Consider the following 140,360-nt stretch of genomic DNA (forward strand, 5'->3'; position numbering starts at 1 on the left):
CCGTAAGGCTGGAGCGAAGAACTTAACGACAGTGCCTACAAAGCATGCGTCCCGGCGCCCAGCCGTCCAACGACAGCGTCACAGCCCCAGGGGAGCCATTCCCTCTGGGGCGATGGAGCAGGGAGGGCCCCGAGCTGCAGACCGCCGGGCGGCCATAACTGCGAGCCGGGCCGGGCCGGGCCGGCTCCGCTCCGCCCCGCCCCCGCCTCCCCGCGGGAGTCCCCAGGCCAGGCCTCCCCTCGAGGTCCCACTCTCCGGGGCCTGGGAGCTGAGAGCCCGGATGGGAGCCGAGAGCCCGGATGGGAGCCAAGTGAGCATGCGCACAAGCCCGGCGCTGCCGTCATTGGCCGCCGACGAGGAGCGCATTGATGACTCATCAGGAAAACACAGGAAGTGAGCCCTACGGAAGCCGGGGTGGGCCAGAAAGAGTTCCGGGTCGGCGCCGCCGGGGCTGGAGGGAATGAATGGGCCCTGAGGTGGGGCGCGCCCGCTCCGGGGACCGGCCTTAGGCGAGTGAGCCGCCGCAGCATGGAGGACGACGCGCCGGTGATTTACGGCCTGGAGTTCCAGGTGGGTGACAGGAGGGCCCCGCGACACCGGTGCAGCCGAGGTCACTGGGGATTCGGGGGCCAGAGGCCGTGGTCATCCAGGACGGGCCAGGGGCCTGCGTGACACACGGGGGGCGCAGCGGTTCCGCCCGCGACCCCCGGGCTTGGGAGCCCCCGCCGCCTCCCCTCAGCCCCGGGCGTTCCTTGTGGCCTGATTCTCACCACTCACTTCGGTGTATTTGCTTGTGTACCTTTCCTCCAGCATTGGCGTTCCTGGAAGCAGGCACTCCATTTTTTTTGGGGGGGGGGACGTTTAATTTTGACACAATGTTAAATCTACACTAAGAGTTGCGAAGATACACGGAAAGTTCCTGTGTCCCCTTCACCCAGCTTCCCCTAATGCTGACGTCTGCTGGAATTTCACCTGTCTCCCCTGCTTCTTGTTTCCTTCTCGTCCTGTACTCTCCAGTGCCTGTTTGCCGTGACCGTGGCACAGTTGGTGCTCAGCGAAGGGCTGAGATGAGTGGACCCCCCTAGTGTAGCAGTGGCTCTCCTAGGGGATGCACGTGGCAGTCTGGAAGGACAGGGAGAGAGCCTGTGTGGACAGAGTGAAGGAGAGGGGGGGAGCGGGGTAAGGGATGAGCTAGAAGGGCAGGTAGGTCGCATTGAGCTGGGCCTGTTTCAGCTCGGTATTGGTTTCTGTTTATTCAAATGACTTTTGAGGACCTGTTACGCTTGAGGCGCTGAGGGACAGTTACAGAGAAATAAAAACACAGTTCATAGCTGTATAAGTACTTGATACTTAATTGTGTGCAGCTAATGTGTGTTAAAACCATACATGATTTCTGCTTTCAAGAAACGTACAGTGAGAGAAGCAGCAGTGTTAGTTACTAAAAGCCTGGACACCACTGAAACTCCTGAGGTTTAAATCCTGGCTCCAGCACTTACGGTGTGACCTTGGGCCTCAGTTTCCTTGTCAGTAAAATGGGAAAATGAGCATCTCCCCCTTGTGGCTGTTATGAAATTAAATGAGTTAATACATTTAATTCAAGCACTTAGAACACTACCTGGCATATAATAAGCATTCAGTAAATGTTGTTCTGATTATTATAATGAGACAAAATTCTTACAGATAAATTCCACACAAGGCAGTGTCTTAGTGTCCTATGAGTCATGAACTGTTACAGGGCTTGACAGCTGGCTCTATCACACAGACTGGTGCCCTAACGACCAGTTATTGAGAACTTGACTGTGTGTCAGGCACTCTGCTTAACACTCTGCTTAATTCTCACAGCAATCGAATCGGTAGATGCTCTTTTTCCTGCGGTCTATGGCTGCTTAGCTAGGGATTCTAACCTAGGTAGGTTTTAAACCCAAACTGACTTCAAAGCTCCTTAACCACAAAGTTAAACTGCTTTCTCCTTAACAAGGTACACCTGTGGGTACATCCAGATGGTGCATCCAGAGGGTGCACAGAGGGGAGAGAGAAGGTTCTCTGACCTTGTGCTACCTAAAGTGTGCATCTTCTTCCAATGCTACTTAATAACTTTTTGATCTCCTTAAGTAATCTCCTAAGTAACCCGGAGGTTTTGATCTTCACTGTTGGATCTTTGAGGTAACTGAAATGTTGTTTCCTGGGATTTTGACAAATCAACGGAGTAGATCCTTGCCTTGGGCATCAAGCATTTTATCTGAATCTCTCTATCTTTTTTTAAAATTTATTTTTTATGTTAAAAGAAGGAGCTGATTTTTGCACTTGTTTACTTTACACAGCTCTGTGGACCATGGCTTTCTTGAATTTGAAGAGCCATTACTGCAGTAAACATAAAAGAACCGTAAGTTATAGTGGAGGTTTGGTTGTCAGTGATGTTTAAATCACTGTGGAGAACAGTTTACGTAGAAGATGGGGATCTGATTATTGACCACTGACTGAAGGTGATGAGGCTTGGAGGGTAAAATGAGGCACCACTGTGCAAATAAGAGGCAGAAGACCGGCCTAGAGGGGCCGTTAAAATGAGAAAATGCCAAGCACATCCGTGTTTCTGCAACGTTTTGACTTGTGTTCATGATTTTAGTTCTTTTTCTTTTTGTGTATTTAAAACTTTTAAAACAAGTAATTCTTACGAGTTGTTTAAGCAGTCAGTGGCTGAAAATCTGATTAAAATCAGCCAGCCCTAAGCACTCCCTTTCCATCTTATCTGAGTTCTTGAGAACAACCACTTTCAACATTTTAAAGTGTTTCTTCTAGTCTTTACCTTCTTGCTTTTATCTCTCGATATAACCTGGCGACAGGATGGCATGGCACATGAGGATTTTTGGCTTTTTCTATGCTCTCCTGTCTTCCTTCAGACTCCCAATATAGTTAATTACAATCTTTTGCCAAATCTGTACTCAGGTTTCTCGTTTTTCTAATTACATTGTTGACTGCTGATTCAAGTAGGGTTCTATGACTTGTTTAGCCAGCTTTTCAGGATTTTTGCGCAGAAAAAATTTGAATTTTTTTTTTTTTTAAATTTCAAGAAATATTTACTTTTCTTTTTTTTTTTTTTTAGAAAGTCACGTTCTTTTATTTATTTATTTATTTATTTATGGCTGTGTTGGGTCTTCGTTTCTGTGCGAGGGCTTTCTCTAGTTGTGGCAAGTGGGGACCACTCTTCATCGCGGTGTGCGGGCCTCTCACTATCGCGGCCTCTCTTGTTGCGGAGCACAGGCTCCAGACGCGCAGGCTCAGCAACTGTGGCTCACGGGCCCACCCGCGCCGCGGCATGTGGGATCTTCCCAGACCAGGGCTCGAACCCGTGTCCCCTGCATCGGCAGGCAGACTCCCAACCACTGCGCCACCAGGGAAGCCCTATTTACTTTTCTAATTGCCAACATGTTTCAAACTTTCTAACTTGGAGACACAAAGTCCGAAGAACAATTTTGCTGGCCTTAGTTATGTCAATGGGATTCACGTCAGCGGTATCAAAGCATTTATTTCATGTTTCTTACCAGACTTGTAGCACAATGAATATCTCCTCTGGTTAGTACAGATAAAATTTTTAAACTGAAATTGTCATATAAAACAAGTCTAAGACAAGAATGCCCCTAAAGCCATCCCCTTTCTGGGTTCCTAATTCCAAAGGCAAAAGTTATATTTACATAAGATCTGATTAGAAAAAATTAGGAAGTGAAAAAGCTAACAGTTCCTTCTGTCACATGTCGAGCACAGCATGTGCTCGACATGTGAAAATTTGAATTTTGAGTTCAGTGCCTTACCTTATTTTTGTGTGCGTGTCCTGGATTGCCTGGTTAGTGCCGTACGTACTAGCTGTGCACCCGGTGCTGGTTTCTCCTCCTGGAGTTTCCACTTCCTTGTTCTGCATCCCTTTGAGCCAAGTGCCTAAGTTCTTGTGTTTCTATTACCATAGCCTCTAGATGGTCTGGGGTGTGCTGTTCCTATGACACTTGCTCTGCAAAATGATGACTGGAAATCTGTTTACAGTAGTAAGACAAGTAATATATCAAATCTTGGGTGAGTTCTAGGACCGTTTTTCTCAAAGGGTGGAAGATTATTTTATAGGATGTACAATAACTGTGATCAAGTAGCCAGTGGATCTGCTGCTTCTAACCCAATGTACGAAGACACTGCATTTTAACAGTGACAGATTTAAGCACAAAGCCATCTTATAGCTTCATTCTATGGATTTGTTGTATCTTCAGATATTGCATACATTATTCGTTGGGGTTTCTGTCTTTGCGTCCTTCCAGCATTGGGTCTGGTTTTCAGTTCCTCCAGCTGTGTCGGCTCAGGTTCAGTTGTCTGGGGTTGTCTTGCCTTCCCTCTCGAGTCTTTTCTGGTTTTCTCCCTCGCTTTTGAAGAGGTGATTGCTCCATTGAGTTTTGTAGGTGAGTGTCCATGTGTATAATCACGGGTTCTGGCTCTTCTGCGGCAGCATCCGCCTAATGCTTGCATCTTCTGACGTCTTTTCCCCTTGTCTCGTCCCCCTCCCCGGTCCCTCCTCGTGGTGCCCTTGCAGGGCTCCCGTGCTGGCGCCCAGATCATGTCTAGGGCTGAGCCGTCGCGTGCAGCGCGCTGTAGGCTCTGTAGGTGGAGGTGGGCCAGGCCCACGCCCAGGCCGACAGGAGTTCTTGCAGCTCAGGGCTTTGTTGAGTAAACCCTTTAGCTGCCATTTACCCCGAGGCCAAGGAGTCTGGCAGAGTCCGGCGTCCCCGCTGTGCGGCCTCCCACTCGGCCCCACGGAGCCCAGGCTGCTCCCGAGGAGATGCCAGCCCGTCCCCAGCCCTGCTCTTGTTCTTGCCCCAGCGTGTGCAGGGCACCTGTTTCTGCCACCCGTTCCGGGCGGTTCCTGGTGTTGCCCCCGCCTGTGTCTGAGGTGTCGCTGCCTGCGTCCTCTGCAGCGTCTTCTCTCAGCTGGGGCCTTCGCCGCCTCCGAGGCTTTGTTCTCAGGGCGCCTTTGGATTACAGATGTTTCCGCGTTTCATTGAAGGCAGAGTTTGTGTTTGCGCTCTTCATTCTCCTTCCTGCTTTTGTATGGTTTCCCAGAGTCTGAGAAGAGAGGAGAGAAGCCTTCGCCTCTGTTTGAAAAGTGAGCTCCAGACTGGGCTGGGCGAGGTGTCCGGGGCAGGCGGCGGGCGGGCACAGGAGCGCCGTGGGCTCAGGTCACCTGAGATCCACTCCAGGGCTGAGGTGACCTGGAGCTCCAGGCTGAGCAGGTTCATCTCACGCTAGTTCACCCTCGCGCCTGGCCTGTGACCGGGGTGGGGAGGGTCCCAGGCCTGTGACCCGGGTGGGGAGGGTCCCAGGCCTGTGACCCGGGTGGGGAGGGTCCCAGGCCTGTGACCCGGGTGGGGAGGGTCCCAGCCCTGTGACCGGGGTGGGGAGGGTCCCAGGCCTGTGACCCGGGGTGGGGAGGGTCCCAGCCCAAAGCCTCGGGGCTCTGCTGGCCCCTCCTCCCCCAAGGACCCTGCGCTCCGTTCGCCCGGCTCTGGGAGCCTGGAAGCAGCTCTCGTCAGCCTCACCGCTCAGCCGCCGGTGCCAAATGGACGAGGGCCTCCAGGTGAAAGTGGGTAGGAGGTCAGCCCTCCTCTAACTTCTCTCCTTTCCTGGAGCCTGCATTTCATGACTGTGGCAGCTTTCTGAAGCCTTGAAACAAACTCAGGCTTTTTGGTTTAGTTTTTCCAGCTGGCTCTGCAGGAGGCTCGGCTTAAACCACCTGTTCTGCCATCACCGGGAACCATTTTCTGCTCTGTTATTGAAGAATAATTTGTTCAACCAATCAATTACTGTTGAAAATAAATAATGGTTTTGTTAAAAAACACAATTTATATCTTTATCGCTTAATTTTTGTGCCCACTTACAATTGTTTCCAGATATACTTTGGAAGTGGAATTGTTGTGTCACAAAGTGTACAAGAGTTGAGGGCTCTTCGTGCATGGTTCTAAATTGCCTTGCAGGCGCTCTGTACCAGTTGCTACTCCATCAGCAGTAGAAGAGGCAACTGCCTTTCTAATCTGTCTGTTAGATCCACCTTCATACATGTGTGTGCATTTTCCTTCCCTCCTGCAGGCACGTGCTCTCACACCTCAAACGGCAGAAACAGATGCCATTCGGTTTCTGGTTGGGACGCAGTCTCTAAAATATGATAATCAGGTAACTATTTTTGACAAATGTATACATGTTAATTACTAAGCCTGTTCTTAGTTTTATAACCATTTCATTCTTGATTTTTCAAGCAACATTTGAGAAAATTAATGCCACACAAACAAAATAAACCTTTCATTGGGATTTACATAGCCAACTGTATGTGATGATTGAATTAAATAATTTAAACTTATTCTGTGTAGCATTACTGCCGTAGTTTCGTGTTTTGGTTTTGTGTGTGTGTAGGATTCACCGTGTAAGTGGTTGAGAAGCAACGCAGGGTACGAGGTCAGCATTACCCCTTTGACCCCAGCCCGTGGTCGACTGCTCTGATGGCTCACAGCACTTTCTCTAGCTGAGCCTGGACGAGGCCATAATCCCATCGCAGCATAGAGTTCCAGGCTGTCGCTGCCAGTCGGTCCAGGGAGATATACAGGGTGTGACCCATGTGCTGTCCTGGCCACTATAGTGGAAAGGCTGTTGGATACTCACAAGGTTGAGGTTCAGTCCACGGCTTGACACAGAAGCGTGACCTTGAGCGAATGGATTAACCTTGCCGGGCTTCGTCTTCCTCATCCTCAACTAGAGGTAGGGCTGTCCACAGGTGCCGTGGATGTTGTGGAGATGTGCACTGCCTTTGATCTTGGGGAAACGCACATCAGGCGGTGTCACGTGGTGCAGCCCCCATCCAGTTACTGTTGTCACTGGGGGGGGGAATGGTGTTAAAATCGCTGTCCAAGAGTATTCGGTGCCACATGGGGTGTGGTGAAATCCTCACTCTCCCATGCTGATGAGGGACTTTATGTTGGCATAGTCATTATGGCAGCTAATTTGATGGTATACACCTAGAACTTCATAAATAAATGTTCGTATTATTTAACACGTAATTCTTACGCTCAAAACATCAAAAAAGCTTTATATACAAGGGATAATATCGTATTGGTGCAAAGAACGGTGAAAGCACGAGAAGCGATCACATCGTGCAGGTAGTAGGTTGGACCCTACGGCACTCCCATCCATGACGGCAGGTTCCCGTGATTAGCCCGGCTGAGCCCGGCCACCGGGCATAGTGCTCACTCCCTGCACGCGTGAGAAGCTGAGTCTCCTCACAAGCGTTACAGCCTAAAAATTCTTAGGTGATTCTGTGAAATGTTAAGATTGTGCATACTGTGTGATCACTATTGTGTAAAAAAAAAAAAAAAAACAAGTAGATTGTTTTGCAATATATACAAATATCGAATCATTCCATTGTACACCTGAAACTAATGTAATGTTATGTCAATTATACCTCTATAAAAAAAGTAGATAAAGTACAAAATTGAATCTCTGCATAGAATAAAGACTAGAAATAGGTCAAAAGGGCTCGAAATTTGAGCCATGGTTATCTTCAGGGAATGTGAATGTGATGTAAATTGTTTCTCTATAATTTCCAGTTTTCTGAACATGTGTGTATGTGTATGTGTTACTTTCCTCCTGGAAAATGTCGGATGGGAATGATTTATTTATAAAGATAGTTAGCGTGGCTGTCTCACAGGGCAAGAGGAAACCCCGTGACGGCACCGTGCAGCCTGGGGGTGCTGGTTGGCCGGGAGAGGGGAAGGCTAACCAGGTGACAGCACAGGGAGCTGGTGACAGGAGGCACAGCTGCTTCCTCTGGGGATGGATGGGCGCAGTTTGTGATGGGGGAGGTGTTAGAGGCCTGGGGACAGAGCCAGGTGGACGACTAACTGCCTTTTTCTCATCTACTTGGGTTTCAATTCCACCCAGCTCCGGGCCTGTACCATTGACCTTCTTGGTAGAACATCAGTTTTTATTTTTATTTTTTTTGGCCGTGCCGCGCGGCTTTCAGGATGTTAGTTCCCCAGCCAGTGATTGAACTCACACCCTCAGTGGTGAACGCTCAGAGTCCTAACTACTGGACCACCAGGGGATTCCTGAACATCAGTTTTTAAACTTCTTAAGAAAAGAAAGAAATTGTTATTATTATTTAATGAGGGATGCTTATAAATTTTTTCTAGAAAATATTAAAAGCTGACAGAAACACGTGAATTAAAAACAAAATGAGGTAGTGTAAGGCATTAATAAGTTACATTGTACCTGGTTTTATCAGGCAAAACTGTATACCATGTGGTTACGATAGTAAGAAAGGATCAGCCCCAAATGACATAAAGTGCTTTAATCTTCCTGAAATCCTTTGTGAAGCAAGATAATCTCGGGGGCGGGCCCAAGCATCTGCATCGCTAACCAGTGTCAGGGAGCACCTCTTATGTGGCCCTGTCATAGTGGATTGTAATTATCTAAGCCAGAGGGGACGTCAGCCTCCTGACAAACGTAGTTTACGGCTCCATATGCCTGTTTATCAAATGTACTCTCTACGGGAACAGTCCCGGCTTTTAGAATACGGGCCGTCGGTCTGTGGGCCTAGCGAAAGAAACATTGTCATATTAGGTGAGAGACTTTGGTTCTTCTTAAAAATCAGTCTTAGAAATCCAACTTTCCAATGGTAAGGTCCAGAAAAGTTCGGTAGTTAATGGTAACAAGTGCGTAACTCTTGGTAACCTCTGCCACATCCTCCAGTGTGTAAGGCTCCTTGAGTGCTAGGTGCAGAGCCACTGTGTCCTCTGCCGGCTCTTTCCTTTCAAAGCCCTCCTTAAGCTGATTCAGGCTTGTAGCCTCTGGCTTCAGTTATTTTTTTCTGGCCACGGTTGAATTAAAGGGCGGAGGCTGAGGTTTATAACTTTCTCTTACACTCTTCACCTGTGGTGGTCTTTTGGCTGTGAATCCAGACGATGGGAATGAAAGAGTGTTTCTGACCTGCTGGTGTTTCCTTTTCTGTTTCTGGGAAAGGTACGTGGCCTTGTTGGGACAGTCATTCATTCACTCACTCACTCATTCATTCATTTGCTCAGCAATGCTTATTTAGTGTGGTGACAGGACTCTGATTCCTCTCACTGTGTTACGTGTGAGACTCACAGAAGGAACAGATACATTTGTGCCCCGAGTTCAGCTTCCAGTGATGCGGTGACATAGATGTGCAGATAATTGCAGTGACACTGAGGAGAGAGGTCCAGGCAGAGTGGCACGTGGCCGGAAGGACACCTATTTCTTCCTGGTGGCATCAGAGCCAGCGTCACAGAGAAGGGGGCGTCTGAGCTCAGGCCTTCAGGCTGCGATGATTGTGTCACTTGCCGGTGGGCCTGTGTTTTCATAGTACTTTGGCTCATTCCCAGGGAGGGAGCCCAGGGAGAAGGGAGAGGCGAGAGGGAGCAGGAGGGCCAGGCCGCGTGCGTGGACACCTGTGCCGCCGGAAACAGCCCTCACGCTCGGCGTGCATGTTTCACCTCAGACATGCGTGCCTGTTCTGCTCATGTCACATGTGTGTTCCTCTCACACGTGACAGTGCTTCCCCTCACATATAGTATGTTTCCTCCCACACGTGACATGTGTTTCTCTCGTACGTGAGACACAGGTCTCGCATGTGATGTGCGTGGTTCCCTACATGTGTGCCACATGCTTCCTCCCACGTGTGCCACGTGTTTCCAGAGGCACCTGCCCCCGGGAGAGGACGCCCTGTGGGAGGGGAGCACAGCCTCCCTATTTCCTTCTGTCTGCAGAGGAAGTCCGGTTGTCCCTCTGGTTTCCCACAGTGTTATTGTTATCACACCATTACCACCTGCGTTTTAAAATGGCGAGGGCCTTCTCGCTGACTGCCCCTGTCTCCTTTGCCCTGTCTCCGGCTTGCTTCCCGGCAGTGAGGGTGGACAGGGCCTTCCCCTCTGTGTCCTCTCCCGTCAGCGGTGTCGTGTGTGTCCCCGTCTGCAGTGCTGTGTGCTGGGTGTCTGTCATTCCCCTCCTGGGACGTGCTCCCAGCCGCCTCCAGCCGTGAGCTGGTGAGAGAGAAAGATAATGATGGGGGTCCTGGCCTGTGGGCCACGGGGGACTGAGGGCCGGACAGGGAGTGCAGGCGGGTGGTGTCCGCTGCGCCCTCAGTGGGCAGGGCGGGTGCTGTTGGCCCCAATTCCAAACGGAGGGGTCGGCTCTGAGCAGCCACGCGGTTTCTCCCGGGGGCCCTGCTGAAATGCGGCAGGAGGACCACTAAGCCCCCGGCTCCCCTCCCCCGCGTCCTCCTCGCTTGCACGTGCCGTGAACCGTAAAGCTCGGCTGGGCGAGGGCGCGTCCTGGACACTTGCTGTGGCGCCCCCACGGCTGATGCCCCTGTGGGAGGAGGTGCCGCCCCTGCCCCGAAGCACCTGCAGTGCCAGCTGTGACAGGGACAGTGGCGTCACGTGACCTCAGCCCAGCTCTGAAGCCCCGCCCTCCGGAGCTCCGCCCCGCCTGGGGAGGGAGGGGTGGCTGGTAGGGTTTCTGGGCCCCGCCCCAGCTTTGCCTCAGGCCATCAGCTCCTCCCTGGCAACTGTTAATCCCTAGAAAGCGCCCCGCACCTGAGTCAGTGCTGCTTAATTCAGCTCGGCTGTTTCTGTGAAGCTTTGAGGACCTGTCACAGTTGCCGGCCTTTCTCTGTCCCATGAGCTGCTTTGTTTTCTGTGCCTTTGATTCTGCCCTGCCTGTGTTTGCAGCGGGACGGGCACTTCCGGGGTCTTCCCTCCCTGAGCTCTCCTTTGTGACGAGGTGGGCTCTCCCGGGAGGCTGTGCTCCTCTGGTCCAGCGGGAAGCTCAGGCAGAGCCCGGGGCAGGGCGTTCCCGTTGCAGGGGTTGGTGTGCTTCCGCGCCGTGCTTTCCCTGCAGAATCTCTCTGCGTGTTGCTTCTCCCCGATTTGTCGCGTAGATGGGTGAGCGCCAGGGTGGCCGGCCCTCTCTCAGCAGTCACTGAGAAGGCCGACATCCCCCAGGGGCTGGCAACACAGCTGCCTTCTTTCCCCGATGGCTCTTTTCCTTTGTAAGCTTTTTTTTTTTTTTTTTTTTTAATGTGTCAGCTCCATTGTTCTGTATTTGTATTTTGACTGAGGACAGCTCTGCTCATGTGCCCCCTCTGCCTGCAGGTCCTGTCTTTGGCCACCCTCAGAATCACCGGAGGCGTTTGTTAGAAATTCAGGTTCCCAGCCCCACTCCAGACTGAGCCTCCATTTCTCCCCCTTCCCCCTCCTGCCCCTCCTCCTCCCCTCCCTCCCTTCCCCCCTCCTGTCTCCCCCCTCCCCCCGACCCCTCCCCATCCTTCCCCCTCCTTTAATGACTACAGGAACTTACTGCTCCTGTTAAGGAAGCATCAGGAGGAGCTGGGTTTCTGGTGAGGCTGGATCCAGGGCGGTTTCTGGAAGCGAGAAGGGAGGATCCTTAACTTTACCCCGGAGGCGAGCTTTCGCTTTTTCCTTTCCAATTTTACCACATTTTTTTGTTTTTGTTTTTGAATTTTTAAGAGTTTACCTTGAGTTCAGTAAGAAAGGAAGCACACAGAGGGCAGCGGCCTGGAGTCACGTGCTCCGGTGACGGGTACTGTGGACAGGGACAGCTTTCTCTGAGCCCTGATTCTGCGGGAAGATGAGGGGGCTTGATTAAGATCATCTTTACAGGCTTCCTAATAAGTTTTATAACTCTGGCTTCTAGATTTTTATAGTGTCATCTGTGCCCTTAGCCCTGCACTGGTAAGTCCAACTTTAAAATTTTAATAATGGTAATTCAAAATATATGACCTTGAGCTTCATTACAAGCTGTTGGAAGCATTTTAAAAGCTCAGCAATTGCGTAAAGAATTTAAAGTAACATTTACACACTACCCAGACAACCACACGTCTTCCCCACCCTCTGAGCCAACACTAAATGTTCTGTCTTTTGTGCCCCCATAATCTTTTGCACTCACCTTAATTATAGTGTTTTCTCCACTATAGTACTTGTTTTTGTAATTGGCCTGTAACTGCATATGTTTATGCAACAACATTTCTGTGTACTTTATGTGAGCTGGGCAGAGGGTGGTGCCCTGAGAACAGGCAGTTAAGTTACAGTCTCTTTCTTCCGAATCAGGAGCTGCCTGCTACTCTTTTGCTGCCCTGCTGCAGTGCAAAGCCCAGTGTCGGGGAGGGTGGGGTATCCCGTGCCCCGCCGGTGTGGAGGCTCTTAGCACAGGCTCTGGAATCCCGTTTCTTTTTTTTTTTTTTTTTAAAGAGCTCCTGACTTATTTATTTATTTATATATTTTTTTGCTGTGTTGGGTCTTCGTTTCTGTGCGAGGGCTTTCTCTAGTTGTGGCAAGCGGGGGCCACTCTTCATCGCGGTGCGTGGGCCTCTCACTGTCACAGCCTCTCTTGTTGCAGAGCACAGACTCCAAACGCGCAGGCTCAGTAGTTGTGGCTCACGGGCCCAGTTGCTCCGCGGCATGTGGGATCCTCCCAGACCAGGGCTCGAACCCGTGTCCCCTGCATTGGCAGGCGGATTCTCAACCACTGCGCCACCAGGGAAGCCCCTGGAATCCCGTTTCTAACCGAATGAACCGTGATACTCCAACTCTGTAAACCTCGGTTTCTTCCCCTGTAGTCGTGGCTAATAACGATAGGTTATCATATCATCACAGGGCTCTTTTTAGCATGAAAGGAACCAGCGTGTGTAAGATAGCTCGGTGCCTGTCGCATTTTGCATGTTAGTCATTATTCTTTTGATCCCTACTTGTTTGTGGTGATGATGTCCTACCATTCTCTCCGAGCGCACCCGCATTACAACATCTCATGAAGATGTATCCTTTGGACCCGTCCATGAGCCTACTGTAGGTGAGGACGTGGAAGAATCCTAGGACTCCCAAGCTGAATGATGACGGTTAAGGGCCACCGTATCAGAGTATCAGGCTAGGAGAGGTGGACCTGGGGGGTGTCTTGGACTCCTCCCAACGCCCAGCCATCTAAGGCAGAGGCTGACTTCTGTGTGCCTGAGCGTGTAAGAAACGAGCCCGGAGGAAGACCGGCTGGGATCACGTACTAGAGCCTGGTTGGACTCCGCGTGCTTCTGGTCTTCACAAGAAGGAAGAGCCTTCCCCAGATGGGAGCAGGTCCTCCAGAGGAGCGCAGAGTGCGGGCGCAGAGGTCAGAGGTCTGGCTCGCAGGGTGGCTCCCAGCCAGGAGCCGAAGGTGTGCAGGGGGCTGTGCGCTCACCTGGCACCTGGGTCCACAGAGCCAGCGGAGGAGGAGCCAGAGCTCTTGTGCTCCCCCGTGTGGTGGTCCCGACGCTTCAGGGCACTGCAGAGGGAGAGCTCTGGGGAGACGAAGAATGGTACATTTAAGTGCCTCCTTTTTTAAGTGTTCATGGATTTTCTGATAAGGAGGAAAGGTGTCAAATACTTAAGAAAAAAATTTCCTGTTCACCCTAACAACACAAGAATTCTGCCTGATTTTGTGTATTGCCTTTTAGTCTGTGTTCACATATAACTTTTAGAATGTGGAAGCTGTCCACCAGGAGTATTTCCAAACCCACTGTGAAAACTACAGTGGGCTATGAGTGCTGGGAGAAACTGACTGAAAGTAGTTTTAAAGGTAAAAACAATAGTCATGGTTTTTAATCTCCCTGCCCCAGAGAAGGGCGGGAGCTAGTGTGTGTGGCGTCCCCCATCAAGGTCAGCCCTGCACGACCCCTTGGTCCCAGCAATCCCAGGAGCTTTGTCCCTTCACCTTCATTGTATTCTCGGGGACACTGAGGCTCGGGGTCACACAGGCTGTAAGTGGGAATGGCAGGATTTGAATTCTACTCTGAGTCCAAAGAGACCCCTTAAGGTACCAGGGGTTGCTTTCACATGAGGACACTGGTCAAAGGAAGCAGCCGAGAACGGAGTGAGAGGCCCTGAGCAAGTGCAGAGTGGAGATGATTCGGGTGTCATGGAAACGTTTTTTAAAATAGCATTTAATGTTTGTCTGACTGCAAAGTAGTGCATATTAATCATGAAAAATGTTAAAAATAAAAACAAACCACAAAGAAGTAAAGGAAAAGCCGCTATAATCCCACCACCCAAAGGTGACTGGTCACTTTCTTGTTCTCTCATTCAGATGTGCTTGCTTTTTAACAGAAAGTGTGTGGTGCGTGTGTGCAGTTCTTTTACTGGTTCTTTTCCCCTTGGGTATATGTTACGGACCCTCTTCCCTGGCACTAAATAGTTTTTATAGTAGGATGGATGGCTTCATAGTATTATATTACAGGCAAGTACTACAGTTTATTTGAACAATTCCCTGTTGCCAGACATTTAGGTGGCTTCTAATTTTTCATTATGACAATCGGTGCCACAGTGAACATTCTTGGATATAAATCTTTGTGCAGATCCATGATTATAAGTATAAATTTATTTTTTAAATGTTTAATTTTATTTTTCCCAGTGACTTGGCTGTTGATAAGAGAGTGAACATGGACATGATTTCCATTCCTCTAAAAATTATCCAGAAAAGCATGGCGATAGCACGTGTAACTTTTCATTTAGTGGCTAAAATGTCATGTTATTATAATCAATGTTATGATCAGAAGCGTTGACAGCTGTTGGCTTTGTTTTTAAGAAGAGGTTTAAGATGTGCTAACACGCAGTGCTTTCTCACCCCTTCCTGCCTCAGTTGTTTCAGACGTGAGTTGAATTGTGCCCACTACAGAGTGGGCAGAGCAGGGCTAAGACTGGGCCTCCTCAGGCAGCAGTGCCCTGCCCCGTTCACCTCCCACAGCTGTGCAGCAGGTCTGGGACAGTCTTGGCTGGGTGGCACCGTCCTGGACGACTCTGGCCCTGGCACCAGCCATGGCCTAACCAAGCGAGGCGGGGACGCAGCTTTTGGTGTCTTGTCTCTTTAGGAGTTGATGTGGTGGGGGGCAGGGTTCTGTAGCTGCAAATCGTAACAATACTTTGTGGGGATTTCACACTTGTCTTAAGTGTATACTGTTAGTGTAGTAAGAATAACTGTTAAGTAAAGATGTGAAAGATGCATTTGATTATTCCTGTAGTCACTGTGTTCCGTGAAGGCATGTGGAAAGTGTGTGAGGTTCTGACATTCTCTTTCCTTGTGTTCGTAGATCCACATCATAGACTTTGATGATGAGAATAACATTATAAATAAAAATGTGCTCCTCCATCAAGCGGGTGAGATCTGGCACATTAGTGCCAGCCCTGCAGACAAGGGAGTGCTGGCCACCTGCTACAACCAGAGTGAGTATCCCTAGGGGTCTGTGTGCGCCCGCTGTTGGGTCAGCCCGTGATTTATAAGATGTGCCAGTCAGGGAAGTGCTGCGTTCACAGAGAAGTTGTGATACTGTGGGTAAATGTAGATTATACTAAGTGGTTATTGTAATCCAAAGCCTAAGAATTGAAGCTGGAATCATGGCTGTTCCAGGAGCGTTGACCCCGGGAAGCGGGAGTGATGTGCCCGAGGGTCTCCACGGGTGGACGTAGCTGCCCTCATCCTTAATTAACTGCACCCTCAGGAGGGCAGCTGGGCTTGCATCTTCCCCATCACCTATCAGTACGTGTGATAGCAGGACCAGTGAATCACAGCTTCTCGGTGCGCATGCGTGCTGTATGGTCACGATCCTTCATAGGCTTCTGCCCGGCCTACCGTCCGCCTTCCCGTCTCTGGGACCTTTTAGCGTTTGTGTCAGTCCAAAGTCTATGGTGCTAAACTGGCCACATGACTTCCTTAATTGTTGTTACTCTGTTGTCGTCAGTAACTAGCATTCAGATTCTGGCTTTGGGAGGAAAGGAGAAAGGAAGCACAGAGATGTGGGCTTCCACACAGAGCGTCTAGAAACTGTTTGCTCTTGAGGAATCTTGGAATTGATTTTTGTTATAAATAACAATGTTTAAATTATGTCTGTTTATTGCAACATGCAACCCCCCCTGCAGATCAGTAGAAGTCTGCACTATGATAGATGCACGCATGCGTGTGCATGTGTGCACACACAAACACACACACTCTGGAATAAATATCACAGTGGCCTTGTAAATAACTACAGAGAATTGGATTAACTCACAACTTATGTTTATAAATGCAGGTGAGAAAATCTCCCTCCACACCTTTTTTTTCTCCTGCTGAGGAGGGGGGGTGAATAAAGCAGCATTAAATCCTTTTGCACAGCCCAAGTAGGCACTACTTGCAGGCAAAAAGCTTCTTGCAGAGTCATGTTCTCTGTCTTGAAAAATGATAGTGAATTTGCTGTAGGTTAAAGTAAACTAGACATTCAAACTCCTTTTCCAAGCAAGCCACACACCCATCTATCCGAGCTTATGTCTCTGTCATTGGAGGAGCAAGTGACAGATGTAGCTTGTCCCAGATTATCGATAGGGATCTATAACTGCTGTCCATCTGACTTTAGCCATCTCCTGGATTTTTGTGAAAATATGTTCTGAGAGTCCAGGTGCTGGCAGGGAAGCTGTATTAGTAGTAAACTCTTCTGGAACTTATTCTACGTGGATGAAGATTACAAAAAAACCCTGTAGCTTTTCTTTCTGATAATTTTACAAGAAAATGCATCACTGTGGAAGCAGAACGAGGGCACGTGGGCGGGTGAGACTGGCTCCGCGGGCCGTGCGGCCCAGGGCCGCGGTGAGTATGCGCGGCGCCGAGCGGATGGCTGGGCGGACGTGGGACGTGGCCCTTTTGGAGGCTCAGTCACACAGCTGTGTAATCACTGCTCAGAAACCAGATACGGATGGAATCGGCTGATTTAAACTGAATTGAAAGACTGGTCTCTGGGATTTCAAAAGATGGGGTGAGTTTCTTTGGAGTGAGGGCGCTGAGATGTCCGAGCAGGTGAGCAGGAGACCCCGGCCCAGGTGCCACGGACGCTGAGCTAATCTCAGCGTTTGCACCCTGAGCGGGGAGAGCGCCGGAGACCAGGGGGCGAATGTGACCCCTCCCTGAGAGCCTCTCTATAGCTCACGCGTAGTTAGTGAGGCCCAAGGCCGCGGGACTGAACAGCTGGAAAGGGCTCTAGATGCTGACGGTCCAGTGATTTCTGCCAGATCGTCCCCACTTATTTTCCAGCGTTTCCCCGTTAAGGTGGAGCCGGGACGGCGGTGAGGAGAGGTGGCCCCACCAGGGATGGGCAGTGGGCCTGCTTCCCAGCCGCTTCCCAGCTCTCCATCCTGACCACTCTGGTAGCCTCTGGCGATTTCGCCTGTAAAATGGGTGCAGTTCGACCCACACCGTTATTTGGAAGCAAGGAGCGAGGAGGGCTCAGGCTGGGTGTGTGAGGGTTTGGGGGGCCCTGGCGGCCCAGGTCCTCACGGGCGCCCGGGAGGCCGCGTGTTCTGGGTGCCCGGCCTGGTCCCGCTGAGTCTCGCTGGGAGCGGTGGTGGCCCCGGCCTGGCACAGCCCGCAGGGTCCCTCAGGAGCACCTCAGCCCCGCTGCCCCTTCAGCCGTCCCACCACCACGGGAGCTCCTGAGTTTGGGGCACAGAACCTTCGGGGGTAGGTGCTGGGGTGCTCGAGGCCACGGGATCAACATGCGTCTCTCTCGAGCGTCAAGTTTGTTTGCTTTTCTGTACCGAAACCGTCATTTATAGCCTCCAGTGGGTGTTGTGGTTCTGAGGGGAATGCAGACTCGCCTGCATCTCCTGACCATCCGAGACTTGCGGGGGCCTTTCGGACAGCGCCCCGATCCCATTAGGCAGACGCGGGCCAGTCTGCAGGTTCCCGTGCAGGATGGGCCGTCTGCCTGGCTTAGGCGTGGCCCGGGGAGGACGAGGCGGGGGCTCTGTTCTAAGCGGACGGAGGCCCCTAGTGTAGCAGGAAAGACTTGGCAGTGACACGGCCCTTCCCCGGCACCCCTCCGGGCGGGCAGCCTCCCAGGTCCTGGCACCGTCTCTTGCCTTCACCTCCCTGGCCAAGTCCAAAGGCCCCAGACGGATGGGCTGGTGTTCCTCTCCTTAGGCAGCGTCCTCTCACCTCGGCCTCCCCCTCCAGTTGGAGGATCCCCGCCTCTGTCCCCGCCCGACCCGTGGAATGCGCCACGGCGGCGCCCTAGGCCCCAGTGGGGTCCTCTGAGGGGCCGGGTTGGGGCATCGGGGGGGCCCGGCTGGTCCCAATGCCCTGGCTGGTGCAGTGAGCCGTTGCTTAGGCCTGGCCCTTCATCTCTGGCTCCGTGCCGTGCCCACGTGGGACGGTTCCGACTACGGGAGGGAAGCGTGCCCTCTGATCACTGTAAGAGGTTATTTGTGGTCTTCAGTGGCTGGGGTTCCTCCTTCTCCTTTTAAACACCGAGAGGAGCCGAGGTATCACTTAGCCTGTCCGCCAATTTCTGGATCCCCGGAAGGAGCCAGAGGCTTTAATGGTCTTGGTTTTCTGTTTTTGCTTTTGTTTTTTAGTTTTTTATTGGAGTATAGTTGATTTACAAAGTTGTGTTAGTTTCCGGTGTACAGCAAAGTGTTTCAGTTATCCGTATATATATATATATCCTTTTTCATATTCTTTGCCATTATGGTTCATTGCAGGGTATGGAATACAGTTCCCTGTGCTATACAGCAGGTCCTTGTTGTTTATCTATTTTATATATAGTAGTGTGTATATGTTAATCCCAAACTCCTAATTTATCTCCCCCCACACCTTTTCCCCTGTGGTAACCATAAGTTTTTTTCTGTGTCTGTGAGTCTATTTCTGTTTTGTAAATAAGTTCATTTGTATCATATTTTAGATTCTACATATAAGTGATATCATATGGTATTTGTCTTTCTCTGACTTACTTCACTTAGTATGATAATCTCTAGGTCCATCCATGTTGCTGCAAATGGCAGTATTTCATTCTTTTTATGGCTGAGTAGTATTCCATTGTATATATGTACCACATCTTCTTTACCCATTCATCTGTCGATGGACACTTAGGTTGCTTCCATGTCTTTGGCTGTTGTAAATAGTGCTGCTATGAACAGAGCGGTGCATGTATCTTTTCGAATTAGAGTTTTTTCCAGATGTGGCCATTGCTGGATCATATGGTAGCTCTATTTTTAGTTTTTTAAGGACCCTCCATACTGTTCTCCATGGTGGCTGCACCAGTTTCCATTCCCACGGACTGTGCAGGAGGGCTCCCTTTTCTCCACACCGTCTCCAGCATTTGTTATTTGAAGACTTTTTAATGATGGCTATTCTGACTGGTGTAAGGTGGTACCTCATTGTAATTTCGATTTGCATTTTTCTAATAATTAGTGATTTTGAGCATCTTTTCATGTGCCTATTGGCCATCTGAATGTCTTCTTTGGAGAAATGTCTATTTAGAACCTCTGCCCGTTTTTTGATTGGGTTGTTTATTTTTTTGATATTGAGTTGTATGAGCTCTTTGTATATTTTGGAAATTAAGCCTTTGTCGGTCGCATCGTTTGCAAATATTTTCTCCCATTCCATAGGTTGTCATTTTGTTTTGTTTATGGTTTCCTTTGCTGTGTAAAAGCTTATGTTTGATTAGGTCCCATTTGTTTACTTTTGGTTTTATTTCTGTTGCCTTGGGAGTCTGTAACAGTCTTGGTTTTAATGGATTTTGCCACTTTTGGTTTATAGACTTGGTCTGGTGAGTGATGACTTGCATTTAAGCTCATGACAGTCATTACAGCAGAACCGTCCCTGCTCCATCAGCAGCCATGAGACTGGCAGTAGCTGCCGTGTGCGTTGCTGGCAATGGGTGTCAGACACTGCTTAAACACTTGGAGGAGCACCCGCTCATCAAGTTCCCATTTTATTGATGAAGAAACTGAGGCCTCAGAAGGCTGAGTGCCTTTCTCAAGGTCATGCGTCTGGTGGGGGCAGAGTTGGGATTTGAGCGTTGGATTCTGGTTCCGGGTGGTGCCCTTGACCGCCAGACAGCGTCTGTTCGGTCGGAGTTCCACACATGAGAGGGCTGTTTAGAACCTGCTAATCCATCCTGAGGCCACGCCAACGTAGTACAAGTTTCTGGCTCTAGACATTCACTCCCATTTCATATTTTTAAATCATTATTTCTTGGAGTTTCTGTTGTGCTTAAGACATTGCACTAAGAGCTGAGGGTGGGAAGATGTGAGACTGAGTACCAGGCTCTGCGAGCCCCAGCACGTCCCACAGCGCAGGTGCAAGACGACGCTGACGGCAGCCCGTTCAGTGGGCGCAGCTGGAAGACCACGGTGCGGTCCTTTCCTCGAATGCATAGTCAGAAGTCTGTGCCCGTCCTGCAGCCAGGGCACCACGGAGGGCGGGGGGAAGGGGGAGGGGAACCGTGGCGGATTCAGAGCCCGACCCGGGCCTGGTCCCACCGTGAGCTGCCCTGCGGCCCGTCTTTGGCCGTCTCGCATAAGTGAGGGTGGGATTCACTGCCGGCTCCCCTGTCAGTAATTGCCCGTGAGAACACTTAAGTTTTAAGAGGAATCAGTATCCTTTGGGCTTGTATGATGACTCCCCAAAATACGGCCCAGGATGACGTGGTGGGGCTTCGTTGGGAAGTACGTTAGTGAGTGTGGCTTCTGTCCACCACGTCCCTCGGGTGATGTTGGGAGCCCTCCCGGCTCGCGTGTCACCGTTCCCATCCTCCCAGACTCCACGTGTCACCCGAGCAGTGAGGTGCTAAGAGTCCCTGTAGCTGCCCGTCTGGGGGTCTCCGGTAGCAGCAGATCGGAATGCGGTTGTTTCTGTTTACAGCTGCAGTTTCCCATTGATCTCTGCGTCAAATAAGAAAATGGCAGTTTTTGAGTTTAAATGGTTACTTTGTGAAAATAAGCGAAGGGAGGAAGTAGGTTTTCCCTGGAAAAGAACGATTTAAGGCCCCTCCTCATGAAACCATAATTCTGCAATGAAATGGTTGAGGTTCCTAAGAAGAGTGGCGTGCCCGAGGAGCGGGGAGAGAAACTAGAATGCCCGACATCGTCGCATGCTCTGCTGAGTGGAGGCGGCCCGGGAAGGACCCTGCCCCTCACGCCACCTGGGCTCTCCCCAGCACGCCGGCTGCGTGCCCCCAGCTGACACCGACTTTGTGTTTTCTGTGCAGATGTGGAAAGACTGACGCCGTCTTTCAGGGTGTAGGTGCTCAGCTAGGCAAGGGGAGAGGTAAGTTTTCTCATGATCCCGGTGCCGAGGAAGAGCGTGTTGAAAAGAAGGAGGTCAGGAAATTCTCCGGGGGGAGCAGTCTCTTTGGGGAGCCCCGAGGAGCCCTGTGCCGGGTCGACCCCCGGCCCTGCAGACATGGGAGGTCCCGGCAGTGGCAGCTCGTCTTTCCTCCTCACACCAGGCCAAGAAGAACGGGCTTGGAAATGGAAGTGGTTTGTGCTCCATTTAACGCTTATAGACTTTGTGGGCTCTCTTTTTTGTGACTGACAAAAATAGAACTGATGGGCCTCTCTTCACTGGGATAGCTGTGCGCTGACCAGTGTCAGATGGAGATGATTTCACTGGGGGGTGGGAGCCCGGTGGGTCTGCAGTTGAATGTGTGCCGTGCATGCGGGATGCGTGTGCTGCATGAACGTGAGGGTGTGTATTTTGTCACATCCTCTTCGGTCTGGGGTTCAGGTAGATGTACTTCACTGGGGTCACTTTGTCTGGTGAGCGATGGGAAACCGGCCACGTGGAATATTGACCACAGAGGCTGTTGGTTGTGATTTTGGGGATCAAGTTACTGTTTCGTTGCAATGCTGTTTCCTTCAGGGTATGGATGTGATGAACTCTTTTTTGCCAAGAACTGCGCATGTCGTTGCTGCCTGTTCCCATGAACAGCTTGTCTGTTAGTGATGAGTGTGAGGTGGCCTGGCGAAGAGAAGCGCCCTCTGCCCACCTCCGGCTCGTCTGCCTGCCACTTGACTTCCCGCGAAGAGGAAGCAGAGCTTCTGGAGGGCCTGGACTGAGGGGTGCAGGGGTGAGGTGCAGCCCAGCAGAGGGCCTGGCCGGCATCGGGTGCGTGGGGAGTGGGCTCGCCCAGAAGACGGGTCGAGGACCCCGCTCCTCAGCTCACGGTGCTTACTGGGAAGCCGCGCACTGACGGTGGCTCTCACCGGCACTGTTACTGTTTTACCCATGAGGAAACGTGCTGGTGATGTTGACCATGACACCTGCCATTTAATGCTAAGCGCCAGGCACTGGCCCAAGTGCTTTATGTGAACTATCTGGTTTTCTATTATTAGAATTTTTTTCCAGTTTATTGAGATATAGTTGACATATAACATCGTGTTAGTGTCAGGTGTACAATGTAACGATTCGATACCCGTACAGTTAAACGCTCTCGGCGACTTTCAAATATACAACACAGTATTGTTAACTATAGTTGCTGTGCCGTACGTTACATGCCCAGGACCCATTTATCTTGCAGCTTGAGGTTTGTACCTTTTGACCCTCTTCCCCCAATTCTCCCACCCACATCCTCCACCTCTGGCGACCACCCGTCTGTTCTCTGTATCTGTGAGCTCGTTTCCTTTTTTTTTTCCAGATCCCACATACATGTGAGATCTTTCTCCTTCGGACTCATTTCACTTAACATGGCGCCCTGCAGGTCCATCCATGGTGTCGCTGGTGAGGATGCCCTTCTCTTCACAGCTGGATGACACCCCACTGTGTGTACTCACCACATCTCCTTTGTCCATTCACCCATCGGTGGGTGCTTGGGTTGCTTCTGCGTCCTGGCTATCGTGGGTAGCTCTGCAGTGAGCACGGGGTGCGCCAGCTATCTAGTTTTTCGTTTAATCCTGCTTTATGTGCACTTTCCCAGCGAGGACTTGGTTGCAGTGATTTACAGGCTGGTGGTCCTGTTAGCAGCGGAGCCGGGATTTGAATCTGCGCAGCTCGGTTCCGGAGCACCTGACCCACAGGGCTTCCGGCTTCAAGGATGTTGTTTCTGGGCAAGGATTTCACAAACATTCCTTGTTATAAAGATGTTTTCTTCCTGTTGGTTTTTGTCATAAAGAATAGAGATATAGGGGCCCCCACTTTTGAGTGATGTTTGTAATAATGTTCAACTATTGGGGTTTAGAGGCCAATGAGGTCACAGATCTTAACACAGGCCCCCGTTATCCCTTTAGAAGTGGATTGTATTTTATAGACCCAGTATTTAGTTGCTCGTCACAGTGTCCCAAACCCGCTGGTGTTATTCCTCTGGGCACCGAGTTGTGTGACACGTGCCACATCACCAGAATCTGTTCTGGCTTCTGAGCTTTGGATAGCAGGTGAGGAGAGTTCTGACTGCCGGGGTGCATCTGAGCCTTGCTGAATTCATCAGGTTCCTGATTTTGGATACTGAGGGCTTGGGCAGTGAGAGTTCAGACAACAAGGGCCGCCTGCATTGTTCTCATACAGTCATCTGATAGAAATTAGATGGAGTTCCAGAATATAGGGGAAGTTTTTGATTAGCTTCTTGTTTTGGAATCAGAATCCTGGATTGTTTCTTATACTCCCGACTAACCTCTTTGGATCCCATCTGTACTGTTTCTCTGTCCTCATTGACTTTCTGTAGCACCTCCAAATTTAGTATCATCTGGAAATTTAATTAATGTGCTGTTTACTGCTCCTTTCAGATCACTAATGAAGATGTTAAATAAGATGTGGTCCCCAGGGCTCCCCACTGGACACCTCCTCACAGCTTAATACTCTGTCATTTATCAGTGCACTTTGTTTATGGTCCTTTCTCCAGGTTTCAGGCCACGAGGGGGTGCTTAGACAAAGCCCAATTTGAATTAATTTTTCCAGTAAGACTGTAAAAAACACTGTGCCAGATTCCTCCCTCAACCCCAGATGTGTTGTTGGCTGCGTTCTTCCACGGCCTGGCGGTCTGCTCCATGCCCTTGGCCCCCGCCCTCTCCCCCTGCCCGGCTCTCCCCGGAGATGCAGGGAAGGGCCCGCCAGCTGCCCCGGCTTTGTGAGGCCGGGACCCCGTCTCGAGGTGGTTCCTTCCACGGTGCTGTGCCCTGGCCACTGTCTCCGTCTGCTCTGGTCTCCGCGACAAACCCCACAGATGGTGGCATGAACAATAGAAATGTATCCGTCACAGCTCTGGGCTGCGGTCTGAGATCCAGGAGTCGAGGGCTGGTTCCTCCGAGGCCTCTCCCCTTGGCTTCTCCCTGGTCCCATGTGATCGTCCCTCTGGGTCTGGCTGTGTCCCAAGCCCCTTTTCTTATGTGGATGCTGGTCCTGTGGGATCCGGGCCCCACCCTAATGACCTTATCTAACCTTAATCACTTCTTTCAAGGCCGTGTCTGCCAATATAGTCACATTCTGAGGTGCTGGGATTAGGGCTTCAGCGTGTGAGTTTTGGGGGACACAGTTCAGCCTCTAAGAGCCGTGGATTCTTTGATGCGTTGATTTATGTGAGAGGTTTGGGGAGGGGGTTCTATCCTGATTAGGTTCGCAGACCGAGGGGTGAGTAACCAGCCTCCATCACTGGGCACGTTCCTGGTGTTTCAGGAGTAGATCCACCCGTCAGGCCGGACGGTAGGCCTCCCCGCCCACGCTTTGCGTTGTGATTTTGACTAGAGGTGAGACCTTGAAGGCCTGCCATCTATTTTAAGGAGGCATTTTCTCTGACTTGCTCACGTTGAGGCTGTTTGAGATGTGGCTGGGAGGGGTGTGGCCAGGGAGGGCGTGGCCTTGAGGGCCGTGGAGGGGAGACGTGGCGGCAGACGCTGTGCACGCGTCTGTGGACAACCGGGCTGGGGCGGTGACGCCGCTTGTGCGCTGGGTCCCCAGGAAGAGCAGGATTTCCTGGGTGGAAGGCTTTTCAGGCTGGTGCTGGGTGTGGGGAGCAGCCACTGGAAGGGCAGGTCGGAGTGACGCACCCGAGCCCCCCAGCCAGGGGGCTTTTGGGGTCAGATCTGCACTTTCACGGGACCCCTGAGGGACGGGAGGGGACGGAGAAGGGGGCCGTGGCACTGAGGGCCGCGGCAGGCCCTGCTCCTGCTTCTCTCTGTCAGTGTCATTCGTGTCACTGTGTGGTCCTGTGACTTGCCAGACAGAAAACTCTGTGAAAATAGCCTTTAAAAAAAGGTGCAAGTACCCTGAAATGAGAAAAGCCTTCTCGATATGCTGGTGAAATTTCAGGAAGACCAACACAGGCTCTTTAAAAATAAAAAAAAAGAAAGAAAGGTTAACCCAAGATGGAGAACAAAGGTAGAAAGACACGCACGGGGTGATGAGTTAGGGCTTTTAGAAGACTTCCATGTAATTGGCGGCCAGGTTCACTCATCCCGCGACCCCGTGGAGGAAGGGCTGGGTGACTGGCAGCTGGTATTACCGGCAGCGGAATCAATCTCGCTCCCCCGCGCTCGGGAGAGAGCATCCTGCATTAGGACGGGATGAATTTTTCAGCAGAGGAAGGTGAAATGTCAGGAAGACTGTAGATCACGCCAGCGCAGGGTCCTTGGGAAATTAGAACAGTGAAAGGCTGACAGGGTGGCGGTGATGAAATACGGCTGCCGCATCCACCCTGCTCTCCCGGTGAGTGAGCTGAGGAGGGACGGACAGACGGAGGGCAGCCGCGCCTTCCAGGGCCCAGCATCTCAGGCCCATCGCCAGGCCCGCAGCTCGGAGACGGCCCAAGCTGTTGCTGTGACTGTGTGTGTGTGTGTGTGTGTGTGTGTGTGTGTGTGTGTGTGTGTGTGTGTGTGTGTGTGTGTGTGTGTGTGTGTGTGTGTGTCGGGGGTGGGAGTGGGAGAAAGCCCCAGCAGCCCCGTGGCGCCTGCTGACGAAGACCCCAGGGTAAGGGTGAAGGTCAGACTCTCACGATGACCTCTCCTTGGCCTCGCCCTCCCTCCCCACCCCCCAGGAGCCCACTGTCTCCTCTCTCTCCCTGGCCAGGCCGCACCTTGGGCCTTCAGTTCTCACCTTGCCAGCTGTAATTTGACTCCTGTAACTAATTTTTCTAAAGCACAGATGCAGGCTCTCAGCTCTTGCTTCCCAGAAGCTGGCAGAACTTTCCGCGAGCTGCGCGGCCAGCCCAGAGCACCAGCTTTCAGTCGGGGCCCTGGGACCCTGTCCCGGCCCTCCCGTTTATCCCCCTTGTCCTGGAGCAGTTAGGGGCCCTCTCTGGGCCGCCGTCTGCATCTGTGAAGCGGGGGTGTAATTATGGGATCGCGGTGCCATGCAAAGGGCCGTCCACCTGTCCCACGTCTTCTGTGCGCTTGCCCCAGCCTGCCCTTCTGCCCTGCGGTCCCACTGCCCGGCCCAGCCCCAGGGCTCCACTCACGCCTGTCCGCCTGTACTTCTCCAGCTCTCTGGCTGGCCTTTGTGCTGATGTCTCCGCCTCAAGCATCCTTCCTCCAAATCTCTGCCGTCGCCTCCGTCTCATCCTGGGCCGCCTGTCCCCTCCACCGCGGGGCGCTGGGCTGTGTGTCGGGAAAGGGCTGCGGCGAGGTCCCCGTGGGGGGCTCCTGGACGAGCGGATGCACAGACCTGTGGAGAGGGCACAGAACCGTGCATGGGAGTGTGCATGTTATTTTAAAATAAACATGCGTTATTGCGTCCGGAAGTGAATACGCAAGTGCATGAATCATCCTAGGTTCCAGCGTGAAACCTCCCTCATTCCGCGGGAGGCTTTAAGGATGGCACATGCCGCTGGGTGTGAGTGTATAGCAGAAACAGAGCCCACAGAACTCCGTACCTTTCCAGTGGCCCCTGGGCCCTGGTGAGACAGGGCAGGCAGGTGAGGCTGGAGGTGATGAGACCCGAGGTACCAGGGAGACCCCATGGGCACCAGGGCTTTTCCACCCTCCGTCCTGAGAGCTCAGCCTGTCACCATTAGCAGGCCTTTCCTTGGAGTATGGAGGCAGGCATCCTGGCAAGGGGTCACCCGGGAACGGATCTGTGCACCTGGTCCCACCTGCCCAGAGCTGTGGTCAGTGGGTGCCTTGGTGGGGTCGGCTGTCACTTCATCCTCAGCTAGTCCTTCCGGGGAGGGGGAGGGAAGAGGGGCTGCCGGGAAGGTGGGGGTCCGTCCACACGCCCCCGGTCCCCGCTGCGGCTTGGCTGGTCCTGCCCGGCCCTCCGCCTGCCCAAGCCCTTCTCGTCCCTCTGTTCCTTCAACATGCATTTCTTACGGCCCCTGGTTTTAGGCACGGCTCTGGCCATTAAAAATCTGAAGATGGATGGGGTGTGGACCCAGCCTTCAAGGGGATTAGTCAGTAGGGACTTCCCTGGTGGTCCAGTAGTTAAGACTGTGCTTCCACTGCAGGGCACATGGGTTCAGTCCCTGGTTGGGGAACTAAGATCCCTCATGCCGCACGGTGCAGCCCAAAAAAAAGAAAAAGAAAACAAAAGGGGATTGGTCAGTAAAGGAGAGAGAACCCCGATGCAACGGCCAGAATACGAGGAGGAGGTGGTGGACGAGGGTCTGACGGGGGTCATGGGGTGGTGGGGCCTTCACCCGGAGGTGCCCTGCCTGCCCTTCTGCCCCTGTGTCTGCCCGAGGGGGAGTCAGGGTGCTGGAGGCTGCTTCCCGTGGGGCCCGGCGTGGCGGGCTGAGCGGAGCGACGGATGCAGCAGACGCGGCACCTGCCTCTCCATCAGTTGACGTGTGTGTCTGCCGTGTGGCAGGGCTTGTGACTCGCGGACCCTTGGTGCTCTGAGGGGCGCTTTCTGCCCCTTGGGCGTGAGGCTGCTTCATGGGGTGCAACTGGCTGTGCTCACCGTGTCCGGCTCCTGGCCTTGGTGTTGGGACTCGATTGTCATGGCCCTTCTCCCTGAGATCCTGTGGTTCCCTCCCTCTTATCTGGGCCTCACCTATAATCTGGGGATAAAACTTCAAGTTTAATAGTGCGTTACAGATATGCACTGAAAAAGGTGAACACGCCCTGAATGGCAGAAGTTAGCACTTGGGAGGATCACGGGAAGCTGGGGTTGGGATCTCACAAAGTGTATCCTCAGGGGGTTCCTGAAAAGGCCCATAAGTGGGTCCAGAAAGTGAACTGGAAAGAAGCCTCCCCGCTCAGCGGGGACGTGGCCTGACCGCGGGTTTCTCTTCCGTGAACTCAGTTCTACACCACAGCTGCCTGAATGTCAGTGCCACCTCAGCCTCTGTCCCCGATGCGTGGTGGCCAGGAGGGCCTGCAGAAGTCCCTGCAGCGGCCGCAGCTCTTTTCATGGAGACAAGACCCGGAGGGCCCGGGGACTCGTGTTTGGGTTCGGAGGCGGGAGCGGCGGTGCCTCGCGGCCCGAGCAGGGCGCTCGCTCTCGGGCCGGTCGGTGGGAGCTGCGGGGCGAGGAGTCACAGCGGCTGTCGGACCAGAGACCGCGTGGACACCCCTGAAGAAGTCAGGTGTCCGTCCCTGGGGGTGCCAGCGGACACTGGTGACCGCACACACCCACGCTACAGGGTCCCGGGTCTGGCGGGTGACCGGCCTCGTGGTCCTTCAGTTCCTGTCCGGCCCTGCAACTCTGCGAGTTCCGCGTCGTGCCATCCCCTGGGCGTGACGGAGGGTGATGGTTTGGGAGGCGCGTCTACCCTGTCCTGAGGCTGGAAGAAAGAGGTGAAACGTAGAGAGTATCAGGTTGTTTCCGGATCTCAAATACTCAACTGCCTCCTGTGCTCAAGGTGTGAACAAAAGCAGGTCCTTGGCCTCCTGGGATTATCTGTAGCTAGCCACCCACAAAACAAAACTAAACAGTGTCTGTCATTAATTTCTAAAAATCTTTTTTTTAAATGTTAAAACAAGTCATTTCCAGATCCCAAAATTGTGGAAAGCATGTTGAATTGGCCAAATTCAGTAACTCATGCGTTTGGTAACTGACCTATGTCAGAATCGCCAAGTTGCTTTCATAGGAAATTTATGACACTGAAGAATTTAGGGTCCCTGCATGAGTTTTCCATTTGCTTTTGAAAGAAGAATCAATAAAGAATCTTACTTTATTATCTTATTTATGACAGACTCCTTGACTGTTTTACGGGACCTGATCCTAGGTGGAATGGCACCAGGATAAGATCTGTATGGATTTCCAAAATCTATGCACGTTTTCTGCAAAACTCGATGTAAATTTCAGATCCCAGATTATTCTTCCAATAGGGAAGAGTTTTTCTGCATTTAAAAGATAAGCGAATTAGTAATTAGTGTATTTTTGAAAATCATAGATTCTTTTTGAAAATCAGACTAATCTGAGAGTGTATAAGACAAGACAAGGAGAATAAAATCCGTTGCTTCTCCTGGCCTGTCAGCTATTACAGCACAGAAGGCCAGAGCCTCTCCCTGTGTGACCTGACGCTTGTGCAGTGCCAGGCAGCTTCCACAGCGCTCCTCCCGCTACTTCAGCTGATACTTCTGGCGGTCTTGTGAGTGCAGACATCGTCATAGAACCGGGTTTTTTTTTTAATTTATTTATTTATTTGTGGCCGTGTTGGGTCTTCGTCTCTGTGCGAGGGCTTTCTCTAGTTGCGGCGAGCGGGGGCCACTCTTCATCGCGGTGCGCGGGCCTCTCACTATCGCGGCCTCTCTTGCTGCGGAGCACAGGCTCCAGACGCGCAGGCTCAGTAGTTGTGGCGCACGGGCCTAGTTGCTCCGCGGCATGTGGGATCCTCCCAGACCAGGGCTCGAACCCGTGTCCCCTGCATTGGCAGGCAGATTCTCAACCACTGCGCCACCAGGGAAGCCCCCTAGAACCGGTTTTATAGGTAAGAAAGTTGAGAGGAATTCATTTGCTCAGGGTCTTGTAGATAACTATATCACAATCAAGTTTCCAAGAGAAATCTGCTTCCCCCCCTGATTATTTCCCCCAATGTATAGAAAACGAGACTGATTTATTTGAAAAAGAAATCTGATGCTTTGTGGGGGAAAGAATCGTAAAACATTTAGTAGTGTACCAAAGTTTAATAGATAGAAATAAATTTTAAATATTTATATACTTATGAGAGGCATCGTACCCAAGGGCAAGTGTACCCTACAGACTTTTTTATGTGTTCTATGTAATATAGTACAAAGTTACTCTAAAGTTCAGATTAATTTATTATTTTAAAATTATCAAGACTTTAAAAAACCTTTGAGGACTTACTGGTATTTTTCCTCTTCCTAACAAAGACATTAAGAAGGAAAGATTTCTACAATATCCTAAATATCCTATTCTTTGGAAACTGTTTGTGTTCTTCAGGTTCTAGGGAAGAAAACATAACAAACACCTATTTGCTATCGTCAGTCTTCAGTGACCCCTGAACCTCTGTTTTCTGACCTAGTTCTGAACTAACAATGTACTTCTAATCTCGTCCCCATTCTCCGACAGAATGTGGTGATCTGCTGCTTGACACCTGCCCTCAGTGGATGCTATTACCTGTGTGCGTAGGGTGGTGGCGGGGTCCCCCCCTCTCCCCGGTCCCCAGGGGGGGCTGTGCTAAAGACAGAATATTCTGGAGCTTCCCTGACCTCCCAGCGCAGTCCAGTTCAAGGGAGCAGACTTTTCCAAAAATGTGTCTGTATCGATGCTTTGATCCTCTCCTGGTTTGCTTCCACCATTTCCGTCACAATTCCCCTCCGGCTAAAAAGCAGGACGGGTGTTATGAGACAAGGAGGGAGGTGTGAGCCGATAAATTTCATCCGCACGCCCATGGGAGGTGTCTGTCCTGGTCCTGGGCAGGCACTGGCCATGGGGAAGCCCCTCCCTGTGGTTTTGGAGGTGAGTTGTTTTGTAGACGGTATATAGTTGGAGTGTGTGTGTGTGCGGTTTATTCATTCTGCCGATCTGTCTTTTAATTGATGTATTTAGACCATTTAATTTATTGGTGTGTTAGGGCTGAAACAGGCCATTTATTATCTGTTTTCTGTTTCTTTGTTTCTCATTGCTCTGTTTCGTTTTCTTACCTTCCTGAGGGTTACTTGAACATTTTGTAAAATCCCATCTTGATTTATTTATGATGTTTTGAATCTACTGCTGTGTATTGTTTTCGTGGTGTTTACTCTAGATACTACACTTCACATACATAACTTCTCAAGTCTACTTCCAGAGAAGTACAGAAACCTTCTATGCAGAAAGAAGAAACCTTCTTTGCCCTCCCCACTTAAAAAATATAATTATCTTGAGGTTTTCTCTACATACATTGACATCAGATGTGTTATTTTCTATATATGTATATATTTTTATTTGTTTTTTGTTTTTCTTTTAGTTAAAAAATATAAATTTATTTTCTCGCATGGTCCTCCCTCTGAACCACTCTACCTTCAGTGCCACCTGCCCTTATGCTCTGCGGCTGCTTTAGCCATTCAGGTCGTCGTTGCTACCTCTGCGCTTGTGGACATTTCCTTACGTCAGAGTTACAGAGTTAGAAAAACCGGAAAAGTATGGCAATTCAGAAAGTCTTCATTTTAAACCATGATACTGTTTCTGCAAATCGGTTTTGAATGATGGGGTTTTATGATAATTATTCTCCGTTATTCAATACAATGTAGTTATATAAGATTAAAAAAATCTTCCATTTAAAAACAAGCAATAACTATTTAATTGGGTCTCGTACTTGCCTCGTGTTTCCGTCTAGGCTAAATCACACCATCCTGAACCAGAAGGAAAGCCGTGTCCGGTAATGGGATGGTGGGCTTGGCCAGCAGAGGGCGAAGCTCTTCCGGGATCCTGAGGCCGTGGTTTTCATCGCTTGTGTTACATTGTTTCCCTTGTGCCGGGACAGAACACTCAGAAATCAGGTCAGGGACGTCTGACTTCTTTGGGGCTGCTCATCGTCTTTTGAATGGTCTTCCTGTATTTGGGGGAGATTCCTAGGTGATTGTCCCACTTCCCCTTATGGAAATAATCAAGTTTCCGGTGTCCCTCGGGGCAGGGACCCAGCAGGTGACCCAGGCTCCTCGGGTCGAGGTGGCCACGTCGGGGGACAGCGGGGGCTCCCTCTGTCGCCGGGGTGGGGCTGCAGAGCCGTCGGCTGGGGGCTGGGGGTCGGCGGCAGCAGTGCTGCGGCCTCCAGGTGGGAGCAGGTCCCGGCCTGGTGTGGGCCGGCCTGCGCGATGCCCGGTGACCGTGGAGGCTCCCGCTGGGCCGGTCCCGGCGGGGTTTCCGGCACCGCCACACGAGGGCCTGGTTCTCCGTCACGACCGCCGCGCCCTCTTGTTCATTCATCTCTTCTTTCAGTCAGCAGGGTTGGCTTGGTGGGCGCAACCGAAGTCTGACAGACAGGCTGTGTCGGTGGCGGGAGGCCCCACCCCGGGGGTGGTGACAGTGGCCGCTTCCCGCAGCCGAGCTGGGCCGTCTCCAGTTACCACCCCAGGCCTGCAGGGCAGGACGCGGAGGCCCAGCCCGTTCCCCTTCTGGTCGGGCCGCCCAGGCTCCCGCGTGCCGGCCACCTGTGTGCCACGCAGCCCTCGCCGCGTCCGGAGGAGACCCCGGCCTGCGCGGAGCTCACAGGTGGGCGGCGAGGACGGGCCCTACCCGGTGCCCCCGCGGTGGCGTTGCCTGGGCCAGGTATGGGGGTCGGATACGAGCCGGGGCTGCGGGGCCAGCACCAGGTCTCCTGGTGGCAACCACTCAGCCACGACACAGACCTGCCCCTCCTGGACGTCCCCTCGTCGTCCCCGTTCCTGCCTCCAGCGCCCATTGTTTCCCAGGCTTCACGGGACCAGCTTCCTGTGGCCCGTCAGTGCGCTGAGAAGACGGCCATGCAGAAAAAACTAAGGGACAAAGAGGAAAATGCTGGGCCGGGAGGAGGATGGGGCGGCCTGGCCAAGCTGAGGGCCTGGATTTAGAGGAGGGAGGCCTTCTAATTCCTAAAGCCCTGTAGATGACGGGTCACCATTTACCACACGTGCTGGAATGGTTCATTTTCGTGAGTGACTTGAGAGGAGACAGGTCCTTCTAGGAAGAACTGAATCCTCCGAAGTGTTGGTTTTCATTTTTTTCTCTACTTTAAAATCAGCTTTCCCTGTGATCCGGGAGTGCGGCGCCGTCCTGATTCCCCAGCAGGTGCAGGGTGTCAGGCAGGGGCTCCCTCCACCCCTCGGATCCCCCCTGCTCCCACCCGACGCCCCGGCACCCGAGTTGGACTCCGGCTGATCGAGTTCAGGGAAATTATTTTCTTCTGCCGTGTGCCAAGACGTTTCTAAGTGCCTGGATCCAGAATCCCCCTCGAGTCACCGTGGGGTTATTCTGTGCAGGGGTTTCTCCTTTCCTTTTCACCCGGAGGGCCCGCGCAGCCCGTGTGGACTCAGGAGCCCTGTTAGGAAGTCCTCCTGGGTTCTGCTCTGTCACTCCTGGCCGCCTCCCCACCCTCCGAGCTCCGTGCGGGTCTTGTTAGCTCCTCGGCGGCTGCCTCTCCCTCCTCCCCCTCCCTTGGCTCAGAGTCAGGGGTTCCGACTGAGCGTCTGCCTTTGTCTTTATTCCCTCGTGCTCCTCGTGGAAGCGCCCGCCACATCCAACGCCCAAGATACTTTAAATGGTGAATTTGAGTATCCGAAGATTTCAGATCGTTCATCATTCTTTGCCGCTTGTAACTTCGTTGTTGTCTAACCATCTTACTGTATCACTCTGAGCTTACATTTGGCCAGTCTTTGAACTGAAAGTGAGAGGTGTGAATTGTCAAACCAATATAATGTGGCCAGAAATACTTTCCCAAGAGTTGTTTGGTTTTTAAGCTAACAGGGTTCGGGTGTGTTCGCTCGAGGGTCTGCAGGGCGTCGTGAGCCTCAGGGTGATTACGAATCACTCGGAAACGAGCTGGCCCAGCTGGAAGGAGTGAGCGTGTGCCCGGACCCAGAGGCCTGGTCAGGAGGGTCCCCGCATCCAAGTGGCCGCCCCTTGGCCATCCGTGGGCGAGTCTGAGTGACGCGCCTCTGCCTGTTGAGAAAGGGGCCGTGTCTCCATCGCGTCCACTGCATCTTGCCAGGAGCCGAGTTGCTGATCCCAGAAGGGGTGCGTAAAAGCGAGGTGATGTATCACCGTAAACAGAGTAGAAGCCGCTCGTCCCGAGGGGTGCTGACCTCTGCTTGTCCCAGGAGACCACCGCACCCCGAACGCTGTGGGAACCCGACAGAAATTGCTTTACGATTAAGTCAGCTTCCCTGCCCTCTCAGACTGTCTCTCTCCAGACCTTGTACGGGATTCCTGGCTCCTCGCGGTCTTGTCCTGCCGGGTTGCCCTTCTCATTCGTCAGGATGGACTCGGAGGTTTTCCACTGTTTGAAAACTCAAGTGTGCCGCTGGAGACCAGGATCTCGTGATGAAGGATAATCAGGAGGATGTTCCGGGGCGACAGCAGGAGTTGCCACCAACTACGGGCTCATATTGCCACCAACTACGGGCTCGTAGGCTTTGTTTGCTCGCTCAGCGCTGTGACCTGTGGAGCAGGTGTTTGCACGGGAGGTATGCCCCGGTGACACCTGGCTTACAGACACACCGTCGGAGCACCAGGTGCTTGTATGCAGGGACTCTCTACCTTACTCCTGACATAAGTGGGTGACATGCAGCTTCCTGTTTTTGTCTCTTGAGTGATTCTTTCTTCGATGGAGCTTGGTGTTGGCAGGCGGGGGCTGTGACAGGGCGTTGGGTGAGTTCACAGAGTCCACTTGACCTTGACCCGTGGGAAGTGGTTAGAACACTCATCAGAGCGTGAGGGGGGGACGCAGCCCTCGCCCGTTGGTGACGCCCGGGCAGGCTTTCTAGGTGCCATGGGGACCATCCGTCTGACCGTTCCGTTGTGTGTTTGTGGGACTCGAGCCCCGAGCGCCTGAGGGGCGCCAGGATCACCCCCAGTCAGAGCTGGACTGAGCTGGGGCCCACGTCCTTTTGGCCCCTGCTCGCTGAGTGACATCTCAGGGACACGTAAGATTTCCTGTAAGCCCTCAGGACGTCTTTCGTGATTTGGCAAAACCAGAGAAGAGCTGGACTGCAACCGCTCTGTGTGTGTGTGTGTGTGTGTGAGTGAGAGAGAGAGTGAGACAGAGACAGAGAGAGACAGGGGGAGAGGGAGAGAACATTTCCGTTTCTGAGATTGAAAGCCTGTGCACAAATGGTGTTTGTAAGTGGGCTGTTGGGTAAAGCTAGCAGTACGCTTTGCCCACTGGGGAAAAGAAGCGAATATGTCTTTGGGCTCTGTTCCTGGAAAAGGAGCTGCACGTGCGAGGAGAAGCTCCGTGAGCTCCCTGTGCCTGTGGCGCTGGGTCTCGGAGTTGTCGGAAGAGCCCGTGGAACCAGAGCCACGCGGCAGGACCGCGGGCAGCGCCCTGTGGGGAAGGCGGAGGCTCGCGTAGCTTCATGGGGAGAGGATTCAGGACGGGGAGAGGATTCAGGACAGGGCAGAGCTCCGTGGCCGTGTGCCTGGGGACGATGCCGACGAGGGCTCGTGAGGCCCGCAGGGTTTCCCTTCCCGACTCCGGAGGGAAGGTCCGGATGCAGCGGGGGAGGGAGCGGCTGGCACTGGGTTTGAGGCTGTCCTGCACGAGGAGCGGGGCCGTCCCTCTCACCGTGGTCGGGGTGGGGGGGGTGCGTTTGTGGGCTCCTCTCTCCCCCTGGGGCGCTAGCCCCATCTCCACTGCTAGTGATGGGATGGAGCAGCCTGACCCCCGAGTGTGCCCCCCGTAGAGCAGATTGAGGGGTGCGCAGCTCTGCGGAGGACGCAGAGTACGCGTCACAGCCCTTGAACAGTGGCGGGAGGGTCCTTAGCACAGAGCCAGTTTGCAGACACGGCCAAGACCGTAAGACCCTAGGTCGTATCGGGATGACTTTGGAAGCCGTCAGTCCCTTCGGATTAATTTTTCCTCCCAGGACACAGGGAGAGCCTGACTGGTAGATGCAGGGAAGCAGGTGTCACTTGACGTTAGAAAGACTGGGCTCTGTCCCACTCGCCAGCCGCCAGTGAAACCGTCACAGCTAGTCCTGAGCAGGCATTTCCAAACTTTTCTTTTTTAAAGACACAGAGCCCATTTTTCATATATGTATGTATGTGTGTGTGTGTGTGTATGTGTGTGTGTATATATATATGTACACATATATATAGCACTATAGTATGCCTGTGTGTAGAGTGGCCAAGACCACAGCTGCTGGCCTGGCTGACAGGGTGGCCTCTCTCTGCTTGGAGTCTGTGATGTTCAAATAGCCACTATTGCATCTGATTAAATTCAAAGAAGAAACATCTTACCGAGCGCTCTGTGTGGTTTCTGTTAACTTCCCACCACGTTGCAGGAGCTCTGGAGACATCAGAAGGGTGGGGTCTGGGCAGAGTCAGAGTCGCCTGTGATAAAGCTGCCCGTGACCTGACCACTGCCTAGAGTAACAACTGATTTCTCGTGGCGTGGGTAGCTCTTACCTGGAGCCGATAGCAAAGTTGACCCACTGCCTGGAGACACCTGTTCTAACACCTGTGAGGGCCGCGCTTTGCTGTAAACCCAGGAGGAAGGGGCAGTGAGTGTCTGGGGTGTGAGAGGGCCCGCAGAGGTGGTAGAGCAGCAGTGCACGTGGTGACCAGTCCAGGAGGTGCCCACGGACCAGGCTTTCTGCTGCTCTTCTCGGAGCCCAAGTGGGTGTCCAGGTGGCAGGACCCCAGGCGGGAGCCGATGGCTCACCGTGGAGCGTGCAGCGTTGCTGAGAGGGAGGAGCCGGGGCCACTTCCCGTCTAGCCGGGGCCCTGCTCGTTGGGCGCTGCATGGCTGTGGGGCGATTCCACCCCTGTCACCAAGCACTCTGAAGGCCCGCCCTCACCATGGACACCTCGGAGGAGGCCTCTGACCCAGGGCACGACGCCCTTTTCCCAGCGTCTGCTGAACGGCCCTGGGAATTCTCGTTGGAGTGGCCTGGCGGGTGGCGCTGGGGGCTGGTGGCGAGGCTCTATGTGTATCAGCATGTTCTGGGCTAAAGTCATTCAGCAAATCATGTCATGAGTCTGTAGATTCGTGATGTGGTAATTTCTCAAAGATTGTTCTGTGATGGAATGAAAGGAAACAAAAGAAGTGCTGAGAAAGGAGGGCACAGGACTCAGGAAAACTCATACAGTGGAGGAAGAATACGTTTTTTTATTCACCTGGAAGCCTGCATTGAACTGAAAGTTTTTATATAATTGGTTTAGAATGGCTAATCTTGTTTAATGTGAAAAACGAGACTCTTGTGGGTTTTTTTGTCCTATTAATGACTATATTTTTCTAGATTTAGCCATTAAGGTTTATATTCAGTTTTAGTTTTTTTTGCAAAACATTTCCCCTCCCATCTCTGCCTCAAATTTTATTATATTGACGTTTGGTAAGAGTTGAATCCTTGTCTTAACCCATTGGGGCAGCTATATAAATACTGTAGATTGGGAGGCTTATGAACAACAGACATTTATTTCTCACGGTTCTGGAGGCTGGAGGCCCGAGGTCAGGCCTTGGGCCTGAGAGATTCCATGTCTGGTGAGGACCTGCTTCCTCATCCATAGACGGTGTCCTCAGATGGTGAAGGGGTCTGTGGTGTCTTTTACAAGGACACGGACCCCATCACGAGGCTCCGCTCATGACCTGACCATCTCCCAGTGGCCCCGCCTCCTGATACCATTGCATTGGGGGTTAGGATTTCGACATCGAATTTGGAGGGGGGTGGGCGGGACACAAACTTGTAGTCTATAGTCATCTGGTATAAAGAAATAGGCACGACTTTAATCTGTCCCCACTGTTGGCATCATCTTGGCAGAAGTCGCCATGATGCAGCTGAGGCCTTTTTGGAGGTTGTTATCTGTTCATCACAGGAGCCTGGGTGGTGTTGGCAGCATCAGATGAACCTGGGTTTGAATCCCAGCCCTCCACGAGGCTGTGTGACCTTGGGGAAGTTTCTCGGGTTCTCTGAGGCTTAGAATCGCTATTTGTAAAGGAGGCATAACACACCTACTTGTCAAGATCGTTGTGGTGACGAGAGAGATGCTTGAGGTGGGTCTCACAGTAGCCAGCTGTAAAGGAAAGCTCCGTTCATCACCATCGTGGTGGTGTGAGGAGCGTCCCGGTCATGTTAGGCCCGCGATCTTTGTCAGCCTGGCCGGACGTCAGGGTCCCCCAAGTTCCCCTTGCAGGTCTCAGTCCTCGGCCTTGCCTGGAACCAGAATACTTCGCAGTAGGGCCAGGCGGCAGGAGTTTTGAGCCATCCCTGAGCGGTTTTAGCAGGTAGCTAAGACCTTGTTCAGAGAGCAGGACACAGTGGGCCCAAGGCCACCGCATTGTCCAGCAGTGGGTGCCCGGGCGGTGCCCCTGGGGTGGCCGCAAGACAAGGGACAGACGGCTTTGGAGTCGGGCAGAGATCTGTCTGGTTCCCGACTGTGCCCTTACCAGCTGTGTGCCCTCGGCTATGGGTACGTGGCCGCACCAACTGTCCCGCGTGATAATATCCAATTGTGTTCTCGCCAAGGAAGTCTGGGAAATGGTTGATACTTAAGAACTTTGGTTTTGCTGTTTGTAAAATGTTAATAATGCCACGATACAAAAAGATAATAACCGGCAGGTCTGTCGTACGGATTAAAAGAGAGGCTGTGGACAGGACCTGGCCCAGCTGCTCACCCACATCCCCTCGTGGTATCTTCCCACATGCGTTTTCAACATGTTGCCCACTGAATATGCATTCATGCTGGTTGTTTTTAAACCTCTTGTCTTAATGGAAGTATGCATTGTATTTAGATAAAGCTATTTTAAAAATACATCTTTTTTATAATATTATTTTGATCTATATCATCATGCATTTAGCAAGTAGCCATCTTTCCTAGATCCTTTTGAAAGCAGATGGGTTATAAATGATAAATCTTCAGTGCCTAGCAGAATCTGATACAGAGAAGGCATTCAGGTATGTAATGAACTGTGTGCTATTCACATAAGACAGCATCCCATTTTGCCTCGATGTGAATCCTAATTACAGAAAAATTGAATTCTTGACCTCCAAGTGTCTGTGTAGTGACGCTGGGTGCGACTGTGACTGTTCCCTGAGCTGTGTCCCCCGCCGTCCCCGCCGTCCCCGCCGCTGCGGGCACTGGTGCTCAGACCCAGCGGGAGCTCGTTCCTCAGTGTGGACACCGGGTTTCAGGGCCGTTGTCCTCATCGAAGCCGGAGCTGCGGAATCTTGGGAGCTCGAGCAGAAGCCGAAGTTCAAGCCTGTTTTCCCTGCTGATCAGAGAGCCGAGGGCCGCCTCCCCGCGCGTGGAGAGGTTCAACAGCCGTGGCTGCTTCCCTGCTCCCCGGCCTGGCCTGTAGCCCTAGGAGATGAGACGGCCTTTCTCCGCCTCCCTCTTGCTTAGAGAAGCAGACACACGTGGTCCAGTGGCCATCAGCCTGGTCGGTCCCAGCAGGACCGGGGACGTGGGCTCTGCCTCCCAGGCGTCCTGTGCCTGCATTTTGTCCTCTTTCCATCCCCGCTTTCCCTGGGTCCTGTTTTGCCCCTGCACCCATCACCTTCCTCCTTGGCAAACCCTGGGGCACCTTAAATTCAGTACGGATGGCCAGATGGCAAGAGCTGTGATAAAGCCTGAGTCGGAATTAATAACCTTTAGGAAATGTTCCTAAAGAGGTTCAGCCAGAATTGATTGCTGTGGCCCCGTCTTAGGGGAAAAGATTTTCTCTTGACTGTGTTTTAGGTCCCTGGGAACTTTTAACTTTCCAAATCACAGCCCTCTGTACCTGATTCCCTACCACATGTTAGCGGCGAAATAGCATCTTTACTATAAGGGGTCATCATTTTGTATCCTTTTGCATTTAAAGAAGGGTTTTGCGTCTCTCACCATCTTTCGAGTGCTTTACATGACACGATGATGACCGCTCGGCACTGTCCTGGGCTGTTCCCACCTGCTGGCCCTGGCCTCGGCCTGTGGGTGCGGCGCTGGGCCGGACGCATGAGGAAGACCGCCGCACAGGGAAGCAGGTGCGGACCCTAGTGGAGAAGAGCGGCACGCGGGCGAGTTAAAATGAGGGAGGGTGTGGTTTGGGTTGGGGCAGGAGAGGGGAGAGCGTGCGTGTGTGCGTGTGTGCGTGCCACACGTGTGCACTGTGCAGAGATCTGGGAGAATCCCGCTCCAGGGGCTGCCGTGGGCCTGACCCAGGCAGTGTCCGCATGTCCAGGTGCAGACAGCGCGGAGGCCAGGCCGGCCGTGCCGGGAGTGGGAAGTAGCCGGCTGCCTTGTGAGGCGGGAGGCTGGCGGGCCCTGCAGGCCCAGCTCTGAGGACAGTGGGACGTGTGGCCAAGGGCAGGGGAGGGGTGGCTCGCCCATCCATCCTTTCCGCGGGTCTGTATCCAGCTGCTGCTGCTTGCGCAGCGCGTGTGGGGCTTGAGGGAGCACAGGTGCTTGCGGCCTGCCCCCGGGGACGGGCCTGTGCCTTCGGGGGCCAGGGCTGTGGGGCGGGGGCGGGGCAGAGCTGGGGCGGAGTGCGGCGCCGCGGGAGGACTTGGGGGCCGTCCTGCGAGAGCTGCTGGCGGTGCCAGCTGGGGGTTCTGGATGCCCTGATGCCTGGGGTCAGAGGAGCAGCGACACTAGTGCTGTTGGTGGAGATGGGGCGCCTGGGCACCTGGGTGACGAGGGGTGCGGGTTCGGCGCTGGACGGGAAGTGTGCCCCGCGTCCGGTCAGTGGGGCTGCCCGTGAGCACTGGGCGCGGTGGGCGCCTCTGCGGGTTCAGGGCTGAGGCCCCGGCCTTGGGCTGGGGGCGGGCCCTGGGCCTGCAGCGCCTGCCGGCCGGGGATGGGGAAGCTGAGGCGGCGGTGAGGGTGGGGAGCTGGCGGGCTGGTTCCTGTGCCGCCCGTGACCGAGCCCAAGCTCGCTCTGCTCGCCACGCAACAGGCCTGTGGCCGAGAGGTGAGGGACCGGGGCAAGGAGTAACGGCTTTGTTCGGCAAGCCAGCGACCCGAGAAGACGGTGGGCTCATACCCCAAAGATCCATCCTGCCTGCGTTAGAGTTCAGGCTCCTTTTACACTGCAGGGGAGGGAGTGAAGTCGGACGCTTCCTGGTTCCCGTCGGCCTCCGGAGGGGAGGTGTTACTTTCTCGCTCCCGCCGCCGCCGTTCACGGGGGGCCTGGGCAGGATGCTTCCTGGGAGCTGGACAGGGGTATTTTAGCTTAACGCTCACTGCCTGGGAGGCAGGGCCCCAGAGGTGGCCATCATGGGTCATTTAAGCTCATAGGCAGCAGCCCTTTAATGATGAACTTGTGGTAGAAGACAGAGGGTTCTTCCCTGTTACACCAAGCGCCCAGGCCGGGGAGGCGAGGACCCAGGGCCGCCCGTGGGCCTCGCCCGCCTCCTGGGCCCTGCGTCTCCCGCCCCGGTTCCCGCCGTTGGTTGTGGAGGCGTCACCTCTGGGTTTTGTCAACCCGCTCCCGTCTGCATGGAGGGAAAGGCCACTCTGAGGCTGGCGTTCTTTGGTTTAAAACTCCAGTCTGGGACGTAACCCACCTAGAGGGCAAGAGTGGCAGAGGAGTGGCAGAGAAGAGAGGCAAAGCAGTGGGCACGCGGAGGCGGGGGGAGGGCAGCAGAGGGGCGGGGGGAGGGCAGCAGAGGGCCAGGGGGGAGGGCAGCAGAGGGGCGGGGGGAGGGCAGCAGAGGGCCGGGGGGGAGGGCAGCAGAGGGGCTGTCCCCTGTCGCCCCGCCCAGCCAGCCCTGCTGCAGGAGAGAGCAGGTGGGCAGCTGAAACTGCAGAAGCGGGGCAGTTTGTGAGAGGCGCGGGTTTGGAGGGCTGCCTTTAATCGGGGGAGATGGTGGTTAGGGAGGGGCCGGGGGAAGCCCTGTGACCTCAGCAGGGTGGCTGCCTTCCCGCCCGCGTGGCGGGGCGCGGTGGCCTGGGGGGGACGTCCAGCCTGCGCAGAGGGTGGCGCCAAGGTGACGCCGCGCTCTGTGCAATTTGGAGAGAGTCCCTCCCCGCCACCCCTCTGCCACTCTCGTCCTGTGAGAGGACGGCCAACTGAAGGCCCTGGACCCTCCTTTGAGAAGCCCCCTCCCCATAGATGTTCCGTAAGTGCGGGGCCCTGTGTCGTGTGTATTGAGTAAGATGCGTCTGTTTTTAGAGATTGGGCTCCCAAGGTGGGTGTGTCTCCGCCATCCTGCAGCGTCTGACCCTGTCTTCAGTGGAAGCTTTTCTCCGAGATGGTGAAGGGTCGGTCCTGTCCACTGGGATCTGCGCCTTGGGACTCGAGTCAAGCGTCTGCCACCCCGGCACTGGCTGATGGGTCCAGGAGCGACCCTTGAGGAGCCCGAGGGAGGGAGGGGAGGGGAGGCGGGTCCTGTTGCCCAGGGATGACTCCAGTCAGCACGTGTTCTTCCGAGGACCACAGCAATGGCCTGGCTTTGTAATTGTCTTGTTTTTTATAGTAGTATTCCTGCATCATTAATGACTGTAATTTGCTCGATACTGCCAGTCAAAGAAGCAAAAGAACTTTCCAAACACCCTAGCAGACCAGTATTGGAAAACCTTTTTTCAGCTGTAACATGTGGTGTTTCATGGTCATCTGTCTGTTTATCCCATGGTAACTTTTGGAGGAGTTCGGTAACTTTAATGAAAATTCCTGAAACTACTAAAGGGTCCCCAAATCTGCTTCAAATTCAGTGTTTGAATTCCTTTTCTGTTTTGGGGTGAGATAGTGGTCTGTAGTTTAGGGGACCTCTGTGTCCCTTAGTTGAAGTAGAAGAGCATTTGGAAAAGAACGTCCCTGGTTTCCAGTGACGGATCCGGGTCACGCGTGGCCCGCTTCTCCTGCGGACTCCCTTCCCCCAGCACCGCTCCTCCTGTCCAGACTCACCTCCCAAGATCCTCTCTCTAACCCACATTGCAGGTGGTGGGGGGACAGCCCCAGCGCGTTAGAAAGCCTGGGTGGGGACGCTGCTGGTCTTCTAGGGGCCAGCGAGGTCCTGTCCTTAAACCGCACAGACTGTGTGTCCAGGATTTCACAGGGACAACTCCTGGGAAAAGGAGACTAACAGTCTCAGGAGTGGCCCTGAGGGTGCAGATAATGTTGTGGAGCCTCGAGGCTGGGGCAGGTGGGTGCAGCCGGCATGAGCAGGAGACGGATTGGAGCTGCCCTGCGGGAAGGGCCTTCCTGGTCTTCTCTTCCTCTTAGGAGACCAGGGAGCCTGGCTGATGATGGGCACACAGTGAATGGGTGGGTGGGTCGCACGCGGGACGGGCACCAGAGCACACGTCCACCCGTCCATCCATCCCTCGGTCCATCCACCCAGCAAGTACCGTCGAGCATGTGCCATGTGCCGGGCAAGTCTCTCGTGTTGGGAAGACAGGCGTTACCTAGACACCCCGCCCACGTGTACTGCGTTTCGTGGAAGCAGCTCTGTGTCTCTTCAGCAGGCCCAGTGCCTGGTGTCGGGAGCTTTGTTCTGGAATCAGGCCTGCGGTCCGTCTGCTCCTGCCTGCTGCTGTGTCCTTGGCCGTGTCCTCGGCCGTGTCCTGGGCTGGCTACCCCTCTCTGAGCTTTGGTTTCCTCTCTGCATGTGAGATGGGTGAGCCGTTGTGGGGCTGCTGGGCACACGGACGTGGTGCCTGTGCCCTGCGAGGGGCCCTGGGGGCCGCGAGGCGACGCAGGGCACCCCTGCCCTCCAGAGCACACTGCCTTTACCGTGCGCTGACGAAGGGGCTTCCCACTCCGTGAGGTGAAAGTACAAGACCTCTCAGAGGACACGCCTGGAAGCTTGACAGCCACGGCAGCTCCAGACCGAGCTCCAGACTCTCACCTGGTGTTCCCACGTTCCCAGGACGCCCCCGGCAGGAAGGCCTCCTGGACCACCCTCCTCCTGTGCGCCTGTCCTGGGGCTTTCTGAGATCCAGCTCTGCCATGGAGATGAGTGGAAACTGTGTCAGGAGAGGTGTTTTCAGGGTCAGTGGTGCACATGGACTTCACACACAGGTGTACCTGGTGACAGCAGTTACGACGTGCCCTTGGGGTTCGCCTGGAGCTTCTGGAGGGATGGCGCCGGGGTCCTCGCGAGGCCCATCTGCTCCCACGTGCAGTGGTTGACACTGGCCCTCGGCCGGGAACACTGAGCAGAGCGGCTGCAACATCTGCGTGGCCTCTCGACGTGGCTGCTTGGCTTCCTGGTGCCCGGGCGCTGGGTTCAGGGGCGAGAGAGCTGAGAGCGGGTGCACCTCTCGGTCATTTTCAGTGGTGGTATGAAGTGGCTCTTGTATGTAACCAGTTTGCCTTTGGTGGACATTTATTTTCAGTGTTTTTCTCTTACAAACAAAGCTGTATTGAAAACCTGTGCCTACTCATCTTTTGTTCTTGCTTGAGCTTTTCTTCTGGAAGAAGTGCTGGGTTGCTGGGGATTTTCCCACGGCCTTCACAGCTCCTTGGTCCCTCCATGGCTGAATTGCAGGGGCTCCTGCCCTCGAGTCCCGCTGCATCCCCCGCCCCCTTTGCTGCCTTTCTCTACCTCCCTCCTGCCGCCTGTGCTCCGGTGAATGTCCCTGCAGGTTGGCTGGGCCCTGCTCCTGTCTCCTCATCCTGCTGCCGAGGCCGAGGGAAGCCACCACCTGGGTGTCACCTGCAGTACAGGGGACAGAGCTCCTGCCCAGAGGTGACAGGCATCGCTTTTACTCACCACTCATGGTGGCTCCCCCAGCCATGAAGGATGCTCCAGGGAAGGAACCAGGTTCCCATGTGCAGCACTGATTGAAGATGCCACATGCCGAGGAGCGGGGGAAGGGGAAGCCGGGAAACCGAGGAGGAGGAGGGAGAGGGGGAGGGAGAGGAGGGGAGGGGGAGGAGAACGGGGTGGAGGAAGCGGGCAGGCAGGGCAGGAAGGAGCTGTTGCGGATGACCGACCCTCGGGCACAGGGTGGGCGAGGCGGAGGGAGAGCGAGGGCTGATGCGGGAGCTTGCAGACCCGTTGCCCAAGACCGTGTCGGTGGACTGGGGTCTGTCAGCTCCAGCCGTTTGTTTCTCTGTCGCGTTACCCCTCGTCCAGCAGCTGGGTTGTGGGGTGCCGGCCAGGTGCCAGGAGGGAACGTTATTGGGGGTCCACCGCGTACACACCCGCCACCCGCCCGCTTCCCAGCCCTCCCTTTCAGGAGCTTTCCAGCAAATGAAAATGGCACAGTTAGACCAACTTCAGCCGCCTTCGGGATTTGTAAAGATCTGAGCGCTTGGAGATTGTCCCGTGGAAAGTGCTGTAAATGTGTAAGATGTTGTCAAGCCTTCCAAGCAGCTTTTGTGTGTGTGTGTTTCGTGGAAAGATCCAGAATTTCCAAATAGTGGCCAGTTCATTTAAAAAAGATTGATGATCAGGCAGACATGTTTTAAATGAGTCTTTTACTTTTGTGTTTCAGAATCCCCCGCTTCACTTCCTGCATCTTGAGCCATTTTAAGTAGAATAAAGAGAGGAAAGAGGAGCACTTACAATAAGAAAAAGGAAAAAGGATTATCATCCCGCTCTCATTTCTAGTTGGCGGGGATTGTCTCCTAAGAGCGCGTCCCTGAGATGGTTCTTCCTCTCCGCTCCGCACTTTATTGGGTGGGTACGGGCTGCTGTGCTCATTAGCCGGGCCGCCAGATCGGCCTGCTTGTCAGCGGGAGGAGCAGGCTTCTGGCGCTGGCTCCGGCCCACCACCCCGACAGCAGTGATGGGCACCAGCTGGGCCCCCGCGCCTGCGGAGGGGCACACCCTTCAGTGGCCGCTCCCCGGGCAACGGCATCGCGCAGCCGGCTGGCCCTGTCCCCAGCCCGTCAGAGCGCACCCCTGCCGGGCGCCTGCGCCGCAGCCGCGACCGTCCGTAGGCTCTGACGGCAGAGCGTTTGCAGTCGGGGGTCAAGGTTAAACACAAGAACCCCCTGCGCCGGCAGTTCTTAGGGCGCTGGCCCAGGCACACAGCCACAGCTTTGGGGCGCGCGGTCCCTGGAAGGAGCCGAGTCTGTACAAGTCGGGTTTCCGAGACGGGCAGACCCTCCGTGGTCTGACGCTGGCCCGCTGGAGGGAGAGCCGGCGCCCCCTTAGAGGTGGGCAGGGAGAGGCCTCTGCGGGAGCAGCCGGCCCAGCCGCAGGGTCGGCGGTCAGGGAGGGTGGGCCTGGCCGACCTGCTCCCTGCCGGGCGCCAGTGCGCGGTCTGTGGGCAGGGGCTGCAGGGCGAGAGGCAGGTGGCCTGGGCGCGTTCCTGCGGTCACCCCGGGGGAGGCTGGCGGTGGTGGCCCCAGCGCCGCCCGCAGGGCCTGCCAGAGAGACTGGGGGAGTCTGGACAGCGCTGGGGCCACAGGTGAGAATGTCTCTGGCGGTCTCAGGAGTAATGGGGCGGGTGGTCCCAGCAGAGCCGGGAGGGCAGGGCTGTGCTGGAGCTCTGGGACGAGGGCTGTGAGTGGGAACCTGTGCCTTTGTGCCCACTTGGTTCCGTCCTGGCTGGTGCAGGGGCCACACAGGGGCCTGAGGGAGGAACCAGAAGGCTGGCCTGGGTGTGAGGCCTTCCAGAGCTGGGTGGGCCGCCGGGGCTCTGGGCTCGGGGCTCTGGGCTCTGGGCTCTGGGCTGGGAGGCTGTTGAAAGGTCATTACCAGGCGGAGACAGCAGGGCCCCAGGGGGACGAGGGTTCTGGCCCACTCAGGGTCAAGCTCCCTGGACACCCTGGCACCGCACCACTCACGGGACCCCTTGCAGAAGCCTTCCCCCTGCAGTGCCCCCAGACCCCCGAACGGGCAGGCCGACAGGAGGGTGCCCGAGGAGCTGCGTGTTTGTCGCAGAGCAGGCTGTGGCCGGCGCCCGCGCAGCTGAGATGGGGGCACGGTAGTGACCCTTCCAGCTTTGTGGGCCATGCGGACCTTTCTCAGGCTCCTCCTGTCTCCCTTTGTGTCCCTTTTAAAATGCAAACCCATCCTCAGCTCGTGGGCCATGCAGAAACAGGCGGCGGGCCCAACTGGGCCGGCGGGCAGGGCGTGCACACCCCGGAGGAAGTTCCGGTGGGTTCAGGACCCGAGAGCAGGTGCGGCCGTGCTGGGGCCGGGAGCCGCTGTCTTTGCTGGCGATGGGACCTGGCTGCTGGTGACCCTTCCAAGCTGCTCTTGTGAGCAGAAACCCTCCATCGATACCCGAGTCTGAAGCCGAGGCTGCGTCGTCTTGCCTCCGTGACGGCAGCACACCGGAATCGCGGCTGCAGTTGGCGTCACCTGCCCGATGAGCTTTGTGACAATCCACTGCCACCGTCCTGGCATCTGCTGCCTCCTCCCAGGTGCCCTGTGGGTTTGGTGCGGACGGGAGCACGCTCCGTGTGCCAGCTCTTTCCCAAGGTCAGGGCCATCTGGGCTCTCGGACGCCCGTGTGTGATGCTGCCTCTGGCTCCTGTTTTGATGGGTGGGGATGTCTCACCACTGGCTCCGCTGCCCCTGGGGTGGGTGCTGTGTGGGGGTCCTGCCCCGGCCTTCCCCAGTACACCTTCAGGAGCTGGGCCCGCTGGCCCTTCGCGGGGGGCCTTGGCCGCCACCCCATAGGTCTGACGGCTAGACGGGGGATGTGCTGAGCCTGGGGGCTCCGTCAGCTCTCACGGGGCCCTTTCCTCGTGGCACAGCTGTCCTGGAAGGCGCCTGGCTTCTTTGGGGGGAGGCTTTGAGGAAAACTTACAGTATATTCTCGTGGCAGTGCTATCGGGTCTTTCCCCAGGGGGACCTGGGTTTCCCTAAAGGCAGGGGCCCTGGGCTGTGAACTGTCTCAGGAACCGAGTGAGCGGCTGTGACTCTTCACCGTGGGGACTCAGGGCAGGCTCCACCCAGACCCGAGTCGGCCGGTCACACAGGTCAGGGGCGCTTGAGGACCCGCCCAGATCTCCTCTCTCTTTTCTCCGAGGCCGGAGCCCCCGGGCTGGCGTGCTTCCTTCCTGGGCCCACCCCGTCTGTGGAGCTCGCGGCCAGTGCCCCCTCCCCGTCCTGTCCCTGCGATGGCGCCTCCCCTGCGAGGGGCTCCTGCCCTAGTGCTGGGGTGAGGCACCTCTCTCTCCTCTGTCCCTCACTGCAGGCGCCTTCCTGCGCCGCTGGGCGGTGTAGTTCATGCAGTTCACGCAGGACTCTCTCCTCAAGCACCTAGAAGGCTGAGGCTGTTACAGGCGGGCCTTGGGGCGCGTCTCCGGGCTCACTGGCGGGCAGGCCGAGTTATGCCTGGTCCCGCGGTTGCTTGCTTGCCTCGTGGAGCTGGATTCTGCCTCGTTCACCCTGCTCAGCCTGTGTCAGACTCAGAGCCGAATGAAGTCTCTGAAGAGAGCCTGGGATTCCGAGCTGCAGCACCTGCGGCAGCCCCTCCCCTCCAGCTGGGGATCAGACTGTGTCCCCAGCCAGGCACCGCTAGCCCTGGAGCCGAGCCGACCGGCGCGGCTGCTGAGGCTTACAAAGGCTCTGATCTCCTCTGAGTCCCCTGAGCCCTGGACTCGACATCCCTGCAGCAGTCTGCACGCTGCGTGGGCTCACTGGGCAGCCTCAAGTACGCCTTTTCCACTCGTTTGCCCGATTATCTTTTTATCTCACTAAGTGCCTTTAGCTCGTGTGTTACATGTAAAAGATAGACTGGCATCAAATTGGCCTTTAAGGCACGGCTCGTATTTTCCCTTTCAGAGCGGTGGGCTGTTCTGGACCCAGGAGGCTTCATCTTATTTCTGACTCTGGTGCTTATGAGCCGTGTGAGCCAGGGGAGGGCAGTTAGGTCCCGGAGGCCTCGGTTTCCTCATCTGTAGGATGCACAGGCATGGTGCGGAGTTCCCTTCCCGCGGATGTCCTGGGGTCTGAATCTGCTGTGTGAAGGCTGGGCTTGTTCGGAGGCAGGCCCTGCCCTCTGGGGGCTCCTGGTCACCGGAGCAGTAGTTCGGGCAGTTACATTGCAGGTCCTAAGTTGAGGATAGCTTTGAAAACAGAGATAAAAGAAGAATGCCTCAGTGGTTATTACAGCATTTTCCTTCTAAAGATCGCGTTTTCCTTCTTAAAACCACCTTAGTTTCTTTGATAGCTGGTAGATGTGTGTTGAATGCTGTTGAGATTCATATAGATATAGAAATCCTTAGAGTTTCAGAGCCAATTTGCATGTCTCGATGGGTATACCTCCAGCGTTTCTCATTTAGTACTGTTTACCTTCCATTTCATCTGCCTCTGAGCATTTGGAGAGTTTCTGATAACGCCTACCGTATTCCTAGGACCAAAGGCACACTCTGATGCAGCGTGTTTTGCAGGTTTGCCCATTTCTAGGGTAGGTGATGTTGGCAGGCACCTCCCATGGGCACCGAACTCGGTAACTTTCTGGTCTTCCTCAGGATAACTCCTAGCGTGTACATTTTCCAGTGAGGGGCTTCGGACTCACCTTGTACCTTGCACTGACTGAATTCCTGCTTTCTGCCAGGCGCTTGTGTCCCGATTCAGAACTGCCAGCCTCCACCCGGTGTCTGGAGCAGATCCTCCACACTCCTCATCTGTCCTCAAGGGCCTTCCTGGTCTGGCCTTCAGAGGGCTTCAAACCTCATTTCTCCCAGCTTTAATTCACCTTTACCGTATCCTAAGTAGAACCGTTGGCCATTCTCCATCCTCCGAGGTCCCTGGGCCCTTAATCCTGCTTCAGAACGCCTCTGTGTCCATTTCCATGTGCCCAAACCCTCCTTGGGGCTGAGGCCAAGTAGCCCCTCTTCCCAACACCCTTTCCATTGTTCCTACCCCCTCAGGGAAGGCGTCTCCTTCCTTTAGCACCTCACCTGGATCTCTCAGAGCACTTGCCGATCTTGACCTTGTATTACTTAACCATTTGATCGTGTTTTGCATCCTCGTGGGCAGGTCTGTGTCGGACTCTGCTCCACGCCTCAGGGTCTTCCAGTCTTTCTCTTGGGAGCTTCTGACCGGTTGGCCTCCTGCCTCGGGTGCACACAGAGAGGAGGGGCAGGGCGGCTGTGTGTGTCGCCCTGAGGGCAGCTGCTTTGTAGCCACTGCCCATAGTGGGCTGTGCCCGCCCAAGCCCACCCTTCTGTAAACCCGCTCAGGCTCTTTCTCCCCCTGCAGCCAGTTGGCCATCGGTGTGGACGCAGGCGGGCGCTGGCGGGGCATGTGTGTTCTGTGGTCTGTGCCCTCGGGGCCTGCCTGGCCCTGTGCCCTGGTGGGTACGACTGAGCTCTTGCAGGAGTGATGCTCGGTCAGTTGGTGCCCCGCGGTCCATCCATCAGGGCCCAGAAACACGGTCGGAGCAGTTTTTCAAAAGGCACGTGACTCGCTGGAAGCCTGGGGTCCCTCCGTGAAGCCGATGCTCTGCCGTTTCTGCCACCATCTTCCACACCAGCAGGTCCCCCAAACGTGTGTCCCAGCCCGACCTTGCCGAGAGCCCTCTGGCCCTTACCCCGCCGGCAGGCGGCCGCCGCGTCCCCTCGTGGCTGTGCGGGCCCAGCGTTCCCGGGCGTGGAGGGTGGAGCGAGCGGGGCACCAGCGCAGCTCTGGCGAAACACACCCAGGTTCCTCCTCACAGAGGCGTAGGCGGTTCCCAGGCCTCTTTGTTCTCTGGGGCAGGAGAGAGCGTTCGGGGCAGCGTCCACAGGTCCTGTCCCTGAGGCCGAGGGAAGCCGTGAGCAGGTAGGGCTCCCCCGTCGCTGGGCTGGTGGCCATCTGCACTTGCCCACCAGGGCCCACGGGCTTTCTGCAGAGGCCAGAGAGTGGATTAAACAGGGCCCCGGCGCTCCACGCCCTGGATCCTTAAAGTTGGCGCACGTCTCTGCTGCCCTTTGATGGGGTGGGAGGGCACTTTCTGAGGCTTCCACCCCCTGACCGCACAGGCCATGGGGCGGTGGGTGTTCTACCCACTGCCATGTCAGGTCCATGGAAATGACATATGTCCGGGTGGGTCTTCAGGCCCACTGGGTCTGCTGAGACCTGGCTTTGTCCATTTGTTGCCTGGCCCCCAAATGTCCCCAGTGTAACAGGGGGACATGGGACGCTTTGGGTTCAGTGGACCTTGAACTGCCAGGGTGTGGCCCTGGGCCCGGCGTGTGATCACCAAGTAAGCAGCACGAGGTCCCTGGGCGAAGCCGTGGGGAACCGTCTCAGTACACACCTGCCCTGGTGTTGCGGGGCTCTGACTGCGGGGCATTCGGCCGTATTTCCGACCGTGGGTCCCGTGACTGAAACTGGCTCAGACCAGGCCTGGGTAAAGGGTCACGACTTTTAGTGGGTTACTCCCCTCAGCCTCCTGCTCGCTCACTCTCGTTTCCTTCTGCAGGCGTGTGGACTCCTGCCTGCGTGTACGGGCAGCCAGGGCTGGGTCGGAGGGCCATCTGTTTCACTCCTTGCAGCACCGTCTCCTGTTGTCTATTGGCCAGTTGGCCTTCCTTGGCTGGTAACCTGGCCTGGTCGGTCATTAGGCTAATTGCTGCCCCCTGGCTTCTGGCAGTTACATACATACCATCACCAGGCCACTCTTGCTTTGGGGCCAGGTTTAACTGCTGGAGTCAGAGAGCGGCCACAAAGCCCGTTACCAACAGGCCACACGTCGTGACAGCCTCTCCTGAGAGTGGAATTGCTGGTCACCTGGTATGTGGATGTCCAACCGCCAAAGTGTTCGAACTGTTTTATGCTCTTTCCAGCAATCGTTTGAGGGATCTGGTTGCTCCGCATCTTTGCCAGTACTTGGTGGTGTTGATCTTTTTTACATTAAGTGTTAGCCGTTCTGGCAGGTACGTAGTGTGTCTCATTTTGGTTTTGTTTTGCATTTCTCCAGTTACTGTTGATGTTGAGCATCTTTTCTGGTGCTTGTTGACCGTTCATATGTTTTCTTTTGTGAAATGTCTGATTCAGTCTTCTGCCCACTTTTAAAAACTGGGTTATTTGTCTTATTAAGTTGTAGGAGTTCTTTATATATTCTGGATACAAGCCCTTTATCTGGATACAGACATATGTATTCTGAATATTTTCTTCAAGTTTTGCTTCATTTTTAAAGCAGTGTCTTTCCAAGAGCAGCAGTTTTTAATTTTGATGAAGGCCAATGTCTTTTGGTGAATAGACGTTTTTAATTATAAAGTAGTGTTATCAGTCTTTTCCTTTGTGATTAGTGTTTTTTCTGCCCTGATTAAGAAATCTTTGCTTATTGAAGAGTTATGAGGATATTCTACTATATAGTCTAGAAAAGATTTGTATGATTTTATCTTTCTCAGTTTGATCTTCAGTCTATCTGAAGGTAGTTTTTGGGTGCGTTGTGAGGTAGAATGCAGCTCGTTTTTTTCATGTGGATATATTGATAAAATTGATCCAGCATCTTTTATTGAAAAGACCATCCTTTGTCCACTCCAGTAAATGGCATTTTGTTGTAAATCAGGCGACCATCTCTGTAAGGTCTATTTCTGGATTCCATTTTCTTTCTCTGGGCTATTTATCTATCTGTGTATCAGCAATAAGTTAATATCAGATTGTAAACCATCCAGTTTTGTTCTTCTGCATGACTGTCTTGGCCATTTGGGCGGTTCACGTTTCCATGTAAGTTTTAGGACTTCAGAATCAGGTTGTTGATTTCTAACAAAAAAAGAAAAAAAAAAAGCCATCTAGAACTTTGGGGTTCAAGGGCTCTTTACAGTAGTGAAGCTTCCCATCCTTGAACATGGTATGCCCCTCCATTTACTGAGGCCTTTGCTTTCTCTCAGCAGTATTCTTCATTTAGCACCTCTTTAGTTTGAGATAGTATTGGATATTTCATTTTTTAATTCGATTATTAATAGTTCTTCAAATTTTGTTTTTAAAATTTTTGTTGTTAATCTATAGATACCAATCGAATTTTATATATCACCCTTGTGTCTAGCAATTTTGCTAAATTCCCTGTTTTATTTCTAATGTCTATACGTGTAAATTTTTGTAAGTTTTCTATACATATAATCATTAGCAAGTAACAGTATTTTTATTCTTTTCATATTCTCCTATCTTTATTTTTTTTCTTGCCATACTGAAGTAGTTAGGACCTCTGGTGTAACATTAGCTACAGGTGGTAGCACAAAGCATTCTCGTCTCATTCCTCTTCTCACGAGGAAAGCATTTAACTGTTCACCCCCCTGGCAGTTATGTTTGCTGGGTGAGCAGGCAGCTACAGGAGGAGTTACTTTCCTGACACCTGCACAGAATTCTCAGAAGAAGGAGCCGTTCAGTGGGAAATCCGCCACTAGTTGCTTCTCCCGCGCACTAGTTTCCCGCACAGTAGTTGCTTCCCGCACAGTAGCTGCTTCCCGCACAGTAGCTGCTTCCCGCACGCCAGCTGCTTCCCGCACACTAGCTGCTTCCCGCACAGTAGCTGCTTCCCGCACGCCAGCTGCTTCCCGCACGCCAGTTGTTTGCCGCACACCAGCTGCTTCCCGCACAGTTGCTGCTTCCCGCACACTAGCTGCTTCCCGCACAGTAGCTGCTTCCCGCATGCCGGCTGCTTCCCGCACAGTAGCTGCTTCCCGCACGCCGGCTGCTTCCCGCACAGTAGCTGCTTCCCGCACGCCGGCTGCTTCCCACACGCCGGCTGCTCCCCGCACAGTAGCTGCTTCCCGCACAGTAGCTGCTCCCCGCACACTAGCTGCTCCCCGCACAGTAGCTGCTTCCCGCACGCCAGCTGCTTCCCGCGCAGTAGCTGCTCCCCGCGCACTAGCTGCTCCCCGCGCAGTAGCTGCTCCCCCCACGCCGGCTGCTCCCCGTGCACCAGCTGCTCCCCGCGCAGTAGCTGCTCCCCGCGCACCAGCTGCTCCCCGCGCACCAGCTGCTCCCCGCGCGCCGGCTGCTCCCCGCGCGCCGGCTGCTCCCCGCGCAGTAGCTGCTCCCCGCGCACCAGCTGCTCCCCGCGCACCAGCTGCTCCCCGCGCAGTAGCTGCTCCCCGCGCACCAGCTGCTCCCCGCGCAGTAGCTGCTCCCCGCGCACCAGCTGCTCCCCGCGCACCAGCTGCTCCCCGCACAGTAGCTGCTCCCCGCGCACCAGCTGCTCCCCACACAGTAGCTGCCCCCCGCGCACCAGCTGCTCCCCGCGCAGTAGCTGCTCCCCGCGCAGTAGCTGCTCCCCGCACGCCGGCTGCTCCCCGTGCACCGGCTGCTCCCCCCGCAGTAGCTGCTCCCCGCGCACCAGCTGCTCCCCGCACAGTAGCTGCTCCCCGCGCACCAGCTGCTCCCCGCACAGTAGCTGCTCCCCGCGCACCAGCTGCTCCCCGCACAGTAGCTGCTCCCTGCGCACCAGCTGCTCCCCGCACAGTAGCTGCCCCCCGCGCACCAGCTGCTCCCCGCGCAGTAGCTGCTCCCCGCGCACCAGCTGCTCCCCGCACAGTAGCCGCTTCTGCTGTGTCATCTTCTGTCATGCTGTGCACTGCAGCCACTGTTCAGTTCTCATGTTTTCAGTCCCATCACTTTTCAGATTAGAAATTTCTTTTCTGTCATTTAGGGAGATTAGTATAATCTGTGCCTCTGCTGGGTGAATGTTTCGGGCATTTGCTTATTCTTTCCGGCTTAAAGTTGCCAACTCTCTCTTCAGTTAGTTGTTCTCCTGTTTCAGGAGTTCCACTGCCAATCCCATGGGCTCTACAGCAAGACTGTGGAACTGAAAATCTCAGCAAAAAAATCAGTTTCTCTCGTAGACAGAAACTGTCGTGCACTACTTTTTCATGGTTAAGGGTGGATGTGTTAACATTAAGTTTATATGTAATATACATGATTCCTTTTTCTTTACGCTGCAATTCCATACTCTCGCAGAGCCAGTGAGGTGCGTGGCCTGAGCCCTGAGATGGGGACCGGGAAGCCTTGGTTGAAACCCTCATCCTTCTACTGGCGATGTGATCGTGGGCGGTGACGGCATTATGACAATAGTACCTGCGGAGCCAGGCGTGGTGCCCGCTGTGGTCACCGCTGTACTTCTTGGTTGATTACTTGGTGTTTACATTGGAGGACCATGTATCTAATGAGAAGTGGGACGCTTTCAAATGTACTCTAAGGTCCTTTGTTTTTTTTTTGGGTTTTTTTTCTTATTTCTTGGGGTATTTTTTCTTTTTCTACAATTCTTTCATATTCTTCACATGATACCAATTGACGATTTAATGCTGAAGCCTGTTCATTGTTTTATTATCATTTATTAAAGACCATTTTAAAAGGGGAAGGTGTTTAGCACATATGCCATTTAGAACTAAATGGAAAGCAAATTTTGAAAGGGTTTACATTTAGGAATTTATGATTCAGTTTTTAATCGCGTAATGTTAAATCTGTGTCTTTTTGTTTTGTCTTTTCATCTTATTTTGTGTCTTACTGAAAAATTGTTTTAAAAAAGACAAGTTGTTTAGAGGGCAGAGACCTAGAGCCAGACAGGCTCCTGAAAAGAGGTGGCCCGCCTCTCCTGTCTGTGCTCAGTGCCTCTGACCACAAAGTGGCTTCGCGTCACCGTCGGGCGCCGGGCTGCCCTCCACCAGGGCTTAGCCTGTGCCATCCGGCCCGCACCCATCCCCTCAGCGGACGGGGGCCTGCGCCACCACTGACACCATTTGGCACGTACGCGTGAACGCAGCGTGCGCAGGGCACTCAGCCCCCGTGCCAGGTGCCCTCACAGAGCTTTCAGGGAAAATCCATCGAATGCCGCTCTTAGACCCCAGCTGCACCCGTGGTGATTATATCTTTAGCTGCGCCCCACCTTCACTTCACTCCTTTCCTGAAGAACTGTTGGAGAAGCACGGGAGGAGATCGATTTTGAGGAAATGAGATTTTCTTCTAAAGCAGGATGGTGTGTTGGAACAGGGCCGGGGAGCAGGGGCTGGAGCCGCCCGCCTGGTCGGCCTTCCGAGGGGCACGGGTGCGGGCCCGGGGCTGCGTGTGCGGGCGCCGTCGGCAGGGCGGGCGGCCACGCTCTGCTCATGTCTCCCTTGTCCCTCAGCTGCAGACGGCAAAGTCGTGACGTGCGCCGCGGTGTGGAGGATGCCAGCGGAGCTGGAGCCGGGCGGCCACGAGTCCCCGGAGGATGCAGCGAGCCCTGCACACGCCCTGGAGCTGCTCTGTCACCTGGGCCCCGCGGCCCACGGCAGCACCGCCTGGTAGGTTCCGCCCCTGCGTGCCCAGGCAGGCTTGGAGGCAGGTCCCCACCGCAGAGGCCCCTCTGCTCTTTGAAGAAGATGGCGTAAATTGCTTGCTTCCGCTCTCTCCTTAGTGCCAGTCGTTTCCCAGATGAGACAAATCTATGGAGACCCTGCTGCACACGTACTGAGAAAAGCTGCGTCCAGATCCTTTTCTTCTAAAGTCAGTCTTGCCGGGTACCTGCCGGGAGGATGGCAGTCAGGTGCCGTACAGCACTGAAGCGCTGCATTGCTTTTTGCCTCATGGATACACCTTCACTCAGCAATCCTATGCATAAATTAATTTATTTGTCACCTTGGGTTGAAGGCTTGTGACGTCGTCTTCTGAGGACCAAGTGTGGATGCCCCGTGTGCGGGTCGCGCTGTGCCCCCAGCCCTCCGAGGCTTCGTCCTGCACTTATTTCCCCAAATGCCTGTGCGGTCTCAGGACGGAGAGACGCCGCCGCCATCCCTTAGGGCTCCCAGGCCCCTGGCCGCCCGCGTGCCCTGAGCAATCCCGCGCGGGACTGCCGTGCCCTCCGTGGTAACGCACGGACCCCACTCACAACCCTCACGGCTCACGTGAGTCGCCGAGTTGCCGACGCCTTGGTAAACTCAAGAAGCCGTGCTTTCTAGAAGGGAGCGTGGGAACGTACCCTTGTTAGGGGTGTTTACGGTTACAGCGGTAATTGTTTTACTTAATACGGTCACACTCCCACGTGTGCGTGTGCGTGCGTGTGCTTGTGCGTGCTTGTGCGTGCGTGTGCGTGTGTGTGTCCATGTGTGTGTGCCTGCGTGTGCTTGCGTGTGCTTGCGTGTGCTTGTGCGTGCATGTGCGTGTGTGTGCATGTGTGTGTGTCCATGTGTGTGTGCGTGCGTGTGCGTGCATGTGCTTGTGCGTGCATGTGCGTGTGTGTGCATGTACATGAGAAAGAGCCTCCGTGTAGTCACTTCTTAGTCACCCCTACCAATTAAACAAATTTAACCCAGCAGATGTTTATTAAGCACCTGCTGCACACGCCCGCCAGGCTCCAGGGACCCAGGGTGATGGGTCAGGGGACCTGGCCTCGAGGAGTCACGATCTCTCGGGGAGGCCGTGGTGTAAACATCTAACCGAGACCCAGGGCAGGCGGGGACCACGCTGGAGTCGTTATGAACCGTGTGCCGTGGGCCCGCCGAGGAGAGAGTCCCTGAGTTTTACTAGAGGAATTGATGATGGAGTCTCAGGCGGTGACGTTTGGAGCTGTCACTTATCCTGGTCCCCACCGTCAGCTGCGTTTGGAGCTGGGGGGGGTGGGGAGCAGAGCTGGGGGCCCGCGTGGCCAGGGCCCTGGGGGGCCTCCGTCTGTCGGTCTGTGTGTGGAGGTGGTTAGCAGGCGCCAGGTCGGGCTTGTTGCTTTTTCCCAGGAGTCCGGCCGTCTGCACAGAAGGGGTTGTCCCGCCCCCTGAGAAACAACCCATGGGTGCAGAACAGCACCGCAAACCACACAGAGCTGTTCGGAGCCCACGTCTCAGGTGGCAGCCGTGCTTCCCCAGCAAACATTTGCACGTGTGTGTGTGAGTGCAAGAGTGTGTGCACATATGTGTGTGCATGTGTGCGTGCACGTGTGTCTGTTCCAGGAGCCACCCCGGCACTGGGGAGCGGGTGAGTGAGACAGTGCAGACCCGCAGTCATTTCGGGCGAGGCCGGCATATACAGGCGGCGTTCATGCCTTTGGCGAGTGCAGAGAGGGGTGAGCGCTGGGAGGGGACCTGCCCCCGTGGACGAGGGGACGAGGGGCTAAGGGAGGGGCCGTCGTCTGCTCCCCGCTCCCCCTCGGGCCCAAGTGCTCCATCAAAGCTGCCGTCGTAGGGGGAGCAGGCCGCGCCTGCCCACGGGCGGCGGTGGCGGCGGAGGTAGTACACCCGTGCTCTCACCTGTGAAAGGGAGCGTGTCAGGAGGTAAGTGTCGATATTTAAACCCATCCTCTCAGAGTCACCTCGGAACGCTGTGATTCCCAGTTTGCTGCTCTTGTTCAAAGTACTTCTTGAAGTCTTGTTTGTTGTCCATTGCTTCGCTCTGTGTCTTTGACCTTTTCACCCGTGGCGGCAGGTGCGGTTGTAGCAACAGCTCAGAGAGACCCTGCGTGCCCGCCCGTCTCCCCCAGCGGGGGCCGTGCACCGCTGCCGTCGAGGCGGCCCACAGCCCCACGCAGGTTCACGTGTTCCGCACCCACGCCTGTGTGTGCCCTGAGCTCCCTGCATCTCGTCACGCGTGTCAGTCTGTGTGGTCACCACCACGGTCGGGACCCAGAACCAGGATCGCTTGGGCCGCCTGGTTACGGCCACCGCCGCCCCCGCACGCCCCGCCCTTCATCCCTGGCCGCTGCGAGCCTGCGCCAGCCGGTGCGCCGTCACCAGGAGAGCATTCTGCACGTGGAGTCACGCCGCGTGCATCTGAGGGCGGCTTTTGCATCATCGTCCCTCCTTCCTTCTTACTCTGAGTAGGAGTCCGGGGGGGGTGGACACAGTCCGTGTAAGTGTTCCCCTGTGGAGCGTCCGGGTCCCCGGCTTCGGGCTGTTGTGCGTAGAGAGCCTCTGAACAGCACCCTGCGCGCCTGGGTCTCCACTCTCCTGGCCAGGCGCCTGGGGGCAGCTGCTGGGCCATGCGGCGCAGGGCTTAGTTTGGTGGAAACGGCCGCGCTCTGCTCCGGAGGGGTCGTGCCGGCCGTGCTGCGGGTCAGGTCTCGGCATCCTCGTCGGCATGTGGGGCTGTCGTGCACGTTCTCTTAAGCATCCTCAGTGGTGTCCAAGTGTCAGCAGTAGATAGGGGGTGTGGGTTTTGGAGATTTAAGGCTGGGGGATCCGTGGAGGTGAAGGACACTGTCTGTGGTCAGACATGAGGCAGTCGGTGTTCTGTGTTCACTCGCTTGCTTTCCTATTTGGCTTATTACTTGTGCTGAGAGCGGTTCCAGGAGAGGGGCTCCCAGATGCTCTGACCATCGGCCGCTGCCGGCCAGACGGGAGTGTCCAGGAATGCCACACGGTCCCGGTGCCCTGGGGTCGTGGCTGCGCTGACTGGCAGAGGCGTGGGGCTCCCGTCCTCAGGGCCCCTCAGCCTCTCCTGTTCTGGGGCGGCGGGGGCATGGGGTGGACGGCGCCCACGCCTGCATCGCAGCAAGCAGGGTCAGCTAGTGCACGGTGGGTCTCTTGTGCTCACCTTCCCCGAGGTGGCCGTAGGGTCACTGGAAAGTCACCTGTTTCTGTAGATCAGGTCTCCATTCCTGAAAAGGAGGTGACATTTCTGGTTGTGCCGATGTCTCCGTGGCGGGGTCTCTGGAATGCGGTACTTTGCGTGGCTGTAAATAAGGCAGTGAAGGGGCTGGTGTCACGTCCCCCCCAGACCCTTCTGGGCCTGACTCCCCGGTGTCGCCCTGTGGGGACACAGGCCCCTACCTGACCCGGAGGGGCTGCCCCGTGACCTGCTGCGCTCAGCTCCCCTGGGCTCAGCGTCGCCTCCCCAGAGAGGTCCTTCCCAGCCGCTGTCTCGGGAATGATCACTGCTCCGACCCCACTCACGCCTTCCTGTCTTTTTACCCACTTTTATCTCGTCACAGCCGTCACCGCCTCCTGACCCTGCCCTCTCTGCGTTCGTGCTCCTGCGTCTTTCTCCGTAGCCTGAGCTCCCTCCGGGCAGGGGCCTGTCAGGATGCAGGCTGCGCACTGTCGCCTGCATCAGCACCAAGGACGGTGCCTGGCACACGGAGCACTGCACGTGTTGAGTGAGAAAGGGGCGAAGTGGGGCGCAGAAACGATGCTGAGTCGTGACTGAGACCCGGGCCGTCGGGGGCTTGCGTGCCTCGCCTTGTCATTTCCCACAGTGACCCTGTAAAGTGGGGACCACGGTAGGTAGGGTACCTGTGGGCCAGAGAGAGGAGGAGGTTGCGTCCAGGGCCGCTCGCTCCCCGGGGCAGCGACTGGGCCTCCCGGCTGGGCAGTCTGGCTGCGGGAGGCGCCTGCGGAACGGGGATTGGGAGCCGCCTGTGGCCGTCGCTCCGCGGCTTGGAAGTGGTGTCAGGCGCTGGGAGTGTAGACGCATCTTCATCAGAGTAAGTTTGGGGAGTGTTCACGCAGCTTCCTGCTGGTCACGAATTCTGCTCTCGAGGGGACCCCCTCATTTCGCAGATACTAGAGTCATCGTCTTTCCCGGCATGCTTCTCCTCTCCCTCCCGGTGCGCTCCTGCAGTCAGCGTGGCGATTGTGGAAGCAACGGTGGGCCTGGGGTCCGTGGCCCTGGGCTCTGCCTGCAGATCTGTAGCTAATTCACGGCATCCCTTTGGCGAGTCGGTCAGTTTGGGCCTCATTCCCTCGTGTGTCGAATGGCTTGGATTCAGGAGTCGGCTCTAAATTCACTGGATGTAGTGAGCTCTCTTCCACGCCTGCTCAGCGCCGTGTGCCTGTCCCTGAATCTCGTCACGGCTCACGGCCCTCCTTCCGCTCTGCCTGTCGCACTGAGGTGAGGGGCACTGGCCGCCCTGCTGCTCAGCAGACACGCGGCCGTGGGCACGCCACTCACGTGAGCTCCTCCTGGGTGAAGTCAGCTCAGCTGGTGGCGGGCTGCCCGCAGGGCTTGGACTGAGCCGTGAGGATGCTTTCAGCAGACCGTGGTCTTTTCACCATTTTCAGGGCATCTCATCCCGTCCTGCTCCAGGTTATGTATATTAGCTGCCTTAAATCCTTTTGGAAGGATATGGGATGTAGATACGTAAAATTAATAAAACTTTACCTTGTTGTGTTAAAGACACTGAGGTGAGAGTTCGTCCTCGTGTCACACGTGTAGTTGACCCTCTTCCCCTTTCCGGGGGTAGGTGAGGAAGGGCTGCTGACGACTCCCCCTCCGTGTGCTGCGTGCTCGTTCTTCTCTGGGGTTGGGTCTCCCAGGGTCGGCGCCGACCCTGACGGGCGATGCGTGTTATCAGCACGTGCGGTGTCTACACGGACGGCGAGCTGGGCGCGTGGGGGCTGCAGACCCTCCGAGCCCTCTAGGGCCTCCTGGCGTCACCCTCCGTCTCCCGTGTACGCCGGCGTCTCTTGGAGCCCCGATGAAGGGGGGGTGTTTGGGAACGCGGCAGCTAAGAGCGGGAAGGAGGTGACGGTCCTCTGGCGCCGGCTCACTACGAGATAGGGGCTGTATCACCGTCGAGATTGGCCCGGGGGCTGATTAGCCACCACGGTGTAATTTGGTGGCTCTCCATCTCCTTCTCATGATGAAGAGGCCCTCCAGCTACTGAGGAGTTACGCACGTTGGCTGTGGATTAACGCTTCCTGCTGGAGAGTGGAAGCAAAGTCAAGATAATGGAAACACGCACCATTTCCCAAGTGGTGCGTCGGGAGCAGTCATACAGACTGCAGTGTTTCACGCACGGTGAAAATCTCCTTAAGGGACAAATCACTAAAATCGGAAGCCAGCAGCTTTGGGGGATGGAAGCGAAATTAGTGGCGGTCAGCTGCAGCCCATCCCCACACACCCTGCCCCCCCTACGGGGGACGTGCCGGGTCTTTCTCTGATGTCCTTGCAGATGCCCGTGGCACTTGCACAGTGACCGCTGACCTCTGCTTTCTGGGGAGAAGATACCTCTGCAGTGCAGATGGAGGTAAATATCACACTGGAATGCCAGGCCGGCTGAGAGGGTCAGGAATTCCTGGGAAGCGGGTGTGCATGTTACCGTTCTTATTAGAAGAAGGAAAAAGGGCCCTAAGCTTGGGTGTTGAGCTTAGAGAGGAAATGGAAGAAAAGAAACTTGTGCAGGTCTCCAAATACTTGAGGTGGTCTGGCCAGAAGAAAGGATTTGGCCTCCTCTCTGACTTTGCGTTTCTTCTTTTCACTTCAGTGTATAGAACAGTGTAAGTTGACTTGGGTGAATGTTACAAAGAGTAAATTCAAAGTTATCCTTAATATCTTTCCAAAGTTGTCTCTGAGGATACGTAAGAAAAGATGTTTGAAATTTTCAGAGATCCTATGGTATGATTCTGCTGCCAGTGAGACGGTGGAAAGGTCTCTGTGATTATGACAGTGTCATCCTGGAAGATTTATCAGATTTTATAAGGTCCAGGTTTGTGCTTTCTGGTTTCATCCAACCTAGATATACTTAGGTGTAAGGTTTTTAAACTGGAGCCCTGAAGTTGCTTCCCTGGTTACTGGCTCACTGCAAAAGTGGTCCGCTAGCTTTAAGAGAAGCCTGGAATGAGGCCTCGCATCCCTTATGTTGTAGGAAAAGAACAGTCTGTGGTTTTACAGGACAATATAAAGATGTCTTCCTCTTTCACTTTGGCTAAAGTCTCCTTTGTCAAACGGGGATGGTCGTCAGAGCCACCCTGGCGCCTTGTGAGGGTCACTGAAGCTAAGTATTAGGAAGGGGGTGATGAGGAAAAAATAGTAAAATGCACTGTACAGATGCAGCTTATCTAGGAAGAGTCAAAATACGAAAATCTGAACGTACGGTGCGGAGTATAAATAATTATTTATATCACAGGATAAATTCATATTCTTTCTGAGATTGCAGTTCAAGTTTCCGTTAAACACTAGGGTTCAAAGTGTGTTTCAGCTGGTCCTTCATGAACCCAAAGGGTCTTTCCCAGAGCACGCAGGGCAGACATATACCGTTGTATCCAGTGGGATAGTTTAGGAGAATGTATGTTTTGAAGTTCTGTTTGTGATTATTTAAACTTGAGGTTTAAATAATTAAAAAATGTAAACCCGAAGGACCACTAATTCTGCCTGGAGAATTTTAAACTATAGTCGATTTTTCTTCTGCTGTTTGAGAAAGAGGGTGTGGGAGGAGGAGGAGGAGGAGAACAGGGACAGCCAGGGCTGCTGCTTGGAATTCGGGGGGTGTTTCACGTCATAATGTGTCACGGCTCCGAGCCGACCCTGAACTTGCTGGTGAGACCCAGGAGCAGAAGCCTTGAGCTCCCTGGACGCGCCGCCAAGCCGCGCGGCGCCCACCCTGCCCTGCACTTGCCCTCTTCTCCCTGCCCTGGGTGGAGTCTGCAGTGAGCGGCCGCAGTGGGCCTGTGTGAACCTGGACTTCAGGGCCGGGGAGAGTCAGCCGTTCCAGGGCTGAGGGCCTGCCCTGCCCCCTGGCTCTGCCCCTCAGCCCTCGCTGGGGCACAAGGACGGGACAGGAGCCTCGCCCCAGGAGGGCCGGTGCAGCTGTGTCCATGGGCTCCGCATCCGGCCTGCGTTGTGATAGGCTCTGGGCCTCGGACGTGTCCCGCCCAGGGAGGTCTTTCTGCCCACACACTGTCCATGGCTGGATTCTTAGTGGGAGGGCGTGTTTCTGTTGATCCATGCACATGGCTGATGTGAGTGTGTAAGTGTGTGCAGGTGAGCAGTGTCAGAATAAACACAGACTTCCGATAACTAAGTCACCCAGTGCCCAAAGTTCCACACTCGTCTGTTGTCAGAAAGGGGTACCCGGCAGTGCATAAGCATGATTCTTTCACTGCACGTATCCGTGTGTCTCGGCCACAGGAAACCTTGCATCCACAGACTCAGTCAAAGCGGGCTTCCTGACTTAATGGTGTAACTCTTAAACTGATCTTTTTTTAAAATCCTTGTAGCATTTATGAAAAGCTATCTTGTGTTCTGCTGTGATTTTTTGACTTTTGAGCAGGAAGAAATTAACCAGATTGCCAAATCTGTGTATTTTAAGAGAGAGATGTATAAACTGGGGAAATAATATATTACATTCTTTTTGTAAAGGGTTTTCAAAATTTGACTGGTAACCACTCATATAATCACGAATGACTTAATAGATTTGTTTCTGCCTTGGGGTTTTCCCTTTTTCAGTAAAGTAGTGACTGTGGGTTTCGGAATGCCCTGGGAACTAGTGGTCCTGGCCGAGCCCTCGTGCGCTGGATCTTTGGTTTCCGCAGCATGTGGCAGCCGTCTCCCACCTGTCGTGTTGGGGTGGCTTCCGTCCTCTGGGCAGTTATGCTGCCCTGACGACCCCACTTCCCACCCGAAGAGGCTGCAGGGAATAGGTAGGATACGTCAGTTATGTGAATGGAAATTAATTTTATATTGAGGTTGTTTTAAGAGTTTCTCAGTGTCCTTTGAGTGTCCTCACCCCAGGTGCCAAAACCCAGAGTGTGAATCATTCATTTTGGAGTCACTTACCTGAAGAAGAGAAGTGTGTGTTTTGTTTGATCAGCAAGAAACCTGCCAGATGAGAACCATTGTTCCTGCCGTTAGGTCCGTGTTAACTGCCTCAAAGAAGTTTAGATTTGTTTTTAATTTGGGTATATTTGCAGAAATGGCCGTTTTCTTGTGTTTTCTCTCAGTGATTACGAAGGGACATAGAGTACGTATATTAGGTGTATGCTACTTTGTTCAGGACTTGTTAATATAATTTTATGTCCGCTCACATTCACAGGTAGAGTGGGATGAAGCCGAAACGTGGATGATTTTTGTGAACAAAGAAGTAAACTTAGTTTGGAGTAGCAAGTATGGCAGAAATTCTGGGTTATTTTCTTATGTTTATAGCGCTAGTTTCATGGTGATGAACCGTGATGCAATAGAATTTCCTTTTTGCTTTTGCACTTTGCATACTCCACTTATTCCAAACACTCGTGATCATAGGGGTTGCTCCCTGTAAACTCACCACACTTACTTTCAGATGTGTCGCCCTGGGTAGACAATAAATAGCAGCTTTGCTCAGCAGTTAGGTCCCATGTGATACATGGCGTCTCATTTGGCGGCAGTGCTATGTGCACCTTGGGGACCCTCTTCTTTAGGAGGGATCCCGCTCCCATGGCTGTGTCGACTGTCCCGGGTTGATCCCACCCGGAGAAGAACACACAGAATTGGTTTGTTGCAGCTTCCACGGGAGCAGGAGTTATAGGACAAAAGGCACATATATGAAAGGAATGAGGTGAGAGAAACTAAGAGCTGGGAAGCCAGGGTGAGGCTGACAAGGCGGGAGGCGAGGGTCTGGGCGCATCTCGCTGGCGGTAATCGTGCGGGACTGTCCACATCAGGGACTGTCACCGATCGGGACCCACCATCACCCCGCTCGGTGGCCTGGAAAGTGCACCTAGTTTTACTGGTTCATCCTCAGTCCTGCTTACGCTTGATGCATCTTTCAGTCACCCCCCTCTGTGTGTACGTGCGGGGTTTTGTCTGTTTTTTCTTATCATTCCTAATAGTGAGCTGCCCAGACTCACCCCTAATGTTGGGGTTGGCAGACGCACGTCCCGATCAGAGCCTCCACCAGACGTGCCGGGTGCTGGGCCCCCTGGGCCCCCTCCTCGGGTGTTCAGAGCGCCTCTCCGGGCTCTGTGGTGGGGGCTGGTGGTGCGGCAGCAGTGAGACTCGGGAGCGTGTCCCATACCTGCAAACGGTGTGTTTACCTCCCCTTCCGTGCTCTCCCCGAATCCTCACACCTGCTTTAGACGGATCCCAGGAGAGAAAGTCCGTGGGCTTTCTCACCATCCCAGGATGGTTGCTGGCTTTCTCCTTAATCTAGTCTTTCTCAAGGGCAGGCAACAAACTGTTAGTGACATAACTCATGTAAGTTTTCTGAAGTACCTCTTTTTCCCTCTCCTTTTCTACTTTGGGCATCTCTGGTCATCCAAGTAAATACGGCAAGGTTAACTCCTGTAGCAGGGAAAAGGCAGACATGTGCCCTTTCCTTTCAACTGCACGTAAGTCAGAGATTACACACTTAAATCCCCTCAGAAGTAAATGGCAAATGTTCAGAGGCATGCCTTAATTCCTGAAGATTCTTCCGTGTGGATCTACCTTCCTCAGGACACATAGAGGCTGAGCATGAATGGCCCAGCTCAGGGGCAGATGTTGCATTAGTTCCAAAAAGGCCCTAACTCCAGCTTGCCCAATGCTCTGTGTGTGTGTGTGTGTGTGTGTGTGTGTGTGTGTGTATGTCTGTGTGTGTGCCTGCATGTATGTGCATGTGTGTGTGCGTGCGCATGTCTGTGACTCAGAACGAGTGACATGAGCTTTGGAGCAGACTTGGGCATCTTTCTCGCTCATCCCCCCCTTCCCCTTTGTCCGCTTATTTTGAAGCTTGGACCCGAGTCCCGGCTCTGGGGTTTGCCTGGTCTCTGCCTCACAGCAGCCAGGGCTCCGCGGGGAGCAGCGCGGGTGCCCGGAGCACAGCTGCCCGGGGGCTGGAGAGGGCTGACACTTGCCCGGCAGTGCAGGGACCTACGCGGTCCTTGAGGGGAGCCAAAGTTGGGGCTGAGATGCTGAGAGACAAAGAGAATGAGAACATGGGGAAGGCTTCCCATTTCGTGTATTGACCTGAACACGGTGCCGAGCAGAAGCCCTTGGTGCAGGGCCTGGGCACTGGGCTCTCGAGCCAAGTCACTGGTTCCTGGGTCGGTAACTGCAGACCCTGGAAGGTTCTCAGACCCCGAGCGGGGGTCACGATGCCTGGCTCGCTTTTGGACAGAGGCCACCAGAGGAAGGCCTGGGCGCTGCGGAAGGTGGGGCTGGTGACTCGGGACCCCGGCTGCTGGGCGTGAAGAGCAGACAGTTGGGCACCGTTGCGTTTGGGCGCCTTTCAGAGCAGGTGGAGAGCTGAGCTTCTGAACTCTCGCGCAAGGATGTTTTTCCCTTAAAATAAATCTCCGTGGAGTTATTTTTGGTGCATGTAAGGGTGATAATTTTAATGTTCCAGGCAAATTTCAGAGTAAGCTTTATGGCTTTTCGAAGGGAAGCTGTTGCGTTTGGGGTGGCCAGTCTTTGTTGTGGAGGGCTGTGGCACACGAGGGCACATCCAGCAGCCCTGGCCCTCCCGGTCGTCATGAAAACCCAGAAGTGCCCCCCCCCAAATACCCCTGGAGGGCAGTGCGGCCCTCAACTTAAGAGGCTCAGCTCTAACCGCATCTGATAATGTGTATCTAGGACTTGTTCAGCACCTCCTGTGTGCAGGCACTGTTCTAAATATCACCCTGATCTTCACAAACCAGTACTGTTGACTACTTGTACACTCCTGTTACCCGACTGGACAGATGAGGAAATCAAAGCACTAAGAGATTACGGCACCCAGAGCTGGGACTCAAACTCCAGCAGGCTAGCCTCAGACTCCGAGCTGACCCGCTGCACCTCACTGTTCTGGGCCATCTACCTTAGATGCCGTCTGTGTTTTTAGTTGTGTGTATGTTTTGTCTGAGTGTGTTTAGTCTTTAAAAATCCTTAATTCTGAAAAGTGAGATGTTTCTTTGGGTTAACAAGTCATCACTTTACCTTTCTGGAAGGTTCTTCCTGTGGACAAGCTTGGGGGTTGCTGCATGGAACCACTTCGCAGATGCAATTGCGTGTGTCTTGGTAAAGATGCGTGTGTCACGGGGACCAAGGCACCATAAGGGAACAGTGATGATCTGCTTTGTTTTTCCCAAGTGTGTCAGCACAGTAAGTCAGTATGATTAGCTGCTTTAACTCGAGGTGTCAGGCAGTGTTCCTTTGTCACTTTGCCTAATGGTGATATTGAAGCTAAGGAGCTGCTTAGAAATGATGAGCTCTCAGGCCTGGTCGTGACCTGTGGTTCTGGAGTCAGCCCTTGGTTGGAGCTCTCAGGCCTGGTCGTGACCTGTGGTTCTGGAGTCAGCCCTTGGTTGGAGGTCTCAGGCCTGGTCGTGACCTGTGGTTCTGGAGTCAGCGCTTGGTTGGAGGTCTCAGGCCTGGTCGTGACCTGTGGTTCTGGAGTCAGCCCTTGGTTGGAGGCTCAGCCCTGCCCTTCACAGCCACTGCACTTGGGGCAGGCCACTCAGCCTCCCAAGTCTGTCCCCTCGTCTGTGAGATGAGGAAGGGAAGGGGACTCCCGTCGTGGGTGTGGTGCAGCGGACGGAGAGGAGAACGCCGGCACCCTGCCCCGGGAGGGAGCTGCCCGTCGTGCTGCTGGAACCCTAGCCCCGGGACCCAGGGCTCCCTAGGCAGACAGCGCCCTTTCTCCCCACACATCCTCACGGGAAGTTCCGCTGGAAGGAAGGCCTGCAGTAAGACTTCAGCTTTCCGGCGGGGCTGGGACAGTGTGGGTCAGACAAGGGCTGTGCCCAGGCACTTCTGTCTCATCGAGGTCCTTCTCCACATCCGACTGAGTGCCGATGGGGCTGCATCTGCTAGGGGCCCAGATTAATAGCTCCGAGTGATTGCTCAAAGGGAAGGGCTCTGGTTTGCCTCTGGTAATTTTGTTCATGTGTATTATAAGCCTTTACAATTTTTACTTTATAACAAATGCAACAAAGCTTTACTTAAGATTTCTCATCACTTGGAGTTGAAACAACAAGTCCATTTTGAGCCTTATTCAGAGAGTTTTAGTTCCAGCAGCACTTAGAGTTTTCTGTTATTATCAGGTGCTTTCAAAAATTAGGCAGGTCCATAGCAGGGACCTGAAGAACCTTCTCCCTCTTGCCAGGTACCTCCAGAAGTCACGGAGAGGTTTTGTTGCTTGGTGTCTGTGTATGTGTGTGTGTGTGTGTGTGTGTGTGTGTGTGTGTGTGTGTGTTTTCAAAGCGTACTTCTGATGAAACATCCTCTGTAACTAAAAACGAACTGCTGATGTGCGCATGGTGGTAGCTCCTGACCTTCAGACTCGGAACGGCTGGAGTGATGCCACCGTAATGCCCTATTGGAACCATCTTTTAAAGTCATTGTGGTGCTCAGTCTGCTTATAGGTCTTTGAGGAGAGAAGTAATAGGTAGATGGTCCCAAAGATTTTCCCTTTTTCCTTTTTTGATATACATTTCCCAAGGAGAAGTGTTTTTTTTTTTTTTAACATCTTTATTGGAGTATAATTGCTTTACAATGGTGTGTTAGTTTCTGCTTTATAACAAAGTGAATCAGTTATACATATACATATGTTCCCATATCTCTTCCCTCTTGCGTCTCCCTCCCTCCCACCCTCCCTATCCAAGGAGAAGTTTTGACTTGCGTGTCAGCCTTAAGATGTTCTAAGTTACTAGTGGAAAACGTACACGTACTTAAACTGCCCAAGGATTACTTTGCTGAAATTCTTAATTCTCATTTTGTGAAAGAAAAAGCTATTTTTATGACGATTCCAGTTCCTCAGGCCTGGTACCTGAGGCCAGCTAAACTCTGAGGTTTTAGACTTTTATGGAGCACATGGCCTTGTGGCTGTGGGATGGCCCCCTCCCCTGGGGTGGGGCTGTCTTCTCCCGAGTCAGACGTCTTTATTGCTGGGCAGAGCTTGGGAAGAGGTGTGCAAGCTGGGCCTTCTCAGCTGTCACCTGCCCATTTACTGGGATAGGGCCGTGGGTGACCGTCTACCAGGACAGGGCCGTGGGTGACCGTCTACCAGGACAGGGCCGTGGGTGACCCTCTACCAGGACAGGGCCGTGGGTGACCCTCTACCAGGACAGGGCCGTGGGTGACCTTCTACCAGGACAGGGCCGTGGGTGACCTTCTACCAGGACAGGGCCGTGGGTGACCCTCTACCAGAACAGGGCCATGGGTGACCTTCTACCAGGACAGGGCTGTGGGTGACCTTCTACCAGGACAGGGCTGTGGGTGACCTTCTACCAGGACAGGGTTGTGGGTGACCTTCTACCAGGACAGGGCCGTGGGTGGCCCTTTTCTTCCCTCTCTCCCTGTTTTGCATTTTTCCTTAGTGTTCATTGTCAGTTGTCTGAACTCTACATTAAGTGTCCCCATGAAAACAGGCTACCAAGAGAAGTTCAGTCAGCTTGCTCCAAAGATGTGTCTTCAAAATTAGAATTGCCATTATCTTAACAAAATAGGAGCCACAGATTTCAGTACCAGATTTCTTGGTGTCTCTTCCAGCTATGGTGTTTCTTGTTTACTAGATATTGTGCATTTTTCTTTGTTATTATTAGAAAAGATACAGTAAGCTCTTCAATACAGGAGTGATGTACTGTGAGAGCTTTGTGTGTGTTTTTAAACTATAAATGAGAAAGAAATTGTAGTTTTGAATTACATTATTGTTGTGATAAAAGTAATAACAGCTCATTGACAGTCTTGAAGAATGGTATTAAGGAGGGGCAACCAATCAATCAGTATTGTATTCTGTGTGAAAGAGAAATTGTGAGGGTCTCTATTGATGTCTTCAATACTCACGTGTTGGAGGACGTGAAATGAAATTCTCCTCTTTATAAGCACTTAAGAATTTCATCAGGGAAGACAGAAATTCACACTTGTGATCAAACTGAAAAATTTTTGATCTCTTCATGGTTTTATCACAGAGATGATGTGATTTTTGTCTTTTGTTATTCAAATATGTATCAGTTAAGAAGGTTTTGGCTGCCGGTAACAGGACACTGTGGCTCACATAGGCTGAAACAGAAGGCTGTTATCTGACATCTCAGGCCTGGTGGGTACTTTAGGGCTGTGACCTCCCCACCCCCCGCCCCACACTGCTCTCAGCTCTGCCCTCCCAGGAGATGGCAGCGAAAGACGTGGGCATCCTCTCCAAAATCACACTGTCCACCTGTGCCTCTTCAGACCCAGCGCCCAGCAGGCCCCCTTGCGTCTCTGTGGCCAGAATTGGTCAGCTCTCCATGCCTCGGGCTCTGGGAGAACCTGTCAGCAGTGTCTCAGCTCCAGCTGCCATGGCGAAACACCACAGCTGGGGGCTTACACGACAGAAATGTTGATTTCTCACAGTTCTGGGGGCCGGAGGTCTGAGATCACGGTGCAGGTGAGGGCTCTGTTCCTGATTTGCAGACGGCTGCTTTCCCACTGTGTGTTCACATGGCAGCGAGAGAGAGACAGAGATATAGAAACGAAGACAGAGATATATAGGGAGAGAGACAGAGAAATAGACAGGGAGAGACAGAGACATACATATATAGAGAGACAGAGAGCTCAGGAAACTCTGGTGTCAGTCTGTACAAGGGCACTAATCCCATCACGGGGCCCCACCCTCCTGACCTCATTGAACCCTAATCACTTCCCAGATCACCCCACCACCCCAACACCAGGTGACTTCGGGAAAGGACACAGACATTCAGGCCACAGCAGAGTGGTAGCCTGGTACTGCACCATGTCATTGCAGAGCTGTTGACAACACTGCTGGTGACAAAGGGCCAGGCAGAGGCTTTGCTGAGGGCCATGTGTAAGAGCTCTTGGCCTCAAGGTGGGACTCTCACACGTCATGTAATGCTTGACCCCCTCCTTCCTCAGTGTCGTGTGGGAGCCCGCGGGAGACGGGAAGAGAGTCATCTCGTTGGCTGACAACCACATCCTGCTGTGGGATTTGCAGGAAAGCTCCAGCCAGGCTGTGGTAAGTAACAGGAATTACACAGTTTTGGTTTTTTGTATTTTTTTAATTTGACCTTTCAGCCAAATTCAGAATACATTTCTTGATCATATATGTTTAGAATTTTGACATTGTTTGTGAAACAATTAATGAACAGACTGAATCTTCAGTCAAAGAATTGAGTGATTGTCTCTTTCAGGCAAAAGCTGTTTGGGATTCAGGCCTCAGGGCCATGTACAAATAGGACACAGAACCCTGGACGTTGACAAAACTCCCCCCTTTGGCCATAATTTGTCCAAAAGAGTTAGCAGGATATCCAAAATTATAGTCTTCTGTTTCAAGTATAAGTCTTTTTAATGAATGGATTTTCAATGTGTATTTGGTTAAAATCACCTTTCAGGTAGGAGCAGTCATGTAGGCAAATTTCCTGGTTGTGAAAATAATGGTTGACTGTGACCCAGTGACCTTTCAGCCTGCCCTCCTTTCATTCACGTGTGTGCCCGGTCCTGAGGGTATAGCCGTCAGGCACGTCAGCCATCTGTCCACGGGGACGCTGGAGCCCTGGCCTGCACACAGGCTGTCTCTCCGTCCCGTCCCCACCCGTCCTGTCAGGCACCCACATGTCACCCTCAGATCCTGCCACCGAGGCTGAGAGTAGCTGTCTCCACAAGTTCCCAACCAGAAGGTTACGTCTCTCTCAACAGGCCTTGTTCGTTCCCAGACCTGTTTAATATTTAGCAGCAACCTTCTTGGGAACCGGTTTGGCTTTCAAATATTCATCACTTTGAATGCTTTGTCCGTCATAGAGTAAATACTCTGCCAATTGGTATATTTTCATATATGATCTCTTAAAGTTTCCTCTTATAAAATGTGTTTTTTACATGCATTCATAATTTCATTGCATTTGCATGTCAAAGCGACAACTTTAGAGAGAAAACCAAGACATTTGAAATGAAAGCTTCTAATGCAACCCACTCAGTTGGGCCTGGGGCCCAACTGCCACGGGCTCACGGATGGTGTCTCTTGGACAGGTTTCTTCAGTGAGCTTGCATCTCACCTTATCCACTTGTTCCCGGGATGCATGGTCAGCACTTTCCAATCGTGGTACCCACAGTGTTCGTAAAGCCTGTCTTCACCCTCTGGGTGAAGAGATGCGTGAGTGATGATTTATCACTGTCAACACGTGACCCAGAAGGCAGACCCTTCACAGTATGGGGTGTCCTGTCGGAGTCTTAAAGCTACATCATCAGAAGCGTGTCTCCCAGGCTTCAATGTGAGCTTAAGAGTATAATACTTCAGAAAAGAAATCACTATTTTTATTAAAATTAAAAAAAAAAAAAAAAAGGCACATCTCTGTATCATGGAGTAGAACACAAATTTCACCCAGACTTTCAAGCTCAAGCAGGGAACTCGAAGGAAACTGGCTGCCTCCGGTTGTCCTCGTGGTGGCCCCCGCAGGTCTGGGCAGACACTTGCACAGTCCCCCACCTTCCAGGGGGACTTGCGAGGCCGTCTGGGCCAGAGTCCAGGGGCCCCTCCCGTCCCCTAACTCCAGCCTACCTCTCGGTGGGGTGTTCCTCCAGAGCGCACCTGAGGACAGAAAGGGACAGTGCTTTCCTATGGACGTGCCGGGGCTCGAGGCAGGCTCGGGGCGGGGAGCCTGGGCCTGGTCCAGAGGGTGCTTGGAGCCGCTGAGCGGCTGCCGCCCCGCCCAGCAGGAGGCACCAAGAGGAGCCGCTGGCGTTAGGATTCGGTGGCTCCGGGGGCCCCGACTTTGCGGGCCCCGTCCTGTCATCAAAGCATGAACACTTCTTCAGACCCTCAGTCGTCTCAAAATGATTTTATGGTGGGGTGATTAATCTGTACCTTATTTTCTGCAGAGACCAATTTCGTTTTCTCTCCCCCTTTTTTATCTGCTGTCAGCAGTTCTGTCGATACCACTTTGCGACCCTCGGCTGGAGTATTTAATACTGAAACCTTCCTATCGATTTCGACCATCTTCATACCCGGCTCCTCAATTTTTTTTCTTATTGTCTGAGGATATTGCCTTCTGCGGTGAATCTAATCTTATGCTCACTGCATCATTACCTTTTGCAATTAAATTGGAGGCTCTCTGCCATTTATAATCGTTAGTGGAGCCCAGGGGAGGCCTGGGGCGGAGGTTTCATGGGGTCCTGGACCCCGATGAAGGCCAAGGCAGAGCCTCCCTGTTTGGGTCTGTGCGCGTGCATCTCTGGGTTCTAGCTCCTTTCACTGGCTGTGGAAAGAAGCAGCTTCTCCTGAGGTGCAGGGACGGCAGAGCGGGAGGAAGGGGGCCCGGTGTCACCCACTCAAGGTGCAGGCCTGGGGGCAGTTGCCCACAGGAGCACTTCTCTGAAGGGAGAGAACAGGTTTCAGGGGCACAGTGTGTTTTCAGAAATTTCTAGTCCAAGGTTTACAGCGTACCACAGGAGGCCCGAGCAGAAATTTCTAGTCCACGGTTTGCAGCGTACCACGGGAGGCCCGAGCAGACATTTCTAGTCCACGGTTTGCAGCGTACCACGGGAGGCCCGAGCAGACATTTCTAGTCCACGGTTTGCAGCGTACCACGGGAGGCCCGAGCAGACATTTCTAGTCCACGGTTTGCAGCGTACCACGGGAGGCCCGAGCAGACATTTCTAGTCCACGGTTTGCAGCGTACCACGGGAGGCCCGAGCAGACATTTCTAGTCCACGGTTTGCAGCGTACCACGGGAGGCCCGAGCAGACATCTCTAGTCCACGGTTTGCAGCGTACCACGGGAGGCCCGAGCAGACATCTCTAGTCCACGGTTTGCAGCGTACCACGGGAGGCCCGAGCAGACATCTCTAGTCCACGGTTTGCAGCGTACCACGGGAGGCCCGAGCAGACATCTCTAGTCCACGGTTTGCAGCGTACCACGGGAGGCCCGAGCAGACATCTCTAGTCCACGGTTTGCAGCGTACCACGGGAGGCCCGAGCACCGGCAGATGCGGCAGCAGGTGGTGACCGGAGAGCCATTCCACGCAGCCGTGCCCGCTGAGCCCGGAGCACAGAGCGTGCTTGCTGTCTGGGGACAGAGCACTGGGCGGAGGCTGAGCCCCTCGGGGCCAGGGCAGGGGTGGGGCGGGCCTGGTGGTGCGGCCCGGGCTCCCCGCTTCCTCGCCCATGGCCCTACCTCCCCTGGCTTCCTGGGCTCCGAGTGTGGCCTCAGAGAGGAGGGAGGCTTGCTCAGTGGGCCCCGGTCAGACCCCGCAGCGCGGTCCCGGCAGGCTGGGTGCCCGCAGTGCAGCCAAGGCCACGTGGCCCCGCCTGGGGGCTCGTCTCTGCCTCGCCCTGATGGTCGTGGACACGCCCATCCTGCGGACGCCCCAGGACCAGGGCCTCACTCCCGCCCCCCAGACAGCAGGGGTCTGGACAGAAGCCCTAGATGAGGGTGCGTTTCTGTCGCTCAAGCCCCTGGTCCCGCTGGGGAAGCAGGTCCTGGTGTTGCCTGCCTTCTTACTTGCAGGCTGAGGTTTTTCTCTTTTCAACAGACTTTATCTTTTAGAGCAGTTTTAGGCTCACAGCACATCTGCGGGGAAAGTGCAGGGATTCCCCATCCCTCCCCGCTCAGCCCCCGGCAGACGGGGCAGTCACTGTAGTGACGAGCCCACGCTGACCTGTGGCCGTGCGTCTGCGGATTTGGACACGTGTGCTGACATGTATCCACCATCACAGATTCAGACAGGGTGTCTTCACTGCCCTAAAAATCCTCTGCTCCGCTAGCCCTCCCTCCCTCTAAGCCTGTGGCAACCACTGATATTTCTACTGCGCCTGCAGTTCTGCCTCTTGAAGAGTGTCCTAGAGCTGGGGTCATACAGGGTGTAGCTTTTACAGGCCGGCTTCTTTCTCTAGTCATTGCATGTAAGGTTCCTCCGTGGCTTTTCATGGCCTGACTGTTCGTGTGTTTTTAGCGCTGAGAGATATTACATTGTCTGCAAGCTTCTTCATTTTGATAAAGTTCAGTGTGTGAGTTTTACAGATTGTGCCTTGGGTGTCAGGTCTGAGGACTCTGAACAGCCTTGGATCTTGAAGGTTTTCTCCTGTGTTTTCCCTAAGGGTTTTACAGTTTGCATTTTACATTTCAGCCATGGTCCATCATGAATCGGTGTTGGCAGACAATGGCTGTACCCTCTCTGGGGGCTCAGGCGAGGACAGAGTCTCGGGGCCTTCGCTGTCCTGGGTGGGGTGTCTGTCTGGAGCAGAGCAGTTGTCGAGAAGTTCCCTGTCTCTCGGGGCTGCCCTTCCTGGCCCCTGGGCTGCAGGGAGCAGCGTTCCTGGAGCTTTGGGGGTCTGTCCCCAGGGGTGTTTCTGTGTTGGGGCCCATGCGGGAGAGAAGACACAGACCCTCGACACTGTGTGTTCCTCGTGCCCCAGGGCCCTCCCTGGTCAGCCTGTTCCCCACCTGTGTTTGTTCTGTGTATAAAGGCCCGGGTTTTTGCTGCACTTGGTGGGAGCTATAAAGAAAAGTGCATCCGCCCTCCCAGCCGCAGACGTCCCTGAAGGGAATTTGAAGGTCACAGCCCTCCTCTGGGCTCTTCACTTCCCTCCCCACGATGTCTGTGATGCCCGAGGGCGTGACAGCTCTTGCCTCTAACGAGAGAGGAAAGTCCTGCCGCCCCAGGTGCCTGGGGGACATCGCTGGCTGGGGGCTGATGAGGGGCCACGGGGGCTCCCTGGACCCACTGTGCAGGCGTAGCCAGGACCCACTGAGGCTGCAACAGCCCGCCCTTGCTCACTCATTTTAAAGTAGCTCCTTTAAAGAGAGGCACAGACCTCGGATCGTGTAATTTGACCCCTCGCTTCACAGGTGAGAAGAGTGAGGCTCAGGAAGCAAGGGACTTTCTGAAGGCGGCCTGGGTGACAGATGTGGGTCTGCAGTCCAGGCCCGCTCTGCCCCATCGTCCCGCAGAGGCGTGTACTGAGGGCCTCTCGTGCACACGTGCCCAGCCGGCCCTCCTGCAGAGCTTGCGCTTGGAATCGGCGTGTCTTGGCTGGGCAGCAGCATTTTGTCCTGTGAGCGTGGGTTAGACTTTGGGAGCCAGTCAGAGTTATCTGCAGCAGAATCTAGTGAATAAGATAGTTAAGCAAGCCTTACAATGTAAAGCGAGTTAGTGGAAACCGTGTGCAAACTCTCTGAAAACTGGTTTTCCTTCTTTCTTTTTTTTTTTTTCATTTTTATTGGAGGATAGTTGATTTACAATGTTGTGTTAGTTTCAGGTGTACAGCAAAGTGAATCAGCTATACATATATCTACTCTTTTAAAAATTTTTTTAGATTCTTCTTCCGTATAGGCCATTACAGAGTATTGAGTAGAGTTCCCTGTGCTACACAGTAGGTACTAACTAGTTATCTTTTTTTTTTATTGGGGTATAGTTGCTTTACAATGTTGTGTTAGTTTCTGCTGTACAACGAAGTGAATCAGCTATATGTATACATATATCCCCTCCCTCTTGAACCTCCCTCCCCTCCCATCCCGCCCATGTAGGTTATCACAGAGCACCGAGCTGAGCTCCCTGTGCTATACAGCAGGTTCCCACTAGCTATCTGTTTTACACATGGTAGTGTATGTATGTCAGTCCTAATCTCCCAATTTGTCCCACCCTCCCCTTCCCCCCTCCGTGTCCACATGTCTGTTTTCTACGTCTGTGTCTATTCCTGCCCTGCAGATAGGTTCATCTGTACCATTTTTCTAGATTCCACATACATGCATTAATATATGATATTAGTTTTTCTCTTTCTGACTTACTTCACTCTGTATGACAGCCTCTAGGTCCATCCACATCTCTACAGAAGACCCAATTTTGTTCCTTTTTATGGTTGCGTAATATTCCATTGTATATATGTACCACGTCTTCTTTATCCATTCATCCATTGATGGACACTTAGGTTGTTTCCGTGTCCTGGCTATTGTAAATAGTGCTGCAGTGAACATTGGGGTACATGACTCTTTTTGAATTATGGTTTTCTCAGGGTGTATGCCCAGTAGTGGGATTGCTGGGTCATATGGTAGTTCTATTCTTAGTTTTCTTTTTCTTTTTTTCTTAGTTTTTTAAGGCACCTCCATACTATTCTCCATAGTGGCTGTATCAATTTACATTCCCACTAACAGTGCAAGAGGGTTCCCTTTCTCCACACCCTCTCCAGCATTTACTGTTTGTAGATTTTTTGATGATGGCCATTCTGACTGGTGTGAGGTGATACCTCATTGTAGTTTTGATTTGCATTTCTCTAATAATTAGTGATGTTGAGCATCTCTTGATGTGCCTCTTGGCTAGCTGTATGTCTTCTTTGGAGAAATGTCTATTTAGGTTTTCTGCCCATTTTTGGATTGGGTTGTTTGTTTTTTTGATATTGAGCACATGAGCTGTTTGTATATTTTGGAGATTAATCCCTTGTCAGTTGCTTCATTTGCAAATATTTTCTACCATTCTGAGGGTTGTCTTTTCGTCTCGTTTATGGTTTTCTTTGCTGTGCAAAAGCTCTTAAGTTTCATTAGGTCCCATTTGTTTATTTTTGTTTTTATTTTCATTACTCTAGGAGGTGGGTCAAAAAAGATCTTGCTGTGATTTATGTCAAAGAGTGTTCTTCCTATGTTTTTCTCTAGGAGTTTTATAATGTCTGGCCTTACATTTAGGTCTTTAATCCATTTTGAGTTTATTTCTGTGTGTGGTGTTAGGGAGTATTCTAATTTCATTCTTTTACATGTAGCTGTCCAGTTTTCCCAGCACCACTTATTGAAGAGACTGTCTTTTCTCCATTGTATATTCTTGTCTCCTTTGTCATAGATTAGGCTACCATAGGTGCGTGGGTTTATCTCTGGGTTTTCTATCCTGTATCATTGATCTATATTTCTGTTTTTGTGCCAGTACCGTACTGTCTTGATTACTGTAGCTTTGTAGTATGGTCTGAAGTCAGGGAGCCTGATTCCTCCAGCTCCATTTTTCTTTCTCAAGATTGCTTTGGCTCTTTGGGGTCTTTTGTGTTTCCATACAAATTTGGTATATAGTAGCATGTATTTGTCAGTCCCAATCTCCCAATTTATCCCTCCCCTGCCTTATCCCCTGGTAATCATAAGTTTGTTTTCTACATCCGTGACTCTACTTCTGTTTTGTAAATAAGTTCATTTGTACTCTTTTTTTTAGATTCCACATATAAGTGATATCATATGATATTTGTCTTTCTGTGTCTTACTTACTTCTCAGTATAACATCTAGGTCCATCCATGTTGCTGCAAATGGCATTATTTTGTTCTTTTTTAATGGCTGAGTAATATTCCATTGTGTGTGTATATATACCACAACTTCTTTATCCATTCCTCTGTTCATGGACAGAAAACTGGTTTTCTTGTGCGACTCATAAAAAGGTATTCCAAAATATTTTGAGCGGTGTCTGCATTGTTACCATAATAATACCTTTAGAGCCACAGCTCTCAGACAGCAGTCATTTGAATTTATGTTTTAGGATATTTGTTTTAAAAAAAGAAGCCATGACCTCTAAGAAAACATGGATTTAGTAACATGTCTTAATATCATAGCTTAATAGCTGCATATGCCTTTTGGTTTTGTAAATATTGGAGACAATGAGTAGTTTTTAATCTTCCAGGTGGATCTTGGAAAAAATCATTAGATGCAGAATGGGCTGAACGGAGGTGTTTAGCTAGGAAGTGTTTCCTGAGCTCGCAAAAGACTTCTTTCTATAAGATAGAGTAAATGTACATTTAGAAACTAAGAGTGTGTGAGAAAAAGCAGCTGCTGAGCTGGGAGGGCTGACGTGCTTGTCACTGACATTGGGGTTGAATGCCTGCCGTGGCCACACATCCTGGGGTGTGACAAATACGGAGATATTGTCTCTGCTTTTTTGTAGTTTGCCACCAGTTACAGGGGCTGTAGTGTGCAGATGAGCCTTTAATTCAGATGTTCAGGTTTTCCTGGAATAGGCTGGGGCAGGCGTGGGCCAGCGGCTAAGGGGACGTGGGGGACTGGGGACACGTGGACACAGGAGAAACACTGACAGTTGAGTCAAGTCCCACTCACAGTGTGACCTTGGGCGAGTTGCTTGGCCGTCCAAGCCCCAGCGTCCACATCTGTAGAGTAGGGCAGTTTAACAGTAACATTATGTGAGGACAACATCCCCCATGGTGCCTGGTGCGCTGGGAGTGGTCGATACAGGCCTGATGGAGGGATGCATGGATGCGTGGACGGATTAAGCGGCTAGAATACGCGGTCTCCACAAGTGGATTACAACTGAGCATCGGGCATCGTGGGTGTGTCGGTTAGAATGCATTTGGCTGCAGGACTTAAGAAGTGACTTAGATAAAGAGGAGGTTTAATCATCTGCTGTAACAAGAAACGTGGAAACAAAGCCCCTCTGGGGTTGGTTAATTCAGTGTCTCAACAGCAGAGGACCCAGATACTCTGCATGTTTCTGCTCTGCCATGTCCACGTGTCACTGCTGTCCCCCGTCATGACCGCAAGGTGACTGCAGCGGTTCCAGGCATCACATCCAGATTCCCACCACATCCACAAGGAGAAAGCAGATTTCCTTCCCACGTCTCCCTTGGTTTGTAAGGAAAGCCTTTCCTGGAAGTCCCTCTGTGCCCTTTTCAGGCACGACTGTGTGTCCAGGTCTAAACCCGTCTTTGGCAAGGGGAGCAAGCCCGTCAGCCCTGGCTCAGGGCCGTCTCAGTCCCTGGGGGCTCTGCGGGGTCTGACGGGAAGAGAGGCTCCGGTGGTGGTGGCGTCTGCTGTGTGACAAACTGCTGTCTCCCGGCAGCTTGGGCCGGGGCACGCGGTGGACTTGCCCGTGTGGACACTTTATGTCTCCTACGCTCGAAAAGCTGCAGCCCTGCTGTTGCTTCGCCGAGGCTCTCCTTCCAGAGTGGGTGCGGTGGCACTCGCTGTCCCCTCTGGTCCGGCATCACCCTCGGTGCTGAGGAGCACGTGCTTGGTCCCGCGTCCTCTTGGCCTGCCCCTCCCCAGGTCTGGTCCCCTGTCGGCGCCGTGGGGCTTGGTGGCAGTGGGTGCAGCTTTGGTCTTTGGAAACCTCCTGCCTCCCTTGAACTGCTCTGAAGCTTCCAGTCACAGCATTTTGTTCATAGAAGGCTCCTCTCTCGCTCTTGTCCTGCACCGGTTACTCCTTCAGAGAGGATCTGGGGAGCCTTTAATCATTCCTTCTGGACTGGGAAGCACTGAATATTTCTCTTTAATGCTGGGAAGCGGAGTACCGTGTGCATCGCACCCTCTGGAGTTCTTGCTGAGTTCTGTCTCTGTGTCACCAGGAAACCAGAAAAAGTGATTGATTAACCTTACAACTTGCACCATGCTGGCTGCCCTGGGTAGCACCTTAAAAATGGATGGTGAGATCTCTTCCAGGTTTTCATTAAAATCTACCTTGCAGACCTCTCGGCACCTGTGGGCATGGCGTTTCGTTGCCCTGGTGTTTCCTGCACTAGGGTGTGCAGTGGAGCTGGAGCTGGAGCTGGTCCTGTTCTGCACCACGGCTGTGTGGCCTAGGGCGAGGCACCTACCCTCTCTGTGAAGTAGGGGGCTGGGCAGGGGCCGTCTCTCAGCTGCTGAGTTTATTCGGAGTCTCCACTGCCTCAGGTTAACACCTTATCAGTTATCTGTGCTTCCTAACAAATGACCACCCAGCTAGCGCTTCCCACTGCCCGCCGCGGCCATCACGTGGTTTCTGCGGGGACAGTCAAGAGTCTGCAACCTCGAGTCTCTGTGAGGCCGCAGGCCAGGTGTCGGTGGGGCTGGGGTCTCATCCGAGGGCTCTACCGGGAGGACCTGCTCCCGAGCTCACGGGCGTGTTTGTGGCAGGATGCGGTTGGACCCAGGGCCTGGCTTCCTCGCGGGCTGTTCCTCAGTGTGGGTTTTGGAAGCAGACCGTGCTTGTTAAGTTTTGCTGGTTTACCTTCTGCTGGAGCCCTGATGGAGTCAGAGGAGAGCAAGTGCAGAGAGCTTTGCTGGCGGCGGCGTTTGTTAGGATTCGACCTGGGTGCTTCGCGCACTGTTACGGATCTTCCCCACTTAGCACACTTTATGGTGCTTCTCACACCAGCCTCTTCGAGAATTCACTCTGCTGGGTTTATAGCGCCTGTCTTCTGATGATAGGACCTTATGTGTTTATGCTTCTGAAGAGTTTGATAATGAATCCACATGTTTGATAGAAAATTAATTAGAACACTGAATGTTGATTAGTTAGAAAATGTACTGAACCTTTTTTTATTTAAGTATAGCTGGTTTACAATATAGTGATTCACAATTTTTAAAGGTTATACTCCATTTATAGTTATTATAAAATATTGGCTATATTCCCTGTGTTGTACACTACATCCTTGTAGCTTAATTTTATACATAATAGTCTGTACCTCTTAATCCCCTACCCCTATATTGTCGCTCCCCTTCCCTCTCCCCACTGGTAACCCCTAGTTTGTTCTCTATACCCGTGAGTCTGCTTCTTTTTTGTTATAGTCACTAGTTTGCTGTATTTTTTAGATTCCACATATAAGTGATATCATGTAGTATTTGTCTTTCTCTGTCTACGTGATACCCCCCAAGACCATCCATGTTGCTGCAAAAGGCAGAACTTCGCTCTTTTATGGCTGAGTTGTATACTCAACCGTTTTATGTACCTGATTGTTGATCTTACTAAACTAGTCTTCAGAAAACTGAAATGGCACCTGTACATGTTTCTTTTGGCTAGTTTTTTTTTTTCCTAAAGGAGAGGCCATAAAACTGTTTCTCGGTTGGTGCTGTCAATGTGGATGTTAAACGTCCAGCCACAGCTGGAAAAGCCGAAGCCCAGGGTGGAAAAGCTCCCCCTGTGTGTCTGATGCTCGCTTTAGGCCCATTTCAGGGTATGGGGCTCTGTGCCGCCGCCCCTCCTCGGGAGGCTGTGCCTGTCACTGCTGCGGGCAGGGCCGAGATGCCCTCTGCCCACACTGGCTCTCACGGGCCGTCCCTTGTGGTTGAGAGTCCAGGTCCTGCGTCGTGAGGCTCCTGCCACCGTCCCTTTCTCCTCCGTGGCTTTGCAGTGGCCGCGCCATGTGGTCCCCTCTGCGTCCTGCCTGGGGGCCGGGCCTCCTCCCTGTGACCTGTCCACGCTCTGTGCCCCCCACGTGCCCCTGAAGGCGACGGCACCCCTGCTCCTGGGCTGACTTGCCTCTGCTGCTCAGATGACGAGAGAAGGAGAAGCCGTGGCCCCTGATGCAGGGGGAAAGGGGTGGGGCCCCTGCCTGTCATCAGAGGAGCAGCCCCTCCGCCGCCCCCAGCCCCTTGGCCCGTGCTGACCCCTCCCTGCGGGCTCCCCACCCGGCTGAGCCGGTCCACGTCCTCCGGGAGGTTGGGGGTGAGTCTGAGGGTCAGTGGGGTCCCCCGTGGGGCCCCCTCGTGGGGTGTTGGGCGTGGGCGCTCCGTGGGTGGCCGTGAGGGTGCTGGCCTGGAGGGGAGGCATTGGGACGGCCCTGGGTTTGGGTCCCAGACGTGGCCCTCTCCGCCAGGCTAGCTCAGGCCTGGTTCTGCCCAGGTGGCCTGAGCCGCGGCCGTGCCCGGGTCCCTCTCAGAGGGTCCGCAGGGCGAGGCTGGTGTTCAGGGTAAAGTGAAGTGAATCACGGAGGGTCGAGTGACCTGAGGACCACAGACGAGCCCGGAGCCCTCCTACCTTCAGACGCCACCGCGTGATAGGCCTTTGTGCATAAGATCGCAGGTGGCAAGTGGGAGGGCCGGTGGGGCAGTGGGGTCGGGGGCGGAGGGGGCCCTTCTCCCAGGCTCACACCAGGGCCCGGCCTCAACTGTGCTGGTGGTCTCGAGGGTCTCCGCCGTTCGTTACCTGTTGGCGTTTAGTTAACCCCCGAGTAACGGACGCCAAGATCCTCGTGGCAGGGAGGGGAGGGCACGCGTCTGAGCACATGTCCGGGTGGGTCGCAGCCATTTGTTCTTCTCCACCTGGGGCGGGCCGTGCGGACCGGCTGGCCTCGTCCTTGTTGTTGGAGGAAGCCAGATGTTGGAGCTGCTGCGTGTGTTGTCTTAAGGTTCGAGCAGATTCTCCCTAATCCCACACTGGCCAGTCCTGTCTAATAGAGGCTCTATTAATGTGCCTTCTATTTTTTGCTGCGTTCAGTTTTATATATATTTTTTTCCAAATAAGATTCAAGCATTCTTGCCTTCTAAGGGAAGGAAACAAAGACAGAGCTTCCTAATTATTTTCAGTAATTATCTTCAGCGATAGCCTGTACAAGATATCCTCTTAAATGCTCTGAATAGAGTTCAAATTACTTGTGTTTTCTTCTTCCTTTGAAAACATCACCCAATTTGCAGCTGGCCAGTTCGGCGTCCCTGGAAGGGAAGGGACAGCTGAAGTTCACAACGGGGCGGTGGAGCCCGCATCACAACTGTACCCAGGTGGCCACGGCAAACGACACGGCTGTCCGAGGGTGGGACACGCGGACCATGAGGTCAGTGACGGCCTGGGCCCGGGACACGCCCCGAAGGCCCCTCCCCTCCTTGCCCCCCCACGCCCATCCACCGGGGCTCGTGCGCTGAGGCCACGTGGCTTGTCTGTGTTGGCCTCGGTATTGTGGGAAGTCGTACGCCTTGTCCTCTTTCTCCACCCCATCTTGAGTGCACCCGTGCTGTGGGTCTGCGCCCCGCCCCGGTGGTCTTGTTCCTGTGGGTGCCCTTCGGCGGCAGCGGTGGTCTCCGGTGGAGATCAAGGTCAGGCTTTTGTAGCAGCTCAGGCCTGAGGTGGTGACCGCAGCCTCTCGGTCTCCATGGTCGGTGACCACAAGGTGAGGGCTGCCGTCCCCTGGTTAAGCATGTGGAGCTTGACCATCTCTGCACCTTCAAGATGCACACCCATGGGGTAATCATAGTTTGTCATTTAAGTCATTATACACACGGCTAGCGCTTCTAATGGGACACAGGAGAGCCGCTTTTCTGTGCCAGGTGTGGCGTTGACGGCGAAGGAGTGGCGGTGTGCACACTGTTGTCATGGCAACAGGGCCCTGCAGTCTTTTTTAAGATACAGTTTATCCCCTCAGCACACCGTAATTTATCACTAAGCTGCAAAGACGGATGTGGTGAAATAGCTCATGTTGCCTTCGAGGGCGGGGGCCCAGCTTTAAATCTAGGTCCACGGCCCCTCTGAAAGCGGCCCCTCTGAAAGCGCAGGGGGTAATCAGTATTTGGCGTGTGTGTGTGTGTGTGTGTGTGTGTGTGTCTGTCTGTCTGTCTGTCTGTCTGTCTGTGGCAGGGGGGTGTGGTTTGTTGGGTTTCCTATCCGAAGTTGAAAGCTGTGGGCTTGGATGTGGGACTGGAATCCATTCCTCCAGGGCCTGGGGCTATCTTTTCCCATTTTCATTGTTCTTTGAAGGATGTGAAGATTTCGGTATCTAGACGAGAACCTTGAAGACTGACATTACAGACCCCAAAGCCAGGGGGCAGGAGGGGCCCTGGGAGGCAGTGCCCTGCTGCCCCCTTGCCTGCCGTCCCTGGGGGGATGGGCAACAGGCGACCCGCGGGCTCTTCTCCTGGGCCTGTGTCTCTTCTGCAAACAGCCTGGGTGTTGGTGCTTTCAGTGCTGCTTCTGGAACGTACTGTGCTTTTGTATTCAGATCGCCGCCCCCAGAGCCCCAGGAAAGCCTGAGTCGATACTCTGTGCCTGTGTGACTCCCCCCAGCTCCCTAGGACCTCGCCGGGCTTAATTTTATTCATTTCTCTGTTACACTCGGAAGATCTTAAGGTTCGGGTATCTTATTTTAGGAAAAAATATTAGGCTACTGGGAAGGTTCAGGATGTAAAAACCGGTTCAAGATTTAAAAGTGGTTTGGGGCCAGAAAACCCAACATGGGAGAAAAGATGAAAAGGACTGAGGTCATCTGGCGTGAGATGGGACTGTGGAGACCTCGGTGCCGGGCGAGGGAGCTGGTTACGGGAGCAGTCCCAATGGGAGCCATGCAGAGCACGAGGTCCAGTGTTTGCAGGAGAGGTGAAGTCACAGCCGAGGGAGGAAGTGGAGAGGGCAGAGTGGACGGGGTGTCTCGTGGGGCCGACTGTGGGCCTGGCGGGGGCCCCTGTCCATCCTGCTGGGACACAAGCTCTTCGCCTGAAGCCACTGTCCTGCCTCAGGTGACCTGCACCTCTGGTTTGCGTTTGTGATATCAGAGGGGGTCGCTGTAGGAGATGGAATATTCTGATTCCACACCCTGCAAGGAGCAGCCTGGAGGTGGATGGTGGGGCTTCAGTTAGGTCTGTGCGTGCATGTGTGCCCGCACCTCTGTGCACACTGGTGCACACACGTGTGGGTGTGTACACGTGCACGTGTGGGCACAGGTACCCATGCGTGTGCATGTGTGTATGGCCGGTGTGTGCATGCTTGTGCATTGTGTACACACGTGCAAGCACGCACATGTACGGGCCCGCGTGGGCTCTGAACAGCGGTGTGGCCGATTCGGCCCCCGCGCCCGCCCCCACCCAGTGTCGGCAGCCGGGTTGTGTGCGAGGATGAGGCCCAGGCCCAGCCGTGACGAGCACCGTTTCCTTCGGTGTTTCTATAGCTTTCCCAACTTTTCCTTCCTTGTCTCTATCTCCCGACACCACCAGCGCTGTATTCCACTTTCCACCCCCCTCCCTTTTCCTTCTCCTGTCTCACTGCGTCCTTCCAGACGTTGGTCAGCCTTTCTGTCCGGAGTCTGTCTCTGCTTCTCTGTGGCAGTCTCATCCCTCCGGATCGCTCTCACCCTCAAGATTCCAGGTCACACCGTTGAGAGCCGCCGACCAGCCACCCTTCTGCAGGGTCGCAGGCGTGGCCTGCGCGCAGGAGCGCCCCGCCCGGAGCCTGCGCTGGATGGGGGCCGGGAGAAGGTGCAGGGGGCAGTCGCTGGCTTCCCTCGTCCCACCTCTTACCTGTGCCCACCCCCCTCGCCCCTGCACAGCCAAATCTACTGCATTGAGAGCGCACACGGCCAGCTGGTGCGGGACCTGGATTTCAACCCCAACAAGCAGTACTACCTGGCCAGCTGCGGGGACGACTGCAGGGTGAAGTTCTGGGACACCCGCAACGTCACCGAGCCCGTCAAGACGCTGGAGGAGCACTCCCATTGGTGCGTTCCTGGTGGGCCGCTTGGGGGAGGGGCTTAGGCAATGTATTTTGCTCATTACTTCACCGTTTGGAAAGGCACAAACCAGCTTAGTTTGTGCTGCCGTGAATCATTCAATCAACCCCGTTTTATTTTTCCTAAAGAAACACTAATGCCAAATCTGAATGTTTGTGATTCGTAAACGTAGGAAAAGAAGAAAAACACTAGATTCTGTTTTCTCTTGAAATAGTGCCGGTTCAACTAGGCAAACGTGAACGTGCACAGACGTTCACGTGGCCCTGGGCACGGTGCAGGGGGGCTGGGAACTGCCCAGCGCCTGGCAGCAGGGGATTGGTTAAGTCCGTCCAGTGGCGTCATTGCAGCGGGGACGCTGCCCTCAGAGGGCTGTGCGTAGGGACACGCAGAGTGCCCAGGACGGGCCATTCTCCCGGAGACGTTGTTCCTCTGTGCACACCATGTGCTGGCCACTCTTTGCTAAGCGAGAGAGATCAGGTCACAGAAAATCGTGCGTAGCGTGAGCCACTTTTCATTCAAATAAAGCATGCTGTGTGTACATGCTTGTGTGTGCTTGTATGTGTGTGTGTGTGTGCTTGCGTGTTTGTCTCCATGCGTGTGCTTGTGTGTGTGTGCATGTTCGTGTGTACTGGTGTGTGTATGTACGCTTCTTTGTGCATGCGTATGGGTGTGTATGCTTGTGTGTGTGTGTACTTGGGTGCATGTGCATATCTGTGTGTGTGTGTGTGTGTACTTACCACCTGAATGCTGGAGTATGGTTTGGACAGCTTCAGTGAGTGGCTGTAGTTCCTGCGGTCCGGGGAGAAGCTCCGTCCCCTGGCCCCGAGCGGCAGTCCGGCTCTCCGCTGTCCCCTGGGTCCGCTGGTGGGCGGCCCAGCTCAGCAAGCTCCTGGGCCTGTGGGTCAGAAGGAAGCTGGGCCTAGTGACCCGACCAGAGAGCAGCCCTTGGGAGGCTGCCCTGGGGTTTGACCTATGTCACAGGTTCTCTCTAGTCCGTATTTTGCCTCTTGGGCAGTCTTTGCCTGTAGAATTCGGGAAAGCCTGTGTGGCTCCTGAGCGGTAAACCTCCCCCCGGGGTCTGTGCTACCATTTGGTCTCCGTTAGTCGGGATTTCTAGGGTGTCAGAGCCGTGCCACGAGCCTGCCCCTGCTGGAGGCCGCCCAGGGACAGACGAGCGGCTGGGACCCGGCCTCCCTGTCCCCGCAGGGTGTGGAGCGTCCGCTACAACCACTCCCACGACCAGCTGGTCCTCACGGGCAGCAGCGACGGCAGGGTCGTCCTTTCCAACATGGCGTCCATCTCCTCCGAGCCCTTCGGCCACCTGGTGGACGACGACGACCTGAGTGACCAGGAGGAGCGCCGTCCGGAGGAGAAGTAAGCGCTCCCGGTGCGGGCGGCCCTCGGTGCGTGGGCGCGGCTCGGTCCCTGTGGCTGGTGTCGGGCGTGTCCACCCGGCAGGTGCGGGCTGCGGGCCGTGGAGTCGGGTAGGGCAGCCGCGCCGTCCGCTGTGGCCTCTAAAACGCGTGTCTGTCCACATTCTTACTGAGCGTCACACGTGAGGTTGTGAGGACCGTGGCCCGTCTGCAGCCCTGGGGAGTGAGAAGTGACCTCCGCCGGCCCTCCTGACACCCTGTGGGAGAGGCAGTGGCGGGCGTCCCTCCTCGCCGTGCCGTCCTGGATCGGGTCGTGGACTGGCCACCCTCGCTGGCAGGTGTCAAGGCGGGGACCTTGGGCCCAGACCCGGCCCGGCCCCCCCGCACTGCTTCCCCCGAGACGCTGGGCGCCGTGCGGGAAACCTCACTGCCTGTTCCCACAGCCTCACCGTCTCGGCTGAGTGTTTTCCACACTCTCTCCAATCCTAACTGCTCTGCTCGGGGGCTCTCTCTTCACGGTGGGGTCGCGCCCCAAGACTTGTGGGGTCCTGGGCTTCGGGGCTCACACAGGGCGGCCTGGTCCAGGGCAGCGGGGGCGGGGTGAGCCCGTGTCCTTTGTCAGCAACGTGGGTGTAAAGGAGACACGTCTTGTTCCTGGAGCAGATGCACCTCCGTGTGTGGCGGCTGCTTCCTGCTATGACTCAGACACTAGCGTGGAGTCGAGTCTCCCGCCTCCGGGGTTTGGGGGGGAGGTTCCGGGATAAAACCCTGTCGAGCCGAGCGGTCTGAGCCGTAAAATACGAGAGGGGTTTGTCGTTCTGTTCGGAGACTCTTCACACTGTTCTGCTGTCTGATTTCTTCCTCTGCCCACCTGAGTTGAGCCTAGAATTCCTGTGTGAGAAGCTGGCTGGTGACAGTCTACCGCCTGTCTCTCTTGACGAATCATTTTTCTGTTCAAACTCGGTATTTAGATACAGTTGCAGCGGCTTCAGTCCGGCGACCTGCCACATGCAGGCCTTGGGTGTTTTCTACTGTCCTCGCTGCTCACGGCCACGCAGGCGTCCGAGCCCCGTCCGTACAGGGGACAGGGCTGGTGGCCCCTTCGTTGGCCCCGTGTGTTAATCCGGGGGTCCTGCCTGCACGCGGGCGGCTTCAGAGAAGCTCACTAGGAAGGAAGGCGCGTGTGGCCGGCAGGCGTGCCGGGCAACGGCACTGGCGCGAGGTGCCTCCACGGTTTCCCGCAGGCCTGCTCCTGGGCTTGGTCCCCATGTCTCAGTGAGCTCAGGAGAATGGGAGTCCCCTGAGGACTTGTACGCGGTGTTTGTACCCGGCTGCTCGCTGGCCACCGCAGGTTGGCTTCCTGGGAGGGTCGGGCCGTGGGATGCGTGAGGGTCCGAGCCAGGGGGCACATGGGGCGGGGTGTCTCCTGGGAAGAGTCCCAGATTGCTGAGAGCTCCTCCGGTAGAGGGAGTCACGAAATGGGGAGAAAAGTGCCGAGGAGGCCCTGCTGGATGGAGAAGCAGCCCGGCGCATGGCAGGCCTGTGATCTCGGAGGCCCAGGCGGGCGGCCCGGCTCCGCGAGCTCCCACACAGGGCCGTGCACGTGAGCACCGCCCGGACAGGCGTCCCAGGGAAGGGGCGAGTGATTCCCATTTGAACGGGGTGCCGGGAGATGTCACAGCCCAGGCCAGGACCTGCCGGCCTTCCAGCTCCTCACCCTCGTCCTGAGCAGGGCTCCCCACGCCCACCCCAGGGGCTGTGCTGGCCGGTCCCCAGGTCCCTCTGGCAGACGTCACGGGAGCTTTGGCCGCTGTCCGCTTAGCCCCGTGAGCGTTCCCCAGCCACTGTCCCCCGAGCCCGAGCACGTCCTGCTCCAGAGCCGAGGAGGGAGGCGTCAGGCGGTAGGGGGCTCCCCACGAGCCCCGGGGGCCCACGGCTGGGGACAGGACGGCGCTGGGTTCCTGCGGGGGCGCCCCCGTCGGCCCCCTCGGCTCCTGGGAACCGCCCATCGCGCAGGTGAGAGACCAGGTCTGCTGCCACCGCCGGGCCGGGCGCCCGCCTCGCTCACGCACGCGTGTCTCTGGTGCCTTGCAGGAGCCAGGAGCCTCCGCAGGACAGCGTCATCGCCACCTACGAGGAGCACGAGGACAGCGTGTACGCCGTGGACTGGTCCTCCGCCGACCCCTGGCTCTTCGCCTCCCTGAGCTACGACGGGAGGCTGGTCATCAACAGGGTGCCCCGGGCACTGAAGTACCACATACTGCTCTGACCCGCCAGGCCATCCTTGGGCAGGTTCCCCGCCGCGGGCAGCCGTGTGGCGGGCGTTGGCTTTCCAGGCGGAGCCCCGTCTGGGAGAACCGGCATCGCTCTCCCCTGACGCGAACACCCGTGAATAATGACGGAGCGCCTGCCGGCCGACCACTGACACCTGACGCCTCCCCTTGACGGAAGCAGCAACCCCGTCCCCAGACCGCGCTGGAGCCCCGCAGGCTGGCCTCTGCCTGGTCACTGCCCGCTTCCCCTCTCGCTTTTAGGGGTGTCGGGAGTCTCACTGCGATTTGTTTCCATAATGTTGGCTCGTCTTTCTCTCAAGATTGAAAATGAAATAAAAGGAGCAGGGCCACGCCGCATGGGCTCCAGCTCTTTCTCCAGGAGCTCTGCCCCCGGTATGGCCCCATCACCCGGTCTCTGTTCATTTTCTCCGTCCTGGCCCAGAACAAAGGCAGACGGGCCTCCCGTGCTTCGTCCTGGGCCTGACCTGCCCGCGCTCGGGCCGTGGCCTGGGGGAGCCCCGGCGCTGTCAGTGACCAGCGGTCTCCTGCCGGCCCTGGGCCCCGTCCCCGGGCATGGTGCCCCACTGGGTCCTGCCGGCCCTGGGCCCCGTCCCCGGGCGTGGTGCCCCAGTGGGTCCTGCCGGCCCTGGGCCCCGTCCCCGGGCGTGGTGCCCCAGTGGGTCCTGCCGGCCCTGGGCCCCGTCCCCGGGCGTGGTGCCCCAGTGGGTCCTGCCGGCCCTGGGCCCCGTCCCCGGGCGTGGTGCCCCACTGGGTCCTGCTCCTCTACGCCGATGGCATCCTCGTCACCTGGAGGTCACGCGCGTGTTCCCGGGTCACCCGGCACGCTTACCCGTTGAAACCCCACGTTGTCAGGTGATCCTTAAACTCCGAGCACGGGACTCTCGCCTCTTCCTCCTCCCGTGGGTCCAGGGGTCTGTTCTGGGCGTGGCCTCACCTGCCCAGGTGTCGCGTCTGCACCGAGATGGCTGTCAGGCGTAGTCCTTTTTTCACAACGGACTTCAGCCTAAGAATGGACTCGTTCTAAGCGCTGAAGCCATCTGTCGTCCCCGGAGTGTCTGTGTGGTGGTTTCTAGCTGCACTGTGAGCCCAGAGAGGCGCATCTGGGTTTTGTTTCTTCTTTTCAGGGCTAAGAGTTTGTGGGCAGAGTGGGGACCGTGGGTGAGCGGAGGACAGACGGGGCTATGGTGGAGGGGCAGGCAGGGGGTGGTGGTGTTTAAGGCCCTTCAGCCTTTCTGCTTCCAGGGAAGACCTGCGTTTGTAAGGAGTGCAAAACAGCTCTAATGAAAGTCCTCAACAAACAGGTGTTTGTTGAGCGCCTCCTGTGTGCCAGGCGCCGTGCTAGATGCTCCAGCTCCGCAGCGACCGAGGCAGAGCTCTGGGCTCACGTGGGGTCTGCAGTCCTGCTGGAAGCCCTGGCGGCTGCTGTAAATCTTTGTGTATGGGTGTTTGTGTAAACAGAAGTTTTCATTTTCCAGGGCAGGCGTTGGCAAACTATAGCCTGAGGTCACAGGGGCCAAATCCCTGCCACCACCTGTTTTTGTCAATAAAGTTTTATTGGCACGCAGCACCGCCCTTACTCATGTGCTTCGGCACACGTGCAGCAGGGGCCAGGCGACCTCAGCGCCTAAAATCTTTGCTGTCCAACCCTTTCAAAAAGGTTTGCAGCCCCTGCCTCAGGGTCAGCGCTGATGAGTGTGAGCGCTGGGTTCTATGGGAGGAAACGGCTGCACTGCTTCCCGAGGGGCCGCGTGGTTTTCGTTCCGAGGGGCAGGTGGGCGCTCAGTTTTCTCAGCCGCCCACGAGCATGGGGTGCTGTCATTTGTGCTTCCCTGCAATGATGCGGAACGGCTTTCCACGCACTTAACTCACCATCTACCCGTGTGTCCTCTTTGGTGGAGCCCGTTTTTAAAGTTACATCGATTGTTAATTATTGGGTTTAAGTCCAGTAGATTTAGAATGTTCTTTACATATTTTGGATAGAAGTCCTTGGCCAGCTGTGTAATTTGCAAATATTTTCTCCCAGTTTTTATCTTTTCTTTTCATCCTTTTAACAGTGTCTCTGCAGAGCAAAAGTTTTGAGTTTCGTTGAAGTCCCACTTACCCAACTTTTTTTTTTTTATAGATTGAAATACTGGAATCAAATCCAGCGTTAAGAAGGTTTTCTCCAATGTTTCTTCTAAAAGTTGTATTTTCAGTTTATATTTGGAGCTGTGATCTATTTTGAGTTTTTTAAATAAGGTGTGAGGTTTTGGTTGTGGGTTTTTTTTTTTTCTTATAGATATCCAAGTATTCCAGCACCATTTGTTAAAGACCGTAGTTCCTTCATTGAATTGCTTTCGCTCCTTTGTCAAAAGTCAGTTGGCCCTATTTGTGCAGGGCTATTTCTGGACCGTCCTGTTCTGCTAAGCTGTGTGTCTATCACTGAGGAGTTCCTGAACAACTTGATGGGGTGCTTTCACGAGCTCCTCCCTCTCTTGAGATCTTTCTGGTGCTTTCCTTTTTACACATCAGACTGCGTCTTTGTTCCCCCTGTTCTGCTGCACCGTCTCCATTGCCGGAGCCGCCCGGCCAGCGGTGGGAGAACAGAGAGAGGGAGCAGGGCCCCTCCCGGGACACAGCCTCCGGGCAGTCGGAGAGGAGGTGTCCCTCCCCCCGTCCGAGGCTTCTGCAGACTGTCCCACTTGCCCGCACAAAAATCGCCCGGCAGGCTGGGATGCCAGAGAACAAGCCTCTGTTTTCCTAAAATGACAGGAGAGAGCTGTTCATAAGTCCTGTCCGCGTGTGGCTGCATTTTCGGAGAGCCTCCTCCATCTTATCGGGGACCGGAACGCCCTGGAACATAATTTAATGTGTCGCTGTGGAGACGCAGGCGCAGAGCAGCGAGAGAGCCAGCATCGGGTACAGACATGCCGGTGACGCTGGCTGGGCTGGTGCAGAGATGCCGGAAGGTGGTTGGTTTCTGGATGGATTGGCAGATGGAGCCGTCGAATTTACTGACAGATTAGAGTAGGTGTGAGGCCGAGAGAGGAACCAGGGAGGGCCCAGGGGGTTAGTCTGAGCGACTAGGACGGTGGCCGAGACAGGAAGGACCAGAGGAGGAGGCGGGGGGGGGGTGGGACGGGAAGATGAACAGCCGGGTTTGGGCTGTTGAGTTTGAGATGCCTGTGAAGTGGTCAACTGGCCCAGCCAACCAGATGCTTGGAGACATGAGACGGGTGGGGTAGGGTCCAGGCTGGGCGAGCGGAGGTGGGAGTCTGTGTTCCTGGTGCAGACGGGCATGCGGAGCTCTGGGCCAACGCCGTCCCTGGAGAGAAGACCAGAGGCCGAGCCCCGGTGTGAGGTCGGGCGCAGGGGATCCAGCCTAGGGGAGGGAAGAGGCCGCCGGGAGCTGGGAGGGCCCGGTGTGGGGGGTGTTCTGGAAGCTGGGGAGCCCGTCTGCTCTGTCAGTGCTGCTGTGGGGCATCAGGTGGGCTGAGAGCCCATTGGCCTGGCAGCATGGGGGTCACTGGGGAACCTGACACAGCAGCTCTCACGGGAAGCAGGCGGAGAGGGTTCAAGAGAGAATGGGGAGGAACAAGCCGGGCAGACGTGTTGGCAGCCTCCGAACAGTCCCGCAGCAGGTGGGGCCCGCAGAGCTGCTGTCTGCTTTGAGAAGGGGGACAGCTACGTGTTTAAACGCTGGTCGTTTGCAGGACGAGAGGGGAGAGAGATCGGGCTGCAGGAAGCGGTGGCACCAGGGGACCAAGCCCCAGACCCAGGGCTGCTGCTCTCACACCCACGGCCATCACATCATCCAGTGGGTCCCCTGTGAGTCAGTGCAGATAACAGTCGTGTTGTAAAATGTGCACACTTTCAAGTACGTGACACGGTCCGCCTTGCTGACGTCTTTGTGAGGTAAGCAGAGCCGTCTCTGGGTGCAGGGATTCAGCCGGGAGTGGACGGGCCTGATGGCGCTCTGCTGGAGCCTGGGGCAGCCCTGGTTCCTGGTCGCCTCCCCGTCCACGCAGATCTCGTGGGCTCCCCTCCTTCACCGCGTGCAGCCTGATGGCCTTCGTGGCCGGGACCTGACAGAAGGGTGTGGTAGATGTGACGATACAGAGAGAACGTTTGCATTTTTTATTTTTATTTTTAATGTACACATTTGGATTTATTTATCAAATAAATTTAATTTTTTCGTTTTGTCTTTTTACTGTACAAAAATTTATTGCATTTAGTCAAATGTGTCTTATCCTTTTTTAATTTTATTGGAGTATAATTGATTTACAATGTGTTAGTTTCAGGTATACAGCAAAGTGATTCAATTATACATATACATATATTTATTCTTTTTCAGATTCTTTTCTCATATATGTTATTCCAGAATATTGAGCAGAGTTCCCTGTGCTGTGCAGTAGGTCCTTGTTGGTTATCTATCTTATATTTACAAAACAGAAACAGACTTACAGATGTCGAAAACAAACTTGTGATCACCAAAGGGGAAACGTGGGCTGGGGGGGATAAGTCAGGAGCTTGGGATGAACACGCCTGTTTTATTTCCAGCACCCACGCAGTGCCCAGATTGTTTTCCAAGCTAGGCCTCTGGGCCTCCTTCCACGGAGCGGGCAGGAGGGCAGGGCTGGAGGGCAGTCCTGTTCATTCTTTGTTACGTTTAAGCCTCCTTGCAGATGAACCGGCCTTGTGATGTGGACCTCTGCCTGGGGTCGGGGAGGAGGTGCCTGGTCCCCCTGCCCGGCTGTGCAGCACCGTTACCTGCCGCCTGCGGGCTGTCACGGCAGGGTCAGTGCTTGGTGCGGTTGATGTCACCCTGAGAGGTCGTGCTCCCTGTCACCTGTCCGGCTGCACGAAGCAGGGGCATGATTAGTGATCCGTTTCCCCCGGGCACCTACCAAGCCAGGCCCTGGCTGCACGGAGACCCCAGGGCTGTGCCAGGGGTCAGAACAGTGCGCGTCTGGACCTAAACTTTTCCACCAGCCCTTCGTGGCGTGTGCTGCCCGGGAGTTAGCTGCCCTTGGAGGGCTGGGGGCCTGGGGCCGGGGAAGGGGAGGGGGCATCACATGAACGAGGGCGGAGTCCATCCTCCTGCTTGGCGGGGAGCTGCGGCAGCCCAGCCGGGGCCACGGGCGTGCCGAGGGCAGGCCCCAGTCTGTGACACGTGGCAAGAGCCATGTCGTCTGGAGGTGGAAAAGCTGGGGTGGGGGAGTAGGGCTGCCTTTAAGTGCTTGGTGGGCTCTTGGGGGGCTGCCACCGAGTGGCAGGACAGCCCTAAGGCGGACTCTAGCAGAGCAACTTTCACTGCAGCAGAAGAAACAACTTCCGAGCGGAGGTTCGGGCAGGGCCGGGGCCCTCCCCCGCCCTCCCCCGACCCCGGGCCCCCTCCTTGCCTCTGCGGCCGGAGGGACAAACACATGGCACAGAAAACGATGAGAAGATTCCAGGAAAAGGAGGAAGAGAAGCAAAAGGACCAAAATAAAGGAAAAAACAAGAAAAACAAAAGAATGACAAGAACGTGGGCAGAGACCAGATCAAGGCACGTGGACCGGGATGGGCAAACGGGCAGCGGGCTCGGCCTGGACGTGTGTCCGCCAGGGGGCTGAGGGGACACGGGGACTGCAGGCGCTGGGCCCTGGGGTGGGGCTGAGGAGAGCAGGGCCAGGTGGGGCTTCCGCCTGTGGCCCCTGCAGGGCTGCCCGCTCCCTGTCCTCCTGTCGTGAGGCCTCTTGCTCCTGGGTTCCCTCCGGCCGCACCCGAGGCTCGTCCCCTGGGGCCCCGGCAGCTGCGCAGAGGTCGCGGCTGACCCTGCACCCAGCCCCACGCCTCCTAAAACACGGTGCCATCAGGTCGTGAGCCGCTCAGCAGCCCAGCTGGCTCCCTCCGGTGGGTGGGGAGGAGTGAGCGCGGCGCCTCGTGGGCCCGTGTCTGGAGCAGCCTTCGGGCTCCAGGCCTCTGCTGTCTCCCTGCGGACGGCCGCCCGCCCTCCACCCCACTGGCTGCACCGACTCCCCGAGAGGCCCGGGTCCAGCCCCGCACTGGCGGCATCCTGTGTGCTCAGCACAGACTCCGAGGGTCGCTCCGGGGTCTGCTGGGCTCCGCACGGCCGGCCCCGCCTCCCCCAGCCCGGCCCCGCCTCCTCCAGCCCGGCCCCGCCTCCTCCAGCCCGGCCCCGCCTCCTCCAGCCCGGCCCCGCCTCCGTGCCCTGGCTGCCTCCGCCAGTCGTTCTGCAGTTCAGGCCCAGCGCGTGCTCCCGCACCCCCAGCCAGCACCCCTCGCTCTGCACCTTCGGGCCCCTCAGAGGGGCCGGCCCCCCGGTCTCGGTCACAGCAGCTGCCCGTACCCATGTTAGAGGACCAAGAGCTCACCCTGCACACATTCGGCGCCGACCAAACGCGCACAGGCTCTGCACGGACTCGCGCTGGGACGCCTGTCCGGGGCGGTGGGCCTCTCCCGTGCACGGGTCAGGCGGGCCCCAGAGGCCAAGGCAAAGTGAAGGTTGGCTACAGACCCTCAGTCCTCCAAACTCAAAAAATGAAACTCGTTCCCTGGTGGATCTAGTCTGAGGTGGGCTCGTCCCCCCATTTTTTTTCTTGTTTTTTTTTTTTGATGTTTTATGTTTACTTATTTTTTCACATTTATATATGTATGCTTTATAAACCGAGTCATTTTATTTTATTTTTAAAAATAAATTTATTTTATTTATTTATTTTTGGCTGCATTGGGTCTTCGTTGCCGCGCGGGCTTTCTCTAGTTGCAGCGAGCGGGGGCCACTCTTCGTTGCAGTGCGCGGGCTTCTCATTGCGGTGGCTTCTCTTGTTGCAGAGCACGGGCTCTAGGTGCGCAGGCTTCCATAGTTGCGGCACACGGGCTCAGTAGTTGTGGCTCGCGAGCTCTAGAGCGCAGGCTCATTAGCTGTGGCGCACGGGCTTAGTTGCTCCGTGGCACGTGGGATCTTCCCGGACCAGGGCTCGAACCCGTGTCCCCTGCATTGTCAGGCGGGAGAGCGTGGCCAGCCAGGGGGCCTGAGACCCTGACTGAAACTCCGGAGACTGCGATGAACTGGCTGTGTACAAGTCTTGTGTGGGGAGGGCAGCTTCCCTGCGCGGTCTGCCAGTTAAGGCCTTTGACATCACCCGTCCTCTGGCCTGAAAACGCCGACGCAGAATCTTGGCTTGGAGCCAGACTTCTCAGAGGTTCCAAGATCCAGTTCAAATCCCACTTCCTTTGCAAAACTTTTCCTGAATAGTCCACTGGAAGGCCCAAGAGGATAAGGAAAAGCTCTTACAGTGTTTTTGTAACCTCCACATTGCCCAGCAGTATGTCTTGCTCATGATGTGAGTTATTTGAGAAAAAAAAAACACAAATTAAAGGAACCAAGAGGAAAAACAGACAATAGAGCAGAAGAGAACTTCAAAATCTGAAGAAAATAATCCATGTGAAGAGATGAAGAGTTAGACATCCACCCATAAAATAATTACAAGCTGTTATAAAATAGAATTACAACAGAAAGTGCTGCAATCAATGTGCATGAAATGAAAGTTGAGATGCAGGTGGAAATTTGGAGATTTGTCATATTGAAACCAAATTTCTCCGTGGCTATATTTCAAGACCCAAGATTAAGGGAGATTTTATCTCAGGCAGGCTCAAAGAAATAAGCTTGTTTCTCCTGTGATCCTTGGAATTTATGGGAATTTTCAGGGTCTACAAATAAAATCTAGATAAAATGGTTAAAAAAACAAAAAACAACAAAACGTGGCTACTGCAGAGCAGCACCTGGACCCGCTCCCACAGGAGGCGCCTTCAGGGAGCCCGTTGCCCCCGGGGTCCAGCAGTCCTGAGTCCTGCAGCGCGGAGACCCGGGACTTCCAGCCTTAGTCTCCAGAGTCACCAAGGCCACTCGCTGGCCACTGTCCGTGGCTGACCCCTCTCCTGGCACGTGCCGCCCACGTCCACCTCCCCGACTCCGCCCCTGATACCCCTGCCCCACCCGACACGCCTCTGATGTCCTCTCGTGGTTTCCGCCGGTCCGTCCTCTGCGGCCGAGCTCAGCTCTCGCCTCTTCCCTGAGGCCGCCTCCTGTTACTCAGCCTGTGTTCATCTGCCCCCTCGAATTCATGTCGCGCTCGGTCAGCCTCGAGCCTTTCCACGTGAGTTAAACTCCACGGTTCCTTGGACAGCCTGTCGCCCCCTGAGTGGCAGTCAGCTCAGCCAGCGCTCACTGAGCCTGCTGGGGTCCAGCAGGACGGGACGAGGGGCGCCCCTTCCGAACGCCCATGGCCCTCCCGGCCGCATGGCCGAGCGGTGACAGTGAAGGCTCCCCAGACAGATTTCCAGGGCTCAGGCCTGGCTCGGCGCTGGCCAAGGCACGTCCCCAGGGATGCCTCAGTTACCTCAGTTACCTGTGAATCGGATGACCTTCACAGGGCTTTGGGGGATTAAATTAATTTATCCTTATAGCCCACTTAGGACAGTAAGTGCTATATGGGTGTTAATGGTCATCTTAATAGGAACACACATACATTGGTCCATTTCAAAATAAAAGATCAGAAATTACATAATATGTTGCGGAAGGAAAATTTTTCTCTCTACCCTTTCTAGATTCTTCTGGCTGAGCCTAAGAATTAAATTGACCTGAGACAGACAACCAGAGAAAATCAAACTTAATTATGTAGGTCCAGAGGCCCCATGAGAAAACTGAGACCCCAGGACAGGCTGGGCAGTGGAGGCCTGAGCCATCTGAGGCAGTGGGGAGGGTCTGGGACTTCACAGGGGAGGAGAGATTCACACGGAAGTGGAAAAATGTTTGGTAAACAAGTGTTTGCTGGGCCACGCGGAGACAGCGGGACGTGGATGGGACTTTGGTCTCCAGGCCCTGCAGCATACACCCCCAACCCCACCGGTATTCTTTGGACACCTCTGGTGATACTGCACCTCCTGGACCAGGCCCTTTATCTACACTCCTTTAGGCAGGAAAGGGGGGGATAAAAAGCAAGACTTCCTCCTGAGTCTTCTGCTTCTTCAAAATAATCAGCCTAAAATAATCCCCATAGTAAAAGGACACATTGTTGGGAAGCAGGAACAAAAAAGGAAAGAAGATGAATAGACAAAGATAAGTGACTCAGCACCGCTCCATGGATTTCAGTCTCAGGAGAGCTTGGCAAAAGCGGGCAGCCCAGGGGCGGGGAACCCTGTAAGGAGACCGCACTGGCTAGGCACTCCTTTGGAGGGACACAGGCTGGCGGTCCACAGGCTGTCAGGGCCGTGGGAAGTTTGGTGCCCAAGGGTGACATGGCTGAAGCTATGTCACGGGAAGATGATTCCGTCTCTAGTTTCCAAATGAACCCTCTTTGAAGATGGGGTGTGCTCCTTTGTGATCAAGGCACGGAGAAGGTGCCCTTTTGTTTTTGCCTGGTTAGCTGTGCTCATCATTCAAGACTCAGTATAAATCCCCAGAGAGGTTCCCCGACCACTAGATCTAAAGTAGTTCCTCCTTGTTATTCTCTCTCATATGACTTCCTGCTGCGTGGCACTTACCCACGTGGGAAGTATTGATAAATGTTAGTGGTGCAGCAGACTGTGTCATGGGGGCCCGAAACCTGTTCTCTGTTCACTGCTGGCCCTCAGTGCACAGTTCAGGGCCTGGCACATGGGTGCTCAAAGATTGTATGGATGGGTGGGGGGATGGGGGTGGAGGGATGGATGGGGGATGGGTGGAGGGATGGATAGGGGATGGGTGGAGGGAGGGGGGATGATGGGGGATGGGGTAATGGGTGGAGGGATGGAGGATGGGTGGAGGGATGGATGGATGCATGGGTGGATGGATGGGGGTGGCGGGATGGAGGGATGGATGGGGGATGGGTGGATGGGGGATGGGTGGGTGGATGGGTGGAGGGATGGGGGATGGGTGGAGGGATGGATGGGTGGATGGGTGGAGGGATGGGGGATGATGGGGGATGTGGGAATGGGTGGAGGGATGGATGGGTGGATGGGTGGATGCATGGGTGGATGGATGGGGGTGGCAGGATGGAGGGATGGATGGGGAGGGGTGGATGGGGGATGGGTGGGTGGATGGGTGGGTGGATGAGGGTGGCAGGCTGGAGGGATGGATGGGGGATGGGTGGAGGGAGGGGGGATGGGTGGATAGGTTGCCCTGGCGCCCCAGGATGAGAATGACTGGAGACAGGAGAGAGGATGGTACACAGAGCTCCCCGGACTGGAATTACCGGGAGGGTCAGAACGCAGACATTCCGATACGGCAGCTCGCTGGTGGGGTTGGAACCTGCTTAAACAGCCCAGGTGTCTCTTAGGAGATTCATGTGTGTGCTCATGCAGCGTGATCAGATTGCCGTGGAGGTGGGGGCACCCTGGGGGCTCTGGGCAGAAGCAGGAAGGAGGCAGGAAGAGTCTCTGGTCCCCTGGAAGCTCCACGTCGTGAAGGGTGAGGGGGCTGGGGGGGGCGCTGCAGGAGTGGGGTCCGTAGGGAATTTTATCACAGGCCAGTCAGGGCTGTGTTGGGCCACAAACGTGGAGAAGATCAGGAGGCCCCTCACTCTCCCGGCCGCCTGTGCCCCGGGTAAAGGAGGGGTGAGGCTCTCCCTCTGTGAGCACGGTGGGAGCCTTCCTTCTACGCTTAACTATCTCGATGGAGAAGACAGTGGAATTACGATTTTCCAGGTTTCACGTGAAGCCGAAACGCATCCCCTGGGTCTAGCTGCACTCAGGACGCGCTGCATCCCAAACCGATGCGCCCAAAACGCAGCGTGACCCCCACCGCCCGGTGGGCGGGAGGGAGGGCTGAGGGGACCAGTGGGCAGTGGGAGGCTGAGCTCGCGTGATCCGGTCACAGCCGGGAAGGTCCCAGGAGGAGATCGGCAGATTCACGGCACCTGGCTTGTGTGCGGCTGTAAACGGAGTCACCTTCACCCGGCGGCACAAGCGTTGGGACCGTCAGAGCTTATTGGCCTCTTTGCTCTGCCCGTGGGGACGTGCCCCAGCGAGTCGGGCGACCGTCCTGTCCCCTGAGACCCCGACATCATCCCCGCGAGGCCCCCAGGAGAGGCACAGCCTGGGCAGAGCAGAGGAGGGCTGGAGTGTCGGGTGTGCCCGTCGCAGGTGTCGGGGGGGGGGGGGGAGGGGGGAGGGTGTGCAGAGAGGCCGCTGGTCGGTTTGCTTGCCGTCCTTGGCCTTGCGTGTCTCTAGGGGCCAGCAGGGTGCGTGCACTGACCACTCGTGATCCAGAAGCTCTGTCCCGCTGCCCCCGTGAACCAGCGAGGACGTGGAGAGAATGGCAGCAGGAGGCGCTTAGAAAGCCTGGACCAAGGATGCAGGAGTCGCCTTGGAAACACCATCAGCGAGCGGGGGCAGGGGCGATGGAGGAGCCGGGACGCCTCTGGGTTTAGAGCTTGATTTCTCGCACGACTCAGAGGATGGAGGTGACTCTGACGGGATGGGATGGAGGAGACACGAATCTTTATTTGCGGCTGTGGTAGCGGTAATTCCGTTTCAGGCTGTAGTTTGACATGCTGGTGAGGCCTTCAAGGGGGGATGGGCAGTAAGCCGTGGACTGGGAGTGGGGGCCCAGAGGGGGGCTGGGAGACCCCGTACTCATCAGCGCCAGGCGGTGAGCCTTGCCCAGTGCCTGACCCCCCTCGGGCGGCTGTGACAGAGCTCCGCACGCGGCTGACGTCTCACAGCCCTGGGGCTGGACATCCGGGCTTGGGCTCTGGGGAGGACCAGCTTCCTGGCCTGCAGACGGTGCCTCCTGGCTGTGTCCTCACAGGGAGAGAGAGGAGGCAAGCTCCCTGGGTGCCTTTTATCAGGGCTCCAGCCTCGCGACCTCACCACCTCCCAGAGACCTCCTCCTTGAAGGTTGGTGCTTCAACACGTGACTTTGGGAGGGAGACCGTCTGTCCACAGCACCCAGGACGGGTGACACTTGGAGAAGAGGACAGAGCATGGAAGGCTGAGGAATGTCACCGCCAGCGCCGTCTTCTGAAAGAGCTCCGCGGACCAGGATTTCCGGGAGGGTCAGAACGCAGACATTCTGTTAGGGCAGCTCGCTGACGGGGCCGGAACCTGCTTAAACGGCCAGGTGTTTCTTAGCCGGTTCCTCTCTCCTCGCAGGGAGGGACTGAAGGAGGCAGCAGCTCCTGCGGGCCGTGTGGCAGGGGGAGGCCCGGCCCCCAGCCAGCGCAGGGTGTGGGTCTCAGTCCCGCAAAGCCCCGGCTCCCGACTCCCGGGCTGCTAGGTTCCCGGGGGGCCCGCAGCAGGCGTGTGGGGAGGGAGCCAAGCCCCCGGCTCTCCAAGGACGCGCGACCGGCGGCCCAGGCCGGGTGTCGTCGCCCGAGAGGCCTTCAGGGACCAGCTGCTGCTGGTCTCTGCTCGGCCACCCGTCAGGACCACTCGGGGCGCACGGCTTCCTCCCGGGGGACGGGCCTGCACTCACACGCCGGCGGACGGGGCGCTTGTCTGCGTCGCTCCGGGCCCACGCAGCGCGGGGCCTCCGGGTTCCGAGACGGAGGGAGCTGCAGGCAGGGCGCCTCGCTCCACGGGCGGCCGTGCACACGCGTGCGCGTGGACCGAGGCCCGGGGGCGGCCAGTGGCTCCTGTTCGCCCGCGCACGACTGCGGGCTCCCCGGGCTGCTAGAGCCGCGCGCTCTGGGCCTCCTCGGTTCTGCCCCTCCTGACACAGTGCGGTCGTTTTGTAAATGGCAGCGGTGGTGTCAGCACCTCCGACTAACTGCAGGGAAGCAGGGGCTTGCGGCGCTTCATTCAGAAAATAACCAGGACACTTTGGAGGCTTGTAGTAATCAGCGGTTGTTAAAAGTGTTCGAAGCCAGTTACCAGGGCAAGAGAGGCAGCATCAGGGACTTCGGCAGAGTCGCCCGTGTCCCACCCTCTTTTCTCCAGCATCTCTGCTCTCCGCCAGCTAACGAACCCCGCGCTGGGCCCGCTGGGCGTCGGCGCCGCCGGGAGCCCGGGGCGCTTTGGTGGGGCGGACTCCGGCCTTAGCGGAATTCCCGCCACACGCGGGGCGCGACAAATTCTTGGGACGTGACAGAGCCCCGTGTGGAGGCCTGGGGAGGGCCTCGGGGGCTGCGACCAGCTATAGCGATGCGAGGCCCTGTCTGCACTGGCGCCCCCCATGCCGGAGCCTTGGGCCTCGGGCCCCTCCTACACCTGAACCCGCGGGGCCTTTCGCTGGCAGCTTCCTTCTCTTGCCTTGTTTTTTAAGCACAATACGAATCAGGATATTTATCTTCATCTCCAGGAACAGAACCCAGACCCGAAGTGAAGAACTTGTAAGAGCTGTTCCTTCTCAGCAGCTGGCTTATTTCCAGCTGTCGAAGCCGACGGCCCATCCGCTTTTTGATGTAGCCGTGATGGGTTTAGGAGATTTAGACATGATTTTTTTATGGCTTGAAAAAGAAAAATAGAACTGAATATATGATAATGATGAATCCTCCGACTTTTGTGTCTGAAATCGCTTCGAGGCAGGAGTTACTGCATAATAATTCACGCCCTGTTGTGTCTTACCGCTTAATAAGCGTGTGCAAGATGGTTACGTGGTGCTGCCTTCCGCCTGTCGTTCGGTGCCGGTTAAATTGTGCTTCGTGGTGGCTGCGGGGCGCCGGGTGCTCGCACAGGAGCCGGCAGGGTCCCCGGCGCCAGAGGCCAGAGTAAACCCGCCACCTCCTGCCCACGGGGGGTCCTGTGGACGTGGAGCCTCCTCTTCCCTGTCCTCAGGCTCAGCATCTGCCACACTTGGTCAAAGTTGGCGCCAGGTCTTGCGTCTCGGGTGAAAACTGCCACTGCCACTGGCCGGGGCGACTGCTGTCACCCGGCCCCGCCTGCCCCGTGCGTGGTCTTGGGTCCGGCTCAAGTGCATGGGAAGCACCGCTGCCCGAGGTCCCCGCGGTCCTCTTTTCTGGACCCGTCCCCTCCGTCCTTGGCCGTGGTCCTCAGCAGCCGGAGTGGGCCTCACGGGCTCCTTCCTTCCCGGTGGGGACCCTGGTGCCCTGGCACAGCACCTGGAACGTGTGCAGACACCGAGTCGGCGCCCCACGGTGCCTGAACAAGGCAGCCCGCGGGTCCACATGGGGCTCGTGGTTCCCGACGTCCCTGGGAAGGAACCGGGCCCAGAGGGGCAGAGGAGCTCGTGGTCAGGATGCAGTGGCATTGCCATCGTGTGGTCACAGAATGGCGAGTGGTCACTTTCTGGCCAGGCGACATGGGTGGAGTGCCTTCTCCCGTCCCGGCTTCGTGCACAACACGGGGAAGCTGACCTGTGACCTCAAGGCTCTCCAGCTCCGACGCTGGCTTGTGCGCTCGGGGCCCCGGGCTCCTGGCCGGACACTCCGCGTCCTGACCCCGGAGTGCTCAGAGTTAGCGCTAGGGCTGCTCAGGGCACGGCCAGCTGCCCCTCAGCCGCTCTCTCCAGGCCACAGGGTGGCCTTCAGCTCTGGCCATGACCGAGGACATCGGATTGTTCCTGGGCGGCACGGCCGTCCTGTAGGACTGTCCCGAAGCCGGGCCTTCTGGCAGCTGTACGTGTTTATAATATGGGAGCAGCTCTGCAGTCGGCCACGGGGAAATTCATTTTGTTTAATGTTAATCAGACAGAGAAAAACGCAGGGCAGAGGGTGGCCGTGCTCGCGGGCGGGTCCCTGAGGCTGCTGGCGGGCAGAGGTGGCACCCTGCCCCCCCGGCCGTGCAGCTCGCCTGGGTCAGCCAGACTCAGCGACGACCTCGGAGCCCGTCACACGTGCGAGGGGTCCCCCCACTTCTCAGTATCGTTCAGAGCAGGAACCGGGTGTGCGGGATTTGCAGCCGGAGGGCCTGGGTCACAGCCCCTTTACTAAGTGGGACGTTTGGGGCATCTCCTTGTTCTGGGCGATAGTTGCCTCATCTGTAAAAAGATAATAATGCCCTCACCTAAAGGTACAGGCTAAATTGTTGGACGCACGCAAGGTCCCGGGATGAGCAGGAGTCCAGTAAACTGTTAATCCCCTTCCTGTCTCCAGGAGAACTGCAGGCCAGCTCCTCTCTGGCTCCGCCTCCGGGCTGCAGAGTCAGAGTCTGGCTTCTTCGGCAGGTGTTGGGCTCCGCGCACTTCTGAACACAGGCCGGCCGGCCGGGCACAGGCACATGACTGGCATGCAAGGGTCTGCGTCAGCCTCCGCGGGCCTATTCCTTTGGGGTTGGGACAGCCCTGCGACGTGGACTAAGTGGTGGCATCACTCAGAGCCATACCCGGGGCCTCCCTGGCGAGCCAGCGTTTTACCGCCTCTGCAGTGTGTCCCGACATCAGGCAGGGTGACAGAGTGACACTGGCTGGGCGGGGTTGGCATGCAGGCTGACCTATGTCTCCCCAGTGCCCCCTCCCCTCAGCCCCCAGCAACCGCCATTCTACTCTCTGTTACTCTGAGTTGGACTATTTCAGATTCCACACATAAGTGAGATTACACAGCATTTGTCTTCCTCTGTCTGGCTTATCTCATTTAACACAGCGGTCCCCAGCCTTTTTGGCACCAGAGACAGGTTTCGTGGAGGACAGTTTTTCCATGGACCGGGGAAGGGGGGATGGTTGAGGCGGTGATGCGAGCGATGGGGAGAGGCAGATGAAGCTTCACTCGCTCACCTGCCACTCACCTCCCACTGTGCGGCCCGGTTCCTAACGGGCTGTGGACCCGTACAGGTCCACGGCCTGGGGGTTGAGGGTCCCTCACTTAACATACTGTCCTTCCAGGTCCGTCCATGTTGTCACAAATGACAAGAGGGTCTTTTTCAAGGCTGCATAATAGTCCATTGTATGTATATACCACATTTTCTTTATCCATTCATCCATCAGGGGACATTTAGGACATTTGCCTGTCTTGGCTATTACGAATAGTGCTGGTGTGAACATAGGGGTGCAGGTATCCTTCAAGACCCTGATTTCAATTCCTCTGGATAAGTACACAGAGGTAATGATTGCTGGATCTTATGGTAGTTCTATTTTTAATTTTTTGAGGAACCTCCATGCTGTTTTTAATAATGGCTGTACCATTTTACATTCACACCAACAGTGCACAAGAGTTCCCTTTTCTCCACGTCGCCACCAACACTTATCTTTTGTCTTTTTGATGATGACCATCCTAACAGGTGTGAGATGATCTCTCATTGTGGTTTTAAGTTGCATTCCCCTGATGACTAGTGATGTTGAGCACCTTTTCATATAGCTCTTGGCCATCTCTGTGTCTTCTTTTGAGCAATCTCTATTCAGGTACTTGGCCGATTTTTTATTAAGATTATCTGGGTGGTTTTTGTTTTTTTGCTATTGAGTGTACGAGTTTTTATATATTTTGAGTATTAACCTCTTACCAGATATATGATTTCCATGTGTATTCTCCCATTCCGTAAGTTGCCTTTTCATTTTGTTGATTGTTTCCTTTGCTGTGCAGAAGCTGTATAATGTGATATAATCACACTTATTTATTTTTGCTTTTGTTGCCTGTGCTTTTGGGGTCTTATCCAAAAAAATCATTGCCAAGACCAATGTCAAGGAACTTTTCTCCTTTGTTTCCTTCCAGGTATTTTACTGTTTCAGGTCTTATGTTTAATCTTTAATCCATTTCAATTTAATTTTGGTCATTGGTGTTGAGTCCAATTTCACTGGGTGAACACCCAGTTTTCCCAACTCCATTTATTGAAGAGACTATGGTTTCTTCATTGTGTGTTTTTGGAGCCTTTGTCAAAGATTAGTTGACCATATACATGTGAGTTTATTTCTGTTCCATTGGTCCATTTGTCTGTCTTTTTTTAATGCTTTTGATTACTATACCATAATAATAGAAGTTGAAATCAGGAAATGTGATGCCTCCAGCTTTGCTCTTCTTGCCCAGTGTTTCTTTGGTTATTCAGAGACTTTAAGGTTCCATATGAATTTTAGGATTGTTTTTTCTATTTTTGTGGAAAATACCACTGCAACTTTCACAGGAATTCTATTGAATTTCGAGACCATTTTGGGTAGTATAGACATTTTAACAATATTAATTCTTCTAATTCATGAATACAGGATATATTTCCATTTATTTGTGTCTTCAGTTTTTTTCATCAATGTTTTATAGTTTTCAGTGTACTGAGGTTTCACCTCCTTGGTTAAATTTATTCCTGAGTATTTTATTCTTTTTGATACTGTTGTACAAAATCGTGGGAAACAAGCCCATGATTGTTTCCTTAATTTCTTTTTCAGATAGTTTGTTTTTAGTGTAAAGAAACACAACTAATTTTGTATGTTGATTTTATATCTGACAACTTCACTGAATTTGTTTTTTAGTTTCTAACAGTTTTTTGGTAGAATCTTTAGAGTTTTCTATATATAAGATCATGTCATCTGCAAACAGAGACAGTTTTACTTCTATTAAGTTTAGATGCCTTATATTTCTTTTTCTTGCCTAATTGCTCTGGCTAGGACTTCCAGTAGCATGTTGAATAGGGGTAGTGAGAATGAGCATTCTTGTCTTTTTCCTGATTGTAGAAGGAAAGCTTTCAGTCTTTCACTGTTGAGTATGATGTTATCTGTGGGCTTGTCATATATGGCCTTTATTATGTTGAATTATGTTCTTTCTGCACCTAATTTTCTGAGTTTTATCGTGAAAAGATGTTGAATTTTGTCAAATGCTTTTCCTGCATCTATTGAGATGCTCATATCTTTTTATCTTTTATTCTGTTATGTGGTGCATCACATTTATTGACTTGCATATGTTGAACCATCCTTGCATCCCAGGGATAAATCCCACTTGATTATGGTGCATGATCCTTTCAATATGTTGCAGAATTTGATTTGCTAATGTTTTCCTGAGAATTTTTGCGTCTGTATTCATCAGGGATACTGGCCTATAGTTTTCTTGTAGTGCCCTTATCTGGCTTTGCTGTCAGGGTAATGATGGCCTAGTAAAATGAGTTTGGAAGTGTTCCCTCCCCTTCAAATTTTTAGAAGAGTTGAGAAGGGTTGGTGTTAATTCTTTTTCAAATGTTTGGTAGGATTCACCAGTGAAGCCATCTGGTCCTGGGAGTTTCTTTGTTGGGACGTTTTTGATTACTGATTCAGTTTCCTTACTTGTTATTGGTGTGTTCAGATTTTCAATTTCCTCTTGGTAGGTTGTATGTTTCTAGGAATGTATCCACTCCTTGTAGGTCACCCAGTTTGTTGGAGTTTAATTGTTGATAATAATCTCTTATGATCCTTTGTGTCTTTGTGGTTATCAGTTGTAACATCTCCTCTTTCATTTCTGAGTTTATTTATTTGAGCCCTCTCTCTTTTTTTCTTGGGGAGTCTGGCTAAAGGTTTGTCAATTTTGTTTAACTTTTCAAAGAAACAGCTTAGTTGTATTGATCTTTTCTATTGTTTTTCTGGTTTCTATTTCATTTATTTCTGCTCTTACCTTTATTATTTTCTGCCCTCTGCTAACTGAGCTTAGTTTGTTCTTTTTCTAGTTCCTTGACATGGAAAGTTAGGTTGCTTATGTGACATCTTTCTGTTTTCTTAATGCAAATATTTTATGTTTATCTTTGAATTATCTGTACCTAGCACAGTGCTGGGGCCATAGACCTCTAATGAATGTTGTTACTAAGTGAACAGATAGACTTAATTCCAAAAATGATCTGAACCTTATACAAAACTTTAAAAAATTTTAAGAGAATACTGTTAAACAATGGAATGACAACATTTGGGCTTATTCTTAAAACTTGGTCTATTGCAGGTGTTCAGGGCAGAGTGCTGTAGGATCTGTCTTGGCAAAGTAGTATTTGAGGTCATCACTTTAGCAAACATATATTGGGCTTCGGGCACTGGGGATATAAAGTACTAGGGATATAAAGCAAATGAAACATTGTCCTGCCTCAGAAGAGCTCACAATTTAGTCCATTCCTGCAAAACAACATGGAGGAGGAGGAATGTCAGTCAAGGGCACTCATATCCGGGGTACAGAGTCTGAGTCTAGGGACCCCATATACCAGCAGCGAGGGTCCTCATGGGGACCCTGTCAGAGGAAGCGGAGATTGGAGCCCTGGGGCCCTGCTCCTCCTCCAGCTGCCTTGGGCCTGCCTGCAGCCCAGATAATTACTTGCAGCCTCAGGAAGGTTCCAGGGCTGATGCTTGGACCTCCCATGCCCTGGATGATTAAGAGAAGATTAACTGCTGTGCAAAATCCTGCTAGGAATGGAGGATCTGATGGGCATTTATGCCCCCTGAAGTCAGCGCGGACCCCACCTCAAGGGAATCGTGCAGACTCCCAGGGGACGGTGCCTCTCAGGCGTCCGCACAGCAGGGCACTCTGTCTTCACGACAGTTGGGCCGCATCCGTCATCCTGCTGAGGGGATAAATCTGTGTGACCTTCGTGCATCCTTGTCTAGAAACTGTTAATGTGTGCTCCTTTTGAAATATTCAAGATGTTGGGTGTGATAAACTGAAGACAGGTTAAAGTGAGTTACTGCTTTATTTACACTTTAGCTTGTTGGGGTCGTCTCATTAAGGGAAAGGACTGAAAGTGCTTAAAAATCCAGTAGGGCAAAGAGCATGTGATGGTTCAAGAAATGATGTGTTGCAGTGTAGGGTGGAATCCATTACAGGTGCCATAAAGCAGTCGTCCTGGCGAGATCTGGACAGGAGCCTGGCCCATTATGTTCCCTCCCGAAGACAGTGACGCAGCCCGAGTACTCCCAGAGGCTCGTGTGGGAGCTGTGCTTGGCGCTTGTGGCGCCTGGGCACCGTCCAGGCGCTGCCGAGCCACCTTTCTGTCAAGCTCTTTGGACCCTTTCCTCCTTCAGACTGTGTCCCCAGCCAGCGGCCAAAGCGCGCGACAGACCAGCCTCTAAAGAGCAGACGGTCCATCCACAGCCATCCGGGTTTTGTGAAGCCCTTCCCTTCAGCACTCCTGCCCATGCATCGGAAGCAGACCAGAGCAGAAAGCCTCAGCTCCCAGGGCCTCCTTTCCCCTGGGGCGACCCCTCCCCTGGGACATCCTCCCTCCCCCGGGACGTCCTCTCTCCCAGGACATCCGCTCTGAGGGTGAGTCCCCCGGGGACCCACTCCAGAGGAGAGCGAGGTGGATTAGGATGGAGGAGTCGTTGTTGGTGTCCTCGCTGCGGGCACCTCCGAGCATGCTTCTTCACCCATCGGGAGGGCGGAATTTGCTCTGCCCGCCAGCGGGGTCGCCGTGAGGGTCGGGGCAGCCACTGCTTGTGCAGGGGGCCTTGCAGAGCTTGGGGCCTGGGCTCAGACCTGCCGCTTCCTGTCGGAGGATGACTCACCTCCCGTGTGCCTCAGTTTCCCCATCTGTAAAGTGGGGATAGTGGTACTCACGTTACAGTGTCCTCAGGGTGCATGTTATAATGTATGAAAGAGAACAGTACCTGGCCCAATGCAGAACCCCAAGAGGTGGCAGCTTCTTACAGGTGGTCCCCATGACAGCAATGTCACCAGGACCCTCGCTGCCCCGTGCTCGGGACGCCGATTCCTGGAGAGGGTCCACTGGTCCTGACGAGGGCCTGTGTTACCCAGGACTGGCCACTGCGCTCTCCCACCTGTAGCCCTCACGCAGCGGCCATCCGGAGCTTGTTATACTGAGCGTCCTAAAAACTCCCCTGGGCTTCCCTGGTGGCGCAGTGGTTGAGAATCTGCCTGCCAATGCAGGGGACACGGGTTCGAGCCCTGGTCTGGGAGGATCCCACATGCCGCAGAGCAACTAGGCCCGTGAGCCACAACTACTGAGCCTGCGCATCTGGAGCCTGTGCTCCGCAACAAGAGAGGCCGCGATAGTGAGAGGCCCGCGCACCGCGATGAAGAGTGGCCCCAACTTGCCGCAACTAGAGAGAGCCCTCGCATAGAAACGAGGACCCAACACAGCCATAAATAAATAAATAAATAAATAAATAATTTAAAAAAAAAACAAACTCCCCTGACTGGATTCCTCTGAAGTGGTGTGTGTAATGGCCCCTCCTGTCACGGAGCGGAATTCATTTCCAGATGGAAGAGACCAGGGCCCTCTCCCCCGACTTCTCCTGTGGTGGGTGAGCTTTGATTTGCATTTGTAGTCACACACTGGCATATAAATGTGCAGGAAGCGCTGCCTGGGGCCCGGGCCGGGGCCCTGCTACACGCGGCTGCTCTAGGGAAACGGCCTTACAGCCTCCGATGGCCCGTCCACTCTCCCCGCTTATCTCAGCCTCAGTCCCTTAACCAGGTGTCGAGGGGTCAGTGATTCGTCCATTCCCTCGACCAGCATTTGCTCAGTGCCCGCACCCCGCAGCCCTGGCACCACAGCCACCAGCCGGGGCCTGGGCGCCGGGGCGGGGAGAGTGGGGGGCACGGGGCTCCTGCTCAGCCAGGGGGACACGCACCCCACGCGTCACCACCTGCCCTCGGCTCTGCTCAGCGCCCCGCAGCGCAGCGGGCAGGCGGGCACCTGTGCCAGGCACGGGGCGGCAGGGGGTGGCAGAGCCCCTGTCCGGGGGCTCACAGTCTAGCGACCAGGACTCTCTCCTTGACCCGCTCTCTGCAGGCCCCCCTCAGCTTTTCAACTAGCCCTCAACTTCTGGGCCTCTGTATCCATCTCTGCGTTGTCCGGTCACAGCAAGAGTCCTGCTAAGTTGGTCTAGCGGGAATCGCCCCATCTGCCTATCTAATGGGATGCCTCCTCCCGCAGGGAGAGCCCCACGTCTGCCTGCTGCGAGAACGCTGCTGCGTCCGGTTCCCCGAATTCCCTCCTCCTCCCACATCCCTGGTGGTTCCTCTGAGTGATTTTCCAGCCACTGACCCCACCCGCTCCTTGGCTGTGAATCCCCACGTGCTTCCGTTGTACTGCTTCTGTACTGACGCCTTTTTTCTCCCATCTTACTCCTGAATAAAATCTGTTTTTACCACGATATCCAGCTCTGGTTTTTCTTTGACAGTAGAGGCAAGCAACAGACTGGTGAATGTGTGATTTAATCCTAAGCAGAATTAAAATAAGAATAAAATATCAAGGGTTTCAGAAGAGGTAAAAGATTGGCAAAGAGGCCAGTGATGGCACTTGAAGAGGCCTGAGGGAAACCGGGAGCTCGAGAGACCGAGGCTGTGCTGGGCGCCGGGCGGCCTCGGGAGATGCAGGAGGACGGGTGGTGCCCATGGGACCGTGGACGCCAGGCAGGCGGGTTGAGCTGCACCGACGGCGGCCACCGGGGAACGAACGAGAGGGCTGGCGTGTGTGCGCACCAGGCCAGGCTCAGGACGTGAATTTGAGGACATTCCCTGAGCAGCTGTTCAGGGTTGCCTGGGAAACAAGGAGACCAGCCAGAGGGCTGTGTTATAATAATGGGTAAAGTGGAGTCTACAGGGGTCGATTTGCAAGGCTGGAGAGGAGACCAGGTGTCCGTCCTGGGGGGTGGGGGTCGGGAGGCTCACGGGGGCCCTTGTCTCCGTGGAAGACGCTCACCCCAGCTGCTTTTGTGGTTATAAAAGTGCAGCAGAATTCAGTCTCCCTTAACCCCCGCCACCTGTGTAACTCTGATCACTGATGTTGGTGACTGTGGCCAAGACTCGGAAGAAGCACATAAATTAGTTTAAGATGTTTTAGTGAACATGTTACACGTATTCATCCGCTAATTTATTGAAATCAGGAATTCGCACAAGGCCGCTGAGTTAACTGTCTTAAGATGATCCAATCAGCCGAGCTCCCTTCCACCGGCCTCCCCAGTCACCAGAGTTTACTAACCCACCTTTAACATTATAACCACAAAACCAGCACCCGCGTGATATAAAATGTTTTCATGTACAAATCAATACCTTTTTCCTTCTCTCCCCTTCCCTAAGGAACATAGAGAATTCTGATTTATTTCCTTTTCCTTCTGTGTATAAACTATTTTTTCTGGTTTTTTAAAAATAAATTTATATTTTATTTTTGGCTGCATTAGGTCTCTGTTGCTGCGCACGGGCTTTCTCTAGTTGCGGCGAGCGGAGGCTACTCTTCGTTGCGGTGCACAGGCTTCTCATTGCGGTGGCTTCTCTTGTTGCGGAGCTCGGGCTCTAGGCGCGCGGGCTTCAGCAGTTGTGGCACGTGGGCTCAGTAGTGTGTCTTGCAAGCTCTAGAGCGCAGGCTCAGTAGTTGTGGCGCACGGGCTTAGTTGCTCCGCGGCATGTGGGATCTTCCCAGACCAGGGCTCGAACCCATGTCCCCTGCATTGGCAGGCGGATTCCTAACCACTGCGCCACCAGGGAAGTCCCTTTTTTCTGGTTTCAAAAGAAAGAGAATTCTGATTTGCTGCCTTGGAACGAGCCAAAGAATAGAACCTACAAATTTGGAGCAAACTCTGGAGATTACGGAGTGAGGTCGCCGACCTTGCGCGGTCAGTCCACCGAAGTACCAACAGTGACCTGGGCTCTTGTGTGGAAGGACGTTTGGGGTGGCGTTGGGTGGGACGGAGGGGCCTGTTAGCGAGAGACACTCAGTCCATCGCGCCTGCTGCCCGTCCTGTGCAAGGATGGTGCCCACGGTGGTGACCCTCACCTTTCTCTGGCCGCTGGTCGGGGCTGGGGGTAAAGGTGATAAAGTGAAGGGAGCTGCCTTTTCAGAAATAACGTTAAAACTTTCTAGAGTAAGACCCTCTGCCCAGGGCCAGTCTCACCATCTGTGGGAAGTGATGTCAGTGTCGGCTCCGTCTCAAAGCCTCGCTGTGCTTCCTTAGGTGGGTCCCCTGCTTGCACAGCTGGAAGTAAGTCGGGGACACGGGTCAGCTCACACACATAGTGGTGCATCTTCTGAACCCTCTCCGCTCAGGAATCCCCCAGTACTCCCCACACCCCAGGCCTTTGGCTGGAAAGTTCTGGTTGCTCTGAGCCTTAGGTTCAACCACCACCCCCCACCCCCCACCCCACCTCATGCACTGTATTGCAGTTTCACAGAACTGGGGTGGTTTCAGGGCAAATGGCAAAAGAAAAAGAAAGAGGAAAGATAAGCAGGATCCGCCCCCCAATCCTTTGGGACGCAGGGGCCCATCTTCCCAGCTCGCCCCAGAGAGGTGGGCTTTTCTTGGCAGTTTAGGAGCTCCCGCCTTGGCTGCGGCTGTGGCTTCATGACGGTGCCACCTTGGAGCAGGGCCGGGAGAGGGAAGAGGGAGAGGACCCCGGGCTCCCCCAGCACTCTGCCTCTCAGGTGCCCCTCGCACAGCCTCTGGCCAGGAGTTATTGCCCTGCTCACCGATAGTTCTCTTTTTTAAAAAAAATATTTATTTATTTTATTTCTTTATTTGTTTTGGCTGCATCGGGTCTTCGTTGTGGCGTGTGGGCTTTTCTCTAGTTGTGGCATGCAGGTTCTCTCTCTCTAGTTGCGGCACTCGGGCTCTCTCGTTGAGGCGCGAGAGCTCAGTAGTTGCGGTGCACGGGCTTAGTTGCCCTGCGGCATGTGGGATCTTCGTTCCCTGACCAGGGATCGAGTCTGGGTCCCCTGCACTGGAAGGCGAATTCTTTACCACTGGACCACCGGGGAGGCCCCTCACCGAGAGTTCTGAGACTCAGGTTGCATTTAGGACAAAGCCGAGATAAAGGAGGGAAAGGACCCAGCAGCTGGCCCCTGTGCTGACCATTCCTCCAGTTTGGCTTCCCTCCCCAGTCTGCCTGCTCTTGGCTACGTTTCAGGGTCCCCAGACACTCTGTTTGGATTCTGTCTGAGCTTCCAGCTGTGGTCAGTGGAGGGACGGCTTGGGGTGGACCTACTCCATCTCGGCTGGCACCAGAAATGACTTGTTGTCTTTGTTAAGAAGGAGAAAGGGAAGGAATGAAAGTGAGTGTGGGGGGTAAGTAGATTCTCTATAGAAACAAGTAGGGCTTGTTTCTTTCCTCGTGAGACTTTGAAGTTCCGTGTGGGTTGGCACGAGTTATTTTTCACGGCTTCCTCTCCTTCGATGTACTTCCCGAAGCAGGTGGATGCAGTTGGCAGCACAAGCGTGGGGCTGAGACAGTGGACGTCCTGTTCCAGGTGCAGAGGCTCACCTGTGCTTCTGCACACCTGCATTTCTGAGCCTTTTACAGTTCCCCTGGCCGCGTGACTGGGGCCAAAAGCGAGCGCGGCCCTGCGTTGTGTTTCTCCCAGGACTCGCCCCAAACCCCCTGTGCTGTCCTTCCTGCCGTCGGGCTGTGCTCACAGCCAGGCGAACGCGGAGGTCAGCAAGGCCTCCGTGGCCACTCTGGCCAAGCCACACGTTGGAGGGACCCCGGTCCCTGGTCCCTGGGGCTCGTGAGCCTGTGACGTGAGTGGCGAGCGGGTGTCACTGGGTTACGATGCTGAGATGTCGTCCTGCAGTCAGATTTTATATCCCGATAGACACAGTCTTAACGGGCAGTTGGACGCTCTCCTCGGATTGACACTGAGGAAATGTCGGACTTTTGATGCGTTACTTTCCATCTCTCGTCTTAGTTTAACCCCAACCAAGTGGGGTATATTAATCTGAGCCAATAGTCTTACATTTTTTCTTTGCACAGCAATGTTGAAAGATTAAGTCGAAGCAATCTCTGGAAGATTTTGAACTCTTTGGAGGAAGGACTCTGTAAGACAAGGTATTATGATTATCGTAATTTTGAGCACCACTCCACCAAGTACACAGAGAAAAATTATTAATCATAGTTAATCATATTAACTTGAACAGAACGAGAATATTGTTTTTGCCGTTGAGATCTGCAGATAATGAAAAAGTGCGGTGCTCTGCCTCCCGATCGCTGCCCTCCCCCTTGATCACCGCGGTGCCCTTGAATCGCATCATTGACGGGCACTGTGCCCGCGACAGCCGTCAGGACCCAGCCCAGGAGCCCGAGACGTGGATCTGCCTGGGGAAAGCACAGCGCACGGCCCGCCCCTGCCGCTGGGAGATGCAGGTTAATTAAGCAAGGAGGGCATGGTGGGGAAGCCCGCACCGCCCGCGATTTGATTAGTGAGACGGTTAAAATGTTTGGAAGCTCCTTAAAGAAACCAGGTGGTGCAAGTGAGGGGAGTCGCTCACCCGCACGGTCACATTAGAAGCAGCTACACACGCTCGGCTGAAGTCGAGGCGTCCTGGGAAATGTCTGCCTCTACCCTTCCACGATGGGAGGCCGGGAGGGCGATGCTGCAGGACGTCATTGCTCGCGGGGTGGCCCTCAGTCCTGGTGACCTCTAGGTCCCAGGGGAGTTCATTCTGTGCCCATCTCCAGGCCCAGCCAGACCTACTGGGTCAGAGTCTCTGGGGGTAAGTGAAGAAATCTGGGCTCCCCTCCTTTATTATTTTTTAGCTTTTTATTTTGGTGTAGTTGCAGATTCACACCGATTGTAAGAAATAACTCAGAGAGGGCTTCCCTGGTGGTGCAGTGGATAAGAATCCAGCTGCCAATGCAGGGAACACGGGTTCGAGCCCTGGTCCGGGAAGATCCCACACGCCGCGGAGCCCGTGCGCCACAACTACTGAGCCTGTGCTCTAGAGCCCGCGAGCCACAACTACTGAGCCCACGTGCCACAACTACTGAAGCCCGTGTGCCTAGAGCCTGTGCTCCACAACAAGAGAAGCCACCGCAATGAGAAGCCCGCGCACCACAACGAAGAGTAGCCCCTGCTCGCCGCAACTAGAGAAAGCTCACACGCAGCAACGAAGACCCAACACAGCCAAAAATAAATAATTAAAATTAAAAAAAAGAAATAACGCCAAGAGACCCCACCATACTCCTTACCCAGCTTCCCTCAATAGACACATCTTGCAAAACTACAGTCAATCTCTTACCAAGGTGTTGGCGTGGATATGGCCCCCCAGTCTTGTTCTGATGTCCCTGGTTTCTTTGTGTTCATCTGTGCTTGTGCGTATCCAGTTCTATGGGGTTTTACCCTGTGTGCACCCACCCGATATGGCACATTTCCATCACTATCTCCAGCGTCCAGAGCACCTCCGGGGCTGTGGGAAGGACCTCATAAGTCTTTGCTGAATGGACCATTTGGCACCCAGTGGTGGGGACTGTAGCCTTCTGTGCTGAATCACAGTGATGAGGAAGCACTTGTCAAAATGCATGAGACCCTGGAGAAATCGTATCAGGCCACATGGTACGAAACGACGTGAGGTGAACAGCGTCTGACAGCAGGGGTTGTTCTCTCTTGGAGTGTGTCTGCGTGTGCGACAAGAAACGGATGTAGGTGGGTCTACGTTCAATCATTAAATTTTAAAACTATTCAAAGCGTCTCCAGGTAGCCCACTGGGCTACTTTTACTGAGTTACACTGAAGTAGGGGGCAGTGAGTGGACGTGTCCCCCCTGCTCCCAGGGAGGTGTTCTGGGGATGCTAGGATTTGGTCTCTGGTTGCCACTCACCAGGGAAGGGAACTCCTGGGACACGTGGGAGAGGCTTGTTCAGTCGCCCCGGCCTCATGTGGGTTTGGACCAAAACAACTCAAACTTGGGTCCTGTAGGAACAGGGAATGGAGCGTAGACCTCCGTGTCCTAAATGCGGTCAGTATTTTCCCAGCAATGGACTCCTTGTCTTCTGCAATTGCATGGGCAGCTGATAGTAACATGGCGGCAGCGTGGCGGCAGCTTGGTGGCAGCAGGGAATTAGCATGGTGGCAGCTTGGTGGCAGCAGGGAATTAGCTTGGTGGCAGCGTGGCATTTGGAAACAGCTCTGATGTGCTTGAAGGAGCCCTGCCTCTGGAGCCAAGCAGACGCAGGTTCCAATCCCGGCCACACCACTTGTCCCAAGAGTCAAAACTCTGTGCGTCAGTTTCCTTGTTTGCATTTTTAACAATGACGCTCCTTCTTTCCTGAGGAGTAAGAAATGAGAGAATTTATGAAAATGACAGCACAGTGCTTGGTATATAATTGGATGAGTTCAACGAGTTTTTGAGCCTCAACTGATGGAAACCGGAAGCTATGGCCCAAACGTGGAGTGGCTGATCCAAAGCGGAGCGAGAACCGGTGTGAGTCAGCACAGGGGCCGCTGGGACGGAGTGGGCTCTGTCGCTACCCAAAAAGCGTAAGAACTTCAAACGTAGTCGGGATGATGGTGAAGACGGTCATTAATTCTTCTCTCTCAGTGAGGAAAAGGAACTCAAAATTCTCGGGGGAGGAACTCTGTAATAAGTACATGCCCCAGATATGGTTCAATAAAAACAAGGGCCGGTTTTGAATGCTTGGCTGCGTGAGAGAAGGGAAAACCACTTGAGTTTGGCACTAGGAACCCTCTCCTCTGAGTGGAAGACGTCTGCCCGGAGGCAGTGCCAGCTCCAGGGTGACAAGGCTCACGTGCCCATGGATGCCAGCCTGTGGGCAGAGCAGGTGCAGGTAGCTGCCACTGAGCAATGCCCACCCTCCTGCATCTGTGCAGGCGGGTCCGTGAGAGCAGGTGCTGTCCGGTGTGAGTGAAATGATGCCACCTCATCCCGGCCAGGCCAGGCCACAGGACCACCCGTCTGGCTGGAGCCCAACTGCCACCGTGGCGGTGTCACGAGGGCGGAGCCTCACGATGGGATCCATACCCTTATAGATGGGACCCCACGAGCGCCCTGTTCCAGGTGAGGACACAGCGAGCACACGCCGTCCAGGAACCGGGAAGCGGGTCCTCACCAGATGCTGCTCTGCCGAGGCCTTGGTCTCCGTCCTCCAGCCTCAGAGCTTATGTTCCAGCCCCAGCGGGTGGTATCTTGCTACGGCCGCCCGAGCAGAAGGGAGGGTGGGAGAGGCTTTTATAATCTATCAAGACATGAATGTCAGCACCTTATTTCTAGTTTATAAAAATTATGTAATCTTTAGAATGAGGTATGAAGTTCCTTTTACAATTAATTTTTTATTCAAGAAGCATTACTCTATAGTTGATCTTGTGCATCAAGGCAGGTATTTTCTGGGGGAGGCAAAGCAGCACATGCCCCCGTTCCCGCTGCCCAGGAAGAGCCCAGGCTCGGGCACACCGCCTGCAGCCCGCCAGCCGCCCTCCCTCCCCCCGGCCACCAGGGGGAGCTCCTCCCGCGTCACCGGGCATCCTGGCCTGTGCAGGACGGCGTCCCACGCGGCTCCGTTCCTCTCCCCACGGGACGACAGTCTCCGCGAGACGGGCATTTCTTTGCACGTGTCCCAGTGCCACGCGAGCAGCAGTGTCACTGGCACCTCTGGGGCTGGCGCTCACGTACAGACGCCGGACATGCCGCCCTCCCCACCCCGTCCGCACCCCGTCCGCACCCCATTGCCACGCCTCCCGGGCTGTGGCCTCCACTCCTGCTCCTTGGCCTGGTCCTGCCAAGTCCTTCCAACCAGCCGAAGCTCCCTGTGGAGTGACGTGGAGATGGGTGATCACTTCCAAGTCCTGTGGTTATTTAACAAGGGCTGGAGGGGTGCGGTCGACCTAGCAACCCGCCGGACCAGGCCAAGGTCGCATCAGTGTGCAGAGGCCCTGACCCCGGGAGGGCCGAGCGCTGGCGGTCACCGTCACACAGGACGGGGGGCCTTGGTGGCAGCGAGGAGGGGGCAGTGGTCCTTCCTGGGACTCCAAGACTGAACGCAGCAGGGAAGTCTTCAGAGAAGAGGCGGCATCCGAGATTGTCGCCTGAGGACAGGCTGGCGTCCCCAGGGAACAGACCCGGGGCTGGAGGAGCGGGCAGGCCGAGCGGAGGGCCCAGAGGCCCGGGTGAGCGCGAGGCCCCCCGAGACGTGGTCCTCGCCTCTGGGAGCCTCGGGGAGAGACGGGAGGGGCCCGGGGCGCTGAGTCAGGCGAGGTCCGGGGAAGAAAAGGAGTTTTCAGGAAAGCTTCTTTCTGCTGGCTGCAAACGCAGCTGTGTCCTTGTGATTTTAATCGAGAAAACTTGGGCCGGGCCGAGCACGGGGCGTCTCCAGGGAACCCCTGGCTGTGCCGCAGCAGCAGCGGAGTCGTTGCCGGATGCAGACGCATATTTACTGAAGCCTCTCTTCCCCTTTCAGCCGTCCGCCCGTGGCCTCCCCTGAGCTCAGAGAGGTGTACAGAGGCGCATTTGAAGGTTGCTTGGCGCTTGTTGTAATGGAACAGAAGAACATGTATTTAGTCGTTAAAAATGTAAGAGGCAGGAAGGAGCGCTCGGAGGGCCCGTGCTGGTCGGGTGAGGGGTCAGGAGGTCGGGCCAACGTGAGGCCAAAGCGGGCGGGAGACAAGGGCGGAGGGGGCTCCCGCGCTCGTGGGAGGACGAGGCCTGTCCCCCCCACCCCCCTGCAGGTCCCCAGCCGGCTCTCCAGGCCTGTCTGTGTGCAGAGGCCCCGCCTGGAGGAGCTGGCAGCCCCGGGCATCGACCTCCCTGCAAAGGCGCTGAGGCATTCCTGTTCCAGGGACGTTCGTTCCTCACAGTAAGTCCAAGTCAGGCTCTGAGAGATGGAGCCCCAGGAACGAGGCCATGGGCAGCTCGATGTCCCCAGTGGCGTAAATCACCAGAGCCGGTGACATTTGCCAGAGGGAAACCGAGAGGACGGGCCAGCCAGGGAGGGGACTAGGGGTCCAGCTCAGCGAGGTGCGTGGGCAGCGGGGAAAGTGCTGACTCGTCTGTCCTCTCCGAGGGCAGAGGTTGAGGGCCAGGGGTCAGAGGGCGCGGGGCGGCGGTCGATGAGGGGTCCGTGCACCTCGAGGCTTTATTGAGTGTCTTCACTTATCCATGCTGCTCCATCTCGCCGAGGGCTCACCCGGCTGATAGAAAATTGCGTAGAACGGCGCGCTGTGAATAAGTGATGAGGCCAGGTCTGGGGAGTGAGGGGAAGGCGGAGGTCGGAGGAGGGACGCAGGAGGAGCCCTGCCATCTTCCTTGCCGCCTGGCGGCGGGGCCACAGATGTGTGCACACGTCTGCCACGTGCCGACCACCCTCAGGGCTGTGCGCTTGTCCGTCTCATCCGCGCGCTGGTCCTAAGCGGCTGACGCTGCTCTCGCTCTCCCCGGAGGCGCACGGAGGTCTACACCACCTTCCCCGTGCCAGCTCCCCAGGAGCCGGAGGAGCCGCTCAGTCCCCACCCCGCTAAGTGCCTCGCCAAGGAAGAGCCCACGAACGCTGGGCAGGTGACTGAGCCCCGGAGCCCTGGGGGTCAGGCGGTGAGTCTGGAGGGACGCTGCCGCACTGTCCCAGCACAGACGCGCTTCCACCACCGAGGGCCTGCCGTCCAGTGACTTTCCTGACAGCCCTGCGAGGTGTGCGCAGGCAAACTCCGTTTACAGTCGGTCACCGGGGCGCATAACTGACTCGTTCCAGGTCTCGTCAGTGGCCGGTGCGGAGCTGGGAGTCGAGTGTGCGCGGGAGTGGCGCTGTCCTCGTGGACACCCTCCTGGGGCTGAGTCATCGAGAAGGAGCCCGTCCGGCTTCAGGCCAGTGTCCACGGCAGACGAGGACCGTGGGGACATGAGAAGGTCACATGGAGGCCGGCCTGCACAGGTGGCCGTGGGGCCCTTTCCTGAGTGCCAGGCCCTCCTCCCGTCCCGGGACGTCCTCTCCCTCGAATCTTGGCCGGCCTTGGGACACTTGGACGGCTGAATGTGCTGGAGTGACACAGAGCCAGCCTGGGCCTCACCATGAGCAGCCTGGCAGCCCCGCGTTTGCTCTGGGCCTCTGGCTCCACTCAGCCTGCTGGAGAATGACACCACGTGGACACAGGGAGACGCCGTCGGAGGAGGGCAGATGTGCTCCAGGGACAGACCCCACAGACGGGAGGAAGCCAGCCGGACCCTCCAGCCCAGTAAGCTGCCCGGCCAGCACCGTGTGAAGTGAAGACGAGCCCCGTCCAGTGAGCCCGGCCGGAATCCCTGACCCTCGGCGTCTCGAGCGATAATCAGTCGTTGTATGAAGCCAGTAAACTGAGGAGTAATTTGTAAGAGGCAACTTAACCCCCGTGAGTTAACTGCGGGAGGACGGCAGGCAGATGAGAGTCGGGCGGGGGCTGAGGCCGGCGTCCAGGGCACGGACGGACGGTTAAACCTGCTCGCGCACGGCCTGCTGTGGGTTCAGGGTGCGTACAGGTGCTCACGGCTGACCCGGGGTGCTGGGAGGAAGGGAGGAGGGGCGGAGGGGCGGGAAGGGAGCTCGGAGGAGCAGGAACTGCCTCCCCGTGTCTGTGCCTCTGAGCACCGGGCATGGAGGGCAAGAGCAGGGTTAGGCTTCCGAGGACTCCCCATCGGAAAAGGACAGCACGTGGCTCCGGGGCGGGGTCAGCGCTGGCAAGGAGCCCGGAAAGGCTTTCAAGCTGTCCCCACCCAGCCGCCTCTGCCCCCAGACCAGCAGGGGGAGGCGGCATCCCGGGGCCACAGAGGGACGACGGGCCAGGAGCGAGGGCAGGCCGGTGGCGAGGTCCGGACTCCCCAGCCCTGCCCGGCAGCGCGCGGAGGAGGCTTCGTCCCCCGGGACACGCGCGGAGCAGGGGCGACGCAGGCCCCGGTTCCACGGAGGAGCTTTCTCGGCAGGAAGGCAGCGCTGTAGGCTGGAGACAGGATGCTCTTCACGTGGCTTTTACTCTTGTTCACGCACCGCGCCGCTGCCCCGGGAGGGGAGCAATCGTCTGCGTGAGCGATGCTCCCTGAAGACGCCGTGGGGTTCACAGCAGCGCTGCCGGGGCGTCTGAGTTAGGAGCTGTGTCCGTGCGAGGCTGCGGGTAGATCTGCCAGCGAGGCGGGTTTGGAGATCGACTGGGTGCCGCCAGAGCCGGTGAGAGACAGAGGATGACCTTGAGTGTGTGGGATTCAAGCTTCGCGGCCCTCCCTGCGGACACAGGGGGAGGGCGCTGGCGGGGGCTTGGGGTGTCCCTAGTGCTCATTAGTGACGAGGACGGCTTCAAAGGTAAAACTGAGCACGAAGCGCAGAGTCCTTGAACCAACAACCAATCGGTTAAGAAATTCTAGCTGAGGATTTCCTGGAGTTTCGGTTTTGTTTCCTTTTAAGGAGCGTAGCTTCATTGTCATCTTAAGGGTGTTCTACCAGCTGGGGAACTAGGCTGTGTCTGGTGCCGGTCACCGCTCCTCTCCTGACCTCTCTCCTGGGAATTCGGCTCCACCACCTCCCTGTGAGGCATAACTTCCTTGACAGCATTCCAGCAGCTCTTCCGGAACACTGGGACCTGCCATCTCCTGGGAGGCCAGGCCCCGAGCATCACATTTGACCCTGAATGCAGAATCACCACCTCGAGCACATAATTTTTTAAAAAATATTAATTTATTTGTTTGGCTGCGCCGGGTCTTAGTTGCGGCATTCGGGATCTAGTTCCCTGACCAGGGATCGAACCCGGGCCCCCTGCACTGCGAGAGCTCGAGCGCATAATGAACCTTCTGTTTCCTCGTCTGTAAAGTGGGGTAATGGTAACTACTACATAGGCTGTTTTGAGGTTTAACTGAAATTAAGTCCTCGGTAAGCCACACTACTAACCCTGACGTGTAATGAATACTCATCAAGGGCTCCGTCTTTCTTGTTGCCCTTCCTCCTAGCCTGTCAGCCTGCTGCCTCTGCCATGATGTTGCACACAAGCATATTATATCCCAAAGAGGCCCTGTATCTAAACGCCACAGCGCTGACCTTGTTGGAGGAGATTCATATTGAAGGAGAAGAGGAGGGCAGGAAGCAATCTGCTGATCCCACATCCCCCGGCGTTTCCATGGGCGTATCCGCCAGCTACCTCGCTTCAGCCAATGGTGTGATTTGGGCTATAACTTTTGTCTCTTCTCTCGTAAAGTATGCATTGCACATGACAGCCAAAAAGGAAAGAAAGAAAATCATCAGTGAAGAAGAAACGTTGAGACCTGAGGGTCCTGCAGGGCTTGGCATTTTCTTACGAGCCCTTAATGCGCCTACGAAATGAGTAGATTTCACGACTCTAGGTTTTATTTCTTTGCTGCTGTAGGGCTGATCCTCATCTGACAGAGGGGCGTGACAGTCAGAGGGAGGGCACAGGGTTGCTGTTAAAAACAGCTTTATCGAGATATAATTTGCATACTAGAAAGCTCACCTGTTTCAAGGGTACAGTTCAATGAATGCCAGTATGTTTACAGAGTTGTACAGCCAACCCCAATCTAATTTCAGGACTTTGCCATCTCCCTGAAAAGTAACATCAGGCCGTTTATACTCCCTCCCCTGTGACCTCAGCCCTAGGCAATTATTAATCTACTTTTTTCTCAGCCTATTTGCCTTTTGTTTTTTGACATTTAGTATAAATGAAATCCCATAATATGTCTTCTTTTTTGTCTGACTTCCCTTACTTCACATGTTTTCAAGGTTCATCCATGTTGTAGCATGTGGCAGTATTTTCTTCCATTTTAGTGCCAAATAATATTCTATTATATGAATATACCACACAGGCACACCTCGGAGATACTGTAGGTTCGGTTCCAGACCACCCCAATATCATGAATGTTGCAATAGAATGAGTCACAAAATTTTTGTTTCCTAGCGCATGTAAAAGTTGTGGTTACACTATACTGTAGTCTATTAAGTGTGCAATAGCATCATGTCTAAAAGAACAATGCATAGACCTTAATTTAAAAATACCTTATTGCTTGAAAACGCCAACTATTATCTGAGTCTTCAGTGAGTCCTAATTCTTTTGTAACAGTAACATCAAAGATGTTGTTCACAGGTACCATAATAAATATAGTAATAATGGAACAGTTTGAAATACTGTGAGAATTACCAAAATGTGACACAGAGACATAAAATGGGCAAACGCTGTTTGAAAAATGGCACCTATAGACGTGCTCGGTGCAGGGTTGCCACAAACCTTCAATTTCTAAAAAACACAGTATCTGCCCAGTTTATTGAAGCGCAATAAAATGAGGTCTGCCTGTATTTTGTTTATCAGTTCACCACTTGATGGACATTTGAGTTGTTTCTTCCACTTTGGGGACATTGTGGATAAAGCTGCCGCTGACACAGCATACAGGTTTTTGTGTGGACGTGTGTTCTCATTTCTCCTGGGCGTACACTTAGAGTGGAATTGCTAGGTCATACGGTAACTATGTGCTTAATATTGTAAGACACTGACAAAGTGTTCTCGGAAGCGGCTGCACCATTTCCATTCCCACCAGCAACGCACGAGGCTCCAATTTCTGCACATCCTCGCTGACACTTGTCATTTTCCACGCTTTTGGATAATAGCATCCTGGTGGGCGTGCCGTGGTTGCTCATCGCGGTTTTGATTTGCATTCCTCTGATGGCCAGTGACGGTGAGCATCTCCTCCCGTGCTTCTTGGCCATTTGTATGTCTTCATCAGTCACATTTCTGTTTTACAAGTCCCGTGAACAGGGTGCCCTTCACACCTCCCGCGGTGGCGTTTCCCAGCTGGCTGCCAGCACTCCTTCCTGGCGGGGCTCCAAAAAAGGCAGCGGGGGCTGGGATGTGCGCTCCCGCCCGGACGCGCGCGGGGACCCTGCGGCTTCTCAGGGAGGCCCATGCGGCAGCGGGCATTCTCGCCGTTTTGTGCGGGAGGAAGCCAAAGCTGGCCCCAGTTTGCTCAGGGCCTGGGTGGTGGGCCCCGGCCTGGCCTCAGAGCCCACACTCTTTTCACGGCTGCGGGTCCAGAGGCCTCATAAGGGCAGGTGTTCAGATGGCAAGAACGCCTTGCCCGCGGTTCTGCTGCTTAAGACCTGGCCTTCTTTTTCTTTTTGAATATTTTTATCACCGTAAAATGCACCTGATAAGATGTACCATTTAAACCATTTTCAGACGTTACAGGTCCGCGGTGTTACGTACGTCCACAGGGTTGTGCAGCCCTCACCATCGTCCACCTCCGGGACCTTCCATCTTAAAAACCCGAGACTTTGTGCCCACAAACCCTAACTCCCCTCCTCCCCCAGCCCCGCCCCCTCCGCCCTACTTTGTGTCTCTGCAGGTGTGTCTCTTCTGGGGACCTCGGGTAAGTGGCACCACGCAGTACCTGTCTTTTTGTCACTGGCTTCATTCTCTGAGCATAGTGTCTTCAAGGCCCATCCATGTTGTAGCGTGCGTCAGATTTTCTTCCTTTTCCAGGATAAATACTATTCCTTGGCGTGGACGGACTGCATTGTGTTTATCCATTCGTTTATCCGTAGGCGTGGGTTGCTTCCACCTTCAGCTGTTGTGAATACTGCTGCTATGAATACGGGTGCACAAATGTGAGGCCCTACCTTCAGTTCTTTGGTGTACACTCAGGAGTGGAAATGCTGGATCGTTTGGCAGTTTTGTGTTTATTTTTTGTTTTAGGAACATCCATACTGTTTTCCCCAGTGGCTGCACTGTGTTGCATTCCCTTCGGCTGTGCATAACAGATACAGACCTGGTTTTCTTTTTAGGGGGTGGAAGGAAAGGGTGGACGCAGGCCCATCCAGGAGTCCTGGAGCCACGGTCTGAGATCAGCCTGTGAGCTCTCGGGCTCCGGGGAAGACAGTGAGCACTCAGAGGAGGGGAGGTGCCTCCTGCCCAGGTAGTGGCAGGTCCCAGGGTGGCAGCAGGTGAGGGAGCGGGGCAGTGTCGTGCAGCGTTCAGTGCCAGCCGTCTGGATCTGTCTCCCTGCGGTGAAGAGTTTAGTCCGTTGTGCGTGCTCGAGCGGATTGGTGGGGTTGAAACTAGGATCACACGGTCTCACCCGATCCCTTTTCCGAGCCCAGGACGAGGGTTCAGCAGCCCCCGGCGGGCAAGCAAATCCCGCTGCCTGGGAAGGAAGGCGCTTCGAGGCGCCCTCGGGGCCCCGGCCCAGGACGTGGTGTCTGAACCACGGTGCCTGTGTGTGTGGAAGGAAAGGAGGGTTAAAAGACCCGTGTCTGCTGAGAAGTGGGTTTGCCCTTAACTGTTTCCCAGCCTCAGTTTAGTAAGAAAGACAGACGCTGGCCAGCGGGGCTCGCTTGGTGCGGCAGGGCCGGCCTCCAACCCCGACGCTGCGCTCGGACCGCTGGCCTAGTCCCTTCCGCGACACGGCGACCTGCCAAAAAGCCTCGGGTCACAGCTGGGGATCTCGGATTTTGTTTACCTCTCCAGGTGAGGTGGGTATCGTGGGGCTGGGTGGCTGACACTTCCGAGGAAACTGGAGTCGTTCCAGCGATCGGCTGGGCGCGCATGTGTATGCGTGTGTGTGTATGTGTGTATGCATGTTCGTATGTATATGCGTGTACGTGTGTGCGCGCATGTGTGTGCGTGTGCGTGTCTATGCGTGTATGTGCGTATGCATGTTTGTATGTATATGTGCGTACGTGGGTTTGTGTGCATGCATGTGTATGTGTGTGTATGCTTGTATGTATATGTGTGTACGTGTGTGTTTGTGTGTGAAGTTTGTACTGACTGTGCTTGGACAGGACAGAACTCAAAGAGGTAAGTTTGTATTCTCATCTGACTATTTTCTCTCCATTTTCCATTTTCCCGTTTCAACAAATCCCCGTGATACTCGGCTCCAACCCGGCCCGCAGTTTGGATCCCGACAGTAGGAGTGGGCAGGGGCCTCGTTGTTCTGGAGACATCACAAGGCAGACACAGCCTCGGCCGCCCCTTCCCACGGGCCCCAGGCTGCCCAGGGCTGTGGGCCTCGCCCCCGCCCCAGGGAGCGGCTGATTTTCTGAGGTGGAATTTCCTACACTGTGGAAACAAGAAAAATTTAAAAAGGAAGGGCAGAGAGAAAAGGAGGGGATTGACTTCAAGGTTTCCAAGTTAACGAGCTTCCCACCGACTTCTGGTCGGGCAGAGCGTGTGTGAGGAGAGTCATCAGTGGGCAGGTCCTCCAGGGCTGCCACTCCCAGCAGCTCCCAAGCCGACCTTGTGCAAAGATTCTCCTTTATTCCAATTATTGATTCTTTAATGGCATCTAATGATGATGTAAGGAAGCTGCTGACTCAGAGTATCAGGGCCACTGATGGCTTGCTAAAGAGTCACATGACACCCAGCAGCCTGCATCCCTGTGCCTGAACCCTGCCCACCCCAGGGCCCCGCCCTGGGCCCCCGCCCTTCCGGCTCTGCCCCCCCCACTCCGAGGGCCCCACCCTTCCGGCTCTGCCCCCTCCCCCAGGGCCCCCATCCTTCTGGCTCTGCCCCCCCACACCGAGGGTCCCGCCCTTCCGGCTCTGCCCCCTCCCCTAGGGCCCCCGCCCTTCTGGCTCTGCCCCCGCCCCTAGGGCCCCCTCCCTTCCGGCTCTGACCCCCCACTCCGAGGGTCCCGCCCCTCTGGCTCTGCCACCTCTCCCAGGGCCCCCGTACTTCTGGCTCTGTCCCCTCCCCCAGGGCCCCCGCCCTTCCGGCTCTGCCCCCCCACACCTGAGGGTCCCGCCCTTCCGGCTCTGCCCCCTCCCCCAGGGCCCCTGTCCTTCCGGCTCTTCCCCCCCACTCCGAGGGCCCCACCCTTCCGGCTCTGCCCCCCCAGGCCCCCCCTCCCCTCCCCTCAGCCCTGCGTCCCTCGCTCCTGGTCTGTGTCTCTGGTCTAGGTTTCCTGCCTCTGGGCTTGTGTCCTTGCTCTCCGTGTACCCGAAGCACATTCCTCAGCCTTTTCACATGTCGATCCTGCCTGTGCTCTCAAGACACATCTCAAATATCATTTCAATGTTTAATAACAGAGTGATCTTTAAAAAATGGAAATCAGATCACGTCACTCTGACGCTTAAAACCTTTGACGGTCTGGTTGCACCTTTAGCCCAACCCCAGGGTTCCCTGCGTCCAGGCCCCACCCTCTTGCTCGCACCCACTGCGTCCCCGCAGGGCTCCGTCCAGCCTGCCCTGGGCCCTTGCTGTCCCTTCGCCTTGGGGGGTGCCTCCCCCAGTTCTCCGCGTGGCCAGCTCTATCTCCAACAGCCAAGTCTGAGTTTCAGCGTCACAGGATCTCGAGGAGCCCTTTCCTGACGTAACCCTGCGAAAGGCAGACCAAGGCCCCGAGACGCCCACCCCCAGCCGCTGGGCTGTGAAGCGGCCTCAGGGTCTTTGCAGAGGGGATGGAGCTTCAGAAGGTGAGCAGCGAGAACGTCCTGGGTTACCCGACCCGGCGGGACCACCAGTGTTCTTAGAAGTGGGAGGGGCAGGAGGGTGAGTCAGGGGCGCCCTGTGACGGATTCAACCCGCGTTGCTGGTTTGAGGCTGGTGGAAGGGGCCACGAACCCCGGGATGCAGGCGGCCTCTGGATCTGGGAGCGGTCTCGCAGGGAACGGTTCCTCCGCAAGCATACCGAGAGGAGCACTGCCCGCCCGCACTGGGGGTTCAGCCCGGGTTCCACACAACCGTGAGGTTAGGGTTTTGTGATTTAAGCAGCTGCATCCGTGGTCATTTGCTGTGGCAGCAGCAGGAAACCAAGTGGTCCATTATCACCCTGTAGTCCCATCCCTTGGCCGGCTGTTTCCTTCATGGCTCCTGCTTCCGAGCTAAAGGGGTCGTTTCTGTGCACGTGTCTGCCTCCCACCTCCACCGCAGCCCCCCAGCTAAAGGTGGATCCGGGAGGGTGGAGCGTGGTGACACGGACCCCACGGGGGCCACGCACCGAATGAGAACAGGAGTGAGTGGCTTTTTTCTGATTTCATAGTGTTTCACTTCTGTAATACACCTGATTCTTTAACATACAAGTACATATGACTTGTTAAATCCCTTTATGACGTCCCGAGTAAACTTACAAATGAAAATAATCTTTTTTTTTTTTTCTTTTTACAACCTGCATCTCAATTTTTGGCTCAGAAATGCAGTCACCGTGTGCAGGGGCCGCTCTGTGAGCTGTCTTGCGGGGGGAGGGAGGGACGGAGGGTCCAGACTCTGCAGGATCCGGTCCCCGTGCCTGTCCCCGCACGCCCGCCAGTCGGCCTTCGGCCTCTGGTGGACAGACGCCCGGCTGTCCTCCCGACGCCCCATCGCAGGCTCCTCTGCCTGGTCCTGCCTCTGACCTGCTTCCTTTGGACGCTGCTGGTGGGGCGGGTGGAGGCTCCCATCCCGGGGCCGTGGCTCAGCCTGGTGACCTCAGCTCCCCGTGGGTGCGTCCGGTGCCCCTGTAAGGGCCCCGTGTCCCCCCTTGACAGCAGCTCCGCCCTCGGGCTCCTCCCGGCTCCGAGCGTGGTTGCCCGGGGAATAATTTCAGGGATAGAGCGCCGTCTGGTAGCTGGCTGGTCTCCGTGGGATTTAAAGGAGCAGACGGCTTGCAATTCAGGAGAGGGGGCAAGGCTGCCGCAAGGAACAGCGTGTTGTTTCTTCCTGGGAGACGCATCCTGTCAGGCAAACGCCAGCAAATCAAAAACCAGTTCTGCGAAGGGAGGGGTTTTGCCTTCCGAAAGACGAAATTACTAAAGCTAGGAAACATTCCAGATACAAGTGCTCTGCACAATGTGTATATGGCATGTATACAGTGTGCCCGTGGGAGCACACACGGAGCCGTCGTTATGGGCACGTGGAGGACGTCAGGCCCAACGTGTCCTTTTGCTCGCGGTCGCTCCCGCGTCTGTTAGAAACTCCACAAGGAACAGCGCTGTTGCTGTGCCCTGTCTGGGCACTGGTGCGGCCGGCATCTCCCTGGCGCATCCCTGAGTCCTGCAGGAAGGAGCGGGAACATGTCTTTATGACTTGCGGCTGGAGGCTGTCGGCCCAGGTCCGATGCGGAAGGATGCTGTGCCTGCCAGGGTGTTTGGTTCCTGGTGTGGGTGTGGCTGGACCGGCTGAGTGGAGGCCACGTGCCCTCAGCTCGCCCCTCGTCACCCAGCGGCTCCGCCGACTGCTGCCTGAGCTCAGACCAGCCTGGCCCCAGGGCCGCCATCAGGCGTCTGTATCAAGGAGTCAACCTTTGTTTCCAATAAATCACATCCAAGGCAGCAGCCCAAGGACGTGGGCCCTTATTTCCTCTCCTAGGCTGATAACAATAGACAATTGATTTCCTGTCTAAAGCTGGGTACTCCAGCGAAATTAAAAGAGTCATATCTCTACGGAAAATAACATTGTAATCTCATTCACCCCGTCGCCAGCAGGAATCAAGCATTGTATGTTTCTGGTCCTCCTGAAGCCTGAATCAGCCTTTCATTTCCTCTCTGCCTGTTCATACCCCGCTGCTCCCGGGATTCAGGTCGTGATCTTCACAACCCCTGTGTATGACCCGCACAGCCTCCTTATTGAGAAGATAGAGCATAGCTATGTGTGTAGGCGTTGGCTCATTTTACAGATGGAGGGTTTTGATAAATTCACATAATCTGGCCTGGCCTGGATCCTTAGATGGTGGGTGGAAGGGGCAGGAGGGAACCTCAGTCCTCTTGTCCAAATCCTGTGACAGTGGGACACACCCCTGCCCCGCTCCCACTTCCTGCCATCTGCACAGTCGGGGCCCTGCCTCTCTCCGCTACCCTGGGAGCAGTGCTTGGCCCGGCCCTGCCAAGGCCCTCTGTGGTCCTGGTCGAGGGAGTGGCATGAGTGACCGAATCCATCATCCATCCTCGCTGCCTCGGCATGATGGTCACTGAACTCTTACCTGACAATAACTTGAGTCCTGACCAGGAGGGCGTTGATGGGGGCATCTGACAGTCAGAGCAGGGGTCAGGTGGGGAGCAGATGGGAGAGGCCGTGTGCAGTGGCCCCTTCCCGCCAGCACCCAGGACCTGGGGCTCTGACCACCTCCCTGGAGCCCTCCACCCTGGGCCTCAAGCATGACAGACCTGGGCTAACTCTGGCAAGGTTGCTTGTAGAGCTTTCGTTTCCTTTTCTGAAAGATGGGGCCATGGCTTCTCTCCGGGATGGCTGTGATTAGATAGCGTGCGCGAGCATCTTCCACGGTGTAACCCTTGCCCACCTGTCACATCTTCAGTCACACAACAGGCCATTTTCGGGACCAGACAAGCTGCTGCCTAGGTGGGTGGGGTGGGTGGGGAGAAACGGAGGAGGGAGGTATGGGGGGGGGCAGCACCAGAAACAAACGCCTCCCCCTTCTCTCTTTCGCCTAGGGATAGATTTCCTGTCAGTTGCTGCTGTTTGGTGATCTTAAAAATCCTTCCAGCCCTTGCCGAGGGCACGGCTTCCTCTGCAGCCCCGGCCTGATGGTGCCCGCCCAGCACTCGCCAGAGTGTTTGGTATCTACTTGACTTTGGGGACAGCATCTCATGGGATGAATCACAGCAGCCCTAGATCAATTGTCAAGGTTTGGCTGACTCATCTGGGAGGCTGGATTCATGTTGTGCCATTTCTTCTTCTTGTCGCCATTCTTTCTAAGGAATGTGGTGTCAGAATTTTAGTGCCTCGTATTTCCTACAAATGAGGGCAGTGAGCTCGCAGTGTGGGAGCGGTGGTGCTTCACGTCCTGTGGTTTGATTTGCTGGATGCAGCTCTCCGCCTGTGAAGCCGCAGCAGCGGGACTCAGGAAGGGGAACCGGGAGGCCTTCCCCCGTCACAGCCGCAACGTGGGGCCCGGGCGCAGGCAGGCACTCTTCTGGGACACAGCGCTCATTCTTTTGTATTCATGTGGATTCTGTAGCCCTAATGAGGAGATGCTCTTCCTTAGAAAATACTTTTTAATGTAAAAAAAAGGATGACGTTTATTGGAGATATTTTAGTTTTTCTGTTTTGTTTTCTGGAGGTTTCCATAGATTAAAGGCTGAGGGTAGAGGAATTCCTAATCTTAGGCCAGAAATTATTTCTGCCCCAACCTGTTTATTTTCACTTGGGTTTGTGGAGGTGCTGTAGCCCATCGCATTGACCCCCAAATGGAAGCTGACCCCTCTCGGCTTTTTGAGGACTTCTGACTCTAAAAACTGCTGCCTTTCCCAGTTTTCCAGTTTTGCATTTCACCACTCTCTATCCCCTGCCTCCCACCCTCCTCCCTCTCACCCTCCCTCCCCTCCCTCCCCTCCCTCTCTCTCCCTCCCTCTCTCCCTCCCTCCCTCTCTCCCTCTCAGGTTAGAAACACTTTATTCCCTCAAGGTGATAGGTCCATCTACACTTTCGACAGCTACTTCACAATTGTGTTTTGAGACTTCACTCTGAGCCCTGCAGTGGGTGTGCGTTGTGAGCACGTGTGGGTCTCATTCATGGTCCCCCCCCCCGGCCCCGCCCATTAACTCATTTCCTTGCGCCATTCATCTGTGTTATGTCATGCATGCTTTTATAGGACTTACCCTGCGCCAGGTCCTCTGCTGAGGGCTTTGCGCGTACTGACCTCTTTGATGTGCACAGCCGACTATGCGGGAGATGCAGTCACCCTGGCTTTAGTGATGAGGGAATTGGAGAAGTCACACAGGCCGCTCAGGGCCACCTCTGCGAAGGTGGAGTCAGGGTCCCGCCCCAGCGGCCAGCCCTCACCTCTGGATGCCAAACCACCTGCGTGCTGACTGCTGAGACCCAGCTGGCCATGGTTCTGGGCCTCTCTGTGCCCTGGCGCCTCAGCAGGGAGGATCCTGTGTGCCTCCAAGTTATTATTCTTTGTTTCCTTGCTTCTCCTTACTTTTCCTTCTTCTAGGTGGCCTTTATGATCAACTCTACAGAAACAAGTCCACTGGAATTTTCGTTGAGTTGCACCGAATTCATAAGTTAGTTTGGTGAGCGTGTACATCTTAACATTGGTCTTCTGATGTAGAATATACCGTATTTATCCCTTGGTCCAAATCTTTTCCTGTGTTGCTCTGCCTGGCTTGTGGCTTTAGTCCTTTGAGCCCAGTGTACATTTTGTGGGGTTAATTTCCAGATATTCAATTTTACTACTGTAAATAGGATTCTTTTTCCATTTTTGCCCTAACTGTTAAGGCTGGCATTTAGGAAAACTATTGCTTTTTAATGTTTATATTCATGGAATTTAAAAAATTAGTGCATTTTTGATTTTTTTCAGGTAGACAATCATATCATATTTGAGTTAATGTCAGTTTTGCCTCTTCTTTACCAATTAAAAAAGGGCAAAATTATATATATATATATATATATATATATCTCTTTTATCTTTTCAAATCTGTCTTGCCCTTTCTAATTCTGTTGTGTGGCCACAGAATGTTGACCACAGTCAGCTGCCTTGTCTTCCCCCTTGTTTACTGTTGGGTATTGGCCATTGGCTTTGCGGTTTGAGGACGTATTTTTAATCTTGTCAAGAAAGTATTCCTCTTCTTTAGCTTATTGAAAAGTTTTCACAAATGTTTTTCACCATCTATTGACATCATCATGGTGCTCTTCTCCTTTCCTTTGTATTTGTGATGAGTGATCACTCAGTATGAAAGGACTCCTGCTCTGGATCAATCCTTACTTTGTTTCATGTTTGTAGCATATGTACTGTTGTTAACACACTGCTATCGTATTTCACATATAATTTTTGTGTCTGTCTTCATAAAGGACATCTGCCTTTAGGTTCCTTCTCAACCTGTTCTTGCTCGTGTCTCTAGGATATGCTGGTTTTGGGAAATGAACGGTTGGGAAGCATGCCATCTTTTTGTGCGTTCTGGAAACATTTATCTCGCATGGAAATGATCTGTTCCGCAACAGTCAGAAAACCTAGCCTGTGAAATGTCTGGGGCTGGTAGCTTGCTAGAAAAAATTCTTGAACAACATGTTCAATTTCACACAGCTTTTTGCTATTGCTTATTGATTCAATTATGGTGACTCATTTTCCTGGAAAAGAGAAGAGCATGTATTGTCTAAATATCAACATTAAGGATGAAACCTGTTTATCCATCTTGCCTACATAAATGGAGGGGATTGGTACATTTATTTTTTGACCTCACCTTCTTTCTCCTGTGTGTCTCCCCCTTACATTGTCACCAGGCTGTTAGTTTTTTACATTAAATGTTTTCACTTTCAAGAAATACACAGGACAGGTGCATCTAATGTATAACAATGATCCAGAGTTGTTTGACGATGTGGCTCTAAGGCCCTTTGCCAGTATTTGAGGGACTTTCTCCTTATGTCTGTGCTGGTGGCCTGGCGTGCACTCCGGAGGACAGGCCCGTGGGTGTTGGCTCTGAAACCTTGGCTGGGGGTAGAATTTTGGGGTCACCAACTTTCCTTTTTACCCTTAAGTCCCTGCTTCACTTTTTTCTAGTATTTACTATTGTGGGAGGGAAACTGAGGCCAGGCTGATACTTGTTTGTAAAAAGAAACCTATTTTTTAACATTGGATTGCTGAAGGAAGCTTTATCCACAAAATTCGAAAATTTTTCCATGTTCTGACATGGATTTCGGAATCAGTTGTCACTGACGTGTGGAATGTCTGTTAGGCGTCCAGATTTGTCTGTTTCAAGGACATTTTCTTCTGCTATAGCTGCCTCCGTTAGGAGGGTGGGGCGTGTGAAAGGGGCCCCGCAGCCCGGGTGAGCGTGGTGCCCGGTGTGTGTGAGTGCACTGCCCTCCTGAGCACGACGCCTCCTCCCCGCACCTGGCCTCTCGCCTTCCCGTGGGACTCCTCCCCGCACCTGGCCTCTCGCCTTCCCGTGCGACGCTCTGGGGCAGCCAGTCTCTGCTCTGTTCCTCACACGTGCTGCACCCCTAGGAGAAGGCCCATGTCTCCTGAGTGATGGCTGGTTTCTTTCGCCCCCCCACCCCGGTTTTATCCTGGGAGTCAGTGACTCTGCAGGTGGGAAGCAGTGGTTTCGGGATTGCATACGAACTCTTCTGATTAAGTGCCCAGATTAACACCAGTCGCCCCTGCGTTCGCCGTGCCGGCGGCCCCGCTGCCCTGGTGGGATGAACGCCTCTGCTTCTGGTGCCCTTTCTCCCGGGGGTGGACGGAGCCATCGTGTCATTTGCTCCAGCTCGTCCACTCGTGCGACCCCACCTGCCTTCTGTCTCCAGAAAGCTGTCCAGATACCTGGCCCACTCGCGGCTCCTGTTCCTGAGTCTTACTCTAGCGTGGATTCAGGTGCTTCCGTGAATTCTTACTTTCATGCAATAGAATATTGGCAGTGAACAAGGAAAATGCACGTGCCAGTTTGACCGTTTTGAAAAAAGAACTCGGTGGGGCAAGGGTTATTGGGAGAGATGGAGAAAGAGGCCTTTGGAGAGCAGGGAACGGCTTGGACTAAGATGTCGGCTGCGGTGGCCACCAGCAGAGCGAGCCATGCCCTTTGGGGGCAGGAGGTCAGAGGGCCCTGCAGGGAGGGGGGAAGGGTCAAGGACAGATTCAACTGCTGTCCTGGACCGAAGGAGCGGCTGCTCTGGGTCAGCCTGCTTCCTGTTTCTCTAACACCCTTGCCCTGCTCCACATTCGGAAGATCTTGGCCTGTGCTTAACTGGTAAAATACATGATCGGATCCCAGCTACCCCAGGCCCTCACATCTTCCTCTGAAAATATGGGAGGTAAATTAGTTAATTTTTGTTTTTGAGTTGATGTGCTACTCAGGCTTCTGATTTATAACTTAATTGTGCTGCTGTAGGTAACTTCCAATTTTTCTCTGGATCCATTTGAATAAACTTTGTGTTCTGTCTCAGTATTAGCCAGAGGAAGATTAAAAAGTAAGCCGGAGAGTTCAGTAGCTTTGTAACAATAGCATAAAATGTGGAATAATGAACTGTAAATGTGTCTAATTACATAAATAATGCATTTGTGTAATTGTCAAGTAAGGGGGTGTGCTAATGAATCAATTATTTTTAATTGTAGGATGCTTGATTGTTTCAGAAATATAATTGATTGTAATCAAGAATCAATTAAATGTTGATAGTAATTATGTTTATCAAGTTTAAATACATGACATCATTACACTATAACTGCTTCAGGAAGAAGAAACTAGAATGAGGTTATTATAAGTGAAGGAGGAATAGCTCATATTTATGCCAGCAGCTCGGCGGTGGTAGCTGCACAGTAATGAGGTAGAAAAGAGACGCTCTTCAAGGCTGATCAGTCAAGGCTGATGGGGGCAAACTCCTCCAGCTGTGAACTCATCACATCCTGAAACCGCGCGAGCAGGTGTCTGCCTGTGGGGAGTTTGGACGGCAGCCCTTTGAGGAGAGAACCACAGGTGCTCTGTGGGTGCAGCATGGCCGGGCCCTCACCCCGTGTTGTTCCTGGCGAACACTGTGATCCCAGGATTATTTGGGCCCTTTGAAGTGGGTGGCGTCTGTCTCGGGTGTCCTACTTGACTTGTGATGTTCAGCGCTGGCGAATTCACCACCGGAGGTCCAGGCATTGGGGAAGTGCACGTTAAGCGTGGGAGGGTGTGTCGGAGGGAATGACTGGTGATCGTAACACGAGCCCGCGAGCCCGCGAGCCCCTCTGTGCCTGGGACTGCATCCCATTCGTGTTTGCCTTCCTAGTGCCTGCCGCACAGTAGGTACTTTACAGATGTTGTGTGAGTAGTAAAGGAACTGTTCCTGACTTATTAGGCAATTAGGACGTTGCTGCTGGGTGGCTACTTGTGTCCTCAATCTGCCACTTGACTTACCCACGCTCTTCCCCTCATTCACTCATTCATTCAATAAATATTTGTTGAGCATTTGCTATGTGCCAAGAACTGTCCCAGAGATTTAGGATCTGTTGTTTAACAGGATAAGACAGTCCTTACCCTCCTGAGGTCATAGTACATAAAGGGAGCCAGGTAATTGAACAAGTCATTGCAATAGGAGGACAAGTGCTCCTGGGACTTGGAGGGGCTGACTTGTCCCAGTTTGCACAGGTGGTGAGTGGTAGAGCCGGGTGGAATGATTGCTGGGCCTGTGTCTTCACCACCAGGCCACACGGTGTCTTCTCTTTAGCCTGATGTTGGGAACCCTTCACAGGGTTGTGCTTTCAGTGGACACTTTTGCCCACAGGGCTGGGCTAGTAAGTGCTGGAAACACTTATCCTTCAGTGTTTGGAAACTTTCTTGCATTATTTCTTTGATAATTTCCTTCTCTCTGCTCTTCTCTCTCTTTCCTGTGGTGCTACTTTTTTTTTGACGTTGGATCTCCTGAACTGATTCTGTAACTTTCTTCAATTTTCATTCCCATTTTCCACCTTTTTTATTTTGTTCTACTTTATAATCCAAACGTAGTATTGTATCTTCAATGTTTGTTATTCTGCTTTTTAATTTCCAAGAGTTTTTTTCTTTTTCTCTGAATTTTTTTTTTGTATAGCATGGTGGTCTCATTTTACAAATTCATTTTCTGTTCTTTTCTTGCTGAGCAAATTAATGATAGTTTCTTTTAAAATTTTTATTATATTCCTGTTTCTAATTTTTTCCAGTTTCCACCCCAGTTTTATTGAGATATAATTTACATACAGCACTATGTAAGTTTAGGTTGAACAGCATAATGATCTGACTTACTTAAATGATGCAATGATTAACACAATAGGTTTAGTGGACGGTCCACCATCTAGCTCATCACCTCACATAGATACTGTATATATATATGTATATATGTATATAATCTCTCATATATACTATATATATATATATATCATCTCACATAGATACTATATATAGCACCTCACATAGATACTGTATACATATACATATATCATTTCACATAGATACTATATATATATATCATCTCACATAGATACTATATATATACATCATCTTACATAGATACTATATATATCATCTCACATAGATAATACATATATATATATATCATCTCACCTAGATGCTATATACATATCATCTCACATAGATACTATATATAGCATCTCACATAGATACTGTATACATATACATATATCATCGCACATATACATGTATATCCTTGTGATGATAATTTAGGATTTACACTCTGTTTTTTTCTGAGTTGAGTTTTTTGTTTGCTTGTTCTGGGTTTGTCTGTTTTGTTTTTGTTTTTGATGTTAGAAGTTTCCCTCAAATATCTGGCGATAATCAGCACTTCTCCTCGTGTTTATGAATGGCTCACTGAAACCTGATGGGAGCTTTGTGGGCATGGTAGGTCTTGGTGGGTGGGGAGCTTTGCTCCAGGATGTCAGGTCGGGGGGCCAGTGATTTTGTCACGGAGCCCCGGCTGACAGAATTGGCAGGGCTTTTCCCTCAGCCTAGCCAGCTTCCTCAGAGAAAAATTCTCGAGACTTCTGCCGGGTGTAAACCTTGATGTCAGCGTCTGGAAGAGAGGTGGAGGAAGGGGGCCACCATCCAGAAGCATCCAGCCTGCATCTCCCACCCCACCTCCCTCTGGTCCCTTCTTGAAAAATTTAGTCCTGCAGACATCAGGCGGGTTGTACCAGGCAGCTGTGCACGGCAAGCGAGGAGCAGGGTGAGGAGGGGACCGAGGTGGGCAGGGCCTGGGCGGGGCGGCCAGGCCACGCAGAGTCACCTCCTGTGGATGCCTGACTTCGGACGCGAGAAGCCGACTGTGAAGAGGGCAGCGCTGTAGCCCCCAAGGTTCAGGGGGTGGTTACTGAGAACAGCGAGTAACACCCTGTCCGCCCGGTGCCTGGCTGTGGAGCTCTGTCCTGGAGAGTCAACCTCCTTTCTGGCTGTCAGCACCCCTGTCTGCAAAACAAGGACCTTGCTCTGCAGGGACCAGCTATAGCGAACGCCTCCCCCCACCCCCAACTCTAAGGACACGTGGCAATATGCAGAGGGCATTTGGGTGGGCTTGGTCTCCCTCCCTGTCAGTAATGTTCCTTGTGAGTAACCATGGGAACCCCGAGCCGGAGGGTCTCAGGGCTGTTGCTATGACCTGAGCTGTTTGGGGATCCAAACCACTTTTTCTTAAGAGCCGACTGTACCCCACCCCAGAAGGCAAAGCTAAGCACAGTTGAAAACCACTGACCCATTCCTGCCTCTCCTCTGCCCGTCAGGCACAGGGTCTGGCTGGGGGCCTCCAGACTCGGGCTTCTCCCTCCCACCCTCGAGCTCCCCCTCCAGGGACCCCTGGGAATAGCGTCCTGACCCTGCTCCCAGTATAGTGCCCCTCAAGGCCTGGATCCCTGAGGGAAGGGCGGCGCTTGGGAAGTAACTGATCCCGAAAACATGCGGGCTCTGCGTCTCCCAAGGTGGTCCAGGGACCAGGAGAGGGTGAGGGCTGCTTAAAAATCCTAGTTCTTTGGCCTTGCCTCCAAGCGAGTGACTAAGGGTCTCAGCCGCGTGGGGCCTGTGTCTTTATTATTAATATTCACTGGGTTTTTTTTATTGAGGCAACATTGGTTTATAACATTATATAAGTTTTATTTATATTACAGCATTATATTTCTACTTCTGGATACCCTACAGGGTGCTCGCAACCAAAAGTTCAGCTTCTATCCATCACCATACAGGTGACCCCCTTCACCCGTTTTGCCCTCCCTCCACCCCTTCCCCTCTGGTGACCACTACTCTCTTCTCTGTATCTACATGTTTGTTTTTGTTTGCTTTGGTTTGTACATTTATTTTTTGTTTGTTTGCTGTTTATATTCCACAAGTGAGTGAGATCATACGGTGTTTGTCTTTCTCTGTCTGACTTATCTCACTTAGCATAATGCCCTCAAGGTCCATCTGTGTTGCTGCAAATGGCAAGCTTTCCTTCTGTTTTTATGGCCGAGTAATATGCCATTGTGTGTATGCACCACATCTTTCTCCATTCAT

The 140,360-nt window shown here is 54.3% G+C and overlaps 1 protein-coding gene across 8 annotated transcripts; it reads left to right on the top strand.

Annotated features, from left to right (window-relative positions):
• The first annotated feature begins 404 nt into the window (after positions 1–404).
• Positions 405–90,393, top strand: EIPR1 (EARP complex and GARP complex interacting protein 1). 8 transcript variants are annotated; one of them, XM_082356935.1, is made up of 9 exons: positions 407–570; positions 6,118–6,201; positions 15,170–15,302; positions 55,768–55,924; positions 71,106–71,205; positions 83,546–83,682; positions 86,161–86,328; positions 87,547–87,714; positions 89,808–90,393. In XM_082356935.1, exons 1-9 carry the CDS (start codon positions 529–531, stop codon positions 89,980–89,982), a joined length of 1,164 nt encoding a protein of 387 aa, XP_082213061.1. In that variant the 5' UTR covers positions 407–528; the 3' UTR covers positions 89,983–90,393. The 8 variants fall into 8 exon arrangements, with proteins under 8 accessions (XP_082213056.1, XP_082213061.1, XP_082213057.1 ...); XM_082356930.1 differs by lacking the exon at positions 6,118–6,201 and having other exon boundaries at positions 405–570; XM_082356936.1 differs by lacking the exons at positions 407–570; positions 6,118–6,201 and adding an exon at positions 11,772–11,792.
• The last annotated feature ends 49,967 nt before the right edge of the window (positions 90,394–140,360 follow it).

The sequence above is a fragment of the Balaenoptera borealis genome, assembly GCF_965194805.1.
Source record: "Balaenoptera borealis genome assembly, chromosome: 15".
Lineage (NCBI taxonomy): Eukaryota > Metazoa > Chordata > Mammalia > Artiodactyla > Balaenopteridae > Balaenoptera > Balaenoptera borealis.

What these genes read in the sequence shown, in the direction of transcription:
- EIPR1 (XM_082356935.1), top strand. Translation starts at nt 529, where the DNA reads ATGGAGGACGACGCGCCGGTGATTTACGGCCTGGAGTTCCAG. An exon ending in GGCCACCTGCTACAACCAGA is followed by an intron (nt 15,303 to 55,767) that starts GTGAGTATCCCT and finishes CTTGTCCCTCAG; the next exon opens with CTGCAGACGGCAAAGTCGTG. An exon ending in TGGGACACGCGGACCATGAG is followed by an intron (nt 83,683 to 86,160) that starts GTCAGTGACGGC and finishes GCCCCTGCACAG; the next exon opens with CCAAATCTACTGCATTGAGA.